A 114,145-nucleotide genomic window follows, 5' to 3' on the forward strand; every position below is an offset into this window, starting at 1 on the left:
GCGACTCTATGCCCGAACGATCTCGCCAATCCGCTTAATGCTTTGTGGCGAATTTGAATTGTGTACTAACTCTAGATATATCTTTGTGTTGTTCTTCTCTGAGCTATGCTATATTTCTATTAAATTGATACCTGCTTATAAGCCGTTATTTAATAAATGCATAAATATTTGCTAAATACCCTTATTTCTGACTTTCACCGGTGAATGTCAACAAACACATAGTCGCTTTGGTGAATGTCCGAAATATTTATTACGTTCGATTTGATATGATTCGTGGATATATATATATATATATATATATATATATATATATATATATATATATATATATATATATATATATATATATATATATATATATATATATATATATATATATATATATATATATATTACTTATAGACAGTTACAAAAACGCATTACTCGTAGTTACAATTGAGTAGCTGCTTGTAACTGAAATCGGATAATTGGTCAGTCTGCTAATTACTAATTCATACGATAGTAAATTCATTGACTTTGCTAATCCTATAATTGTGTGCAAGTTATTATTTGAATTTTAATAGTCATTAAAATATTGTGCAGTATAAAGCAAAATATTTCATATGCTTTAAAACATACATAGTGATAATATTCCACGAATACATGTTATATATTATATGCTACAAGCATATAATATATAACAACAAACATAATGAAACAAGCATACAAACAAGTAACATACATTACAAGATATATCAAGCAACAATGTAACATAACAAATAAGCTTAATGAAACATGCTAATACATAAAAAAGCAAAACATGGCATATAACATAACGATAATGATATGAAACATAATAAGCACAGTGAAACATAATGAAATTGCATAGCAAGCATAATGAATAATCTTAATGAAAAATATGCTTGTTATGAAATCTTCTTTGCTGCTTTACAGTTAAGTTATACTCCCAGACATAATTACAAACTATAAAACAGAAGATTTCATACAAAGTCAAATCAAATTAATATGGTTGTACTGTAGAAACATAATTATTGGTTTATCTGATTGGTTATAGTTTTGGACATAAACAGCTCACAATAAGACAAATTACTTCGTACAAAAACTGAGTGGTTGAGCCAGGTAAGTGACATTTTCAGATGTGCTATAATCAGCGTGAGAACAAAGAAATGGTATTCGAACTATTTTAAGATATATTTATTCGAAGGTAGGGCTAATAACAGTGGAGAACAAAAATTTTTGAAACATTTATGCATGTACATGATCTGTACTGATTCGCGTTTCTGATATTAGTTTTGTTAGGAAAGCTACAGATTTTTTATCTTAAATATTGTATAATGTTTGGCAGAATATACAATTTTATATAGACAGTTTTTCTTCTCTAATGCCCAGTTGGATTAACATTTCATTAATTCAGGTGTATCAGCGTCGATTTGTCTTTCAGGGGTGGTTATTATCATTCGGTGGGCGAACGTTGCTCCCCCAGTAAAGAGAGCTATAGGGGATTCGAACCCAGAACCTTTCTGATACGAGGCCAATTTCCTGGCCCCTGCGCAGTCCAGTCGCCAGTTTGTAAAGAAAGTATAGATTTGTATACATACAGATAAACTTGTTAGTTCCTTTAAAAATAACATGACAAAAAATAAAAAATAAACATATGACCTTCATGGAAAATATAGTTCATATCAGTAGTGCATACAAAGCAAAATCTTCGACGATAGCTGTTTGTGAGAAACTTAATGCATTGTTGTTTATCACTTGAGTTTTAGTTGTAGATAAACCTAGCTTTATTTAAAATCCGTATTACGACTGAAAAGATTGAAACCAGCATACTTAGCTGCTTTAATAAGTCTCAATCGTAGATCAGCAAACTATTCGTTTAGATAGTTCCTGCGACAGCAAAAAGTTTACAAAATACCAATTATAGCTTACAATTACAAAATAGTTCATAGATATATAGTTCATAACAACAGTGCAAAAAAAGCAAAATCTTTGACGATAGTTGTTTGTTAAAAACTTACTACATAGTTGCTCAATCACTTGAATTTCAGTTGTGAACATATCTAGCCTACAATTACTTAAAATTCTGAAATGAATGTGTTCTGTTGCTTTAACCGTTTAAGCTGTAGACATGATTAGCAAACTATACGTCAGAATAGTTCCTGCAACTACTAGTATCGTACTTCTGTGGAAAAAAATTATTTTGCAAGCTGAAAGCTCCAAATTAGGCTTTTCAATGAAATCCTTTAATAGATTGTCGTTTTCAACGTTAAGTCCGTGTAACGCGTTCTCTTCTAGTTCATTCCATACGGTGAAAATCAAGCGATCCACTTCAATTTTGACTTGACTTCCTACCCAAATAATAGTAGACAAAACAGAAAACGATATTAACGACAGGAATACTTTAAATACAATCATTAAAGAGAAAGCTATCTTCGTAAAACCCGACAATACACCCACAAAACTGAAGCATATCCAGAAGCTTGAAGCACAAAATAGAAAAACCGGTTTAGAAAATATATAATCGATTTGCTTTAAGAGGTTGATTATTTTAGATTTCTGCTTTAATATTTCGATTTGCATAGATTTTGTGCTTACTTTCATCTTCTTTCGACTTATTTTAATACTCAACAGCCTGATGTGATTTGAGATGGCGCAGCATGTACGGCAAAACAAAATTGAAGTTATAGTTACCGAAGTAGGAAAGAGGATATTTAAGAAAAACAGTTTGACATACACTACGAAGCACGTACCGACAGGATTGATAGAATAACCGTAGGTAAAAAAGGATAAAACGTCTAATTTTTCCTTTCTGCAATGCAGATGGGTTAATGGGCAAATCAAAGTATAAGCACCCAGAGCGAAAATAATGTAATTGGTTAGGTTATCAGGTTTGCTATTTCTAGGAAGTAATTTTAGTAAGCAATAAATTTCCTTTTGCCGTTGCTTCATAATTACGTAGGACGGTACGGACAGAACAAAAGCTAATATGCTGATTAATGGTGACTTCCATTCTACTCTCTCGTCTGCAACTGATATAAAAACCAATACCAAGTAATCCATAAAAGAAACAAATGAGCACAGTAAAATTATCCTCCTTAATAGTACTTTAATTACAGTTTCCTCGCCAGTTGTAGAGCTAAAGTCTAAAATTAAAATTCTAAATAATCGCAAATTTGCTTCGTAGTTATTCATGTTTTGTTTCGTAAATAATATCAACAATGTTTGATCAATAAATTATTCAAATCTGGCAGCACGCAAAGTCTAATGAAATAGGAATTAATTGTTTTGAATCATGCTTATTTAACTAAAAAGAAAGTTGTTATCATAGATCGGAACCATTTCAAAAGCGACGTTTTCCACAAACTCATAATTTTATAAATACATTTCTCCACTGGGCGTTTAACTAAATCATAAATGAAGGTCTAGCTATAAATAAACCAAGACCCTGCTTACCTATAATGCCAAGAAATTAATGTATAAAAAGATAGTGACATTAATAGTAAATAGTTAATTAACACACATTATTATCATTATTAATATAAGTAGAATAGTTGACACTTATAATCTTTAAAAATGCATTTCATCACTGGTGCTTAGTGATGTTTTATATTTGTAAGGATTGAAATTTACGTTGGACTTTTAATGCATATTTCTTATTGGCCCTTAAACTGAAATATAGATAAAATTTCAATAAATATTTTGAAAAACTAACGGCATTGTTGTACAGTCGGCAAAAAAAAAAAGATATCACCCTGAATAACTTTCGTTCTAATGATCGGATTTTCACGAACTCAGTGTTAATCTTAATGGTTCCTGGGGGTGACCTCAAATATGCTAATTAATTAGTGCTAACTATTAATTAAGTTACGAAATCAGACAAGAAAACGTACTTTCTCTGAATAAACATATATTTTTTCTTACATATTTGGATTCTTAACCTTCAAAATATAGGGGGTAGCCGCAATCTGGGAAATATTGTCCCCATAGTTTGGTCAGGAGAGCGATCCAAAGTTCGTACCCCTTAATGTTAATTTCACTTTTTACGTTTTTAGTCATATTTTAAAAACTAATAAAGCAATTCCAAGAAAATTTCACCCAGTCATAAAACTCATTTACCCAAAGATAATTTCACGAAAAAAATAATTTTTAATAATTGTTAATTATTTTTTATTATTTAATTAAATTAAGGATGAAAAATTTTTGAATTATAAGGTATGAATTTTTTTATACCATATTAATCTACATATTTTTCAATTGAAAAATCTAAAGTTTCAACTGTTTTTATTTATTAGAAGCTGAGAAAAATTAAAATTAATTATTTTTAAAAAAATAATTTGGCGACAATGAAGAAATGATTAAATGGAGCGATTAATATTATAATGTGATAAACTTGCGAGGAACTTGACTTCGCGCGCTTAGCATAAAATTTCATTCATATTTTTTTCGCTAATAATCGTTTGCTTATCTTTTCATTTTTATTTTTTTAAGCTATAAAATACGATGTTTCTTCTTTAGTCGTCTAAAATTCTATTTGCAATTTAGTAAAGAAATTTGAATAAAACATTTTATTGAATAAAATACATTTTATTCAGAGAATGTGGAGTTTTATAAAAGCATGCTTCTGATAGAATATGATTATACAACAGATTGTGCTTCTTAAATATGATTTTTTTTAATTTTTTTTCTCAATAACTGATAAAATTTCAATAATATACATACGAATGAATAAATTTGGAATAAAATATTCATCAATTTCTTGAATATATATTTTATAAATATTAATAAAAATACGCAGTCAACATTTTTAAGCATCTCTCACAACATCGCAAATTTCTCAAAATCTTATAGGGTAAACTAACCAGTGAAGGAATACTTAAGCTTAGCTTGTCTTTAAAAAAAAAATCATAAAAATTTCAAAATTTGTAATTTTAGCTAAATGACGTATTTGTTATTAAATGCATGTCGACATATTTGTTATTAAATGCAAATTATGTAAAAAAAATTTAGATAACTTACATAATATTGTTTTAAGCTTTTGGTGGTTTAAATAATAAGTAGTAAGATAACCAAGTGAAGGAACAGTTCTTAAATTGAATAAACACTAAATTTTCCAGTGAATGAACACTTAATTTTGAGAATGTTTGATGCTCGTTAGGAATCCTTAGGCCACACAGATATCTGTCGCCCTGTAGATGCCTGAATTGACTGATGTTAACACAGGCGGGCATTAGGAAAAAAAAAATCTTTTAAGTTTTCGTGCCCCCATTTCAGTATCTTAAGGGCCTTACGAGCTCTGTTTAAAAAGAGAGTATCCTATCAGATATATATATATATACATATATATATGTAACATAAAAAGCTTCAATTAATCTTTTTATGTTAGTTTCTTTGCTATAAAACTTCATCCTAATTAATTATTCTAAACGAAATACTTTCTCACACTTTTAAAAACCACATCCTGTTCTTAAATCTATTTTTGGCTCAAGTATGCATTTAATTAAGAGCAGGACATTTTTCCCTTTGCTCTTGTGTGGGAAACGTTCGATCTATTTCATAAACCAATAGCAACTACTAAGAGTTCCCTCTTTCCCTAAATTAAGACATATTACGGATTTTACTTTGCAAGATTTTCCCTAACATATAACCAAGGAGCGCAACTTTTCATGTGCACTTTCACTCATTCTCATGACTGCTCTTGTCTAATAATTAATAAATAAATTTTGTACCCTCCTTCCCGACCTATGACCTGTTTTAATCTTTCCACTCGGCAACGATGTTATATATATATATATATATATATATATATATATATATATATATATATATATATATATATATATATATATATATATATATATATATATATATATATATATATATATATATATATATATATATATATATATATATATATATATATATATATATATATATATATATATATATATCTGATATATATATAACAAAAATAATCATAGTAGCAGTATTTGGTGGTAAATGTAGCTTATCGTAATTGAAGAATATGCTGCGCGACATTTTATGGTGAATTTGCGAACGTAAGTTTCAGAATGTATCGAAACATGTGGATGCTATTTGCTAATCATCTTTATCCAAAGAAAACCATGTAACGTAAATATCTAGCAAAATGAAGCAATTTTTTAAACAATGAATCATACAATATGCAACATAATATTTCTATATCTTATTCTTAAACATAACATATTTCAATGTTTTTAAAATGCCACTAAACATTCAGCAATTCATTGAGTTATAGAAAAAAGAAATCGTAAATTACAGAAAACCTAGTGAAGGTGCATTAGAATTACTATACAATCTACATTTTATTTTTCATGCACTTTTTTTTCCTTCAAACTTTCATGCCTAGAAGACTCGATTAAAGCTGTAAAAATCATTATACCTAAAATTTTGTATATAGCTATTATAAGTTATGTTAATTTGATTTTAGTATGAAATCCTCGAATAAACATAGCAAAAATAGCATAATCTAAATAATATCAGATAAAAAGTTCATGTATTTAAATTCTGAAAACTTATAAATCGATTCAAATTTTCTTTTCATAAGAGATTAAAATAATTTTTTATTTTATTTATTTATTTATTTTTTTTTGCTTTTTGGACATAAATGAACTTAAAAATTGTCTATTGCCTAGAAACTTCGAGGTGTTTTCTATTAACTATTAATTAAACCTCTCAGAGCAATCACAAAACATTATTTCAATTTTTTTACAGTCAGAAATTGGTTGCCTAGCAACCTAGTAAAATTAAGCTTTTCTCTTTTGAATCAGTCAAGGGTTATCTTAAAATATTTATTTGCGCAGGCGACTTTTTTTGGCGGTTTTCTGGACTATCGCCAAATATATAAACCTTTATTGCAACCCAATTTACGACCCAATTGTTTTAAAATTTTGTCTACCCCCCCTAATTCAAGTGTCTAGATTCCAAATATGTAAAAAAAAATATATGTTTATTCAGAGAAAGTACGTTTTTGTGTCTGATTTCGTAACTTAATTAATAGTTAGCACTAATTAATTAGCATATTTGAGGTCACCCCCAGGAACCATTAAGATTGACACTTAGTTCGTGAAAATCGGATCATTAGAACGAAAGTTATTCAGGGTGATATCTTTTTTTTTTTGCGGACTGTACATTTGCTTGGAACAGAATATTTAATAAACTTTCAATTGACTTTTTTTACCTTAAATGCTTATCTAAGCTACGGAAATAAAGTTATGTAGACTGAGCTACAAATCAATTTCAGGAGATGGTTCGGCAATCTGGACTAAAAATAAAGTTTCAATATGTGGTTCAGTAGATTTAAGCAAATGTAATTAAAGTTTCAGAACATGCTGCAGAACTCTGAACTATAAATAATGATTTGGCAAATGACTCTGCAGACTGAAGTACAAATATAAAATTTCGGATGATCGTTCAGCAGGCTTAACTGCAGATGAAGTTTCAGAATATAGTTAAAGAAACATTTCACAGTATTGTGCATTTGTGGAACACCATTCTGAAGAAAAATATTTAACATACATCATCAGCTTTGATAATTAGATCTGATTGCTCTGATAATTAGATCTGATTGCTCTGATAATTAGATCTGATTGCTCTGATAGTTAGATCTGATTGCTCTGAAAATTAGATCTGATTGATCTTAGATTGATATCGCTTTGATAATTATTGCTTTGATAATTAGAAATACTTAACATACATCATCAACTTTGATATTATAAGCAACAAGCAACGTCTTAAATTTTACAAGAAATTTTCAAATTAAAAACTCTATGCTGCAAATAAACGTGAAAATCATTATTCATAAAACAAATAATCGTCTTGAACTATAGATTCTCCATCATTTATCAATATTGCTATCATATAAACTTACATAATGGTAATAAATCAGAACTCATTTTCAGAATTGCTAGTTTTATATTTTATCATAACTAATTAAACAAACTTAATTCCATTCTAATAAAAATATACTTTCGAGAAATTATTCTGCTGGACTTGACAGCTAAAGGCTTTACTGCGAAATGCTTATTAAAGATCTTATGAATAGTTAGAAAAATGATGAATATGTAGGCGTTTTCCTAATAACCAGATGGGAATAACCAGATTGAGAATGATGTTTTTTACACTAAAAATCACTACTAATAGGTTACTTATTTTTTTTTAAAAAGTATATTGATTTATTGATATTAAATCTCTAACCTTTTATTCACAAAGCTGAAGCATACCCAGAATGTCAATCAATAAGTAAAGCTCTAACAGAAGCTTCAGCAATCAACTAAATGAATAATAAATATACTTTATTCTGATACTTTAATAAATTGGGTGGAAATAAGAAATTTGATTTTTATGTCAAAGGAAAATGTTTCGATAACAGCGATAAAATACAATAACAGCGCGAGCTAATTTATTTTTAAAAGGAAATATTGAATCAATAATTCATTTTCATTGATTAATTGGATGCCATTTTAATTTTTTTAATACTTTATTTAGACATAAATTTGTATTGTAATTATAAAATTTACACTATATAATAAGTATATAAAAATCTACTAGTCTTACTATGTATAAAAATCGATTAAAACATTAAAAATTCGAAAAAGTTTTCAGCATTTTTTTAAGTGCAGAACTATCTTATCAGTTAATTATTTTTACGTTTAATTGGGTTTTTCATAAAAATTATTTGCAGTTTTACATTATAAATAAGAATTACTTTAACAATGGACACTCTTTAATACATTAAAAATTTACAACGCTTATGTATACTTATTTAAATTATTTATTAGTAGTTTCAGGCAAAATTATTATAAATAAACTTTGTTTGTTAAGAAAAAAATATTATTATAGGTATTTTGCTACCCTTTTAAACATAAACTAAGAAATCTGTTGTTAAAGATAAGAGATTCTGTAACTATGTTTTTCGATTGTTTCCAGGAGTTTGGTATCTGCTTTGAGGTGATGATATTGTTTCAATGATGCCTCCAACCTGCTTTCCTTAAGCTTATCCGCCAGTGTGGACAAGAAGAAATTTAGATCATGGATATCTAGCAGCCATAGTTTCCTGAGAAATGGCATTTAAAAGAAACCACTGAGACATTTTCAAATGCCATTTTCCAGGAAACTGTAAGTACTAGACATCCACGATCTAAACGGCTTCATGTCTACTCTGCTGGGTCTCGGTTGGGACAAGATGGATATGAGAGAGCTGATTTTTTTTGTACAGAGATCTAATTCCAGACTCTCTTTCTATAATATCAAAAGTCTCATAAAGAACATCTTCAGGGCCTCTTTTCACGAGGAACTCAAAAATCATAATTCCAATATACCATGGCTTAAACAGATTCTCAATGTCCCTCAGTAGCTTCGGATGAAATCTGTTGCCCAGTTTCGTCTGATAACTGGCCACGATTGCCTGAAAAAACATCTATGTCGCATCAACGCGGTTCGTGATCCCTTTTGTACATTGTGTGACCTCCACGAGGGCTTGTCTCACCGGTCTATGTGCCCTGCTCTCACTCCGAAATCTATCTGGGAAAGCTACTGGATTGCTCGCTCTTATTTATTGATTTATTGTTATCTTTCTGATGTTCAATTGTCTTTTAATGTGCCATTGAAATAAAATTAAATAAAATGAAATTTCTGAACTATTTTCATTTTATATGAGCTTGGGACCAAACATAACTCTTTTCGATGGTGGCTATTAGAACTACTTCACAACAACTATTATCAAGAATGGATGACATAGAGAATGTCGTTATATTTGTCGACTCCATCTCGGCAATTCAATCAGTAACATCTGTTGATTTTTCAGATTCTCTTGGAATTGAAAGCTGTAAAGAGAATTTTGGGCTACTTTTGTCCTTAAAATAGAATATTGTGTTTCAGTGGGTTCCGTCTTACTGTAATATCTATGGAAACGAGATGCCAGATATTCCTGTTAAAAAAGGAACTGGTATTTTACAGAGCTTCCAGAGAGAAATTCCCCACTCTTCCATAAATAGAATAATTAAAAACACGATAATTAAGAGACATGAAAATAATTTAAATGAAAAAATGGGTGGCAAGGTCAGGAGGGAGACACTGAATAAGATCCTTGATCACTCGAAACATTTATGCCAGATACTGGAATGCTAGGGAACAGTCGCAGGCATTGCTAACTGACTGATTTTCAGTTTATGTTTAGATTTTTATTGTTGATAATCTATTTAATGTTTCTTTGTCCTAAATGTTTTTGCATTTCGAATGTTTAAAATTTATTTTAATTTTTGCTATTCCTTATGGGTCTATGCGGAGTGTTTTAATATTATAGGGAATGATATACATATCAAGTGTTGCTGCTAAAAATTAAAAAAATATATTAAAAAACATGCTTTTCTTCGAAAATAGAACAACTAAAGACAAATTATCTTCAACCGAAAGTAAAATCATAAGATAAAATTCCATTGCCATCTGGTTTAGAGACACTTTTCATGATGTTTCACCATGTAACACGGTAAAGTGTATCATGCTGAATTAAAGAAATCTCTTAAAATGAAATTACTGTGACATCAGAATTTGGAGTAGTTTTCGTTGTCATCTTTTCTCGTAACATGATAACAGAGATCATAGAATAGAAAATAATCCATGTAATCAAGTCACATTACCATTAGATTTCGAGGGCAATTGCATTTATTATTTTTCTTTCCATGCAACATAGTAGCAGAGAGAAACCTAAACAGAAGACGAATAATAAAGTCACATTACTATCATGCTTCGGGTGCAATTGCATTTATTATTTTTCCTTCCATGCAATATAGTAGTAGAGAGAAACCTAAAAAGAAGATGAGTAATAAAGTCACATTACTATCAGGTATCTGGGGCAATTGCATTTATCATTTTTCCTTCCATGCAACATAGTAGCAGCTAAGTGGTGGAACCATGTAAGTGACATTTACAGATGTGCTATAATTGATGCCAGAAAAAAAGGGTATTCCAACTAATTTAAGATATATTTATTAGAAGGTAGGGCTAATAACAGTGGAGAAAAAAATCATTTACATTTATAGAAGTATACATCATCCTATCTGATTCGCGTATTTGATATTAGCTTTGTTAGGAAATCTACAGATTTTTTCTAATTGATATCTTAAGTATAGTTTAATTTATGACAGGATATACAATTTTATATAGAAAGTTTTTCTTATCTAATTCCCATCGGGATTGACATTTCATTAATTCAGCAGTATTAGGGTCGAATTATTGTCCACTCTTTCAGGGGTGGTCATTATCATTCGGTGGGAAAACGCTGCTCCCTCAGTAACGGAGATTCAAACCCAGAACCTTTCTGATGCAAGGCCAGTTTCCTGACCCCTTCACAGTCCAGTGGGTAGTTTGTAAAGAAAGTACAGGTCTGTATACATGCACATAAACTTGCCAGCTCTTTTAAAAATAACATGACAAAAAAAACACATTAACTTCGTGCAAAATACAGTTCATTACAGTAGTGCATATGTTACCGGCAAAGTGTGAAATCCGGTGTTGTATAGAATGCCTAGGCATTGTATAGAATGCTTAAAACTAGCCGACAAAGTTTGAAATGATTTATATTTCACACATTGCCTAGGCATTCTATATAATGCCAAAAGAGAAACCGGCAAAGTATTAAATACATCTCCAATTCGTCAAAATGTCATTCAAAAATGAAAAATTCCAAACCTCATCCGATTTTATATTAATTTATTCGTAGATATAATTACATTTAATCGATATTTTAATACTTACTGACGATAGATTACATTTATTCGATATTTCAATACTTACTGACGATAGATTACATTTATTCGATATTTTAATACTTACTGACGATAGTTTAGAAGAAACATTAGTGTTTGGAGTATCGGGAGAATGCATACTGGGCAATGGCACGTGACCTTAAAAAAAGACATCAGTGTAGGATATACCGGGCAAATGTATATCGGGCAGTGGCACTAGACCTAGTATATATTTCCGACATTTACCAAAGGTCTAGTCATACTAGGTCTAGTGCCATTACCCGGTATATCCTACCTTGATGTTTTTTTATGGTCAAGTGCCATTGCCCGATACTCCAAACACTGATGTTTCTTCTAATGTATCGTCAGCAAGTATTAAAATATCGAATAAATGTAATTATATAAACGAATAACTTAATATCAAATCGGATGTCATAAATATTTCGGACATTCACCAAAGCGACTATGTGATTGTCAACATTCATCGGTGAATGTCAACAACCACCGATTTCGGTCATTCACAGTAACATGCACGTCATTCACATAATAACCTCATCAGGACGTTTATTTCATACCTAAATAGCATTTGGCATTCTATAAAATACCTATGTATTTTATACAATGCCCACGAAAAATATGTAATACTTCTCGCATTTCATACTTTGCCTATAAACGTCCGACATTCTATACATTGCCTAGGCATTCTATACAATGCCGGCGTTTCATACTTTGCCTGTAACATTTACGAAGCAAAATCTTCGATGATAGCTGTTTGTGAGAAACTTACTACATTGTTGTTTATCACTTGAATTTCAGTTGTGAACATATCTATCCAACTATTACTTAAAATTCTGAAACCAATGTGTTCCGTTATTTTGTTAAGTTTAAGCAGTAGACATGATTAGCAAACTATTCGTTAGAATAGTTCTTGCAACTACTAGTATCGTACTTCTGTGGAAAAAAATTATTTTGCAAAGCTGAAAGCTCCAAATTAGACTTTTCAATGAAATCCTTTATTAAAGTATCGTTTTCAACGGTAAGTCCGTGCGACGCGTTCTCTTCTAGTTCATTCCATATTGTGAAAATCAAGTGATTCATTTCAATTTTGACTTGACTCCCTACCCAAATAATAACAGACAAAACAGAAAACGATATTAACGATAAGAATACTTTAAATACAATCATTAAAGAGAAAGTTATCTTCGTGAAACCCGACATTGCACCCACAAAACTGAAGCATACCCAGAAGCTTGAAGCACAAAATAGAAAAATCGGTTTAGAAAATATATCATAGATTTGCTTTAGAAGGTTGATTATTTTAGATTTCTTCTTTAATATTTCGATTTGCATAGATTTTGTGCTGACTTTCATCTTCTTTCGACTTTTTTTAATACTCAACAGCTCTATGTGATTTGAGATGGCGCAACATATACGGCAAAACAAAACTGAAGTTAATGTTATCGAAGTAGGAAAAACGCTATTTAAGAAAAACAGTTTGACATACACTACAATGCACGTTCCTACAGGATTGATAGAATAACCGTATGTAAAAAAGGATAAAAACGTTTAATTTTTCATTTCTGTAATGCAGATGGGTTATTGGGCAAATCAAAATATAAGCAACCAAAGCGAAAATAATGTAATTGGATTTGATATCAGGAATGCTATTTCTAGAAAGTAATTTTAAGTGACCAATAAATTTCCTTTTTTCTCAGCTTCATAAGTATGTAAGATGGTATGGACAGAACAAAAGCAAAAATGCTGATTAATGATGGCTTCCATTAAACTCTCTCGTCTGAAACTGATATAAATACCAATACTAAGTAATCTATGACAGAAGCAAATGAGCACAGTAAAATTATCCTCCTTAATAGTACTTTAATTACAGTTTCTTCGCCAGTTGTAGAGCTAAAGTCTAAAATTAAAATTCTAAATAATCGCAAATTCGCTTCGTAGTTATTCATGTTTTGTTTCGTAAATAATATCAACTATGTTTGATCAATAAATTATTCAAATCTGGCGGCATGCAATGTCTAAGGAAATAAGAATTAATTGTTCTGTTTATTAAACTATTAAGGCCCATATATAAATAAAAAAAGGTCTTGCTTACCTATAATACCAAGAAATAAATATATAAAAAGATAGTAATAATAACAGTAAGTATCTAGTTATCACACATTATTATCAATATTAACATAAGTCGAATAGTTGACACATATTATCATCTTTAAAAATGTATTTTATCACTGGTACTTAGTGATGTTTTATCTTTGTCTTTGTATGGAATGAAATTAAATTTTAATCTAAGTTTTATTAATTCTTATTTCTTATTGGCCGTTATACTGAAATATAGATAAAATTTTAATAATATTTTGACAAACTAACGGCAATGTTGCACATTTGCATGACACAGAATATTTAACACTTATAATTGATTGTTTATTAATATACCTTTGATATACCTTTCAATTGATTTTTTTCTCCTTAGATTTTTTAACTGAGCTTCCGAAATTAAAATAAGTAGACTGAGCTACAAATTGGTTTCAAGAGATGGTTCGGCAATCTGGATTAAAAATAAAATTTCAACAAGTGGCTCAGTAGACTTGACTAACAGTAATCAAAGTTTTAGGAAATCCTGTAGAACACTGAACAATAAATAAAGATTTGGCAAATGACTCTGCGGACAGAAGTACGAACATAAGATTTCAGATGATCGTTCAGCAGGCTTAACTGCAGATGAAGTTTAAAAAGATAGTTAAAGAAACATTATCACAGTATTGTATATTAATGGACATTTAAATAATATTTGACATTATATTTAACATTTACCATCAGCTTTAATAACAAGATCTGATTTCTTTGATAGTTAGATCTGATAGCTTTGATAATTTGATCTGATTGATCTTAGATTGATATCACTTTGATAATTGTTGCTTTGAATATTAAATATACTTAACATACATCATCATCTTTGATATTATAAGCAACATCTTAAATTTTACATGAAATTTCTAAATTCAAAACTCTATGCTGCAAATAAATTTAAAATCATTATTCATAAAACAAAGAATCGTCTTGAACTGTAAATTCTCTATCATTTTTAAATATTGCTATCATATAAACTTTACATAATGGTGCTGGTAATAAATCGAAACTCACTTTCAGAATTCCTAGTTTTATATTTTACCATAACTAATTAAACGAACTTAATTTCATTCTAATAAAAATTAACTTTCGAGAAATTATTCTGCTGGACTTGACAGCTAAAAGCTTTACTGCGCTTCTTATTAAAAATCTTATGAATGGTTAGAAAAATGATGAATATTTAGACGTTTTCCTAATAACGTGTTTTAATGAGAATGATGTTTTTTTTACACTAAAAATTACAACTAACATATGTTACTTATTTTTTAAAAAAAAGTTTATTGATTTATTGAAATTAATTCTTTAACCTTTCATCCACGAAGCTGAATCATACCCAGAAGCTCAGTCAATCAATAAAGCTCTATCAGAAGCTTCAGTACTTAATTAAATGAATAATTAATATATTTTATTCTGATACTTTAATCTTAATAGATTGGATGTAAATAAGAAGTTTGATTTTATCTGAAAAGAAAATGTTTCGATAATTTCTTTGTTTAAAATATCATTATAGAATTTCTTAATAAAATACTATAACAGCGCTAGCCAATTTATTTTTAAAAGGAAATATTGAGTCAATAATTCATTTTCATTGATTAAATGGATGCCGTTTGAATTTTTTATACTTTCCTTAGACATAAATTTGAAATTTACATTATTAAATAAATATATAAAAATACGCTCTTTCTTCTATTTTTTTTTATATATGAAAATCTATTAAACCATTAAAAATTCGAAACAGTTTTTAGCATTTTTTTAAATGCGGAACTATCAAATCAGTTAATTATTTTTACGTTTTATACAGTTTTTCATAAAAAAAATTTTGCAGTACTGCATTGTAAGCAAGAATTGTTTTAACTATGAAAACACTTTAATACTTAAAAATATTGATAAAGCTTATGCATGCTTTTTTAAATTATTTATTAGTAGTTTCAGCCAAAATTATTATAAATAAACTTTGTTTATTAAGGAAAAAATATTATTATAGGTATTTTGTTACCCTTTTAAATATAAAAAAAGCATAGTAAAACCATCTTATCAGTTAATTATTTTTATGTTTTATACGCTTTCTCGTAAAGCAAAGATTAAAGATTATCGAAAAGAGATGAAAAAATTATTAAAATAACTAAAACAAGCTATAAAAAATTAATAATAATAAATAGTAATAAATTCATTTGAATTCATTAATCAATTTTTAGATTTTGTTTTGAGTTTTGTTCTGTTTTTTCTTTATCTTTTATTTTCCGTTTTCTTCGTAATATATACTTTGCTTATTGTTTTCTATTTTGTTTCAATTTTTTGAGTGCTCCTTATACTATATTATTGATATATTTCTTGCAATCTTAGAAAGAACACTAATTAAGAACACATAATCGTGTGAGCTGATTAAGAGATTATATCTTTTAATCTTATTATCTGCTTAAGGTAAACGTTAGCTCAGTCGTTACTTATGCCTCTTCGACGAAAGAGGGCGAGATTTCAACAACTTACGGAGTTTGAACGGGGGAGAATCATCGGTCTTCGTGAAGCTGGATTATCTTATCGTGCAGTAGCCACTCGTGTGCAGCGTAACAGCAGCACAGTGATGCGTGTTTGGAAGCAGTGGACGGACGAGTGTCAGATAAACTCGGAAATCCGGGAGTGGACCTCGAAATGTCACGTCAGCTCGCGATGATAGACACCTGGTCCGCATGGCGCTGACGGACCGTACGGCTCCCTCTAGACAACTGGCAACACAGTGGTCAATAGCTACAGGTGTTTCATTGTGTGCTTCATCAACTCGTAGACGTCTGCTGCAGCGTGGACTGCGCGCAAGGACTTCTTTATACAGGATCCCCCTCACGCTGAACCATCGCCACCTGCGGCTACAATGGGCCAACCAGCGTAGGGACTGGAGTGCTGATTGTCAGCGTGTCGTGTTTTCAGACGAATCCCGCCTTAATTTGTGGTACCATGGTGGCCGCATTTGTGTCAGACGCCATGCCGGTGAACACCACCTTCCGGAGTGCGTTATTGAACTCCACAGTGGACGAACACCCGGAGTTATGATCTGGGGGGCCATAGCATATCATGGACGATCTCAATCGCTACGAATTGTGGGTAATCTGAACATCAACAGGTACATCAGTGAAGTTCTACAGCCCCAAGCTGTTCCTTTCCTTCAATCCTTGCCAGGCACTGTATTTCAACAGGATAATGCAAGCCCTCATATTGCTAGGACTGTTCAACAATTCCTTGCATCGCGGCAGGTACAGCTTCTTCCTTGGCCTGCGTATTCCCCGGATATGTCGCCGATTGAACATGTGTGGGATTTCGTTGGTCGGCGTCTCGCTCGTGATCCTGATGATTCCACACACGAACTTTGGGTGCGCATACAAGCAATATGGAATGCTCTTCCTCAGACGGACATTTAAAATTTGCTTGACTCCGAGCCAACGTCGTTAGCAGCACTTATTGCGGCGCGTGGTTGCTACACAAAATACTGATTTTGATCTCTTGTTATTGTTTGTTTGCTTTGAAAGTTTAATATCATTTACTTGTACCATTACCACTCAACTGTGTATTAAATTTCATTTAATTATGACGATTCCTTCTTGGTGTTGCTATTTTCACAAACATGAGTTTATATATATATCTAGATAGATAGATAGATAAATATGAATGGGTGATCGTGTAAAGCTAAGGGTGGTGGCGCTAGTGGTGAAATTGCTCTTTCAAGACTTCCGGGTTACTGCTTCCGATATATTTTTACTCCGCAGTTTGAAAAAACGCGCCATCATATTATTGCATCATATCTTTTGCAATATTTCACATGTACCGAGTTCTTTCTTTCAGCCTTTAAACTTCAGCATTATCATATTAATATTATAATCATTAGAATATTTTCTAATTAGGCTAACTTAAAAAGATATTTTTAAAGATATTTTTGGCGACATTTTATTCAAATGTAGCCAAATAAGGGATAAAATACAAAACATGGCAAACCTTAAGAATTATTCACTATGAGATATTAACTTTCCAAATTTTTTTTGGCCTTACGACCTCTGAGAATCAATACATTTTTGAAAGCTCTTATGAATGGTACAATTATGTTTAGATTTGAAAACAAATTACAATAGCAAAACTGCATAGAATATTAGGCTTGTTCGCACATCGCCTCGTAGTCATAACATAAGCGGAGGGATACACCGGAAATTTTCTAAATTTCTTCCGGTTTAAGGACGCTTGTTATTGCTTGTTATTGTCGATGAAATGGCCTGTCGACGAAGTGGTGTCGATGAAATGGTGTGTCGATGAAGTGATTTTCGATGAAATGAATGCGACCCATATATATATATATAAAGAGAGAGAGAGAGAAGGCCAATCCTTGGTAACTAACAAATCAAACGCACTTCAGTAATGCAGTAAGAACGGCACTTTAAAACAAAACTCCTCTAGTTACGCTCAATTTGCGCTTTTGTTTTCATATTTTGCAATCTGGCAATCTTGTTACGAAAATATTTTAAATCATTCTTGAAAAATTTCCCGTTCATGTAAGTACATTTGAATTCGCTACTCGCTTTATTGATTATGTTTTATGTTTTATTCTGTTTTTTCTTTCAATTTTATTTTATTTTCTGTTTTTACGTGTTATTTTTACTTATTGTGATCTATTTAATTTGTTGTAATTTTTGTAAAAACGTTTTTGAGTGCTCCTCACACTATTGTATTGATATATTTTGCTTTGGTTATATTGATACAATATCAGAAAGCACCCATTTTTAATCGTGTGGGCTGATGAAAAGATTATACCTTTTACTTTTTGGACTTTTCAAAAAAATTTTATCCCTTTTTTTCCAATTGTTTGTTACTTTTTTTATTACTATTGTTCCTTCCTCCCCCCTAATTTTCCTTTGTTTTATCTTCTTTTTGAACTTTCATTTTGAACATCATTTTGAAATTTGATAATAAATGATAGCATAATTTAAATACAATCTTCAAAAGAACATGTCTGTTTCCTCAGTAATATGTATGATTTCCTGCCCCCAGTAATATGCAAATCCAGAATAAAATGTAGAAAATAGAAATAATATTTTTTAAAAATCTCTCGTTATAATCAACAAAAGGAATTCTTTACTTCTATTCCTTGTTTCTTATTTACATAATAATGCCTTGAATCGCTAAAAAGAAAAACTGTTATGTTTTTCCCATGCTTCAAAAAAATCGTCCGTATATCAGCTGAGCCAAAAAATGCCCGATCGGGGGAATGAATAAATAAAAATTGATAGTATTCGCCAAAGAATAGTTCAGTCAACTTTCTCAAATAAGTAAATATATTCTCTGTGGATATTACGTTTTTTTTTTCTTTCTTCTACCCACTATTTTTATGGAGTTGATTTTCAATACTTTTAACGGTTTCTCCCTTCGGATATAAAACGTAAGAGAATATTTTGCCAGAAACGAAATATGATGTTATTTTTTTAAAAGACAAATTTCAAATATAAACACTTTTTTTCTAATTTTTTAAAATTTGTTTGGAAGATAACGTTTTGTATTACTGTATTGTTTTTACTGACTGCTATTAACCAAAATCTGTGTGTATCTTAAAGCAAATACTAAAACTGATTTACTTTATTCTCTATATGATATTGAAACATTTGCCGACCTGACTCTGGCCAGGTAGCTGAGCTCACATCAAAATGGTCCTGGGTTTGAATCCCAGGCAAGACGCATGGATGTTCTTTCATTCTCTATACTACTCTAAACTCAGCGGCGCGACAGCCCTAGAGGGCAAAGGCCTACTGTGCCCTTCTCAGTTTTCTTCACCTTGGGCTCTGGGGTGCAGAAGCAGATGTTCCGGTCAGGTGGTCAGCCGCACGCGGAACCCCCAATGTTTAGTTCCCAAACATGCTTGGTACTCATTTATCGACCCACTGAAGGAATGAAAGGCTGAGTCAACCCTGCCCGGCCCGAGGATCGGACCAGGGACCTGTGGCACGGCAGCGCAATGTGCTACCACTCTGCCAGCTGGCGTCATTCTCCATACTATGTTTCCTTAATGTCGGAGCAACGCTGTCCCACCTAATATGGTGCCCTGACAGAGTGACCAACAAATCTGCCTTACTGATACCTGAATGACGATTGACAATCGGATGGGCATTGGGAAAAAAATATTTAAAAATTTAAAATATTTAGCAGTTTCGTAAAACATTCGTCACCACTGAACGGTAGACTTTCTGATTCTTAATTAACAAGAATAACAAAAACTTCGCTCAAGCGTTTAAATTCTCTTCTATTTACAACTCGCGAAGCAGTTTATAGTATCTCTCTGATCCCATACCTCAAAACAAACTCACCATCTCAATGCATAATAAAAATTAGAGTGAAAAAATAGAATTCTAAAAAAATTATCAAACTTAAGCGATCGCCTTAGCAACGCATGCGCACTGTTTACTATTATTCTTGAACAACCACTTTTTTAAATTTCTTTTCCGGTGACAGTCATCCTGTTTTAGTAAACCAATTAACCTATTATACTCAGAGTATTTAAACTCCTTCTTTCTCGCTCCCGTGAAAATAACGGTGTGAGGTTTCGCCCTCTATTTCTCGTTCCTGTAAAATTTCCGGGCTGGAATATTCAGTAGAATCGCGCCAATAAGAATAAAACTAATTCATTTCTTTTGCCCGCAAATAATATTATTTCTCATTTTACACACCAGATGGCAGTACCAGGATATTTTGAAGGTAGTTAGTTTATTTTAAACTAGATGTCAGCACTAATCAAATACGTGTATTAGGCAAAATTGGCACTTTTACGACCGTTTTGAAAATTAACCGATCGTTAAGGGGTGAAAATAGTGTTTGGACTTAGATTCTTAAAATAAAGTGGATAAAGATTAAATAAAGATATAGGCTTCCCGTTTTACGTTTTGCTCATTATAAAAAATATCTTTTAATTGAACGCTAAGCGAAAAATGGGTTATACCACAATTAAAATAAGAAAATCATTTGAGAAGCACTTAGTATTTATTCCATAGTCCATAAAACACTTCTTTTAATATAAATCTTTAAATTTAGAAGCATCCCTTGTTTTGAAAAGTTTATTAGAATAAATATTGAAGAAACAAAACCTTCTCTATGCAAAACAGTAAGAATATCGAATATCTGATATAAGACCGTTGATTTTAAATAAAAGTATACTTTTAAAAATACATTTTAAAAATATTCCAATAATAATTTTTCAAATATTTTTTTCTTTCCACAAAGCTCGCAATCAAAATTATTTCAAATTGATTCTTTTATAAAAAATGGTTATTCGAAAGGAAAGTAACGAATGTTGATTTCCCCTAGTTTTTTATTTGGCGACTCTATGCCCGAACGATCTCGCCAATCCGCTTAATGCTTTGTGGCGAATTTGAATTGTATACTAACTCTAGATGTATCTTTGTGTTGTTCTTCTCTGAGCTATGCTATATTTCTATTAAATTGATACCTGCTTATAAGCCGTTATTTAATAAATGCATAAATATTTGCGAAATACCCTTATTTCTGACTTTCACCTGTGAATGTCAACAAACACATAGTCGCTTAGGTGAATGTCCGAAATATTTATTACGTTCGATTTGATATGAATATATATATATATATATATATATATATATATATATATATATATATATATATATATATATATATATATATATATATATATATATATATATTGATTATGGAATCTAGAATCATTACTTATAGACAGTTACAAAAACGCATTACTCGTAGTTACAATTGAGTAACTGCTTGTAACTGAAATCGGATAATTGGTCAGTCTGTTAGATGGTAATTCATACGATGGTAAATTCATTGACTTTGTTAATCCTATAATTGTGTGCAAGTTATTATTTGAATTTTAATAGTCATTATAGTATTGTGCAGTATAAAGCAAAATATTTCATATGCTTTAAAACATACATAGTGATAATATTCTACGAGTACATGTTATATATTATACGCTACAAGCATATAATATATAACAACAAACATAATGAAACAAGCATACAAACAAGTAACATACATTGCAAGATATATCAAGCAACAATGTAACATAACAAAACAAGCTTAATGAAACATGATAATACAAAAAAAAGCAAAACATGGCATATAACATAACGATAATGATATGAAACATAATAAGCACAATGAAACATAATGAAATTGCATAGCAAGCATAATGAATAATCTTAATGAAAAATATGCTTGTTATAAAATCTACTTTGTTGCTTTACAGTTAAGTTATACTCCCGGACATAATTACAAACCATAAAACAGAAGATTTCATACAAAGTCAAATCAAATGAATATGGTTGTACTGTAGAAACGTAGTTATTGGTTTATCTGATTGGTAATAGTTTTGGACATAAACAGCACACAATAAGACAAATTACTTCGTACAAAAACTGAGTGGTTGAGCCAAGTAAGTGGCATTTTCAGATGTGCTATAATCAGCGTGAGAAGAAAAAAATGGTATTCGAATTATTTTAAGATATATTTATTCGAAGGCAGGGCTAATAACAGTGGAGAACAAAAATTTTTGATACATTTATACATGTACATGATCTGTACTGATTCGCGTTTCTGATATTAGTTTTGTTAGGAAAGCTACAGATTTTTTATCTTAAGTATTGTATAATGTTTGGCAGAATATACAATTTTATATAGACAGTTTTTCTTCTCTAATGCCCAGTTGGATTAACATTTCATTAATTCAGGCGTATTAGCGTCGATTTGTCTTTCAGGGGTGGTTATTATCATTCGGTGGGCGAACGTTGCTCCCCCAGTAAAGAGAGCTATAGGGGATTCGAACCCAGAACCTTTCTGATACGAGGCAAATTTCCTGGACCCTGCGCAGTCCAGTCGAAAGTTTGTAAAGAAAGTATAGGTCTGTATACATACAGATAAACTTGTCGGTTCCCTTACAAATAACATGACAAAAAAATAAAAAATAATCATAAGACCTTCATGCAAAATATAGTTCATATCAGTAGTGAATACAAAGAAAAATCTTCGACGATAGCTGTGTGTGAGAAACTTACTATATTGTTGTTTATCACTTGAGTTTTAGTTGTTGATAAACCTAGCTTTATTTGAAATCCGTATTACAACTGAAAAGATTGAAACCAGCATACTTAGCTGCTTTATTAAGTCTCAATCGTAGATCAGCAAACTATTCGTTTAGATAGTTCCTGCGACAGCAAAAAGTTTACAAAATACCAATTATAGTTTACAATTACAAAATAGTTCATAGATATATAGTTCATAACAACAGTGCAAACAAAGTAAAATCTTTGACGATAGTTGTTTGTTAAAAACTTACTACATAGTTGCTTATACACTTGAGTGTAACTTGCGAACACATCTAGTTTACAATTATTTAAAATTCTTAAACCAATGCGCTCCGTTATTTTGTTAAGTTTAAGCAGTAGACATGATTAGCAAACTATACGTCAGAATAGTTCCTGCAACTACTAATATAGTACTTCTGTGGAAAAAGATGATTTTGCAAGCAGAAAGCTCCAATTTAGGCTTTTCAATAAAATCCTTTAATAGATTGTCGTTTTCAACGGTAAGTCCGTGTAACGCGTTCTCTTTTAGTTCATTCCATACAGTGAAAATCAAGCGATCCACTTCAATTTTGACTTGACTCCCTACCCAAATAATAGCAGACAAAACAGAAAACGATATTAACGACAGGAATACTCTAAACACAATCATTAAAGAGAAAGTTATCTTCGTGAAACCCGACATTACACCCACAAAACTGAAGCATACCCAGAAGCTTGAGGCACAGAATAGAAAAACCGGTTTAGAAAATATATAATCGATTTGCTTTAAGAGGTTGATTATTTTAGATTTCTGCTTTAATATTTCGATTTGCATCGATTTTGTGCTTACTTTCATCTTCTTTTGACTTATTTTAATACTCAACAGCCTGATGTGATTTGAGATGGCGCAACATGAACGGCAAAACAAAATTGAAGTTATAGTTATCGAAGTAGGAAAAAGGGTATTTAAGAAAAACAGTTTGACATACACTACAAAGCACGCATAGACAGGATTGATAGAATAACCGTAGGTAAAAAAGTTTAAAACGTCGAATTTTTCCCTTCTGTAATCCAGATGGGTTAATGGGCAAATCATAGTATAAGCACCCAGAGCGAAAATAATGTAATTGGTTTGGTTATCAGATATGCTATTTCTGGGAAGTAATTTTAGTAAGCAATAAATTTCCTTTTTCCGTTGCTTCATAATTATGTACGATGGTACGGACAGAACAAAAGCTAATATGCTGATTAATGATGACTTCCATTCTACTCTCTCGTCTGCAACTGATATAAAAACCAATACCAAGTAATCCATAAAAGAAACAAATGAGCACAGTAAAATTACCCTCCTTAATAGTACTTTAATTACAGTTTCCTCGCCAGTAGTAGAGCTAAAGTCTAGAATTAAAATTCTAAATAATCGCAAATTTGCTTCGTAGTTATTCATGTTTTGTTTCGTGAATAATAATAACTATGTTTGATCAATAAATTATTCAAATCTGGCAGCACGCAAAGTCTAATGAAATAAGAATTAATTGTTCTGAATCATGCTTATTTAACTAAAATGAAGCTGTTAACATAGATCGGAATCATTTAAAAAGCAACGTTTTCCGGAAATTGACAATTTTACAATTGCATTTCTTCACCGGGCGTTGACTAAACCATAAATAAAGATCTAGCTATAAATAAACAAAGACCCTGCTTGTCTATAATGCCAAGAAATTAATATATAAAAAGATAGTGATAATAATAGTAAATAGTTAGTTAACACACATTATTATCATTATTAATATAAGTAGAATAGTTTACACATATAATCTTTAAAAAAGCATTTCATCACTGGTGCTTAGTGATGTTTTATATTTGTATGGAATGAAATGTACATTGGACTTTTAATGCATAGTTCTTATTGGCCGTTAAACTGAAATATAGATAAAGTGTCAATAAATATTTTGAAAAACTAACGGCATTGTTGCACATTTGTATGGAACAGAATATTTAATAAACTTTCAGTTGATTTTTTTAACATTAGCTGTTTATCTGAGCTACAGAATTAAAGCTATGTAGACTGAGCTACAAATAAATTTCAGGAGATGGTTCGGCAATCTTGTCTGAAAGTAAAATTCAACAGGTGGCTCAGTAGACTTAAATAGCTGTAATCAAAGTTTAGGAAATGCTGCAAAACATTGAACAATAAATAAAGATTTGGTAAATAACTCTGATGGCTGAAGTACAAATATGAAACTTCAGATGATCGTTCTGCAGGCTTAACTGCAGATGAAGTTTCAAAAAATAGTTAAAGAAACATTTCACAGTATTGTGCATTTATGGAACAACATTCTGAATAAAAAAATCTTTAACATACATTATCAGCTTAGATAATTAGATCTGATTGCTTTGATGATTAGATCTGATTGCTCCGATGATTAGATCTGATTTCTCTGATAGTTAGATCGAATTGCTCTGATAATTAGATCTGTTTGATCTTAGATTGATATCACTTGGATAATTATTGCTTTGATAATTAGAAATATTTAACATACATCATCAAATTCATAATTAGATCTGATTGCTTTGATAATTAGATCTGATTGCTCTGATAATTAGATCTGATTGCCCTGATAGTTAGATCCGATTGCTCTGATAATTAGATCTGATTGATCTTAGATTGATATCGCTTTGATAATTATTGCTTTGATAATTAGAAATACTTAACATGCATCATCATCTTTGATATTATAAGCAACAAGCAACATCTTAAATTTCACAAGAAATTTCCAAATTTAAAACTCCATCCAGCAAATAAATTTGAAAATCATTATTCAAAAAACGAACAATCGTCTTGAACTATAGATTATCTATCATTTATCAATATTTGCTATCATATGAACTTACATAATGGTGCTGGTAAAAAAATCAGAATGTATTTTCAGAATTGATAATTTTAGATTTCATTATAACTAATTAAACGAGCTTAAATCCATTCTAATAAAAATAAACTTTCTAGAAATTATTCTGCTGGACTTGACGGCTAACAGCTTTAATACGTAATGCTTATTAAAAATCTTATGAATAGTTAGAAAAATGATGACTATGTAGGCGTTTTTCTAATAACGTGTTTTATTCAACATGATGTTTTTTACACTAAAAAATACAATTAATAGGTTACTTATATTTTTAAAAAAATTATATTGATTTATTGAAATTAAATCTTTAGCCTTTCATCCACAAAGTTGAAGCGTACACAGAAGCTCAATCAATCGGTAAAGCTCTATCAGAAACTTCAGTACTCAATTAAATGAATAATAAATATATTTTAGTCTGATACTTTAATCTTAATAGATTGGATGGAAATAAGAAGTTTGATTTTATCTGAAAAGAAAATGTTTCGATAACTTCTCTGTTTAAAATATCATTATAGAATTTCTTAATAAAATTCAGTAACAGCGCTAGCTAATTTATTTTTAAAAGGAAATATTGAATCAATAATTCATTTTCATTGATTAAATGGATGCCGTTTGAATTTTTAATACTTTATTTAGACATAAATTTGTATTGTAATTATGAAATTTACGCTACATAATAAGTATATAAAAATCTACTAGTCTTACTATATACAAAAATCTATTAAGACTTTAAAAATTCGAAAAAGTTTTCAGCATTTTTTTTAAATGTAGAACTATCTTATCAGTTAATTATTTTTACGTTTCATAGGGTGTCTCATAGAAATTCTTTGCAGTTCTTCATTGTAAGCAAGAATTATTTTAAGTATGGAAATATTTTAATACAAAAAAAATTGATAACGCTTATGTATACTTATTTAAATTTTTTATAAGTAGTTTCAGGCAAAAATATTGTAAATAAACTTTGTTTATTAAGGAAAAAATATAATTGTAGATATTTTGTTATTCTTTTAAACATAAACTAAGAAATCTCGTGTTAAAAAAATGAGATTCAGCAAGTATGTTTTTTGGATTGTTTCCAGGAGTTTGGTATCTGCTTTGAGGTGATGATATTGTTCCAATGATGCCTCCAACCTGCTTTCCTTCAACTTATCCGCCAGTGTAGACATGAAGTCATTTAGATCGTGGATATCTAGTATCCATAGTATCCTGGGAAATGGCATCTACAGAAACCACTGAGACAGTTTTAAATGCCGTTTTCAAGGAAAGTATAAATACTAGATACGCACGATCTAAATGGCTTCATGTCTACACTGACGGATCTCGCATATATTATTTTTCTTTCCATGCAACACACTAGCAGAGAGAATCCTAAACAGAAGACGAATAATAAAGTCACATTACTAGCAGGTTTCAGGGGCAATTGCATTTATTATTTTTCTTTCCATGCAACATACTAGCAGGGAGAATCCTAAACAGAAGACGAATAATAAAGTCACATTACTAGCAGGTTTCAGGGGCAATTGCATTTATTATTTTTCTTTCCATGCAACATACTAGCAGGGAGAATCCTAAACAGAAGACGAATAATAAAGTCACATTACTAGCAGGTTTCAGGGGCAATTGCATTTATTATTTTTCTTTCCATGCAACATACTAGCAGGGAGAATCCTAAACAGAAGACGAATAATAAAGTCACATTACTAGCAGGTTTCAGGGGCAATTGCATTTATTATTTTTCTTTCCATGCAACATACTAGCAGGGAGAATCCTAAACAGAAGACGAATAATAAAGTCACATTACTAGCAGGTTTCAGGGGCAATTGCATTTATTATTTTTCTTTCCATGCAACATACTAGCAGGGAGAATCCTAAACAGAAGACGAATAATAAAGTCACATTACTAGCAGGTTTCAGGGGCAATTGCATTTATTATTTTTCTTTCCATGCAACATACTAGCAGGGAGAATCCTAAACAGAAGACGAATAATAAAGTCACATTACTAGCAGGTTTCAGGGGCAATCGCATTTATTATTTTTCTTTCCATGCAACATACTAGCAGGGGGAATCCTAAACAGAAGACGAATAATAAAGTCACATTACTAGCAGGTTTCAGGGGCAATCGCATTTATTATTTTTCTTTCCATGCAACATACTAGCAGGGAGAATCCTAAACAGAAGACGAATAATAAAGTCACATTACTAGCAGGTTTCAGGGGCAATCGCATTTATTATTTTTCTTTCCATGCAACATACTAGCAGGGAGAATCCTAAACAGAAGACGAATAATAAAGTCACATTACTAGAAGGTTTCAGGGGCAATCGCATTTATTATTTTTCTTTCTATGCAACATACTAGCAGGGAGAATCCTAAACAGAAGACGAATAATAAAGTCACATTACTAGAAGGTTTCATGGGCAATCGCATTTATTATTTTTCTTTCCATGCAACATACTAGCAGGGAGAATCCTAAACAGAAGACGAATAATAAAGTCACATTACTAGCAGGTTTCAGGGGCAATTGCATTTATTATTTTTCTTTCCATGCAACATACTAGCAGGGAGAATCCTAAACAGAAGACGAATAATAAAGTCACATTACTAGCAGGTTTCAGGGGCAATTGCATTTATTATTTTTCTTTCCATGCAACATACTAGCAGGGAGAATCCTAAACAGAAGACGAATAATAAAGTCACATTACTAGCAGGTTTCAGGGGCAATTGCATTTATTATTTTTCTTTCCATGCAACATACTAGCAGGGAGAATCCTAAACAGAAGACGAATAATAAAGTCACATTACTAGCAGGTTTCAGGGGCAATTGCATTTATTATTTTTCTTTCCATGCAACATACTAGCAGGGAGAATCCTAAACAGAAGGCGAATAATAAAGTCACATCACTAGCAGGTATCAGGGGCAATCGCATTTATTATTTTTCTTTCTATGCAAAGTAGTAGCACGGTGTAACCTGAACAAAAGATGAATCATAAAGTTACACTGTCATCAGTTTTTGGGGGCATTTGTATTTTCTATTTTTTTCTTCAAATGCAAAATAGTGGAGCAGAGTAACTGGAACGGAAGAATAAAAAAGTTACATTTGCCATGAAAGGATTTGAAGCAATTGCAATTTCTAATATTTTTCTTTTCATGCAACATGGTAACATACATTAGCCTGAATGGAAGACGCATCATTAGATAATGCTACATTACTATCAGGTTTTGGAGTGACTTCTATATTTTCTTTTCTCTTTGCATACCACGCAACATCCCGAGCAGAAAACGAGTCATAAGATGGAGTCGCATCTTCAGTAGATTAGGTGGCAAAATTTATGTATTTTCCCCTACTAATCAAACAATTAGTTCACTTTTTATTTATTCATTAACATAAATTTCCTAAATCTTCTGGGTGAGTTTGAAAATGTATTGCATCGACGTTGGATTACAAAATTACGCAACATTTTGAATTGAATGTTCATCAGTGTGTTACCGAAAAACAATTAATATGCATGGAAGGGTTAACTAAGGTAACTAATTTTCTGGATTCTATTTAGCAAATTAGTTAACTCGTTAACTCTCGCTCTCGTCAAAATCACGGGGTTAGTTTTCATCTCCCATTTCTCGTGCCCGTGATATTTTCGGTCTGGAGCATTCAAAAGTAATGCATCAAAAAAATTTAAATATATCCCTCTCTTCTGCTCGGTATCTTTTATCTCTTATTTTACACACTAGATGTCTGCACCAGACTGTTTTTAATGTAACTAGAGATAGAAAGTCCATTTAATACTAAAATCCAGCACTTTCCAAATGGATATATTTGTGATATGTATTTCGTACTCTTAGCTCAGCTACTTATTCTCTTTGTGAATGCACGTGGTTCGTATTCTGTGATAAATATTGTGTACATTAAAATTGTACTGTACTGTTAAACATTACACTGTACATTGACCTGTTAAATATTGTGCACATTATGGAATTTTAAATTTCAAGCTTAAAAAATTTTAAAAATCGAAAAGGAATAATTCATTTGGATTGAATTATATAAAAAAGGTGCAATACATGCACCTTTTTATATATTTTCTTTAATAAAAATTAGGCACTTTCATGACCGCTTTCTTAAAAATAATTAGATTTTTAAAAGATTAAGAACTACAAAACTTCACGTTATAATAATAGGGAGCTAAATCTAGTATTATTGTCACACATACCAGTGCTTGGACAAACAAGTGATTTTAAAGTAAATCCATTGTTGCTAATGTTTCAAACCAATTCAACTATTGTGTTTGTACCTTCCATTAAAAATGACCCCAAAAAAAGAAGAAAGACATTTTATTTTCAATAAAAGTGAAGCAAGTCTGTTCTGTTTTGAATTAACATGTTCGTCAAATTTATAGAAAGAACTCTTTTATGTGGCCACAATCATGAAAAAATTTGCATAATCTGCTACTTTATTCTCCAATTCTATGGAAAAGTTTGTTAAAACATTCGTATATTTCTTTGAAAATCACTGCGTTCATTTTCTCAGGAAGTTGTTTACTTCCGTGCATTAAGAAAGATTCCTTATGCAGATGGCTTTTTTCATCGCTTTATATAAGCTTGATAAAAGAAATGTTAGCCAAGATGCACTTCACTAAATGAAGTGGAATAAGTAAAGAAGAATCTGATTTGAAAAATTTTCCAAATGGCATCAGACATTAAAATAGTAGGCTTTTCAGTTAATCTTTTTATTTATTTATATTTTTTGGGACATATCTTTTTATATTAGTCTTACCTACAACCATAATTGAATGTTTAACTAATTACAAATGCAGAAAAACGTTGTTTTTTTTTCAATTATATCAAACCTAATTTAGAGTATACATCTAATTATAACTTCAAAAGAAAATAACGCATAAATACTCTTTTTTGAAGGCTCTGCTGACATAAATAACGATTTATGGCGATTAACGTACTTTATATATTTATTTTATATAGTTATTTCATACACTTATGCTTATTTTATAACTTATATACTTTTTAATAACAAAAATAACTCATTAAAACTCTTTCTCTGCCGTCACAAATAACCTTTTATGGTGATTAACATACTTTATATATTTATACTTCTTCTAAAAATGTTTATATATATGTTACGGTGAAGCACCAAAATCTTGTGAATATCAACATTCACCGGTGAATGTCAACATTCACGTAGTCGCTTGGTGAATGTCCGAAGTATTTGCTGAATACCCTTATTTCTAACTCTCACCGGTGAATGTCAACAATCACATAGTCGCTTTGGTGAATGTCCGAAATATTTGTTATATCCAATTTTATATTAATTTATTCGTTAACATTATTATATTTATTTGATATATTTATATTTATTCTATATTTTAATACTTACTGACGATAGATTAGAGGAAAAATCAGTGTTTGGAGCATCAGGCAAATATATACCGGGCAATGGCATTTGACCTTAAAAAAACATCAGGGTAGGGTATACTGGGCAAATGTATACCGGGCAGTGGCACTTAACCTTAAAAAAACATCAGTGTAGGGTATACCGGTCATATGTATACCAGGCAGTGGCAATTAACCTTAAAAAAGCATCAGTGTAGGGTTAAAATATCGAATAAATGTAATTATTTCCACGAATAAATTCATATCAAATCGAATGTAATAAATATTTCGGACATTCACCAAAGCATATCTGTGATTGTCGACATACACCGGTGAGGGTCTGAATGTACAAGAATGTAATGAAATATTCGATCTCTCACCGACGTATTTGGTGTTTGTCGACATTCACCGGTGAAAGTCAACAACCACCGATTTCGGTCTTTCGCCGTGACATATCATATATATGCATATAAGAATTTATAAAAGATATTTATAAAAGAAGTATAATTATATAAAAAGGTATATAAGTTTTGCGAAAACAAAAAGTGTTCTTTTGATCTAATACTTGATATACAGAGATGCCAACTTGCTCCGGACAGCAAGTATATATTTTAAAGTGGTAGTTTATCAATTGTGATAATTAGATTAATAAATTCAATTTAATAGATTTTTATCCACCACTATTTCTAAATATTTCGTTGACTTATATGATTCACCACTTTATAATAACTACGTTATGCCATACCTTTTAAAAAGCAATCAAATATTGTCAAATATTTTCAAAATTTACTTAGTAGTTATTTACCGTTTCTTTAATTTTTTTGGCGTGTCCGGAACAGTTGGCATCTCTGGATATAGTGTTGCTTTGATATACGGATAAGCTGATAATGACACCATTAGGGAGCTGCTGGTGTAAATTATACGTTATCTTGTGTAAATTATACGTTATCTTATTCATTCCAATGTGCTAGTTTTTTCATCACTTTATATGAACTCGATAACATATGACTTGACCATCTGTCAAAACAGTAAATAACGACAAACTAAATTTGCAAATATTAGACTGATTTTTCTAGTTTTTTAATAGGTTTAGAATGACATATCTGGAAAAAGTGGTGAATGATACAAGCTTACGAATTGTTTGGAAATAATGGTGGATAAAGATCTACTAAATTGAATATATTAAACCGAGAATCACAATTAATACGCTACCACTTGAAAATATTTATTCGCTGTCCGGAGCAAGTTGGCATCTCTGTGTATACATATATGCCAACTGCTCCGGACATGCCAAAACAATTAAAAAAACGGTAAGTAACTATAAAGTAAATTTTGCAAATATTTGACTATTTTTGCTTGCTTTTTAAAAGGTATGGCATGGCATAATTACTATAAAGTGATGAATTCTATAAGCCTACGAATTATTTAGAAATAGTGCTGGATAAAAATCTACTAATTTGAATTTATTAAACCAAAGATCACAATTGATAAACTACCACTTTAAGATATTTATTTGCTATCCAGAGCAAGTTGGCATCTCTGTGTATATCATGGCTGAAAGCTCTTATATAGCAAGACGGAAAAGTGCAAAAACTGGTACGAAAGTCATTTCATTTGAGCATATTTTCCGAGAAAAATAAAATATCTCTAACTATCAGGATTTCTTTTATAATTTTTGTCTATATATAAAACTGCTTATTTTTCCAGGATAAAGTAGATATTGCTGACTAGTTTTAAAAAAAGAATAAGTTAACTCCTCGCAAAACTAGCTATAACTGAAAAGGTTTTACTACCAGCTTTGCCTCTTTTCCGTCTCGCTTTCACCCCTGGTGTATATAAAGAAAACTAACGATTAGTAACGATAATAATATAAAAAAATTAAAAATTTACTCAAATTAAGTGTTTACAATTATCTTGGCACCCCCGTGGCGCTACGAACAAACTCAGTGCCGGTCACCGGTGACCCCCATGGCGTTCAACGTGTTAAGTATTGCTTCAATTTACAGGGTTCCCGCGGTCCTTGAAAAATTTAAAATGTGGTAGCAAATTTAGGGTGGAGCCACAATAAACTTTTTTATTTTAATGTACTTTTTTATCGTAAAGTGCTGAAATTTTCGTGCATATATATATTTTTTAGAAAACAATTTTTAGTGGTGGCTACACAGAAATAAAAATGTCAAAATTTCTTTTATTTTTATTACCACTTTTTAAAATTCTCAAGGACCGTGGGAACCCTGATTTAGTCACTTATGATGTAATCTTTGCTGATAAAAGTTTAAAAAGTTACTTTTTTTAAAAAAAAAAAATAGTGTTTTCAGTCCGAAACATTTATTTTATAGCTGTTTTATTCAATCCTGTTAACAGTAATTTAGATGATAAACAATTTATTTGTTAATTTTGAAGAGCATGTGAATACTTATTCAAACATGTAACGAAAGTATCCAACAGAACTTTTTAAGGGTCCATGCTGTACCTGTGCCACTTTTTTTTTATGAAAGCATTTTTTACAAATTTATACATCTGTGAATTCTTATCGCTAACAGAAATTTCCAGTAATCCTATTAGTTAAAGCTTTTTATATTCCGCACAAAAACCAGCTATGCATTAAATAGTCTTAGTACCAGTTTTTTTCTGCTTTCCTCATACTTTCATACATGCCTCATACATACATATTTTATTCATTACAATTATTCATTATATTTTCCTCGTGTATACATATTTTATTTGTTATGCAAAGCAGATCATTTTTTATTCAAAGTATCCAGATCCAAGCATCAAGAAAACTGATATACCGTAAATCGGGGCGAGTCTACCCATTTTTTCAGTTTGTCAACTTTCAAGTGGTCAAACTTTTGTAAATATTAAATAAAAAAGGCTTTTATTAGGTGTTTCGGAATCGCTATTTATCCCTCTTCAAAGCTGTGAAATCGATTATAGAAAATACTAACAGTTACGCTGTTATTGTATATTTTTATAGAACTGCTGACAAATCTCTCGTATGGGGCGAGTCTACCCATTCTACTAAAATGAATGTTAACATTGTAAATAATCAAATTTTACTATTAAATTTTTATTTTAGTTACTATATAGGATATTTATGAAGTAAAATTCATAACTTTATTATATATTCCATTTTTTTATTCATAAAATAACACAAATTAAGTATTTGATGGATTATCACATTTTGATCACAGTTTTGTTTTTATAATCATTAACATTATAAAATAACATTTTTTTCTGATTATTGTTGATAAAAATAAATTAAAATTAATATAAATTTACAATTAAATAATTAATAAATAATAATAATTAAAGATTATTAACAAAACGAAATTCAAACATTGGGAATCATGAAAAATCGAACCATCTGTAATAATAAATAATAATTTATTTAACTTGCATTAAATAAAAAAAATTAATTTTGTAATATAAAAATTGAAAAAATAGGTAAAATAAACATATTTTATATTTACATTTATATTTAACCTATAAATTTTCTTATTAATGTTTAAATTTATCAATGCAGAATTAAAATAATATACTCAAATTCATTTAAAATGACTTAATTTTAATATAAACGAAGTTCTAAATTATATTATTATGCTTTATTAAAACTAAATACGAATGGGTAGACTCGCCCCGCGAATTCTGGCATTTTGTTTACAACAGCAAAACTTACATTCTTTTTGTTTGTTTTTTCATATAAAATTAATGTAATCTTAGTCTTAGATAAGTTTATCCCTTAACCAAAGTGAAAATAGTAATAATAATAATATACTTACGGAGCACCAACTAAAAGTTTGCTGATTTTCAATACAAATCTCTCAAAAAACGTTATAACAGGTCGGTTAAAAAGACACCAAATAAATAAAAACGGATCAATCAAACTACTACAGCGCCATCTTCCTTAGAGTCTGAACTAAGTCCTCCGTCGTTAAAAAAAATTTATTTGCAATTTAAAATAGGGAAAATTAAATAAAACTAAAGTGGGTAGACAACACTGCTCTATATTGACACGTTTAAAAAATGAAAATGAAAAAAGAGTATTAATAGTTAAAAACTAACTATATCTAGTTAAATACAAGCCATACGTCACTTTGTTTTATTTTACAGTTCATGCAAAGTAAATGTGGCGAATAGCTTCCTTTAGAAATAAAATAAGCTCTTCACTTAAATATCAAAGTTTTGGAAAAGTTATCAAAACAGAGAAGTCATTAAGGCGTTTTTTTTGCATAAAAAAACAAACACATTCCACCGGGAGAAAGAGTTTCATAATTCATACAACTGCAGTTTGAATATTTATTACACGCAATGCCGAGAATAAGATAAATTGCTTTTTCCTATTAAGGTTTGAAAAAGAATATTCCTTTATTCAAGAGTAATCTAACTTTTAAATGTAGCGAATGCCGAAATTATGCTAATTGTGTAAAAATAGAAAGTAAAATAAAAATTGTAAAGTCCCTAATTAAGTTTTGATCAATTTTTAGAGGTGGGTACTTTTTCGAATAATATATAAAACTCTCGAGATGAAAAGATCTTATTTCTAATCTTTTATCATATTCTGTATATTCCATATATACTCTCGTACAAATATTTTTCAAATACTTTTTCGAAGAACATATAAAGCCCTCGAAGTGAAAACATCTTATTTCTTATCTTTTATCATATTCCGTATATTCTATATATACTTTCGTAAAAATACTTTTCGAATACTTTTCCGAAGAACATATACAGCCCTCGAAGTGAAAAGATCTTATTTCTAATATTTTATCATATTCTGTATATTCTATATATACTCTCGTAAAAATACTTTTCGAATACTTTTTCGAAGGACATATAAAGCCCTCGAAGTGAAAAGATCTTATTTCTAATCTTTTATTGTATTCGTATATTCTATATATACTCTCGTAAAAATACTTTTCGAATACTTTTTCGAAGGACATATAAAGTCCTCGAAGTGAAAAGATCTTATTTCTAATCTTTTATCATATTCTGTATATTCTATATATACTCTCGTTAAAATACTTTTCGAATACTTTTTCGATGGACATATAAAGCCCTCGAAGTGAAAAGATCTTATTTCTAATCTTTTATTGTATTCGTATATTCTATATATACTCATGTAAAAATACTTTTCGAATACTTTTTCGAAGGACATATAAAGCCCTCGAAGTGAAAAGATCTTATTTCTAATCTTTTATCATATTCTGTATATTCTACATATACTCTCGTAAGAAACCAGTTTAAGTTTGAAGAATTTTCTAGAAATAAAGTAATTTCGAAAACACTAGTAGTATTATACTTAATGTATCTATTATAGGCAGAATAATGTTAAATAAACGAATATTTTTGGAAACAATTAGTTTTTAAAATCTGCAATTACAGGAACTTCTTCTAGTGGTAGTTAAGTTAAAATTTTAATGTGTTATTCTTTATATTGTAAAACTGATAAGAAGAGTCTTTTTCTACACAACTGCATGCAAATGATTCAAAAACTAGATGAAACGCTTTCCAATTCTTTAGTGGTACGGCTTTTAAAATGTTGGCTAATTGCCAAACTTTCTGAAAGCTTTAGTTGTCTCCCTGTCTTAATTATATTTTGCCAAAAGCATAGAAGTGTAGAGACCTACAATTGCGATTCTTGGAACTTTTATCAAGTTAATTATGCTTCGACATTTCTAATAAACAATTATTTATTTTATAAATATTAGTTATACATATATATATATATATATATATATATATATATATATATATATATATATATATATATATATATATATATATATATATAAAAAAAAATTTGAGTGCTCCTCACACTATTGTATTAATATATTTTGCTTTGGCTTTATTGATACAATATCAGAAAGCACTCTATTTTGCGGATATAATCGTGTGGGCTGAAGAAAAGATTATATCTTTTTTTCCGGTTTTTAATTAGCATTTTTTTTTAATAAACTGTTGTTTGTAATTTTTTTACTTATTATTCCTCCCCCCCCCCTTTTTTTTTCATATGTCTATAATTTTTCTTTGTTTTATTCTTCATTTTGAACTTATATAAATATATATATATATACAAAAAGGATAAAAATGAAGAAAGAGAGAAAAATTAAGAAAATTAAGAAAATAATAAGTTTTATTTACTGCGCATAATCAAGTTTTATTTACCACGCTTCATCAGCTCACACGATTATATCCGCAAAAAGGAGTGCTTTCTACTATTGCAACAATATAGCCAAAAATATATCAATAGTATAGAGTGAGGAGCACTTAAAAAAATTGAAACAAAATAGAACACATTATTTAAAAAATATATATCACGCAAAAAACAAAATGTAAAGCAAAACAGAACAAAACACAAAACGAAATCTATAAAGCGAGTAACGAACTCAAATGAACTTACATGTACCGGAATCTTTCAAGAATAATTTAAAATATTTTCGTAATAAAATTGCCAGATAACAAAATCTGAAAACATAAGCGCAAATGAAGTTAAAAAAGTAAATAGAGAAATTTTGTGCTATGGCGCAATCTTACTGCACTACTGAAGGATTAGCCCGAAAATGGATGCTCGCAGAGGTAATAATATTATACTGGATAATTTAAAGAAATTTATAATTAATAAGGTTGATATTTAATTATACAATTTTAATGATTTTAGAAACTTAACATTTATTTTAAAAAAAAGAAAGAGAGAGAAACATGAATGTTTACTAGATGGCAGCTCGTATTTATTAACATTTTGGTTTCAAGAACTATTCACCCAGGAAGTAATAATAATAATAATGATAATAATATATATATATATATATATATATATATATATATATATATATATATATATATATATATATATATATATATATATATATATATATATATATATATATATATATATATATATATATATATATATATATATATATATATATATATATATATATATATATATATATATATATATATATATATATATATACCTGCCAACTCTTACGCATTTGGCGTGAAATTTTATTTCTATAAAGTGGTAGTAAAAGGTATGCTTTATATATATTCCTAGCATTTACAAACCTAATTTATAATCTCTCTGACCACCACTATTTTTTTTAAAAAAAAATAAGCATATATATTAATATGTAATACTGTCATGGTAGTCCTCATCAATTATGTTCTTCATTTTTCAAAAATCAATTATTGTACATATCAAATCATGATATATCTTCATTTTAAATTAAAGTCTACAATCAATATTTCTAATGTTATGTCAAAACGTCAATTTGTCATATTGAATTTTTCATTGTTTTATTATTTCACAAGCGAACGGCTTGATTTTTTTTCATGGCTACCACAATGTATTCGAATGAACTTCAATGTATGTCATAATTAAATATGTGCTAGTTAAAATATAGAAATTTAATTAGTGAAATATGTATCAATTTATGTTAATATTTATTTATGTCAACTTACGTATATAATATATATGTCAAATTATGTTTATATTAGTGTAATTCGTATCCAAATTTTTCGTTACATAATTCTTTTTGCACTAATCACTGGTAAAAATTTATGAGTTTTAGTCTCATGTAAGTATTGCCATTACCTCTCTTCCAACTCCTCCTTCCAACCTCGAAAGCTTTCTTACAGGGAGTCCGATCAGACCACTATGAAGGTAAACAGATTAATAAAAGTGTTAAAATTTGTTTAATTTATGAATATGATTGGTTTGTCTTATTTACTTGCCAACCACCGCAATTTCATTTCTAAAATACATAAGATAAGTTTCCCCCTAGTACTTATAAAAAAAAAAAAGAATTCTGGTCCATGCGCACAGACACTTTTTAAATAGTCTGCGCAGACTACTCATAAAAAACCGTGTGGAGGCTTTCTGATGTAGGTGATGCCTCATCTCCTCTGATCAGCAAAATTAACTAAATCTCAATGATAATTAAAACTGAAGATACCTCAAATAAATTTCATAAAAAGAAAAGAAAAGACTGACTAATAAAAAATACATTATATGATTAAATGACACCCACATTTTTTAGACGAAATCAAACTCACGTTGTGTCGCGAATATAAACAGAATTAACTATTAATTAAGTTATCTATATTCACAACATAAACCACCTGTATAAGTCATTTTTATTCTACATATGCCACCGGACTCTTTTACTTAATCATTTTAAACTATCTGAAGCAAGTCGGTTGCCATGCATTTAAGAGGCTCATCGCGCAGACCGAGCCGATTTATCAATTACTCCTTCCCTCTGCAAATATGACAACCGTGACTGTCAACCATGAACTCCAGTTCATAATTTCACACTCCAATGAATGGGATTGAGAAGAGAGGGATTTTTTTTTTTATTCTCATTTTTCCCTTTTTCTCCGTCAGCTCTCAGCCTCAGTATTCAATGGGGGTCGAAATGCTCAGCGGCGCTTATCAAAGTGGATGACAAGCTTTACAAGTTTGGCACGTTTTTGGAACAACTCAATTATTCTTTGCTCCCTACACGGTGAATGTCGTCATGTGACTTGAGGCAAGACACGGTTGCGGTGGAAGAGAAGAACTAAGCGTTACTTGAAAGAAGAAAAAAAATTTCAAAACGATATTACGAATGAAGATTTTTTTTTTTCATGTAAGAACCAATTTTATTTCTCTGGTTAAACATTTCGTTTTTATTGTTTAATGTAGTTGACGTTTCCTGATGTAATCAAAATTTGAGAAGGAAATATATATCACTTGAAAATGTCATATCTACTTTTTTATGAACTAATACCGAATCGGGAGTAAATTTAAACCTACATATAAATATTGTATAATTAATAGTATTATTTTCATCCAGTTTCTGAGATGAAATAAATAATTAGGTAATGGAAATAGTTCGAAACGAAATAAATGTTCGAAAAAAAACCCCGGTCGAGAATATATATATAAATACAAGAAAACACTAAGAAAGTTAAGAAAAACAATAAGTATCATTTATTGCGCTTAAGCTGCAAGTAAACAGCACTCATTAGATAAGTTCAAAATGAAGAATAAAACAAAGAAAAATTATAGACATATGAAAAAAAGGGGGTGGGAAATAATAAGTAAAAAAAATAACAAACAACATTTTATTTAAAAAAAAAAAAAAAAAAAAGTGAAGTGTTTATTAAAAAACCGGAAAAAAAGCCGGAAAAAAAGGAAAGATATAATCTTTTCTTCAGCCCACACGATTATATCCGCAAAACAGAGTGCTTTCTGATATTGTATCAATAAAGCCAAAGCAAAATATGTTAATACAATAGTGTGAGGAGCACTCAAAAAATTTTTTTACAAAATAACTACAAATAAAATAGATCATAAAAAGTAAAAATAACATGTAAAAACAGATAATAAAATAAAATAAAAAGAAAAAATATTAAAAAGGGGGGACTATAAAGCGAGTAGCAAAATCATAACAACTTACATGGACGGATATTTTTCAAGAATGATTTTAAAATGTTTTCGCAGAAAGATTGCCAGATTACAAAATATGAAAAGAAAAGCGCAAATTGAGTGTAACAAGAGGGTTTTAAAGTGTCGTTCTTACTGCAATGCTGAAGTGATTTGTTATTCTGAGTTTTGATTTGTTAGTTACCAAGGATGGGCCCGAAATGGATGTGCGCAAGGTAATATTATACTGGATAATTTTAAAAATTGATCATAAATAGTTTTAAAAGATAGATGTTTATTTAAGAAAAAATATAAAATAGAAAAGAGAAACATAAATTGCCTGCTTTGCAAATAATTTTAGCCGCAGATTTGCACGATATGGATTAGCACATAGAAAAATTATTTAAATTATCAAAGAAAAAATTTTAATAGATAATTTTTACACGGATTTGCCCGAAATGGATTTGCACATGGAAAAATTAACAAAGAAAAAATTTTAGCATGGAAAATTGTATAAATTAATAAAGAAATTTTTAGCAAACAATTTTATCCACGGATTTGCCCGAAATGGATTTGCACATGGAAAAACTGTATAGATTAACAAGGGAAATTATTTAGTAAAGGAATTTTTAGTAAATAATTCTAACCACGGATTTGCCCGAAATGGATTTGCACATGGAAAAATTAACAAAGAAAAAATTTTAGTAGATAATTTTAACCACGGATTTGCCCGAAATGGATTTGCACATGGAAAATTGTATAAATTAATAAAGAAATTTTTAGCAAACAATTTTATTCACGGATTTGCCCGAAATGGATTTGCACATGGAAAAACTGTATACATTAGCAAAGGAAATTATTTAGTAAAGGAATTTTCAGTAAATAATTCTAACCACGGATTTGCCCGAAATGGATTTGCACATGGAAAAATTATATAAATTAACAAAGAAATTATTTAGTAAATAATTTTGGCAATGAATTTTGGCCTGAAATGGATTTGCACATGGGAAAATCATAAAAATTAGCAACAAAAAAAACTGTTTAGTAAATATATCCATCAAAATATACGATTATTTCAATGATTTTATATAAACTTATATATATATATATATATATATATATATATATATATATATATATATATATATATATATATATATATATATATATATATATATATATATATATATATATATATATATATATATATATATATATATATATATATATATATATGGGTCATTCTCACAAAAACTGTCATTTTTCTGGTCATAAAATCCCAAAAAAGTGAAGTGAATAAAAAGCTCTGAGACTTTTTATATTAATAGAAATATGTAATGGCATTATAAAGAAAGTATATATCCTATAAATTATACTTAATATTTAAATTAATTAATTAATTTCACTATTTACAAAGTGAGGGAATGACGTTTTATTTCAATACATGTTTTTCTCTAAGTTACAGCTACCTCAAGTTTGAAAATGATAACATACTAAGTATATCTAATATTAATTATAATTTAGATATACTTAGTATGTTATCATTTACTATATATTAAATAGTTATTATATATTTAATAGTTTTTACAGATAAAATAATAATTTAAATAAGATAATTAGAATGTAATTTAGATAATTTAAATAAAATTCGCTGGCACGATTGAACAAAAAAAAATTTCATAATATACTCATCTTGAGTCATTCCCTCACTTCAGCATCATTCCCTCACTTTATACAATAGTGAGGGAATGACTTATTTAATAAAATTTAAAAATAACAGTTAGGCCTAATTAATTTCTGAAATCAATCACATACAATTATATTCATACAAGAAAGCAACATATAATTATCCACTTTCTCGATGAAGTTGTATTTTATTTTACTCTAAGAAACGACATGAGGGAATGAGAAATATAAAAAATTTTACCTGGTTTGATTCATTCAAATTTATTCCACAGCAAAGATTCTTTAAGTTGAAGATGGAAACATACTGCAATTTTGTTCTATGATGCCAGTTGTTAACTGCTAAAGTTTTTATTAAAATATTTTTATTCTAAGAAGATTGCAAGTGATAAGAACATTGTTGTGAGAGAATGATGCGAAGCAGTAGGGACAAAGTTTGAAATAGTGCTGTGTTAATATTTTTATCAAAAATTAAATTTAAAATTGATTTTCTGAATTCTATATTTCAATATTCTGAAATAAAAAACACGAATTTGTAATTTTTTTTTTAATTTCAGAAACAATTTTTTCTTTTTCTAAATCAACAGTGGGGACAAGTGAGGGAATGACATATTGGTATATTTTAATTACCTAAAATAAATAAAAAATAAAAATTGATAATTTTATTTTTATTCTTTTGTTAGCCTGCATTCTGAAGGACACTTTCCCTGAATTTTTTTTTTCGTAAGTTGTAAAAAAAACATAAAATGTACTGGGGACATGAAAATGACTGTTTTTGTGAGAATATATATATATATATATATATATATATATATATATATATATATATATATATATATATATATATATATATACATATATATATACATATATATATACATATATATATATAAAAATATATATATATATATATATATATATATATATATATACATATATATATACATATATATATATATATAAAAATATATATATATATATATATATATATATATATATATATATATATATATATATATATATATATATATATATATATAAATATATATATATATATATATATATATATATACATATATATATATACATATATATATATATATATATAAAAATATATATATATATATACATATATATATATATATATACATATATATATATATATATATATATACATATATATATACATATATATATATATATATATACATATATATATACATATATATATATATATATACATATATATATATATATATATATATATATATATAAAAATATACATATATATATAAATATATATATATATATATATATATATGTGTGTGTATATATATATATATATATATATATTCGTTTTAATTAATTTTTCGAAGTGGTGGGCAAAATAATTTTAAATTAAAGTTATTATACTGAAAATAATACATTAAATCATATATTTAGCTACCACAAGAAAAAAATTTCCCTCAAAGCCGAGCAAATTGGCATATCTGCAAAGATGCAAACTGTTCCGAATTCGACAAAATATTTTAAAAGACTTAGTTCGCATTAAAAATTATATAGTTACACTCTTAACACGTTGAATGCCACGCTAAATTTACACGGTTCACCCGTCTGGCCAGACGGTAAATAACTTCAAACTAAATTTGCAAACATTAAATAGATTTTGCTAGTTTTTTAAAAGTTTTAGCACAACATATCTGAAAAAAAAGTGGTGAATTATATAAGCCTTCGAATTGCTTAGAAATAGTAGTGGATAAAAATCTACTAAATTAAATTTAATAAACCATGAATCACAATTAATAAACTACCACTTTAAAATATTTATTCGCTGTCAGGAGCAAGTCGGCATCTCTGTGTATATAAATAAAACTATTTTTATGTGTTCTATATTGCATTAATTTCTTCAAACCATTTTAGTAACGATAATAGTAATAAAAAATTAAAAGCATTAAAAATTTATTCGAATTATGTGTTTCTAATAATATTGGCTTCGCCGGTCACCGGTGACCCCCATGTCATTCAACGTGCTAACAAACATAGATTGAATGTATTAGATTTAAAGTGAAAGCAAAAATAGGGTCGTTAAATTTGCCATGCTCAAACTTAAGCTGCCGCTTTTTATTACTTTTTTTTCTATCCAGTTTCTGATTCCATATGAATATATTTATGACTCGCCCCTCCCGAAATGGCTGAATCATAAACTTAGCTACCACTGGAAGAAATTTTTTCATAAACCATAAAAAATTGGCAGTTATTGTTTACCACACTAAATAATTCGAAAAAAAGCGAAAAAGATGGCAGCCTTCGGCTAGAGAAAAAGAGATCCCTTTAGTTTTCCCTAGAAAGATCCCTAGAAAGTTTTTAAAAAAAATGCCTTTTCTCTTACTGCTTTCCTCCTTTAATAACTCTTAAAAGTAGTGCTAAAAATGTAACAAACGAAAAGTCACATCTTATTTCAGCATTAAATAGAAAAATATATTCTAGCCCTGGAGTAATAATTTTCATTAAGATTCAATTAACGAAGAAGGCATAGGTTCACCGGTGGACTAGATGATTTAACCCTTTAGTGGGCCATTTTTTTTTTTTTTAGTAAATGCAAAATATTTTTGAAATTGGTATAAGAATAGTAATTGTTATAAGAAAATAAACTCATTTTGTTTATAAAAAATTAATCTAAATTTTAACACTATTTTTTTGTTGTTGGTGGTCAGTATATTTCCCACGACCTATGAGGAACTTATTGACTTTTATTTTTCGTTATTTCAGAAATAAATTTTATACATGCTACAAACTTCAAAAGGAATTATGTATTTTATAACTTTTATACGTTTTCTTAAACTAACAAATGGTTACCACTTTTATTCTGACGCACTTCAGGAAAGCTGAAGTTATTAACAAATGGAAACCTAAATTAAAAGTGGTAAAAAAAAAGTTCACCATGGACTTTAAAAATTAGTGGTAAGTATACTTACCACGGCTTTGGAAAGGGTTAATAACTCTTAAAGGTAGTGATAAAAATTTATCAAACAAAAAGTCACATGTTATTTCAGCATTAAATAGAAAAATATATTCTAACCCTAGAGTAATATTTTCATTAGGATTCAATTAATGAAGAAGACATTAGAATTCACCAGCGGACTAGACGATCTAAAAGGTCTTTAGAAAGTTTTGCTGTGTCAGAGTCTGGGGTCAGAGTATATTTCCCACGACCTATTAGGAACTTATTGACTTTTATTTTTCGTTATTTATAAAATAAATTTTATAAATGCTACAAACTTCAAAAGGAGTTATGCATTTTATAACTTTCATACGTTTTCTTAAACTAACAAATGGTTACCACTTTTATTCAAACGCACTTCAGGAAAGCTGATGTTATTAATAAAGGGAAACCTAAATTAAAAGTGGTAAAAAAAGTTCACCATGGACTTTAAGAAGTCGTGGTAAGTACGCTTACCACGGCTTTAGAAAGGGTTAATAACTCTTAAAAGTAGTGCTAAAAATTTATCAAACAAAAAGTCACATCTTATTTCAGCATTAAATAGAAAAATGTATTCCAGCCCTAGAGTAATAATTTTCATTAAGATTCAATTAACGAAGAAGGCATAATGATTCACCGGCGGACTAGATGATTTATCCCTTTAATGGGCCATTTATTTTTAGTAAAGGTAAAGTATTTTTGGAATTGAAATTGGTATAAGAATAGTAATTGTTATAAGAAAATAAACTCATTTTGTTTATAAAAAATTAATCTAAATTTTAACACCATTTTTTTTTTGTTGGTGATTAGTATATTTCCCACGACCTGTGAGTAACTTATTGCCTTTTATTTTTCGTTATTTATACAATAAATTTTATAAATGCTACAAACTTCAAAAGGAGTTATGTATTTTATAACTTTCATACGTTTTCTTAAACTAACAAAGGGTTACCAAACATTTAACGCACTTTAAGAAAGCTGGAGTAATTAACAAATGGAAACCTAAATTAAAAGTGGTAAAAAAAGTTCACCATGGACTTTAAAAAGTGGTGGTAAGTATACTTACCACGGCTTTAGAAAGGATTAATAACTCTTAAAAGTAGTGCTAAAAATTTTACGAACAAAAAGTCACAAGTTATTTCAGCATTAAATAGAAAAATGTATTCTAACCCTAGAGTAATAATTTTCATTAGGATTCAATTAACGAAGAAGGCATAATGATTCACTGACGGACTAGATGATTTAAAAGGTCTTGGGGAAAGTTTTGCTGTGTCAGAGTCTGGGGAATGACACTTTGCCACGTAAAATCCATCGTCCCTTAAGTGCCCCGATTATACGGATCGACACGTTCCGGGATCGACCATCACCGCTAATTGGATGGTGGATGTCACATGAAAGTAGCTAATCATGTTTTGATTAGAATGACGACATTAGTTAACGAATGACGTCAATGGTGACAGGTTAAAAACCGTGAATTTGCTGGTAATGATCGTTAAAAAAGAATGTTCCTTTTTCCGCCGTTAACTCTTGAAACAAGTTATTTTAAGCCACTTTTATCCACTAGTCAATTTAAGTTTATTGATCCTTCCAAATGTGATACTGCATTTGCTTTTGAACTTAAAGTATCTAAACAATCAATATTATTCAATATTATTTATTTTGCATATACATATACAGATACATATACATACATATATATATATATATATATATATATATATATATATATATATATATATATATATATATATATATATATATATATATATATATATATATATATATATATATATATATATATATATACATGGACAGATACATATACAGATACATAAACAGATACATATACAGATGCATATACATATTTTTGAGGTCTGAACAAACAACGCCTTGGATTATAAGGCTTCGTCAAGTGAAGGAAGAGATAGAACAATTTAACGAAGGACATAGCACATATACAGAGGTTGGTATTATCAAACCCTGTATATGAACAGCGGTGGTTCAGGTGATAGAGCTCCTGTCTCTATATGAAGGGACCCAGGTTCGAATCCCTGTGCTGTCTGGTCTATACGAATTGCTTCCGTCTCGCACTGACCACTGTGCTGACATGGGGTATCCCTTGCTGTCGGGCTAACTGTGGTGGTTTCACGTGGTTTCCCTCTCTTTGTAATGGGGGTTAATTCAATCAAGAAAGTCATCCACGAAGGGTAGTTTGACCCAATGCAAGATACAGGAGTTCCCTTGTCTTCAAGATTGAGTTCAAAATTACAAGGCTATGGAGTTAAACATTGACAGTCTTCAATTCAGAATTGGGTTGGCTGTTCAAGGCCGGTAATAAATAAAATATAATATTTTTATTTAATAAATAAAATGTATAATTTTTTAAAACAAAGATTTTTGCGATAAAATATAAACATTTCTATCGGCGCAAAAAAACTTTCCTTACGGACGTACAAATTCGCACCAAGACCTATCATAAAAGGTCTTCCATTAAAAGGTTATCCATTATTTATATTCAAAGATTTCGTTTGAACTGGAAAGATTAGCAACTGGTGGCAATATTAACTAGACTATCAATGAATGCTCTATATCCAGAACAATAATCGTGCAAAATATTAAACAAAATATTTATAGAATTCTCATTAACTTTTAAAGCTAAAACTGGTGGCAATTTCAACAATATTAAGAATCAGGAAGTTTAACTTTAAAATTATGAATTCCATGTTTTAAGAAAAAAAAATTTAAAAATAATAATAATAAATAATTAAAAAACCATTTTAATCTTTTCCCTTGCTTGAAAATCATTTTATACTTTTCTTGGAGTAACATAAATTCCAATTTGTCAGCACAGTCGAACTGATTCGCGTGAAAATTATGTAAATACTATGGGGCTAAGTCCCTGCTTTCTGACGCTCACTAAACCCGATGATTGATTCGCAATAATTTCTGTTTCTTGGCATAAAACAGTTGAAATTATTCAACTGAAAATATAAGTACTAAAAAAAGCACTTGTGCCGCCACTTCTAACGTTCAGATATTTCCCTTATGATACTATTAAAATCTATTTGTGAACATGAATCATTTCTCTAAGTAATCATTTTTTGAAGTAACATTTAAAATTATAAGACGGTTAATAAGATCAGACACCAATTTAAATAGCTTTATCTTAAAATGTAACTTAGAAATAATTTATAATAATAATAATAATAAAAGAAGACAACAAAAAAGTTGTGATCACCTTATTACAATCTCTGGTTACCCATTGGTCTATTGCTTTTTCTTTCTAGATTGACTCCGTTAAACGCCACAACATTTCAAATCATGGATTGCAAAAACTGTCTCAATTGATGTTTGTCGTTGGATTGATCTTCATATCATTCCCATGTACGTGTTTCAAGATGTCACTAAATACCTATCCTTCTTCAGCATTCATTTTTATATTAAAATCACGGTAAAAATATACTTGTGGGTGCCCCTTGGCAAAATTAGCGATTATGTTTGGCGCCATTTCTGTTTGCGCGGAACACCGTGGTAATAGGAATAACGGCCAAAACATAATGATATTTCAATAAAACATTGGAAAATTTCAACAAAACATTATAAAATTGCAATTAACCCAATGTAAGCAAAATTAATAAACCCAATAAAATGCATTTTGAATCGAAAGAAAAATTAATGGTTTAAGAACAGAAAGAAAAGGAAACAAACAACTCACTTCTTCATTAAGCTTGAATATCCTCAGATTTAGGTGCGCAGAATTCTCTAATAGTAGTTAGATATTGTATAAATTTATCATGAGTAGAATCTGTGCAACACCATCACCACATAAATTCGGCGAAATACGAATCAGAAATAGCATCTGTGGTACCGGACTGGCGGTGACATTTTTTCTTAAGTCTCTTTTTATGACTGCCCACATACCTTCGATCTTATTAACCAGAAGCAAAAGTAACCTTACCAGCCGCTAACCAACGTAGAACTAACGGACCTCTGAAACTACATATACCGTGGAACATTTAAAAATAACGCTAAATTCTAAACCAATCAGAATCACGTTTGGGTTTCAACATCACCCAGCTTGGCGATCAGCCGCAATCACAACTTGGCGAGAATCAAGGGGCACCCTCAAATATAGTCTACCCAAAATCACTGTCAAGCCAGTAATTATACGTTAATAAGAAGAAGAATATATAAAAATACTTTTAATTATTATTATGTAAGCACATTAGAAATGCCTGCTAGGGAAAATAAAAAGAAAAACAGCAGCAGTCACCATAGCAACGCATGCAATTATGACTCTGGAATGCAGTTGAAAAGTGTGTGAACGCCATCAAATCCAAATCAGGACCCATTTTGCAAATGGGTAATAAAAGCAATCCTCTTAAACTCTTAATTTAGACAACAGTCAAAATTAAAAACGTAATAATAACAGTACAAGTAAATACCTTTAAATTAGGATACAAAAATATAAATATGTGAACAATACCTTTATTACTTACATGAATTTTATACTAATGACAACCAAACCAATGTGAAAATTAATGTGGAAAAACTACATCCTTTTATGTGATTTTCCGGCCAATGAAAATGCACGGACAACAATGGGAAACTGTGACACTATCATTAGGTTTTTAAAAATAGTTAGTTAATAGCACTTCTTTTACTTTTTAAATAATAATGTTTTTGTCCAAGTAAAAAATAATAATATTTTGTACGTAAAACTATTCGCGATCGCAACGAACTACAGGGGGCGTTGTTGTATGAGACGCTTACCTGCGATTTCCATATGAACCGTCATTCAGTTACTCTGGAGACGTCGTTAATGTAGCGTGTAGCATTGCAACGTTCCTTCTTTAATGTGGCTTATTAAATTTAAAAAAGAAAAATGCTTGATCCTCTTTCTTGTACAACCGAAAACAAAATGGTATCTCTTTTTATTAGAGAAGGAATATCCAAAACACATCGGAAAAATATTTGTACATTAACAGAAAAAAATATGTATATTCTTATAAGAGTTAAAACCTAATGCCCGAGAAATAGTATTACTAAATTTAATGATATAACATGAAAGGCCCATTTAAACTTTACATTCTATAGTTTTAAGAATCATATTAGTTCAAAAATTAAAATGAACAAAAAGTATACATAAGCCTCATAATTTTATGAAATTTAATTTTGTAAACAACGTTTTTTGACAACAATTTTTATCAAAAAATTTCAAGTTTCAATAAAAATCATTATTTAGAAACTAAGAAACGTAAAATAAAGAATGCTGACGAAACAAAAACAAAAAAAAAAAACAATTCTTTTTTGTCGCCATTTTTAGTGCTACGAATATTCGTCTTTGGGATTTGCCAAAAACAAAACAAGATGCAATTTTATTTTTTCAGGAGGGAAATATTTTACCGAAAAAACGAAAATGTACCAATTCCCACAACATAAAACTTTATCTTGGCAAACGTACGTTTTGGAAATGTTATTTCATTTGGAATCTTATTCATCAGAGTTCATATGGCGATATGATTGTTTTGAATCTATGCTAAACTCTATATCGGCTCATTTTCCACCGAAATCCAATTAACTATTTTGATTTTAAATAAAGTGTTTTATTTTATGAACTGTCGCAAAAATTTTAAGTGTAGATTGGCGGGACTTAAAAACCGCCAAATCTGTAGCGACGGTGGTGTTAATACGTCGTAAGTACCGAATTTTTATTCCATACTTTTCTGAATCATATTATTTCAAACATTGGAATATACAAGAAGTATACATAAACACATAATGTTATACCATTTAATTTTTCAAAAGTATTTTGAGAACAATTTTTATCAAAAAATTATAAACTAAAAAACGGAAAATAAAGAATTCTTAGGATAAAAAAAACGATTTTAAGAATTATTAACATTGAAATAAAAACTTTCATATTGTTTCTTTTTTTATTATTCTTACAGTTCTTAATCAGACGTAAAAAACCATTCTGTAGAGAACCATCATCAAATGAAAAAAAAATATTTACAAGCAAATTTTTTATTGTAAAAATCATTGCACTTACCTGATTTATGATTCCCGGAGAATTCCAAAATGATAAGTTCCTTGTTTGAAAATTTTATTCTCAAATAATAGATACATAGTTTATACCTTCATTACTTTTAGATAACATACTACACAGCAAAATTTTATAATTGATATGAATTTGAATATGTAGCTAAAAACAGAATAGCTGAATTCTAGTTGAACTTATTCTTTCAAAATTAAAAAAAACTTACCAAGAAAACGATTTAAATTAATTTAGAATCAGCACAAATGGCACTATTTCAAGTAACTTGGATAATTTTTTATTGTTGTTTTCCGAATTATATGGATACAGAAATATATACTATTCTATAACGAAGAAGAATATGCTATAACTATTACAATTCTGTATGTTCTGAATTCATATTTATTCACTGGAATGACGAAAGCAATGTTGACTTCACTTTAATTCGTAATGAATTGAAGACAGAAGAAATGCATTTTACCTTAATACACACATCTGTAACAGTATCCAAAATCGGAAGTCATCAGTTGCAAGTTTGTTGATAATAGAAATAAAAAATTATTGAGGAATTTTTCTTCAAATGTTTGGCGTGTTCTGTTCCTGAAAGATTTGCTAATATTCTGGAGATTTTTTTCAAGTTCTTCGGCCTTTTCCTTAGGGAAATTTTGTTTCTTATTTGCTGCTAAAAAATGGCGTCTGATTCAGTCAATGACTTTGATGGAACTAAATGAAAACGTGATAAATTAATGTCCGATATTTACAGGCTCCCGCTAGACGGCGTACTCGAGCGTTGCGATCGCGAATCCTAATGTTGGCGCAGTCATGCATTATTTATTTTTTCAAGAAGATTATTTTTTTTTTAACAACAAAATAGTGTGTGTGAGAACCTTCTATACCTCAAACAGAAACCCGATACTAAGTCAAAAGAAAAGTTTTGGCCAACATAAATACGACAGACGTCAAAAGCTATTACGTTTATTCCTAATTTTTCGTAATGCAATATTTTATTCTTCAGAAATATGCCAAATACTTTTGGGAATACGACAAAAAAAATTCTTCTTAGAACAAAAGTTTTTACCATCTTATTTTCCTTTTGCCCGTAGTAACTGGAACAAGAATCGATATAAAAAAAGAAGAATTGCTACTGTTTGATTCTACCTTCAAGCGTTTCCCTTCCTAACTTTTCTGTCAAGGAACTGAAACGCGAAGAATAAAATTCGATGTTCTTGAACTATTGGGAGTAAAAAATATTGAGCGGATGAAGAATAACAGAAACAATAACTATTGTAGTCTATAAAATAAAAGCTAGTTTTGTCTACTTTTCGTATTCCGATATTAGAACGCAATTGAAATTTTTTTCTTGCTCCAAATTCTGAAAGGATTTGAAAAAGGATTTTTATAAAAATGTTTTAGTATTCGATAGATACAAAAGCACAATAGATTTAAATTACATTCAAAAATCAATTACGAATTTCTGCTTCACTTTTCGTCAATTAAATTAAATAAGTAGCTTTTTCTTTTAATAATTTAATAAAACAAGTCCTTAAACAATTTTTTTTTAACTGAACGCTTAACGATAACACTAGGGAACAATATTTTGCTGCATTTATACCAGTACTTGATCTCAGCTAATTCGGGTGTGGGAATTTTAAATCTAAATTTAATTTTGTTCCGGAAGCTATCGAATTTTTTTTTTCAAAATGGTACTTCAAGTTAAGTTTTTTTTTTCTAAATTTATAAATTTGTAAAGAATATACTGGTTTATATTTATTTATGTACTATGCGCAAAAAAGAAAACGTAAATATATTACTGTAAATTTTCAGTTTTGTGTACACTGCTAAGAGTTTAAATTTGAGTATAAAGTCGGTTTCTACAGGAACTAAATTTCAACGACTTTAAAAACCATATTGCTGATATCATCAACTGGAGTTAATATCGAATTCTTCCGCTTCTCTTTCGTTTTGACTTCTTTAGCCTTCTCCCCCTGAAATGAACTCTACCAGTCCACTTGACTCTCACTTTGCTCATGCTAACTTGTAACGGGGGACATATGCTTATTCACGTTGTATATTTTTATTCTCAACAAGATGCGTTTGACCTAGTTTCAAATAAAATTTAACTAATGCCCTTTACTGTTGCGTTTTAAAGTTTCTCTGTTATATCTTTTCCTGAATCTAGTTTGAAAGGTTATGTGCTAAAATTTATCTGAATTCGCGATCGCAACGAACTATAGGGGGGGTTGTTGTATGAGACTAATACCTGCGATTTCTATATGAACAGTCATTCAGTTACTCTAGAGACGTCGTTAATGTAACACGTAGCATTGCAACGTTCCTTCTTTATTGTGGCTAATTAAATTTAAAAAAGAAAAATGCTTGATATTCTTTCTTACGCAAACGAAAACAAAATGGTATCTCTTTTTATTAGAGAAGGAATATCCAAAACACATCGGAAAAATATTTGTACATTAACAGAAAAAAAATATGTATATTCTTATAAGAGTTAAAACCTAATGCCCGAGAAATAGTTTTACTAAATTTAATGATATAACATGAAAGGCCCATTTAAACTTTACATTCTTTAGTTTTAAGAATCATATTACTTCAAAAATTAAAATGAACAAAAAGCATACATAAGCCTCATAATATTATGAAATTTAATTTTGAAAACAAAGTTTTTTGACAACAATTTTTATCAAACAATTTCAAGTTTCAATAAAAATCATTATTCAGAAACTAAGAAACGTAAAATAAAGAATGCTGACGAAACAAAAGCATAAAAAAAAAAAAAAATTTTGTAGCCATTTTTAGTGCTACAAAAATTCGTCTTTGGGATTTGCCAAAAACAAAACAAGATGCAATTGTATTTTTTTAGGAGGGAAATATTTTACCGAAAAAACGAAAATGTACCAATTCCCACAACATAAAACTTTATGTTGGTAAACGTACGTTTTGGAAATGTTATTTCATTTGGAATCTTATTTATCAGAGTTCATATGGCGATATGATTGTTTTGAATCTATGCTAAACTCTATATCGGCTCATTTTCCACCGAAATCCGATTGACTATTTTGATTTTAAATAAAGTGTTTTATTTTATGAATTGTCGCAAAAATTTTAAGTGTAGATTAGCGGCACTTAAAAACCACCAAATCTGTAGCGGCGGTGGCGTTAATACGTAAGTACCGAATTTTTATTCCATACTTTTCTGAATCATATTACTTCAAACATTGGAATATACAAGAAGTATACATAAACACATAATGTTATACCATTTAATTTTTCAAAAAAAGTATTTTGAGAACAATTTTTATCAAAAAATTATAAACTAAAAAACGGAAATAAAGAATTCTTAGGATAAAAAAACGATTTCAAGAATTATTTACATTGAAATAAAAACTTTCATATTGTTTCTTTTTTTATTATTCTTATAGTTCTTAATCAGACGTAAAAACCTATTCTGTATTGAACCATCATCAAATGAAAAAAAACTATTTACAGGCAAATTTTTTATTGTAAAAATCATTGCACTTACCTGATTTATAATTCCCGGAGAATTCCAAAATGATAAGTTCCTTGTTTGAAAACTTTATTCTCAAATAATAGATACATAGTTTATCCCTTCATTACTTTTAGATAACATACTACACAGCAAAATTTTATAATTGATATGAATTTGAATATGTAGCTAAAAACAGAATTGCTGAATTCTAGTTGAACTTATTCTTTCAAAACTAAAAAATACTTACCAAGAAAACGATTAAAATTAATTAAGAATCAGCACAAATGGCACTATTTCAAGTAACTTGGATAATTTTTTATTGTTGTTTTCCGAATTATATGGATACAGAAATATATACTATTCTATAACGAAGAGGAATATGCTATAACTATTACAATTCTGTATGTTCTGAATTCATATTTATTCACTGGAATGACGAAAGCAATGTTGACTTCGCTTTAATTCGTAATGAATTGAAGACAGAAGAAATGCATTTTACCTTAATACACACATCTGTAACAGTATCCGAAATCGGAAGTCATCAGTTGCAAGTTTGTTGATAATAGAAATTAAAAATTATTGAGGAATTTTTCTTCAAATGTTTGGCGTGTTCTGTTCCTGAAAGATTTACTAATATTCTGGAGATTTTTTTCAAGTTCTTCGGCCTTTTCCTTAGGGAAATTTTGTTTCTTATTTGCTGCTAAAAAATGGCGTCTGATTCTGTCAATGATTTCGATGAAACTAAATGAAAACGTGATAAATTAATGTCTGGTATTTACAGGCTCCCGCTAGACGGCGTACTCGAGCGTTGCGATCGCGAATTGCTAAAATGGTCAGCTGGAGATATAGATTTAAAACTGCACTCACTTAATGTAAAAAACAAAACAAATAAACTGTATTAATACGAAACAGCGCTTATATTTCTAGTAGAAGAAGGGAAAAATTCAGTTTCCAACGATTTAAAGTTCGAAAAGAACTAACTATATTTTAAACTATATTGCTAACTATATTGCTCCTACGAAAGACGATAAGTTTTAAACTACTTGAACTCTTTAGCCTCACTTTATCTGAAATATGTATTGGCTCTCAGAAATTCCCCAGTTTAATATAAAAGATTTAAACATCTACTTTAGAATCTTAAGTAGATTTTAAATTTCAAGTCAAGAAATTAAATAACACATATTTTACATTATCGTCTGGGTAAAAGTGTTGCCAACATTATATTCCAAAAGTATAAATGAAAAGGAAAAGGTCTGCTTAATGTATCCCAGTTCATAAAATATCTCTTCCCTCCGATGCATTTTCCGCTTTCTGTTCTTCATCATTATATTCCTTATCGTCTGCAAAATCAGTTTTTTTTTCCTTTTTTTCCCCGTTTTAAATGACAGATTCCCTTATTCTCGCTGCGATTCACTAACGCCTGCAACTGAAATTTCTTCCACAGCAGATGTTTACTATCCCACGGAGCATAATACAATTTTCCAGAAGAATAAATAAAATAAAATAGTTAAATTAGACGAAAAAGAAAGAACGCTACGAAGTGTGCTTCGAGAAGTTTCGATATTTTCTTTTTCAGAAGAACATTTCTTATTAATGCTGTTAAAAATACGTCTTCGGGGCAATTATTTTTCAAGGAATAGATAAATTTCTTCCCGTATTTGCTGTAATTAATAAAGTTTCCGAAAAAATATATATATATATTAGAATATTATTTCCTAAGAAGCAGACTTGATATTTTCAGACAAAGAAAAACTTTAAGAGAATCATTATTGCAGAAGCTTCTGTTTTCTAAAGTTCATGATAATCTAAAGTCTTACATTATTATTTTGATTGCTTCATGTCATTAATTTTTTTCTTTGATTTTCTTATTTAGATTCTTATATTTTATTCGTAAGTTATTAGCAGATATGTTCAAGTCAAATATGCTCATAAAGCGTAATGAGTTATTTTTTGACTATTTTTCCGTAATTTTATATTTTAACTTATGTCAAATTTTGTACATAGTTTGATGCGTATTATTTAAGCAAAATGTAAATGCTTGTGTTTCACTTTTAGTTCTAGAGTTCGATTCATGTAATTTCTTTCATGATTAAGCCAAGTGCAAATTTAAGAATTTCTTTTTAAGGCGCTCAGTTTAACTTATTGCTTTTTTTAGATTATTAGCAAAGTTAACGAAAAAAAATTTACAAATTAAGTTTAATTAAGTAGTTGATGCTGTTATTTTTTCTTAAATTGGACATTCTATGCTATTGTTAAAATTCTTATTATTAATGACTAAAGAACTTATTTTTTTAAAGTTTGAACAGAAAGAAATAGCCATTTAGTTTAAGAAAATATGTAATACTTTTTTTAAGTAGGTGTTTTTTATATATGAATTGCTTTTATACTAGGTGTTAATGGTTTACTTTTAATCTTTTGCACTCCGAATACTTTGAAATGTTGTTTGATCAAATATAACCACTAAATTATTAAAAATATATAATGGAATTTTTTGTAATAAATTTTGAAATTCTTTAAATGGCGTGGTTACTACTTGTTAAAGTATATATACAGTCCCTATTAGACGCACTATATGATTTTATATAAAATCGTATTTATCATGTGATACTATACAACTTTATTGTCTTAACGGGACTGAAACCGGTTTGCACTTGGTTACGTTCGTGTATAAATTGTTAAAATTAGACGATATATAATATGAATTCAACAACTTGATAAATTAGATGATATATTGTATAAATTAGATTATTTATTATATCAGGTATTATATTAGTACAATATAATAATTTGATCAAATTATAAGATGCACTGTAGTGTTTTAATAATTGCATGTTTTGCACTAGTTCATAAGCAATACTCTTATATTTAAGCATAAATGTGATGGGTTTTTATAGAGGAGATTTTTATATACTTCCCATTTGTATTTATTTTGTTAACGTATTGCATTACTATGTTAACCAATTAATACACGAACATAAACAGTGTAAACCGGTTTCAGCCACATGAAAACACTATATATATATATATATATATATATACAGTACCGCTCAAAAGTATCAGTACACCAAGAAACTTATAAAAAAATGGCAAAATTCAAAGTGTCATAACTTCCTTAAAAATGATCAAAAATGCATCTGCTTTATCTCATTTTGAAGCTTAAAATCTCTACTTTTATGTACTCTAATTGTTTTTAATTAATATATTTTGCAACTATGTACAATTACACTCTAAACAATCATAGAAAATTATATTAATTTTTTGTGAAGTTTGACGCGATGTACGGGCACAAAGGGGTTAGATATTGTTAATTTTTATTATACCATTGAAAAATTTGGACTTTTAGCTTTCATTTAAAAAAAAAATTCCAGAAAAACATGTTTTTTGACGAAGTTATTGTCAAATAAAAAAAAAGTTTTTTTTTCAGAATTTAATGATTTTTCAGCAATTATAATGAATTTTAGTGTAATTATAATATGATATGAAAATTTTTTAATTAAAATAAATTAAAATTTAATATTTCTCGATAATATTATTTCATAATTTATTATATAAATTTTAACTTTTTTTTTTGGAAAATATAATAATGAAATAAGAATCAACGTACAATGTACATACATGTACAGTCCGCAAAAAAAAAAAGATATCACCCTGAATAACTTTTGTTCTAATGATCGGATTTTCACGATCTAAGCGTCGATCTTAATGGTTCCCGGGGGTGACCTCAAATATGCTAATTAATTAGTGCTAACTATTAATTAAGTTACGAAATCAGACACAAAAACGTACTTTCTCTGAATAAACATGTATTTTTTTTACATATTTGGATTTCTAAGCTTCAAAATATAGGGGGTAGCCGCAATCTGGGAAATATGGTCCCTATAGTTTGGTCAGGAGAGCGATCCAAAGTTCGTACCCGTTAATGTTAATTTCACTTTTTACGTTTTTAGTCATATTTTCAAAACTAATGAAGCAATTTGAAGAAAATTGCGCCCACTCGTAAAACTCATTTACCCAAAGATAATTTCATGAAAAAAATAATTTTTAGTAATTATTAATTATTTTTTATTATTTAATTGAATTGAGGATGAAAAAATTTTGAATTATAAGGTATAAATTTTTTTATACCATAATAATCTACATATTTTTCAATACAAAAATCTAAAGTTTCAACTGTTTTTATTTATTAGAAGCTGAAAAAAATTAAAATTAATTATTTTTGAAAAAATAATTTGGCGACAATAAAAAAAGGATTAAATGGGGCGATTAATATTAAAATGTGATAAACTTGCGAGGAACTTGACTTCTCGCGCGTAGTGTAAAATTTCATTCATATTTTTTTCGCTAATAATCGTTTGCTAATCCTTTTATTTTTATTTCTTTCAAACTATAAAATACGATGTTTCTTTTTAGTCATTTAATAATTTATTTGTAATTTAGTAAAGAAATTATAAATAAAGCATTTTGAATAAAAAACACTTTATTCAACGAATGTCTAGTTTTATAAAGGCGTGCTTCTGATAGAATATGATTATGCACCAGATTGTGCTTACTTAATGTGATTATTTTTTAATTTTTGATTTTCTTTTTCAATAACTGATACAATTTCAATAATATACATACGTATGCATAGATTTGGAATAATATATTTATCAATTTCTTGAATATATATTTTATAATTATTAATACGAATGCGTAGTCAACATTTTTAATCATCTTAAAACTTCGCCCGGTGGCTGAGCGGTAGCGCTTCGCGCTGTCGTTCCTCGGGCCGGGCAAGGCTGACTCAGCCTTTCATCCCTTCAGTGGGTCGATAAATAAGTACCAAGCATGATTGGGAACTAAACACTGGGGGTTCCGCGTTCGGCTGACCACCCGAACGGAACATCTGCTCCTGCACCCCAGAGCCCTAGGTCCAGAAAACTGAGATGGGCACAGTAGGCCTTGGCCCTCCATGGGCTGTCGTGCAGCTGAGTTTAGAGAAGAGTTTTTTAAAACTTCTTTACATCTTATATATCGCCTTAATCTTAAAATAAATTTGTAAATTACCTGTCTGTGTGTTTCGTGCTTGCAGACTTGAACTTCTAAGCTGTTGCATTGGTACTCGTCTAGCAGATTTCGTTAAGAAAAGCTTGGAAATCGAAAATGTCAAGATTCATTATTGGTCCGATTCTACAACTGCTTTACAATGGATCCAGAAAGATGAGCCATGGAGTGTGTTTGTCAGAAATAGAGTTAAAGAAATCCGTGCTCTTTCATCAGGAAATTGGCGACACGTTCCCGGTCACTCTAATCCAGCCGATCTACCATCACGCGGCTGCTCGGTAACAAAATTATTGAGTTCAAGGTGGTGGGAAGGTCCTTCCTGGTTGAAATTACCTGAAAACACATGGCCTCTATCTGAATATAAAATTGATGAAGACGTTATCAACAAGGAAAAGGAAAAAAGAACAACCATACTCGTAAGTAAAAATTTGCTTGGAACAAACCAGTTTTTTTCTTATTTTTCAAGCTACACAAAAAATGTCAGAATGGTTGGATGGATTCTAAGATTCCTTGAAAATTGCAAACTGTCTGAAAAAGATAGGAAAAAAGGTGGACTAACTCTGGCTGAAATAGAAAATGCAGAAATCAAACTTATAAAAGTTATACAAAATGAAGCCTTTACAGCAGATTATATAAAAAGCTTAAAATCATTGAATGTCTTCAAAGATGAAAAAGGTATATATAGAATTAAAACAAAATTGACAGAGAGAAATGATACCGAGAATTTTAGATTACCTATTTTGCTTCCAGAAAAACTTGTATTGGTTGATATGCTAATCAAAGAGAAGCATTTGAAATGTTTACATGCTGGACTGCAAATTTTACTGTCCAATTTAAGAGAAAATTATTGGATTATTAATGGACGTCGAGCAGTTCGTCGCATCCTCAAGACCTGTGTTAGATGCAAACGATATAATGCACGAAGTATAAAATCTGTTCCCGTAGGTTTACCTGAAGACAGAGTTAAAGAAGCTTCTGTTTTTGAAGTGGTCGGGATAGATCTTGCCGGACCTCTTCATTTAAAGGAAGGTGTGAAAAGTTGGATTGTCATCTACACATGTGCCGTTTATCGATCAATACATCTCGAACTTGTGCTGTCACTTTCAACTAAGGCGTTCCTTTTAAGTTTACGAAGATTCATTGCTCGCCGAGGAAGACCTTACATCATCTATTGTGACAACGGGAGTAATTTTATAGGAGCTGAGAATCTACTTCAGTCCTTAGATTGGAAGTCAATTGAAGCTGAAACATCCGTATACAAAATAGAATGGAAATTTAATCCACCATCTGCTCCCTGGTGGGGAGGCTTCATAGCCACATCTTGGAAATTGGAGGATTCATACTTGTTCAAATGATGTTGAATAACAGCTCCCAGCAAAAAGGGACTGCAATTTAAACCAAAGACAACTCTGGCGTGTTGAAAAACTTTAACTGTTTTCGCTTCCTTTTCCTCCCACCACAGAAACTTTAAATATTTTCGATCGTCTTCATTTACGGATATTTGGAGAAAAGCCTTCTTTATATCTGATATAACTCCAATTTTCTTTTCTCGAAATTTTATTAGTAAGGTAGGGATCATTTTTAACAAATTTGGTCCTTTCATCAGGTAGTCATTTAACGATAAGTTATCTCTTGTTTTACAAGAAGCGTCAAAAACTGGTCTGACATTCGTGGTGGAATTGGACTTGAAAACTCCTCTATGAGGAAGATAATGGCCGGTACCTTCGTTTGATTCTTCGATGAAACCTTCTTTTATCCATTCTCCAAAAACTGCATTATAACTATCCAAACGGTTATCCTTGATAAGTTTAGTTGTCATCGTTTTCAATCTTCTGCCCGCAATATCTCTGTTACTGAGCATATCGTTTACATCTTTCACCCAAGGAAGACTAATTTCATATCGACCATCTGGGTTTATTTTGACAGTTCTGGAAAAGTGTTCCGTTGCTAGAGCATTGTATTCTTCTGAAGTAATTGTCTCGCAAGGATCAGATATACCAATTGTTTCCAATTCCCATAAGTCAGTAACCGAAGTATTTTGAATGAAAAGTGATGTTGAGATAAGCCCAGTGGAACTACAAGTATGGTTTGTTTTTCCCATTACAGTCCAACCAAGGTACGTTTCCATCGCTACCAGTCCGCACTTTAATTGCATGGTTTGACCAGTGTATAGTTTTCCAATATAATCCGCTCCTATCAAAAGTTCGATTTGTTGAGAATCTTTACCTACATCAGAGATATGGATTCCTTTACTTCGTAATTCAGCTAACCAAGAACCATTTTTCAAACTTGGAATACATCCACATATTACCTGTTGGTCTAAAACTTGAATTTCGAACTTGTTATTTTTCTTCATATTTCTTATCCACAATGTGTATTTTTTATGTTCTTTTCTGGAACTAGCTCCACCAAAGACTACGTGTGTTAAAGTTTCATATTTGTTGGTCTTCCATCCCATTTCATTTATTGTTGATTTCAGGATGTACGACCGTTGAGATCCTGTATCACATAGTGCTCTAACAGTTTTTCGTCGTCCATTAGCTTCAATAACTACCATAAGGGTTTGCAATAAGACTTCAGGTTGGCTTTGATTCGACAAAGTAGTATTTTCTTCAGCTGATTCCACAGCCGGTGTCTGATTTATTTGGCTCAAGTCTGGGCACATTACAGGCCAATGTCTTTTGTTACAAACAATACATCGAATATTAGCCCTGCAGTGTTTCGAGCGATGTCCCACCTTCAGACATAAAAAACAGGCTTTGTGTTTCTTTATTATTTCCTGTTTCTCAGCTAATGATAAATTCTTTCCTTTAAAACAATTTTCTGAACTATGTTGCTTCCCGCAAAAAATGCAGTTGCGTTTAAAATGTGGTGCTATTGGCTTATTCTCAGAGAGCAAATCATTTGCAGTAAAAGCAGGAGTTGATATTTCGAAATCTTTGTCTCTTTTACGATGCGAAGAGTCATTATTTTTAAAACCAGTTTTTGCCATAGAAATACGTTCTTCGCCTTCGACTTCGGCTCTCAAAAATGTTAATAACTGTGATAATTTATTGCCATAGGAATCACTTGAATCATTTTCCTTAGTAATTACAGGATTTCTCAGCCACACTCTTAATAAATCCTCTGGAATACATGATTCCACAAGCGGAAACAACATTGCTACGTATTTCTCTTTTGTTACGCCAATAGACTCCAGTGAACGCAGATATGACTCCAATTTATCGTAAAGTTGCATTATGTTCATCTTTGCTTTTGTGTTCATTACATTTTTCACCACTAAATTTAATAATTCTCTTACGTAATATTCGACGAGAAGTTCTTCCCGCCCAAATCTCGTTTTTAAACTTTCTACCACTTTGGCATAATTATCAGCAGACGGCGGATAACTGTCCACAATTTCCCTTGCTCTACTTCCGACAACCATGCATTGAATGAGATATTGGAATTTGTTCTCATCACTCATACATTCATCATCATGGATTCGACTAAATTGGCTCCAAAAACTTAACCAATCCTTGACTTCCCCACTAAATTTAACTAATTCTATTTTGGGAAGCTTTAATTTTGTCTTTTCAGCCGCCACAGACAAAGCGGTTTCGGGAAATGTGAGAAATTTCTCCAAATATATTTTAACTTTAATACGAATTGCATCAGTTTTTTCCTTATACTCTTCAATTTTATCGTATTCTTCAGATAAGTTTTCTGATTTGGCGTCAACTAACAATTTATATATTTCTTCATCTAATAATGCCAAATCGTTTGCAATACGTTCAAAAGAGGAAAATTTAATTTCAATATCTTCACGGGTACTTTTATTTTCCTTACACATCGCCAATAACTGATTATAACGTTTTGTAAATGTTCCACGAACAGGAGTTCGTTTGGCGATAAGAGAATCCATAATTGCAGTCGCCAATTAATATTGCAAAAGAAAACTAACCTTTAAAATCCGGGTCACCACAATGTTTCGTGCTTCCGATAAATCTACCCGATCTATCCAGCGATGAAATAACTTAAATTTACAAGGAATATCTGCGTACACATATTTACAAAAGCAACCATTTTATTTTCATAGAACACATCTAGCACAACATTCTTTCTGTTGCAACTCACACTTTTCATATATACACAGGCTAAAAAATCGTTTTAGTTAATATTTACACTTTAAATGAATGACGTCATCTTATGAGAGTGACGTAACACTGTGCGTGTTTCGCAGAATTATTTTTCTAACTTTTTTATTGAATTTTAATGCAATTTTTTTTAAATTCTATTATGTATATTTTTGTCCAATAATATATTAATCAATCGTTTAAGTACTTTAATTTATGTTTTTCTTTAAAATAAAATTACTTTTTAAATTATTGCTAAGTTCTTATTGAAAGAAAACTTAGAATTATTGCCAGCTATCTGAGAATTAAATCTTGTTAAGAAATTAAAAATATTCTACTGATCACACACAATATCATTCGAAGCAGAACAGCTGACTATTTACTAAAAATACTATTGTTTACGAAAAATGAAGATAAATTATTAATTTTATTTTTTTATTGCTTCTTATTTATTCGAGTAATGAAAAGTAAATGCGTATGTGCGCACAGGGGAAAAATTTAACAGATTGTTTTGTTTTTTAAATGAACAAAAAAACTATGGGCATGCAATTTTAATTCAACATTCAAAGAAAATCTTGTGCGCTAACCCTTTTGTCTTAAAAAGTTGAAAATATTTGCTTTAAAAGTTGTTTGTATGATTTCTCAACTTTTGCACAGTTCAAAAAAATATTGCTATATCAGGAAAATGTTTGATATGCCTTGTTTTGTTAAACAACTAATAAAATAAAAAATTGTAAAAAGATTAGAAAAACGTGCTATTTTTAGAATCATCATCTCAAAAATTGTTCTTTTACTCCATTTGACTTTCTTCTTCTTAAATAACTTATAATCATAGTTTTAACACACGTTTTGAAGAAATTATGTAAACAAATTCCTAATATTTCGTAATAAAAAAACAAGAATATTAATGATTTATTTATACAGTGAAACCTGCCAAGTTGACCACATTTGTAAGTTTTACATCTGAATAAGTTGACCTCAATTATCAAGAACGGAAATTTTCCTACATAATAAAGAAGCAAAACCTTTGTAACTTGACCACCTGTCTATCTTGTATGTTGACCACTGAAATAAGTTAATTTTGTCTAGGAGTATTATGAAATTCTATTCTAAAACCCTCATAAGTTGACCAGAAAAAAAAATTCAGAAAAGTTTCTGTCATTTTGCAATGTATGTTAATATTTCACTTGTTTGGCGAAATAGTGTAAAAAGCTAATCTAAACCCTTTTGTGAGTTGACCATCTGGGGAAACTGTAGGGACTCAGCTTTTGACCATTCATTGAAAACAGGTGTGCTAGTTGAAAAGTTGCTCTTCCAGTTGCAATAGTGAGCAAATAGGCTTATATGTGTAGTAATAACAGAATAAATTTTGAAGTGTTAAAATAATTTTATTTTGTTAAAGTTTTCAATGTTTTCGTGTTCTGATATTTTAAGAAATTATTTTTATTAAACACTTCACATGCATAACTAACAAAATAATTTTTTTAAAAAAGTTAGTTAAATATTAAAATTATTTCTGTGTAACAAATTGAAGTTCGTTTAGGTTTAAACACATTTCTTGAGATATTCATTTGGCCATTTGCTAAATCAAATTTTTAAGTCAAGTAAAAAAAAAAATTAAATGTATAGCAACATGTAGGAAACGAAAAAGTAAACAATGTCCCACCCCTTCTATAAGTTGACCACTTGTCTACGTTGGCCACTAAAACAATGCACATGAAGTGATCAACTTACACAAGTTTTACTGTAATTGTTTCATTGAACCAGAGTAGTTAATTGTTTTCGTAATAATCGGCCTTACAACTATTTAACTTAGATTCTTTGGACTAGGCGTCACTTCATGCATGTCTTTCGAGATTGAAATTTCAAAGATAAAATGTAAAAATTACAAGAATGCGTAAGCTGGTTTCAATTAACAAAAAAAAAGGGACAAAATCGTTGGCAAAAGAAGTTATCTCATGAAAAGAGTGTCAGAGTTGAAAAAGTATTGTAAAAACTGTAACAATTGTTACTCTTGTTTAATTAAGGGTATTATAAACCTAATTTTCTTTTAATCATGTTTTTTAAAGAACTAACGAAAGGAGTGTGTAAATAACATCAACTCGTAATTTTCTTCGTGTTTTTTTTGTTTTTATTTATTATAATATTGATATATATATATATATATATATATATATATATATATATATATATATATATATATATATATATATATATATATATATATATATATATATATATATATATATATATATATATATATATATATATATATATATATATATATATATATATATATATATATATATATATATATATATATATATATATATATATATATATATATATATAAATATATATATATATATATCTCAAAATGCTTTTAAAATGCCATATAAACTTTATTAAGTTTTACAAATTCATCGAAAATAAATACCGTGATTTCTATAAAATTTTGCGATTATGCATCAGAATAGCTATCTTTTTTCAGGTCCACCTTTGCTTGATCACTTTTTTTTCCTTTCCTAAGAAACACGAAGTGAGGGGCAAAAGCATTTAACCCTACAACTCTTCATAAATTTATGATAACTTATGAAAATTGGTTTTAATTCAAAACTGTCCTACAAATTACATTAAAACAGCTTTAAAAAAATAAATAATGTCAGATAAAAAGTCAAAGATTCTATAATCTTGGAGAATGAAAAATAATTTATTAATTTATTTAAATTTCCTTTTTAAAGGAGATTTAAAAAAAAAAAAAAAGCCCAGAAAGCAACGCGAAAAATTCTTTTGGTTGCTTAGCAACGAGAAGCACTATCTTTTCCCATCTTGTCATTCATTCAGTTTCTTTATGGTTGTTATAAATTATTTCCCCTTCTATGGCGAGGTAATTTGGCATATTTTTAAACCATCGCCAGATATATAAATCCTTATTGCGACCTAATTTACAACCCATTTTTTTCGAAATTTTGTCTACCCCCCCCCTATTTTAAGGGTCAGGATTCCAAATATGTAAAAAAAAAATGCATGTTTATTCAGAGAAAGTACGTTTTTGTGTCTGATTTCGTAACTTAATTAATAGTTAGCATTAATTAATTAGCATATTTGAGGTCACCCCCAGGAACCATTAAGATCGACACTTAAATCGTGAAAATCCGATCATTAGAACAAAAGTTATTCAGGGTGATATCTTTTTTTTTTTTGCCGACTGTACATGTATGTACATTGTACGTTGATTCTTATTTCATTATTATATTTTCCAAAAAAAAAAGTTAAAATTTTTATAATAAATTATGAAATAATATTATCGAGAAATATTAAATTTTAATTTATTTTAATTAAAAAATTTTCATATCATATTATAATTACACTAAAATTCATTATAATTGCTGAAAAATCATTAAATTCTGAAAAAAAAACTTTTTTTTTATTTGACAATAACTTCGTCAAAAAACATGTTTTTTTGGAATTTTTTTTTTAAATGAAAGCTAAAAGTCCAAATTTTTCAATGGTATAATAAAAATTAACAATATCTAATCCCTTTGTGCCCGTACATCGCGTCAAACTTCACAAAAAATTAATACAATTTTCTATGATTGTTTAGAGTATAATTGTACATAGTTTCAAAATATATTAATTAAAAACAATTAAAGTACTTAAAAGTAGAGATTTTAAGCTTCAAAATGAGCTAAAGCAGAAGCATTTTTGATCATTTTTAAAGAAGTTATGACACTTTGAATTTTGCCATTTTTTTTATAAGTTTCTAGGTGTACTGATACTTTTGAGCGGTACTGTATATATATATATATATTGAATTGCAAAGGGTTCTGTAAATCAGTCGGGTCACAAAGTTCTACACTTTCCCATGCAAAAGCTGTACCTCTGAACCTTTGGGGGTACCGAATCGTAGATTGATCATTCTCTGGATCAGATCAAAATTACGACCTGTGGATTAATGAATGGATGTAAATGGAATAGCCTATGAACGGATGTGACTTATGGGTGAGGCAGAAATCGAATTCCTGAACAAAGATGGCGCCACTGGATAGCAAGAACAATCGCACTCCTTGCTTTAATGGCCTATGACAACAGTAACAACAACGATTCTGGTTTGCTCTATATTCTGAGAAGCATAACGAAGTCTATCACCACACCTGGTACTTTACTTTCTCTGACCATCTTGAATTTTTGCTTTTTTTTCTTCTTTTTTTTGGTCACCCACGTGCATTGAGATCTATGAAAGTGTGAACAACAGCCAATTTTAACATGGTTAGGTGTCGGCTGAATTAACAAAAATACTTGATGCCGGAGTTGCCTTGTCTTCCGAATTGGGTTCAAAATTACAAGGTTACGGAGCTGAACAACTGTAGTCGAAATTTCCACTGCACTTTATTATTCTGCTATCTTACCCGAACAAGACAGTTTTTGTAAAAAGAAGTTGTGGCATTATCCCAGTACAAAATTTTTAGCTATAGTCATATTTTTCTTCGTTTCTTAATAATAAAGAATCAAAGCAAAACTCAGAGAAAATGCTTATGTGAAGACTTCAAAAACATAAAATAAGTTTTTATTACGGATTATGCCTTATTAATGGCGTGAACTTATTAATGGTGTATTGTCATTTCGCGAAAAATATGCGTCACAGTCACTCAAGAGATAAAATAATTATTTTCGCTGTTGTCATGTTGTCGTATCCAAAGATCTTGTACAAAAAAAAAAAGAAACAAAATGGATTATTATTATCTGTCTATAAGTCTGTCATGTGTAGTTTATTTTTTTTTCTCTTCCTTAATAATGAAGAATCAAATTCTTAATATAGGATCTATATAGGATAAAGTATCAAAACAAAAATTATAAAAAAAGGCTTTGAATGTAAAGCATTTTGATTATAGAGTTTACTTGTTATTTAAGTAATTTACTAGCGATAAGTTACTAACATTTAGAAATGAATAAAGAGAGTTACCTAGTAGCTGAATTTTTGAATTCCTGAAACTTATAATCATCTATTCAAAATAAAAGTAACAAAAATGCTTTGAGAGAATTGACAATTAGTGCGATAGTCAATATCTGATCTATGTCCCCTCTGATGTTTACTTGTCCGAGAAATCGAATTTTAAAAGTACGATTTTTCAAAAATTTGATTTATCAGGAACTATTTGACTGATTTCGCTCACAATTATGTATTTTTCCATGTAAAATTAAATTTTTGAAGCGGTTGAAAATTATAAACCTCACAATTCAGAATATTTTTGAATATTTTTAAATAAAACAATAATATATATAACATATATAACACATATATAACATAATATATATAACACAATTTTTTTGCATGGAATTATCCTTGGCTTAACGACTTTAACCCTTTCGCGCCGACTGTCACAAATACGTGCCAGCATAAAACCGTATCAGTGTAAAAAAATAAAACTAGTAACCAAAGTAGTTTTTCAGCAATTTATTTGTGGGCTGGGTTATAATTGTTTGATTTATTTAATTCACCATTACTTTAGTTCAAAATAAAACTATTTAGTTATACTTTAAACTAACATTGATTATATGTATGATTAAACTGTCAGTAATTAAAGTAAAAGCAAAGTAAGTCTGTCAAATTAGCAACGCCTTGCATTTAAGCTACCGTTTTTTATTTATTTACATCTTGATTCTGATTTTGCTCGAATGCTGTTATGAATCACCCGTCCGCAAGGGGTTAATAGTTATGTGCAAAAACGCTTCAATTTGTTCGAAAAATTCTTGAAATATGGTGAAATATTCAAAAAATAAATTCAACATTAACCCTTTTGAAGGCCGTGGTAAGTATACTTACTACCACGTTTTACCACTTTTAATTTAGGTTTCCATTTTTCAATAACTTCAGCTTTCTTGAAGTGAGTTTGAATAAAATTGGTAACCATTTGTCACTTTTAAAAAACGCATAAAAAATATAAAATACATAATTCCTTTTGAAGTTTGTAGCATTTAAGGAATTTATTTTATAAATAAAGAAAAATAAAAGGTAGTAAGTTCCTAATAGGTCATGTTAAATATATTTACCACCATAAAAATGGCATTTTTATAAACTAAATGAGTTTATATATATATATATATATATATATATATATATATATATATATATATATATATATATATATATATATATATATATATATATATATATATATATATATATATATATATATATATATATATATATATATATATATATATATATATATATATATACATATAATATATATATATATATATATATATATATATATATATATATATATATATATATAAATTATATATATATATATATATATATATATATATATATATATATATATATATATATATATATATATATATATATATATATATATTTATATACATATAATATATATATATATATATATATATATATATATATATATATATATATATATATATATATATATATATATATATATATATATATATATATATATATATATATATATATATATATATATATATACATATATATATATATATATGTATATATATATATATATATCAATTACTGTTCTTAAAACAATTTCAATTCTAAAAATACTTTAATTTACCTTTACTAGAAATAAAGGGTCCGTTAAAGGGTTAAGGGGTCCAAACTTAATACCATTCTCCTACCCAGATTTGGGACCATGTTTCCCAGATTGCGCCTCCCCCCTATAATTTGGGGGTCATAAATCCGAATCCGTCTAAAAAAAGGTGTGTTTATTTAGACGTTTTTAAGTACGTTGAATTTAATTTTGTAACTTAAATTATCTTCTTCAATAATTAATTTACCTATTTGAAGTCACTCCCTCCAAACATTAAGATCGAGTCCTAAAACGTTAAGATCCGATTATTAGATTAAAAGTTATTCAGACTGGTCCGATTTTTTTTTTTTTTTTTTTTTGCGCATAGTACAACTTACTTTTTTTAAATTAAAAATTCAATCAATAGATACTTTAGCTATTACAAAAAAAGTTATTAACATTAAAATATTTTTTAAGTAAAATAACTATAAGGTAAAACAAATATTTATTCAGAATTAAATCTTAGAAAAAGAATTTATTATTTTAAGTTCGTTCTTTATGAAAGAATTCATGTTTAAAGTTTGACAACGCAAGTATTCTAGACAGTAACATTTCCTACTTCCATTTCCCAACAAGTAGACATGGTCTGAAGAAAACAAATCCTTTCGCCAAGCAGAAGTGCGATGCGTATATGAATGTTACCTTGAGACTAAAAACTTTATTCTCATTTTCTTTTTCCAGAACATCCTTTCTACTTTTTTTTCTTGTCCTTTTGTTCTAAACCGCCATCCCTTCACTTCCTGTGAATTCAGGATGATACGGCACCTTGATAAGCCAGGAGTACCCACTTCGCATTTGATCTATTTGCATAATCCTACCACCGTAACCATAGCAACATTTCCCTACTTTCTCGCGTGAATAGGCGAGATCTCGTGAGAAATGGCTTATCCTTCATCCAACAACAAAAAAGAGACTGTTGCCAAAAAAGCAAAGCTTAAAACAACTTAAAAAGGAATTCTTTGACACAGATATTGCTTGGACGAATAGATAGTTCGAAGTAAGCTTGGCGAGATTTACAGGCAATATATATCTTTTTTAATACTTTCGGTTTATGTACTATAACTTTGTGGTTTGAGAATAGGTTTAAAGGCTTACGGGATTAAGGTATAAATTAATACATATTTAGAAAATTGTTTATCTTTATTATTCCGTTGCAACACGGAAATTGAACTTCTGAATAAACATATGCAGGATATAAAGAAAAATAAACCATAATTAAGAATAATGGTGCTGTATAATAAATATAAATAGATGGTATTTAAGTTGAGATTTCAGACAACATTCCTCAAAATGTTTGCTTACATTATTGTTCTTACAGTATGCAAATTACAATGGACGATTGACTTTTGTTTTTATTTTATTTCTCGAATAACTATAAAAGTTATTTTCACAATTCTCGCTTACAGTAATGTTATTTCCGATTTATATACATATTGCCATTTAGAAAAGGTTAAAGATATTTTAAGTAAGTAAATGATATAATCTTGCAACGGAAATAAAGGACAACTCAAATAAGTACAACTAAACCTTTCCTAAACAGGGCAACTAAAACTTCCTGGAGCAGTGTGACCTGTCTGGCAACACGTATTCCAAAAAATTCGAAAACCTTGAAAACTGTAAAGCTATTTTCGTCTAAATAACCACTATTCCTTAAACAACATATACTTCAAGTTCATCTCTTTATTAAGAATTTAAGACCAGTGCTCACAGTCTTTAACATGCTACCTGTTGAAAGTTAGGGATCAAAACATGATGTGCCGAAAAGGGTTAACTAGAGATAGTACTTAAAATGGCCATTTTATGTTTCCCAAAAAAGGTATATTTTTCATTATTGTTATGTATATGAAAGAACCAAGACATTTATATCTACTGTAATGTAACAACAGCTTTAATATTTGTATTTAGACAGAGAGTTCCTGTCTTTTCATTGGCTCCTCCCTGGATGAGTGGTATTGACAATTAGCCAAATGCTCTGTAGCATGGAATTAGAGGATTCGAATCTCACCATAACTCTGAATGTATCTCTGTAAATCCTTTCTCCTGCTTGACTATTGCTTATACACCAAGCTTGCTTAGATATGTACGACGATAAAAAATATGTAGTTCTATTGTGTAGCTACCAATATACGGTAGTCAAAATAGAAGTAGGATAGGCCAAAATGTAGAATAGGCTCAAAGAGAATAGGCTTTCAAATTTTACTCAGCTGCTCTCTTTTGATGAATTTGTCTATCACGATTTCTTTACATTTCTTCATTCTACTTAGATAAAGAAAAAATACAAGTAGTAAAATATTTAAACTTTTAGTAGCTTAGAAATACCTTATGCTAACTAGCCTGAAAAGAATTGGGACTACAGTGACAAATATATGATTCCTTAACTTGTTTCAAATGTTGCATGATAACTTATTGGTCACGGTGTAGATGCAGCTACAGGAAAATGAATTCAACAGTTGCACAAGAAATTTAATTTAAGATTATTAATATGAAAGCAATGAAAGTTCCATTTCTCGAAATAAAAAATTATTATTGATTAATACGTGCACAAATAAAAGGTTGAGTTTCCACTTAAAGAATATCGATGGTTTAGGGTTCCATAGACGAAATAATTTCGGAGCCGCTGACCTAACTGAAAGAAAAATATGTAATTAAACTGCATTGAAAATTTAAAACAAAAACGAGATAAGCATGTTTCTTTGCTATATCAACAAATTTATTAAAACAATCAGCCAATCATTCTGAAACATAAATATTTTTTAATACAACAAATACAGGCAATCATGTATTCTCCATGTAATAAATTACTTTTGAGGCATTTGAAGTATAGTAATAAATCATTTTATCATTTTATGAATTGCAGAAAATAACAACAATTTAGCTTAGGGTACTAAAGGTCAGACATTTTACACATCACTAACTCTGGCACATTAAAATTTTTATTCTGAAAAAAATTCTCTCGCGAAAGGCATAATTTTAAGGCCTGCTCCGAAGAACCTTAAATAATTTAATCTTCAAAGCCATCGGATTGTTGCATAGTTTAAAGTACAGCACTGCTTCGATAATTTATGCATATTAAGAATATCTTAAAGCATCAAAGTTAAGTAGGCAAAGACACTTACATTTTGCAAGTCAATAACAGTTATAACAACATACAATTATACAAAGCACTATTTTTTGTTGAGCATTTATAGAAAGTAAACGCTTAAGCAGAAAAAAAAACACTTGCAGGTCATATTTTTTATATTTAAAGCTTAAAAATAATAAATGAAACGAAGAAAGAATCATTGCATAGATAAATTAGGATCAGTACCAAAATCTGAATTAAACTTTGCTTACTGTGTTATCCTGGTTCACATCTTGTACCAAGCGTAAGCAAAAGGTAAAAAAAATAAATCTAACGGAATTTTTCCGAATGTAAGCAGCAATAATATAAATAAATATTAACAATAAATAAGTAAGCAAATATATATCATACTTCTATGCATCATAAAAAATATATTATTCCAATGGGATTTAGAAACAATTTTAGGTGAACCTGTTTTGAATTAAAAGTTAATTCTACTTCATTTTAATATTTAAAGCAAAATTAATATGTATATAAAAATAATTTCAATAATGATAAAATAAATAAATAATTAGTTGAAACTTTTTTTAGTCCTTTTTGTCCAAAAACCATAAATTTGAAATCAAGGATTACAGTCAATATCTTAGCACTAAAAAGTTGCTTTTAAGATTTTAACTGGTAAAATGCAAAAAAAAACTTTGTAAAAATATCGAAGCAAAATACTAAGCTATATCTTTTTTTATAGTAGATAATGGTACTGATACAAAGTAATATTTAGAAACAACACACTAAGAGTCTTTAACGATAATAGGGTTTTCTTTGCTTTCTTTTTTTGCTATCATAGTCTCTTTCAATAAGTCAGGAACAATAGGTCTTGCAGAATCGTCTGAGCACTCTGCCTTTCCATTTACGAGGGAAGAAGTTGGAGAAAACGTTCCATTTTGATTCTGGGGGTTAGAGGAAGCCCGTTTTATGCATTCATCATGCCCACCGGTAAAAGAAGCTTGTGGGCCTGTATTGTAAGATTTTTCCAACAGCAATCGAAGGGGTGGATTGAACTTGCTCCTAACTCTATCAATGCATGCGTCATCAATCACAAAATCATTCAAATCAGAAGATTTATTTTGATAGCAGCAATCAGTGGGGCAAAACGAAGAGCCTTGACTGCTCATGAAGTATTCTGGTAATTGCTGAATGTCTTTTTCGTCACCATCTTCTTCCAAGGAAGACTGAGCCACGTTGCTCGTTTCGCCAGCTTTTGATGCGTGATGCTCTTTGTAACGCTTAATGAATTCAGTGAATGGGTCAGCATTATCGGGAAGTTCTGGAGCCTTCATTTCCATTGGATCTTTAAGCTCATCGACTACAGGTAAGCTCTCTTGCTCAATACTTGATTTATATTTCCCAACTGGGTTGTTGAACTCTTTGTCCCCTTCCGCTAATACATCGGTGTTACCATAACTAAAAGCGCCACCATCTAACGATATGTTTGAGGATTTCTGAGAGCCTAAAGGAGGGTTGTATGCACGATTGCCGGACATTCCAATGGGTCTGTCCACTGGTGCACTGGTTCGCCTGTTCAAAAGACTTTTGAAAAATGTGTGCAACACCGTGTCTCCTTCTCCACTAGCAAGCTTTGCCTCCAATTTTTTCTGCGGAGAACGGACACCAGGGGACCGCGAAACCCTTCTTGAGGTATTTCTCTGCGTTGACGTGGCTGAGAAAGAACTATCTCTATTGTTGGGATCAGGAACTTCTAAAGGCTGCCTCAGTGATGACTCCAAAAAGTGTAAAAAATCTTGATCAGTTTGTGCTTCAACTTCGGTGCAGATTCTCTTTTCGTCGCAAAGTCGACTAGGCTTGATGATGACGTCCTCAAACGGGGACGAGAAAGCAATGGTTGCCAGAGATTCAGCTAAAGTTAGTATTTTGTTCTCACTATCCCATCCCGCAGGTACAAAAATAGAATCTCGATCAAGAAACATCGCGGGAATTCTAAACGGAAAGCCGTACACTTTATGCAAAATATATTTCAGTAAGATATCACAATTCCGATCCTCTTTTACTGACACATAGAACAATGATGCACCGTATGATAAACAGAATTTCCTGAGCGTCAGTTGCATGAAATCAAAATGTTCATCTACGTAACCAAATTCAGTTTGCAGGGTCGTCATATAGTCAGTATTAGTAATAACTACTATAATATCTAAGCCTAAATTGTGTTCGATTTCTTCGTTGCTGTATTGATCCTCTAGTGAACCGTAGATACTTTGTGTTGGTTCAACGTACTTTCTATATCTATCTAAAACTTTTGATCTTTTTTCTTCCATGATATCTGGTGGTATGTTCAAGCTTGCAATATGTTTATCCAAAATCTGCACCCACGTGCAGATGGAGTAGAAAATGTTCCACGGTTTTGCCATCGACGCAGTTAAAATCACCGTGGTATCTGATATGACGTCACTGTTCAGAACGTATTTCAAAAGTCTCTGGAAGCAAGGGTCCTCGTCCAACATCCAAATGTCGAGTTTAGTTGAGTTTTCGCAGTATTCATCTCTAACATTGAGGAAATGATATTCAAGACCATTACCTTTCCGAAGCTTTTCTCCACTGCCTTGAAGTCTTGCAATCAGCTGAGCTTTTCCAGCATCATCATCACCCAACACAAGAACAGATTTGGAAGAAGGCAGTTTGTTTGGCGCGTTTGCCTGACACTCTGCCATCAGTTGGAGCCAAAAACTTTCACCTGGATCTTCGACGAGAAATTCTTTCTCTAATCCAGCATTTTCTGACGTTGTCGCCTCGGAATCCATTTCTTATGAAAATTCTGAAAAATATTTTTGAAAGAAATGGATTAAAAATTTAAAATATGGACAAAGAAAAGTTTAAAATACATATAAATTTAGTTTTATCGATAATAAAAACATTGTGGTTTTTTTCTGATTTCGCTAAATAGTTTAACTATTTTGCATAATACATCAAAAGGCAACGGAAATACCTTCAAGAGAAAAGGAATAATGTTCTTCAACTGCATCTGCATATACGAAAACGTAAAACGTTTGAGGTTAGAAAAAGTAGCTCTGAAATTTAAAATGTTTAAGAAGCCCTTTGATAATTTAACATTTTTATCAGTTATAAAAAAACAGGACCTTTCTCAATTTTGTCACTGGGGATAATGTTTGCTTACATTAGTAGAAAGCACTGTTTCTTTTTTAATCAATTTATTTATTTATTGGAACCATATAGTTAGCATGTATATCTATCTATTTTTTTCCATCATGCTATTTAGTACCATAATATTTAGTTCTCTTTCACAATAAAGCTCTAAGTAATCAAATTACCAACTAAAATATGAACTTCTTAAAAACGTAAGTACTTACGTCACGAAAACAGCAAATTTTTATTTATGCCCTTAAATTATTTTATGCCTTATTTGACCTGTTTGAAACGGTAATCTTCTCAATTGTTTACTTTCTCGCTTTATTTGGGAACAAAATATTGAGAAGACATATTTTTACTCTCAATTACACTGGGAAGCAAATTATTTTTCATGTACATGTACATTATTATGTACATAATACAAGTACTTAATCTTATCTAGTTCGGGTGCGAGGATTTCAAATCTGAAATTAGTTTTGTTTCAAAAGCAACAGATATTTATTAAAATGGTATTTTTTAGTTTATTTTTATTTTTTGTCTGAATGTACAAGTTTTCATATATATATATATATATATATATATATATATATATATATATATATATATATATATATATATATATAACTCCTCCATACTAGCACCATTTAGTCATTTGTTATTTTAATCTCATTATCCATTAAATAAAGAAAGATGAATCAAAAGTTACTCTTAAAGTGTGCAATATGCATATTTATTCATAACACAATGATTAAAAGTAGCCGAAAGGTGAAATTAAATGAAAACTTAAGAACTTACTTTTCCATGACAAAAACCTAATTTATTTATAATTTCATAACTATTTAGCGTTTTGTCTTTAAACTTTGTATGTAAGGTAATACAGTTTTTCTAATTTTCTTTAAGATTTTTTTTTTGGAGTGATAAATAACAAAAATCTACACTAAAAATCTACACCTTTCGTCTACATTATCCCCCTCTCCATTGTACACTTATCTTCTCCTTCAAAAATATCACTAGAGATAAAAAACCTACGAACTTAACTTATTGCATCATAAACTGAAATGTATCATCATCCCCTTCTTTATACCACGTCATATGTGCCAGAGAAATGGGGACACTTAATAGAAATTTGAACAAATTTTAAGGAATCTTGGTTCGGGGTGTGTTCAAGACCTTCAACATGTCGAGGGAAACTGATTGCGATTTTTTAAATTAGCGATGAAAAGTATCTAAAATGTGTTAAAAGTCTCAGGCAAAAGAAAACAAAAATTGTTCCCCGTAGTTACTAAATCCTTCAAGCTATGTTAAATACCACCTTAACAACATATTTATTTACCAATTTATTTACCATTTTTTAAAGTATTTTCTGGTGATTATTCTAATAACAGTAGCATTGAATTGAAAACTGTCTCTCGAGATTTCATATTTTAAATCTGTTTCGTTAGCAAATATACAGGTTTACGAAGTTGCAATATTGCCTTAGGTAATTTCAGCATTTCATTATTTATTTTTGTTTTTCCCACCAGTTTAGTTTGAATGCTTTAGTATTTTCCAGTAAATACTATCCTTAAGGCATTGTGATCCGTAAAGAAAAAATATCCTTTTATAAGCTGAATATTTCTTTTATAAGCTGAAGTAATCGCATAGAATAGAATTATTTTGCGTTGTCTTTATGATAGACACGAAAAAGTTTTTTCTATTATTTTCAAAAAAGCTTATATTTTGTCCTCTGGGCCTGTATCATGCAGCAGTTTTTAAAATTTCCTTTAAAAAAACATTCCTCAAAAGATTGTTTTCAAAATTTCACGTCAATGAAAAGGAAACTATACCTGGAACTTTAAAACAAATAACAAATATAAAAATTTAACTCTAAATATCAAACAACCTAACATATACATACGAAAACAGTTATAGAACAGAAGATATAGGTCAACAAAAATAACAACTAAGCACCCCGAGGGACTTGTTTCGAATATTTTAAATTCAGTTATTGAAAATCGTTTAACTATAATAGAAAATCATTGACTTCAGTTGTTTTAAAGGAAAATTCTATAAGCTGCCCTTTATTCTTGTTAAATAAGTTAGTTATAATAATTAGCACATTCTTGAAAGATAAGTTGGTTTATATTAACAACATAGCTAGAATGGTATATAGCTATTTTCGTCAAAAATGATCAAGACATCAAAAACAAGCCGTTATTTAGATTGTAGCTCCACAATTCATTTTCTTCATAAGTTACCGATGTATTTCTTTAACATTTAAGCCTTTCTTAAGCGATGCGTTTTTTATTTTTATTTATTTATTTATTTTCTAGGGTTCCAAGCCCCTTGTTCGCTGTCGCTCACTAACTCCGATTATTGCTTCGCAATAATTGTTGTTTTAGACTCAATGGAACAAGAAAGCTGGGAAGGCCGCGGTTGAGATGGGCTGACTGAGAGGAGTCTGATTTTTTCGCAGTTAATGAAAAGAATGGGAGATCAGAGGTGAATCAGAAGTGGTCATGGAGAAATCTTCAGAGGAAGGCATTGGCTCACATTGGGCTGTCTGGCCAACTATGATGATGATGAATTGTTGTTTCCTTGCAGAAAACAATTTTTTCACAAATACTGAAATTATTCACTTAACATGTGTGTACTAAAAAGAATTCTGTTTGCTTACGCTGGTGCCTTCACTTCTCACTTCCAAATATTATTATCTATTACCATTATGAACATTGGCGAACAGAAGTAATTTTTCTAAGTAGTCATTATTTAAAACAACATTTATATTGTAACACCATTATATAATATTAAATTGTTCTAACAAATTTGGCGAATTCACAACCGTAATTTAATATTTTCGCTTACCAAATGGGCGGATATATAAAATACTAATTTTGTTTGCATCTTATTTTGCATGAGCTAATCGTTAAGTTCTAAACCATTTAACATCTTTAACTGCAATTTCTTCCTATTATTATTATTTTCACAAAAAATGATAACTGTAAAACAGTTGATAGGGTGGATTCTAGAATAGCCCAACCGCTGGCGATTTTTTTATATCTCGCCAAGCGACTTTTTGAAATTTTGCCAAACTAGGTTTCTGGAATATATTTTGGGGAGATATGTTGCAACATTATAGAGCGTCTATTTTGATTATTTTTTATTTCATTTTATTAAAAATATTTAAATAAATTTGCAATAATTTAAATTGTTTTTTTACTAATAAAGAAGCAACATTGATCCAAATAATAATCGCCAACTTGACGAAATTTCAAAAAGTCGCCAAGGGGTTGGCTGTTCTGGGATTTTACCAATAAAGATTAGATACAATTTTAAATAACTACTTTATCCTAATATACAGCGCAGAATTACGCTATAATAATAATATAATGATAAAAATAATTCTCTTAGTTTTAAACTTTTTAAATAAAAAGCGCAGTAATAGCAGTACAGAAAAATACCTTTAAATTAGGGATACAAATATTATTTATTTTTATTTTTTTTATTTTTTATTTCCAATGAGCTGTACAATCGGTCTTGCCAATGAGCAGACCTAGTGCGTTCTTCAGGGGTGGTATCCACTCTTTCAGGACCACCACAATGGGTGAGATACCGTTGGTCATGTTAATTTGGACGTCTAGTTTCTGCCACACTAGATGGCAGCACCGAGACTCTGTTTGGATGTTAAAGAGCACTAGGAATTTAATTTTGAGGGAAATGCCAAGAGCCAATAAGGCACTCCAGGGATATTTTACATGCCGCATAATCATACGCCATGGCAGCTGAGGATTTTCTTCATCCCGAAAATCCGGTGTCTGGGCCGGGGATCGAGCCCGGGATACAAATATATTTATAGAAAAATAATATCGTCAGGATTTTTACTAATTTTATGCTGATGACAACCAAAACAATTAAAAATGAATGAGGGAAAACTGGATCCTACCATGTGATTTTCCAGCCATTAAAAATGTAATGACAACAATGGAACTCTGCAACACCATCATAAGATTTTTATGCATAGTAAGATTTTCAGAAAAAAACTCTACGAAACATACTGTTTTAGGTCAACATATTTTGACCTACCATTCAATGCCTATCTCGCCAGAAGGGTAAATCTTAGTATAAACAAACGGTGGCATTGTGAAAATTATTAAAAAGCAAGAAATAACGCCTGACATTTTTTTACCGAATAAGGGTTATTTTTATTTCTTAACAACTAGACTAAAAACATCATGTCATAATAATTATGTATGTCATAATACTATGGAATAAATATTTAAAAAATTTTCCCTTAAAATTTACTTTAAAAGGGAAATCTTCAATAGTTATATTAGCAATGTTTAAAAAAAATTAACCAAAAATTATTAATTTTCGTCTCTGGGTGAATTGGGATCTGCACTTCACCATAGTCAATATGAACTCAAAGCGTTTTTTACTTTGAATTACTTCGGTTAGCGAGAGTAAATTCAGTTATTTATTTTATTATATTTGTTCATGTATGTATTTCTTAATTTATTTATTATTACTAAAAACAAGATCGCCAAAGATCCAAGTAGATGATGGCCCTCCCTTTGTGAAAGATAATTTAGTAACACTTTGAGGAAAAAAATTTCTATTTACCTTAAAAGAAAAATGATGCTTCAAATAAATATTTACTTATTGAGATATATTTATCATCTTGCAGTAGAAAAATAATAGTGCCAATAATAATTCTATATTGGCAATGCCAATATTAAAAAAGGCATTCGTGAAAACGAAAAAGCTTCACCGTGTTAGGAATAAATGCACTTCTTAAGTGGACAAAGATAAGTAATGAAATCTAGTATTTGTAACTGACCAGAGAGATGAACGGATTCATATTCTGAAATGCATTTTCAAGTCGATTTAAAAGATAAATAAACGAACATACAGTTATACTACAGAATACTGTTAAAATTTCAAAGATTCATGACATTACCAAGAAATTAGAGAACTTGAAAAAGCCAGCACTATTTAAATTGTTCTAACATCCTCATCATCTTAGTTGGCCAGACAGCCCAATGTGGGCCAATGCCTTCCTCTGAATATTTCTCCATAATGACTCCATCTAATATAATAGCGTAAAATGAAAGACAACGCTATCTATTCAGAGAGCAATTTCAGTGAATTATTTTAACTAAAATACTTTTTTTTAAGTTCAAACGAGCAGATAGTCATACTACAAAGTAATACTGAAACAATTGACAAACTTTGTGAAGCTGTCAAGGTAATTGGAGAAAACGTCGATATTTAAATTGCCTTCACATAAAAAAGCATTAAATTAATAACCATGATGTTTCACTAGTGAACGATTTCATCAAATTATTTTAATTAAAATGCTTATTTGTAAATTAAACGAGCAGATAGTCATACTACAAAGTAATACTGAATAAATCTACAAACTTTGAGAAGTTGTCAAGTAATTGGAGAAAACTTCCTTATTTAAATTACCTTCGCATAATATCATTAAACTAATAACGATGCTGTTTTATTAGTGAGCTATTTTATCAAATTATTTTAATTAAAATAATTATTTTTAAATTAAAAGAGCAGATAGTCATACTACAAAGTAATACTGTTAAAATTTACAAACTTTGAGAAGTTGCCAAGTAACTGGAGAAAACGACACTATTTAGATTGCCTTCGGATAATTGCATAAAATTAATAACGACGCTTTTTTTTCAGTGAGAAATTTCATTCAATGTTAAATAAAGTGCCCACTTTTGAATTAAATGAACATAAAGTTACGCTTCAAAGTAACTAAAATTTTCAAGTTCTGAGACCTTACCAAGTAATTGAAGATCTGACAAGACGAGCAATATTTAAATCACCTTTTACGTAATAGCATTATTGCATGACAGCACTAGCGTCATATGTTTTGTTTGGCGAACTCTACTTCGACGAGATTTGGTAACCAAAAATAATTACTATAAATGAGATATTTTTGAACTTCAGATCAAGTTATTTAATGTTTCAACTAAAGGAAATGTAGCGTGTTATGTAAGCTTCCCTTTTTATCTTCTCATTATTTGGCAGCTGCCATTTTCCCTCACCAATAAAATTATGTTTTTTTTTAAATCATTTAAAAACTCAAATATTTTTTCTATTTAGAAAAAGAAGTATAAAACTTTTTTTGCTCTACATGTGAAACTGTCACTTCTGCAATCTCTCATTAATTTAAAATAACTTTAATTTTGAAAATTTGAGGAGGTAAGGAAGGTAATTTTTAATCTACAAAAAGGTATTTTTCGGTTAACATGGTGAAAGCAGAAAAACGCCAAAAATGTAGACCTCCACCAACTTTTTTAATATTTTTATATTTTATTGATTTTTTTAAATTTTTATAAATTCAATAAAATAAAAAATTAAATGAAATGCAAAATGAAAAAAAAGTAGTTTAAATTCCTTGCGCCTTGCTAACCATTCATGGAACCAACCATTTCATGTACCATATAAAGTACCATATAAAGTTCCATTTTATGGAACCAGCATGTTATGAATTGGGTATCCATTTCGAAAAGTCTTAAAAAAAGCTATTACCACAGTACTTTTATTAGTTACCAATATTAGTATATTAATTACTATTACGCAAACTACATGAACAGTCTTTAAATCGTTAAGCATCACTGACATTATTAATAGTTTGGCACTTCTTATACGACTGCAAGAAACATATATGCATTTCGGAATGCCAAGTAATATATCTAATATTCATTTATTGTCATTTATTTCAATTAAATATTGACCACTAGTCACGAGTCCGTGACGACCGGGAATTGTAGGTACTAAATGATAATAGACTTTTTAAATTATGATACCCCATGAGTGAAAAAGTCTCACAATCCATCCCTGTGTCTTTATTGGGATTAATTACTTTGTTATAACTGTGAAATGAGCTAATGCAACCTATGTACATCAAGCTGTCGAATTAAGATACCTGCATTTAAAAATGTTAAGAACATACCTTTAACTAGAATAATTTCTTTGCTTGAAATTATCCCTAAACACTATTGTATCATTATGAAGTAATGTAGTCAATCAAAAAGCAATTGATAATGAAACTACCAATAATAACAATTATGAAATTACATTATTATGAATAGGAAGTTGAGGAAAGCATAATTTTTCATCAAGTGCAACCAACATGTTATTTTCAACAAATCTTACTTATTTTATGGAAATATATATACTTTTCTTATGAAAGTAATGGAATAATATATTTTTTAAAGAAAAGATTTTGTTAATGTTAGTTATATATATTTCATTTTTTTTTTTTATTTTGGAAAGATTTAGTACTTATCCTATGGTATTCTTTATGAGGAGGCAGTTAAGTTAGACAGATAACAAAAACTTGAGTATAAATACTTATGTAAAAAATATAAAAGTTGGGAAACAAGTAGGATTTTAAAAAAATATTTAAAGATATGAATATTTATTTTTTATAAATTTCGACAAATGATATCCATAATAAGAATAATAATTTGGCCACACTGTAAATTTCTGGCTAAATTCTTTCGGAAATTAAATCATTATGTAATAGATTTATAATAACAGCTTAGTTTCTACCGACACTGAGTCTGTCAGTTTCTGAACACATTTTAAAGCATGTTTTTAAAGATTAAGAAAATGCTTGAATGTATTTATACTTTTTTAATTCGTGAATTTTACTTCGAAACTATTGAAAATTATGCACAAACGTGCATCATTACATAATTTTTTTCCTTGCTTTACAGTAATACAATAGCGAATGAAGAAAAGGATTTAATCACAAAAGTTTATCAACATTCCTTTTTTATGCTGTACATGAATGTATGTTATAAACAACTACTCACCATTTTTATAAGCAACACAATTTTTCTGTCAAATCAAGTCGCACATTAAAATAAAAACATTCACTAATAAAAGGAAATAGAAATAAATTTTGGAAAATGGCTGAACTGAGAATATTTAGGGAAAAAGGAAGAAATTGCTACTTTGCTTCAGATCCTTTCTTATTTGCTTGTGCCAGCCATGCTATGTAAATGTCACTCCTAAACATTACCGATACAGTGATGCTAAAAAGCTAGTGTTTCAGTTAATGGTGGGAGAAAACTGTAGGGAAAGTATTACAGTCAAATTCAACCTTTTTTTTTTATTAAAAAGTAACCCAAGATTGGATTGAATTAACATGTGTTATATACTAGTAAATTGATGTTTAGTAATCGTAGTGGTAGTTACGTCAGATATAATTCGATGAACAGATATCACTAGTTGCCGTATTTGCGAAAGACCGAGAGAGTTGTATTAAGGTCACCGGATTTCGAGTTCCTGTGGTGAGAGCTGTATTAAGTTCACCAAGTTCTGAGCGTTTGTCGTGAGAACTGCATTAAGTTCACGATTATGTCTGCGGTCCCACCTGAGTTGCTATTAAAAGTCGAGTATATGCATGATCCCGTAGTGTGCGTAAATGAAATTGAAAAGTTAAGCGCGAGGAAGACGATGACGCAGTCTCAAATAGCAAGTTAACTGTTCAATGTGGCCCACCCACCGTAGTAGACGTGAATATGTAGGAAAAGGGGCTATCGACAATGCAAACCTTCATCTATCCAAAGGTTCCGCTAGATTGTTTCGAATTAGCTATGTCTCATATACTAATGAATTGTTTAATAATCGTAGTTGTAGTTGCGCCATAGAACCAAATACTGACTTGATTTAACTTTTCTTTAAGAAAAAAATGAGAAAAAATTTAAAAGAAACTTTTTGTTAAAATATTATTTATATGATTTATGGTGATCAACCGAAAGTTTAAATAATGCCAAAAGATTTCTATATAAAGTTTGATGAAATTAAAAATAATGTACTTTATTACATTGATCTGAATTTTATAATACGTCCTTTTACTGACGTAATAGTGGAAACTGTAAAAGAAATTACAACAACTTATTATATAAATCAAAATCTACTTTGATAAATTGATTTTGAAAAAAGAAATAATATGTCAGAAAACTACTATAAAGCAAAGTAAATAATAATTTTTATATCTTGTAGAATTCAAAACTTATTAACTTCCCTTTCTATTTGACTTACATTACTGTATGCATGAAAATCTTGCACTTCTTTACGCACTTTTGTTTCACAAAGAAAAAGCTGCTAACTCCATTATTTTAATTCGTAAATTTATCTGGTACTCATCCATTTCGCCGGCGCAGACAACATAGTCGCCAATAATAAAATAATAATATTATAAATAAATAAAATACTTATTTTTTATTTTATTAGAAAGGTTAAATATATAAAATAGCTATTTGCGACGTGGAAATAAATAAGTACCATTTATTTCAGAGAAAAGGGTTTTGTACAAAACGAAATATCTTAACAACATAAATAGTTACATTTTGATCTGTATAAATTAAAAATAATATTGGAAATATCTATCATATATTAGAAATGCTCAAGAACTAATACCCCACAACTTTTTTCAATAACTGCTTTTTATTCTACTGTATAATATTTCACAAATGAAAAACCAATTGGAAAAGGTTAAAATCATTATTTACATTGTAAATATTATAATATAAAGTACTAGTGTCATTGCTAGTATATACTTATTATATTTAAGTATACTATTAAGATGGAATTAAAAATATATTCCTAAGTAAATGTTACCTACGTATTTTATTCTCTTATAATAGAAATTTAAAAAAGAGAAGCTTCAAATTTTATGAATAAAAAAGCAATCCAATTGTATGTATAATACAATTTAATTACCTACTGATGTTTTATGAAATTTAATTTAAAAATTAAAAACATAGTAAATTTATTTAGTAATATGATATTATTTTAACTCTTGTGCTAGAATAATAGCATATTTATAATGCGTTGGTTGGTGAATGTTAGATTGTTATTTTCGTGACAATATACATGAGTACTTATATCATTATAAAGAATTTTTTTTATTCGCATGGTAAATGTATTTAAACACATTTAATTATTTTCTGTTATAATTAAAAATTAACGTTATTTTGGTAATACAATTCTTAAGAGTACTAGTTTGCTATTTCCTCAGTAAATATTAAGGACAAACATTGTAATTTTAAATTGTACCGAAAAGAAATTCTTTTAAAAAAAATAATATCATAAATAACCAATAATATTTACTATTCTAAATTTATTTTAGTTATCACAACACATTGTTTGAAATAATTTCTTCAGAACATCTGTAACATTGTTTTTTTTTTCCTTTCTATAATTCTTTCAAGCAACGCCTAAGTTTCCCGATCGATATACCAAAATTCTTCGATTTGCGGTTAAAAAAGATAGATAAAATTTAAATCCTACAGATGAAATAAAAAAACTATAATTATTGTCAATTTTAACAACTAAATTTATGCAATAGTTTTCAATTGTAAGTCAATTTGCAGAAAAATCATTAGCAGACGATAAAGAAGGCTTAAGCGCCATATTGTAGAATAATGATAAAAATCCTAAAAATATTGAAATTGTAACTTTATAATGATTAAGATAAATGAAGAACTCACAGATATGTTCTTTATAAGGCATATTTAAAGATGAAGATGAAGATAACTTGGGATGGTAAATTCCTCTGTGTGTCATTACGCATCCTTACAGCTGATAAATTTTTAAATCGTAGTTCAAGAATTCTCCGGAAGATGGCACAACTTTCTATACAGTTTCATTGTACAAGATACTTTTAGTTCTCAATTGTAGTAATAGATGGCAGCATTTGATTTGCGCATGCAAAGTTTTTTGAGAAGAATTAATCAGAGAAGTTTTTTAAAATTAAGTAAAATATTACACGAAATAAACACACGGAGATAAAATCATATATCTGATTTAAAATAAAATACAGTAAAACGCACGGGAATTCTTATTCGAGGAATAAATAAGTATTGTAGTTATCTCGTTTAAAAATATTTTTCAATAATTTTTAGGAGATATTAATCTAGTATTAGACATTACTTTTCGAAATTTTGATCAGTTGTTCTTTAAGCAGAAAAAATACTATTGCTTTCATGCACAACGAACTTCTAAAATATATTTTTATTTTACAATTCATTTTTACTATTCAACTATATTGCAAATATTAGCGAGAAATTTGTTCTTTATTATTGAATTTTTTTTTCTAAAATTCAATATCATCCTATTTTTTATAAATTTATATTTTACTCAAAATTTCACATATTTCGAGAAATTGAAAAATTCTAAAACCTAAAGAAAGATAGTTTAATTAACAGTATTAAAAAATTTGTATCTACAAAATTATAAAATTTGTTTGGTCAGAACATGCTTTTCTTAGTTAAAAAATTGTAATAACTAATATCAAGAAAATCTATCAAACTTATTTTAAAAGGTTGTTTATTAATCAGTTTATCATTAAATTTATAATTACTGCTTTTTTAATTAAATAAATACTTTTTCGGAAAATCTTTCACAAATGTTAATAAAAGAGAATAAATAATAAATTAAAAATCCTTCTTAAAATTAATTTTAAAAAAAAATTATATTTATTATTTGAGAAAAAGTAGAAGTTGTGATACAAATATATTCGAGTCAAAACTATTTATTTTGCAAATAAAATACTAAAAATGAAAGATATATTTACTCAGAAAAATACTGCGCCATGTTCCTCTAGATGAAATTCATAAGTCAGGAATTTCACCATAGTCTTCAGATTCCAGGAAAAAAATTTCATAAAAAAAAAGATTTTTTTGCGCTACATTCATCATATATAATATTTGTTCATCATGTATAATTCCTTATTTTCCAATTCAAACTATATATCCAATTTTGATGGACGATATTGCGCAGCGTTGAAATGATGCGCAATATTTATTAAGCATCCGTTAGATGATTTTTCATCAGCATGCATACCCTCCAACTTATGAAGATTTTGAAAACAATTCTTTCTAGTGGTAGCGAACCAAAGTAGAAATTATTAAAGCAAATGGATCTCTCATAAATCTTTTATCAGAACTTAAGAATCTAGCCATATGGCCTGCACTTTTATAAGTAATAGTGGACAAGTTACGCTAAAATTAATTTTTTTTAAATATTAAGACATTAATTTTGCTACCGTCAGAAAAGAAGATTTCTGAAACTACGGAAATTCCGTAGCAGTTGGAGGGTATGAGCATGTATCGCTCTTAAAAATCTATTCAATTATAAAACCTCTGAAATTTTTAAACAAATTCTCTAATATTTTTTTTTCACTAAATTAAATTTGGAATATCATTGGCACTCAGGCTACAAAATTCCAAGCATTTCTTTTTCAAGAAATAAAATGTTGAGATAAATATTTGAATATTATTAACTTTGAAATATTTTGAAATCTTAATCCATCTGATTGAAAACACTAAGAAAGAATGTGTTTCCTTACTTAAAAGGAAACATATAACTTTGACAAACAGGCAGCAAAAAAAATTATTTTATTTTATTAAATTTAAAATATCATTACTAATTTCAAGAAATTTCATAATTATTTTTTCCCTTTTATGTACAGCGGATCTCATTGTTTTTTTTCTGTTTGATTTTTGCAAATAAATACAAAAAGGTACATTGTAAAACAAAATATATTTCATTCAAACTTGTATCACCCTTTTAATTGAAATTACGGCAGAAGTAGCAGCTAGCAGAAAAGCTTGGGAGGAAATTCTGAGTCTCGCTGTAAGTTTGTTTCTTTGCAAACAAAGTATCATATAGGAGAAACGGCTTCTACAGAAAATTCTATTGTAAAAATAGAATGTTTCTTTCGACTTCAAAGAGTCTTTCTTTATTTCTTTATTCTTTAATTTTTCCATAATTAGAAAAATCTCAATATTCTTTTTGTTAGATATCAAATTATTATACTTCATAGTTGCTTATACTTCAGCTATCAAATTATTTTATATTACTCAGTTACTAATACTTCAATACTTTTTATCTATTTTTTACAAATGTATATTTTTTCACAATATTAAGGGTTCTTTATTTTAAACTAAATATTTTTCTATACATGTTAAAATGAAGAATGAAAAGCTATCGTAGATATTTTTATTTTCATATACTATGTAACATTTTAGCATTTCAACTTTATTAACTCAAATGTCTTCTTAGCATTTTCAACAATTGTCATCGGAAAAACATTAAAATATAAAGTATTTATAAATTTTTCATTTTGATTTTGCTAAGTTATCCATTTTCAAGTAACAAATATATTTGATCGTTAATGTGAAATATAGAACTATTATGTAACATTTTAGCATTTCAACTTCATTAACTCAAATGTCTTGTTAGCATTTTCAGCAATTGTCTGCGAAAAAACATTAAAATATAAAGTATTTATAAATTTTTCATTTTGATTTTGCTAAGTTATCCATTTTCAAGCAACAAATATATTTGATCGTTAATGTGAAATATAGAACTATTATGTAACATTTTAGCATTTGAACTTCATTAACTCAAATGTCTTGTTAGCATTTTCAACAATTGTCTGCGGAAAAACATTAAAATATAAAGTATTTAAAAAATTTTCATTTAGATTTTGCTAAGTTATCCATTTTCAAGCAACAAATATATTTGATCGTTAATGTGAAATATAGAACTATCCATGATCATAGATAATATATATATACCAAACTCTAATATCTTATAAATTAATCTTTTTTTCTTTCTTTTTTTGCGAAGCATTTTATCACTTGTTCAAACATTATCCCTCATAATAAGAATTTATTTTGCATATTTGCTATCTTTTTATTATTAAATTTAGATATTTTAGAAACTTTATTATTTCATTCTTAGTACATATTTTGAAAAATTTAGACGTTTGTCGCTACCAAAGTGACTTATTGATTTAAACATTTTTATTCATATCGGAAATCATTCGGCTGCGATTTCTTTTAAGATAAATTTCTTTTAAGATTATTTTAAGACTAACTAGCAATATAAAATATCAATTTTTAAAGCACAAATTTTATATAACTTATTTTATGACGGCAGTTTTCTCTTAAAAACGAAATGTTGCATTTATGCACCTTCCTGTATCTTATTTTTAACTTTATTATCTGTAGAAAATAAGATATTACTTATCTTTCTTCATATATAAAACATGCACATAGCTTATGTAAGGTTCCCATGTAAAATTCAACTATAGAAACACATATAATTATTCTTAAAATGCTAATTATAAAATTAAATTAATATTCTAAATATTAGTTTAATTAAAATTATTGTTCTTATTTCAGTATTCATCAGTATTTAGTCCTTTTTTTGTTATACATACCATGCGCAGTATGCCTTTTTTTAAACATTTGTTTTAAGCATGGATTTTCAATTGAATTGAAAGAAAAGCAATAATATGAGTTTTATAAATAAAGTTCCATTTCTTTATTTCCCTTATTTTTAATTATTATTTATTAATTTGGTGATGATTTTTTAATCTATTTACCATTGATTGATCGAATAACTTACTTTTTTAATCTGAACGACTTTGTAACAGTAATCCGTAATCTAAAAATTACTGCCACTGACTTTATAATAAATGCTCTAATTAAGTGAAGTTGTAATATTCATTCCATTTATTAACAGCAAAATTAATTTTTTCTAACCATTTTTAACCTCAAAACATATTAGTTGGATCTCAAATACTTTACCAAATGCTCACTAGATGGCAGCTCTTATTATTTGTTAACATTTTGGTTCTAGGTAATTATATATATTGAATATTTTAACTTTTTGTAATCAGATTTTTTAAACGATTAAAAAAAGGAACGTAACCATTTAATATTTAATAGGCAATCCTGAAAGTTTTTACGCGTACCATATAATACCCAGGGGTAAATAAAAATGCCAATTAAAGTGGTTGCTAAAAGTAAGGTAAAAAAATTTTAAGAGTCACAGTGGTAAATATCTTATAGTTGACAGTTGTTACTGAGAGTTACTTCTCAAGTGCAAAAGATTAATAATATAGAATGAAAACGATATTCTACTTATAAATAATTTTAACACTAGACAAAAACAAATATACAATGGTTCAAACTATAACAAAATTAAACAATTAATTATTCTCATAAGTTCTTATAAAAATTTTGAAACTTTTTCTCTTTAAATCACTCTACTAGAAAAAAACATTTCTTCAAAGGTTTTAAACTTGAGAGTATGCTTTAAAACATAATTGATTTATAAATATTTACTTAAATTACAGTGGAGAATAAATTTTTATTGCATTTACATAATTACTTGTTCATATGTAATCGTGCGAGTGTGGGTATTTCAAATTGGATAGATACAGATTTTTTTTCATTATTTTTTTGTTTAGTTTATTTTTTGTTTGAATGTACAAGCAAATAAAGTGACATATGTACTTTTTTTTATAAAAAGCAATTTTATAAAAAGGGTTAAGTGCAGTTGACAAAGGAGCAGATATACACTTGTCCACTCCTTTGAAAATGGCAAACAACTTATGACTTGAGCGCACCGTATCGTAAACTAAAAGTATTATCGCCTTCTTCTTAAATCGTCATAAGTAGCAAAGAAGTGGGGACATATACATGGATGCCACGGGGGACTAAAAATATAAAAAGTGGTAATTAATAAATAGCAAAAATCTATTTAAAAAAATTGAATTTTGCAACTTTTTTTTAGCATATCTCCTTCAGTTTGCCTTTGAAAGAGAATGCAAAAAATGTTTTCTCTTTAAATATGAATGATTTGTTATGCAAGTCATGATGGTAGTTTTGGTTTAATAATCAATTAAGGAAAATAAATATAAATGAATTTATAGTCTCTATTACTTTTTTACATTTTTCATCGGCCGTGCCACCCCTACACATAGCATTTACTCGAATATATTGTAAAAAAATCTTGGTTAGGAACGCATTTTTAAACTGCATAAGAAATGTAGCTTGTAGAAACTGATTACAGATTTGAAATCAGTGATACAAATTTGTCTAAGATCAGTAAAAAATACCATGTAACAGAAAATAAGCAAATTCTCAAAATATTTTAAAAACATTAGATAAAATGCCTTCCATAGACCACTACATAAAATATTTCTCATAAATGTCAAACGTCGGAGCTTATGTCTTTAAATATAAAAACAATTTATGTATTTTTACTTAAACTATTTGCATGTAGGGGAAGTCAAAAGCTTTTTAAATAAACTCGATTAGATCAAAAATAAAATGTTAACGCTTAACTTTTTCTGCCATTTTAAATACAACACGCAAAGTTTCGCGAATTCTGAAGAGTTGGAAGCTAGAAATTTTTCAAAGCTATAATAATTACGGCTCAAACATTTTAAGCAACCTCATAAATAAAAGTTAGTGGATTATCAAAAAAATAAGATATTTTCTACGATGAATTATCTTAAATTCTCATTTCTTTAGTGCTTAGATATTCCTACACCCTTATTAAAGTTTTCGGAAATGGAATTGGTAAAATTTTAAGCAAATTCTATGTAGGTGTCAAAAGGCGCAATCTTAGTGAAGAATTAAAAAGCAAGTTGCTGATTCCAAATATTGTATTCATTAGTCAGAAAACTTAATCGCGGGGCAAGGGTATGTCCGAATAATTGTTCTTGAATGTGATATTGTAGATTTGTTTAGAATTTAGAAAGAGGGTATCTTGTAACATATAATGTATATTAAGGAAGTGTCTTAAGAAACACATTTATTTATAGAGAAAAATAAAATAAAATTATATTAATATATTGAATTTTACTATACGCACAATTTTTCAATCAATAAAAAAGGAATCGCGATGGCTCAGGGGATAGAGCGTTCGCCTTCCAATGAGGCTAACCGGGTTCGCATCCCAATCGATACGAATTCCGCATCCGGCTTGCACCAACCACAGTGCTGACGTAAAATATACTCAGCGGTAGATCGATCAGGGGTTAGAGTCCCCGTGCCGTCAGGCTAAACGTGGGAGGTTCTCGTGGTCTTCCTCTCCATGTAACGCAAGTGCTGGTTAGCTCCATCAAAAAGTCCTCCACAAAGGCAAATTTCTCCCTATACTCAATCCAGGAGTTCCCTTGTCTTCTGTATTGGGTTCAAAATTAGAAATATACGGAGTTGAACATATTGATAGTCGTTAACCCAAAAATTGTGGTTTGCTGTACCACGACGGTTATAAAATAGAAACAAAATCCATAAAAAATAAAAACTTCTAATACTATTTTACCAATATTTTATATTATTTAACCACTTGTAATTAAGAATGTCTCATTTCGAATCTTATTTAGAACATAATATTATACAAAAATACTTTTAAATGACTTTATTCAATTTCCATTTAATGCATGTTAATAACTTAACAAAAAAGATAGTTAGAAAGCAAAATTTGTTGGTGTTAAAATCAAAGCTGGGGCTTAAAGCTGTATTTTTTTAAAGCTGTTCTGTGATTTTTAAAAGAAAATACAACAAGTGCTACTTGGTACACTTAAATATAATGAACAACTGATCAACAACCAAAAAAATGTTCACTTACCCTGGTGTATGCATAACACTGTAGTATAACATTATTTAATGTTTCTTAAACACTAAAAAAATAACGTTATGTATTGTTTTATGCTAACAAAATGTATTTTGCTTTATATACGATTGTACAATGTAACTTATCATTCCCATTTAATTATTTAGGTAAAAATAGGTTTATTAGGATGGATTTACTCTGTCCACTATATATAAGTGGATATAATATATCCTACTATATATAGTCCACTATATATTTTAGCCACCCCTATTGTAGCTAAATACCATGCTGTGTATTATAATAGCAACAAAAACTTTAGCGTTTAAATATTAACACTTTTATTCAAAATGAAATGAAAAAAATGCATAGATAATGACTTATTTTTAAATTAAATTTGTGACTTATTTAGTTCTTTTGCTTTTGTAAAAGCTACATTATTAAATATTTTTTAAAACATTACCTAAATTACACTGTGTGTGCAATATATTAGCAAAATGTATTCAGACATTAAATTCGAAATAACTATTTAGGCAGAAAATAGCATGTCTTGGAGTTAATTTAAATTTCGTTTGTTATTACAATAGGCGAAGTCTGTACTAGTCGTAGACTAGTTTATTAGAGTTAATATGACGTGTCTCTTCCTATTGTATTGTATTATTAGTATCCGAAGCAGAATTCGAAATCGAACGTGTTATTTAAGTTACACCAAGATGAGTTTTAAGAACTTTTCACTTTAAAAAGTTTAAGTTTAAAAACAGATTGAAATGTTCTAAATAGATATATTTTAATCTTTACTTGTCTTTTTAATTTTATTTTCAATTCAGCTTGTTCAGTTGTTCAAAGATTTCAAACGTTTGATTCGCAATGTTTATAAACTCATTCAGCACCACATTTTCATTACAAGTTTCAGTATTTAAGAAATAGATGCTGCACTTATTTCATGAATTAAAGTATGAAGAACATCTGAGTCACCTTAAGCATAATCATATTGAAGCGAGCATTTTTTATTATTGTCCCTAATTTATTCGTGAAAATGTCACTTAATACACTCAGGTATTTGTCTAAATGAGGTATTGGTACAAATTTTTTTCCATCAAGATAAATTTTTATAACCTTATGGTTTGCTTGCTTGGTATTTAGGCAGAGGGGTGAGATTGTTCTTGTTTTCCAGTGGAACCATCTATGGAAAAGAATTCGACTTCTGCCACACCATACGTCAAGCCCGTTTACAAGGCGGACACAGTCATACACCCATTCATTCATCCACAGGTCATAATTTCGACCTGAATCAGAGAACGATCGATCCCAATCTAGTACCCCCAGAGGTATTGATCTGCTATGGGAACATGGAGGACATATATATATCTATGGGAACATGGAGGACATATATATATATATATATATATATATATATATATATATATATATATATATATATGCTGATATAATCGTGTGGGCTGATGAAGAGATTATATCATTTCTTTGTTTTGTTTTCTGGTTTTTCAAGTTTTTTTTTTTTTTTTTAATAATTAAAAATTATATTTTTTAAAAGTACTTTTGAAATATTTTTTATTAATTTTCTTCTCCTGTCATTATTTTATGTTTTTCCATACTTTCTCAATATTTTAGCTTATATATATATATACTTAGATAATTATATATATTCTTAGAACTCCTACCCAATTTTTTGGAAAATGTAAAGTAAAAATATTTTTTTAATGTATTTTGTTATTAATATTTTCTAAAAGCAATCAATTAAAATTTTAAGAAACTGTAGCAATGTTTCGTAACTAATTAATAAACAACATTAAATTGATGCATAAAATTTTGAATATTAAACTGAGATTAAAGAAGGCAAAATATCTTGTAACTTACAAAACTATTTTAACCTCTACTACCTGGAACTGTGGGTGTTGATTTGTCGAAAACAAGTTAAGTCTAATTTTGATTAATGAGGAAAAATTCCTGATTTCAAATTTTGAGATGGTCCTCAATTTAGAGCAAGTGGATCTTGAGTCAAGAAGATAATGGATTCTTGGCATCATTTCTTATCATTTGTCTTAAAGAAAGGTGATAAGTTTGACCGCCAAGTCCAGTAATCTGTTGCAATACCCTGCATCCTTTGAAGGTCGTGTCTCCTCAGGTTCAAGGTCGCTTACGACGAAACATTTAATTTCTAAATAATGAATTATTAGGAAGGATATTTTCTGAATTGTTTAATCATTCATGGTTATTTAAACTGCTTAGCTAAAAATATCATAATTTTAAAAGGCAAATGACCGGGGAGTTTGTTTTTCGTAAGTGTTTATTTTGAATTCTTTCGATCTCATTAATCATCAAAAAACTCATGATATTCCTTGCGTATTTTTATCAAAAAAACTGAAAACTGGCGATTCTATTTTGCTTATAAAAATTATTAGGACAGCCGGAAAATTTTCCTTAAGAGGGAAAATGTTCAATTCTTTAAAGAATATTAAATATCCAAAAATTTAAATAAAAAAAGCACTTTCCTTTATCGCATTCCTTGCTAGAGAGTAATATAATCAACATTTTGAAAAGATTAAAAAAAACCTTTATAAGAAATAATAGATATTTGTGCTTAAACAAAGTACTATCTTTATTTTTATTACTTACACTATTTTTCTTAATTGCCACTGTAAGTTAATAAACTAAATAGCAATAAATTAATAAACGGATTAATAATTGGTTGATACTAAGGCCGGTGAATCAATTATGACTATTAAAATATATACGAAGTGTATTCATTTATAATATAATAACGCCAAAAAATTAAATAAAAGGAATTAAATAAAAAAGTCAGAACAATAAATACAAAACAAACAATTCAAAACATTAAATAAAAAAAAGTCAAAAATTGAAATTAATGCAAAAGTTATGTACACACTATTTTACCCGTAATATGCTTGTTTTTCAGTTTGTGAATAATTAATCATATGTTTCGTCAGGTCACTTCATTTGAAAATAAAGCACAATTTTTTTTCAATCTGCTAAAATTTATTGACATATTTCGAGTGATAATTACTGAAAATATTCTATTTGTCTACTATACTCTTTCCTCTATTTAATGATGTTTATTTCAGATACAAGAATGAACACATCAAAATTTCAAATCTAAGGAGAGAAAAAATTTGAGTAGTGAAAAAGTTAATTTCCAAATAAATGCAGATTTCTGAACAACATTTATATTTTTTTTAAAAAAAATTATATAAATTATGCATTAAATTGAAAGAAATTAACAGTAGATAAATATATATTCCTTAAAAACTGTAAAAAATAATTTTTATATTTTCTAGAGTAAAAGTCCTTGAAATTAAAAATCTTTTCTTAAATAGGCTCAGTAATAATGCCAAGTTGTCCGTAGTTTTTTTCTGATACCAGTTTTTTTTCTCATACAAGTTATATATTATTTATTTGACCAACATCGACCAAGTAAATTCTCAGAAGCCCTATATTTTATGATGTAACAAATTCTTGCGCACTTAACAGTGATTTAATGGGAGGACATATAACAACGATGCTCAATAATTTTTACGTTCCATTACATCTTTGAAAGCACTATATATGATTAAAAAAATTTTATGCTCTCTATTGATCCCTATGACTGACCTTTATTGTTTTTACTATAAAACAAAACAAAAATAATATATAAACGTAAATATATCAAAAATTCTTATCAGTTATGACTTTTTTAATTGGATGGCTGCAATTCGAGAAGTAGGGAAGTGACTATGCCTAAATATGCCATTTAAATCAGATTTAATTGGATGCTTGTAAACGACGTCACGCTTGGCTTCTAAATAGATGATGTCACTGCCTCAAACTACAATGACGTCACTTGCGGATTTCCAAATGTACAACAAGATTACAAGATTCTCTTCTTCAGTAATAAATGTAGACAGTTTATAAATTAAAAATGTAATTAAGTTTGCTAGAAGTGAAGTGATTTAAGTTTATTTTTTATCCGCGGTACAAATTGTCCTGGCCTTGGTGAAGGTAATAATGATTTTGAAGTGATGAATATGAAGATTATGAAATTTTCTACAAATTCTGAAGTATTCTTAAATTTCAAAATTCTGCACGCCGTAAATATTTCACGTATATCTTGAAATTTTAGATACGACTATTTACCATTAGTTTGTGATTACTGAAATATATTCCTTTAGGGAATATGGATGGTCAAAGTCTAACAGATGCATCTTATTTTAAAGAACTTTGAATGATCTATCGATTAAAATTGGTCTACATATTTAAATTGTTGCTGCTGTATCTAATGCCCCATTGCCAATCCAGCAAGCCTGCTTGGTAAAACCAGGCGTATTTAAGGCAGAGGATGCATTTATTTATTTTTTCAGTGGCAAGATCTATTGCCAAGAATACGACTTCAGCAACACACACACACAAGTCACATGCTGTTTATAGGGCGGACCCATTCATACAGCCATTCCTTCATCCACAAATCATAATTTTGACCTGAACCAGAGAACGATCAATCTCCAATTCGCTACCCACAGAGACATGATTTGTAAAGGGTGTGTGGAGGTTTTTGTGACCCGAAATACTTAACATGCACCAGTCACCATTAATTACACCGGGAGTCTTCGGTCGATGGAGATAGAACTCACGACCACTTGGACATGTGTCTAACGCCCTTCCAATAAGACTATCCTGACCTTACGTACTCATGTAAAAATCCTTAGCGCAGAAGATAATTGTGATTGTCGTGGTTCCCTTTTTCGCACAAACATTCTAAAACTTTATGACCTATTTTTGCCTAGAATTTTTTTTCAGGTAATTTTTTTGCTTTTTGAAAAAAAAGTAAAGAAGTGGTAGAACAAAAGTTTTATTGCTAATATTCATTTTCAATAAACAAGATAGTTATGTCTATCCTAATGTATTTTAATGTGAAAAATACTATAAATATCGATATTTGGATTCAAAACAGTCACAGAGTGCATTTACAAAATTAAACTAGGAGGCAACAAAGGAAAATAATACTACTGAAATATTTGTGGATAAGTGTTATTGGGCTAAATTGCGTAACGACTCTCTTAAGCATTATCATTTATGTGTGTATATATATATATATATATATATATATATATATATATATATATATATATATATATATATATATATATATATATATATATATATATATATATATATATATATATATATATATATATATATATATATATATATATATACATATATATATATATATATATATATATATACATATATATATATATATATATATATATATATATATATATATATATATATATATATATATATATATATATATATATATATATATATATATATATATATACATATATATACATATATATATATATATATATATATATATATATATATATATATATATATATATATATATATATATATATATATATATATATATATATATATATATATATATATATATATATATATATATATATATATATATATATATATATATATGTATATATACATATATACAGTGAATTCGCGATAACTCGAATCTGATAGGACTGACGAAAAACTTCGACATATCGGAAGTTCGACTTACCGTTAGTTTCGGTTTTGGACTTTCAAAATATTGTCGGATTATTTAATTAATGCTTATTAATTACAAATCTTCTAATTGCTTACAATATTTAAGATCATTTTTCTGGCAAGCCACTTACGATAAGACTTTTTGAAGCACTTTATGATACCCTGGTCCATCCGCTGCAACTTTGCTGTTGTGTTTGGCGGGAGAAACTGCAAGTTTACTGCTTTCAAATTAGGTAGATCACTATGCGCTGTGCATTTATCCATAAAGAGTATCACTTTTCTTTTTTTAGCGAAGAATTTCCGATCCAATTTTCTTACGCAGTCTTCAAATAAAACTGATGTCATCCAAAACTTTTTGTTAGACTAGTAATCCAAAGGATACGCTTTTACATTCTTGAAACATCGGGGATTTCGGTTTTTTCCGATAACAAGTAAGGGCAATTTCTCTGTCCCAGACGCATTTCCTCCAACTAAGACAGTCATACGTCCCTTGCTCATATTACCCCCTGAGCAGTTTTCATCCTTAAGGATCATAGTCTTATTTGGAAGACATTTAAAAAATAAACCCATTTCATCAATATTGAAAACATCATTTTAAATGTATCCTTGAAGTAAATTTGGTAACGTTTCATTTAAGCACTGTTCAAATACTTCAAGAGGGACAGCTTAGCTCCACCATGAAGAGTGCGAAAGACATTGTGTGTGTGTGTTGCAAAGGAAGGGGCAAGATGTCAGCTCCTAGGTTTTTTTTCTTGATTTAAAAGATCCAAAAAAAATCGAGTTAAAGGGAGTAAAATTCGAGTGATCGAGAATAATTAACATGAAATTAAAGATAAAAGGGTCGGGACCTCATAAAAAATCGAGTTATAGTAATATTCGAGTTATCGTACTTCGACTTATAGCGAATTGACATATATATATATATATATATGCATAATTTTTTTTCCAACGAAATCGGAAATGCCAACATTCAAAAACTGACTTTTAAAAGTGAAAGCTTTTCACAATTGAATATTAAGTGGCTCACATCAGCTATATCGGTGCTTTGTTTAACGTTCTTGTTAGAAAAAAAAAGACTAGTTAAGGATAAAATATTTTTTTGAAACTAAGGTAAATTTTAGCATATTTCTAACAGAAATGATGAAGATAAGATTTATCTTCTACCTAAACATGAGAGAAAAGAATGGATCTTATTCTAGGATTAAATAACATACTGCTGGCTAATATCTGCCGGCATATATAATTTTTCATTTATTTAAAAAGATCATTTAAATTCTTTGAATATTTTAGAAATTATTTAATAAAGTCAGAAACATGTATATCAGATAAATAGAGAAATAAAGATTTCTTTTTCATTAATATTAATAATTCTAAAAATCACAATATTCATTTACTCAATTTTAGGTAGTTTTATATTATAAATAAACATTTATAAAAATGAATTAAACTTTCTCTCATCGCCTGAAGCAGCTTGTAAACATTCGACAAAAAAAATAATTTCTGAAATGGAATTTTGGAGAAAAAAAATGCCTGTCAGTACATTATTTATGTGTTTACAAAAGAAATTAGCGCCTTTTTTAGAAAATTCATTTATTTATTTATTTGAATTATAAAAAGGGAGATTGAAAAAACAAGGCATAACACATTTTTCTTTCCATATTAAATTTGTAAATATTCACGGAAATCGATTATTTTCGAAATATTTTATTTATCTAGTTTTATTTACAAATAACACAAATAAAAAATAATTATTTTCAACTGTCACGGCTGAGAAGCTTTATTGCATGAAAAGGTAGAAATTCTAATAAAATTTCAGCTTTTTAATGTGTTTAATACAAACATTTTTGTTTATCAATTATATTTTTATTAAATTATAACCAATGTTTTAAGTAAGTAAATAAGGTTAGAATATTAATTTGAGCGAAAAGTATTTTTGTTTTTAAAATATGTTGAAGTTATTTCATTCCAAAAGCGTTTTGCAGTTTATTATAACTCCAATCTTTACTTCATTTTTTTCATGAAATTATCTATATTCTATTTAGTTCTATCAACGATTCGACAAAGATAGGTATTTTGAAAAGTATTGGCTATGTACCTATTGAGAATTATTTTACCTTTCGTTTTAAAAAGATTTCAAAATATTGTCAAAATAAACTAAAACAAGTATAAGTATTTTGAAAAATATTAACTATGCATCAGAGGAGAACTTTAGTTTTCTTTTTAATGTTTCAAAATATTTACAATACTAACTGAAACAGGTATAAGTATTTTGAAAATTATTTGCAATGTACCTATTGTGAACTTTACCTTTCTTTCTAAGAACATTTCAAAATATTGACAAAATTAAATAAAACTAGTATAAGTATTTGGAAATCTGAACCAGTTGTCATTTGAACTTTTTTTAAAAATTACATTCTTATTTTATAACTAATAACTATTTATGCTGATGTGGCATTTATAAAAACCGTATAACAAATATGCGTATACTATCTATAAGGTTTTATTTTTTAAAAAAAAGCTCAACATTAATAAGAAATATGTATGAATTTTTATTTTTTGATATAACTGGATAAGATGGACTGGTAAAAAATTGTTATTCTTTGTAAAAAAAATATCCACAGTGTTTGGTTGATTATCAGATGATTTCTTTTATATAGCATATTAAAACAATGTTAAAGAAGCTTAAAATATTCACATATTATTATTATTTTAAAAATATATATCTTTTAAAATCTAAATTTCTTTTATCAATTTCCTTTTAAAATTTCTGTCGCAAAGATTTCTCCATTTTTGAGATTAAAATCGTTTGAAATGAGTCATTCAGAAATTAAAAAAAGGGAAATAATGATTATTGAGAAAAAACATTCCAGTATAATTTTAGCATGGTTCCAGCGGTCCTTAAAACGTTAAAAATTGTAGTAAATTTTTGTTAATGCTTAAAGACATTTCATACTTTAACCCTTTCGCGCCGGCTGTCACAAATACGTGACAGCATAAAACTGCATCAATCATTGTAAAAATATAAAACTGGTAATCAAAGTATTTCTTTAGCAGTTTATTTGTGGGCGGAGTTATAATTGTTTGATTTATTTAATTCACCATTACTTTGTTCAAAATAAAACTATTTAGTTATACTTTGAAATAACATTGATTATATATATAATTAAACTAACAATAATTAAAGTAAAAGCAAAGTAAGTCTGTCAAATTAGCAACGACCACATTTAAATTACCGTTTTTTATTTAATTACAACTTGATTTCGATTCTGTACGAATGCTTTTCTGAATCACCAGTCCCCAAGGGGTTAAGGTACCTCTTCCTCGTCAAATGGCTTAGAATGTGAAATTTTCCTGAATATATACCTTCATTGGAAAACACTTTTTAGTGGTGGTTAACAGAAATTAAAATATCGACATTTGTTTTATTTTAGTTAACGCTTTTTAAAATTTACAAGGCCCACGGGAACCCTGTTGGAAATTTTAAAAAGCAACAACAGAAACTGAGCCTTACGGAAATTTAAAACAAAATTTTATTACCGAAGAATTTAAAGAATTGTTTTTTAAGTATTGAAAATAATATATCTTGATTTTTAGGGACTAGATTATTAATCTTATTACTAAAAATAAGCCTAAAAATAATGTATTTATTTTAACAACAAACAATTTTTTTTTGAATTTACAATACATACTTTTACTAAAGAACATCCACTCTCAAAGGCAATAGGCACTTTTCAGTGCTATTTGTTCTTTCTGAATGAAAAATGCTTGAAACAATCCCTTTTTTAGATGAAATTATTTTTCCATTTATGATCCAGGTTGATCGGTGTTAACCAGAAATGCCAACTTGCTCTACACAGCGGATAAAAATTTTTGAGTGGTAGTTTTTCATTCTATGATTCATGGTTTAATAAATTCTATTTATTAGGTTTTAATCCACCAGCATTTCTAAATAATTCGAAACCTTATATAATTCGCTACTTTTTAGTCGTAGTCTTGGTAAACCTATTAAAAAGTAAACATGTGTAGCCAAATATCTGCGAATTTCAGTTTGTAGTAATGTTTTTTTTTCTTAATTAACCCCCTAACTTGTGCGCTCGAGTTAATTCGAGCGGCGTTGTATTTTATGCTGCTATAATTTTTCACACTCGAATATAATCGAGAATTGAAAATAACAATGTGAAAGCTAAGAAAAAAAATCGTTTTATTGATATTTATCAGTTACATAGGATTGTATAAGCTATAACACTTATTTATTCAAGAATAAAATAAAGAGCAGTATATCAAGATTGTCCACAAAAAGAAAAGGTGAACCAGAAGCAGCAACAAATGAAAACTTTGTTCTTAAGTGTGTTTTTTTATATTAAAAAAAAATTTTTTTTTTTTTTGGCTGGTTTTTTTTCAAAAAATCTGTGCGTTAAGGAGTTAATTTGTCGTGTTTGGAGCAGTTGGCATGTCTGGTTTTAACGGTTTGAATAACATGGACTGAGTTTAAAACGGTATTTTATGTAAAAAAATAAATAAAAACGGTGCTATATGGTGCTGTTCGAGACGGGCGAGGCATAAATGTATTCGTATGAAATAAAAATCAGGATGGTAAAAAATAAAGAGTAGTAATGGTATGGAAATGGCTAATTTGAGAGACTCGTTTTTGCTTTTACTTTAAATCTAACACATCCAATCTGTGTTTGGTAAAAGTGTAAATATATAATTTCTAATTCGAACTAAGTTGGGACAAATTAAATAAAGCAAACTATAAATACCCCACCCACAAATAAATTGCTATAAAAATAGTTTGGCTGCCAGTTTTATCTTTTTTACCCTGATTGTCGCCACCCGGAGAATTCATATATGACTCGCCCGTCTCGAAGAGGTTAATGTGGAGAAAAAAATATTACGCTTACTGCCCCCTTCTTAGAACACTTTGATAACTCTTATCGTAAAAACACTTAAACAAAATTACTAGGTAAACTTATCTGATGCAAGGAAAACGAGTTTTCATTGTTCTCTCCTTAAAAGATAAGACGCTTGGCTCCGAGATATAAGGTATACAAGTTTTGTTTTGAAAGAAAGGTGCTAAATTTTTGTTGGAATAAAACTTAGTGAATTTCTTTTTAAAAAATAATATTTTAATTCGGTTTATTTAAAATCGTTGAAATTTGGAATATTGATAAAAATAGTTAAATATTCTGCAAAAATTACTGATCTCGGATGTTTAAACCCATTGAAACAGAATTGTTAATAATTTATACAAGGCTTCTAAATTGTTAAAAATATAATTTCTTGCTAGATTTCAAGGGTTGTAATTTAATATTAAACGGTAGCAAATTTTCAAGTTCGTACTTCCTTAACAATAAAATTGATTGCCCGTAACTTTTTGAAGGTTCAGACGCTTTGTGAGACAGATTTCAGTTGCTGGTTTCGGCCATTAAGGCAGAGGTAGTGTGAATGTTCTTTTTTACAGTGGCGCCATCTATGGTCAAGTAATTCTACTTTTGCCACACCCATTCGATACTCCCGTATTTTTCAGGGCTGACCCATTCGTACATCCGCTCACGCATGCGCAAATCGTAATTTTGATCTGAACCAGAGAACGATCTATCTCCAATTCAGTACCCCCAGAGGTGTAATTTGTTGCGGGTATATGGAGGACTTTGTGAACAGACAGATTTAACTTGCATCTAGCACCATTTACTACACTTAAGATAGATTGTTAAATACTTAATTAATACTTAATTGCCCCTCTTCCGTTTGGTATTTTTTTAAGTAAAGAAATCCATGATTTTTTACTTTTCATTTTAGTTTAGGCAACAAATTTTAATAGAAATAAAAACTTGGATTATATTTGTGACTAACTACTGCCTAGAGCAGGGATGGGCAAACTACGGCCCGCGGGCCAACTGTGGCCCGCCGGAAGATTTTATCCGGCCCGCGGATAGAATTTTTATTTGCCGATCAGTGGCAAATATAAACAATATACATCCACTTTCTTGTCGACTATGTTTAAAATTATTTTTGTTTTTCCTTTTTTAACAAAGTACTGATGACATTTTTACTTTCTCTATTTTTGTTCTACAAAACATAAATTAATGGAAATAGTTAGCACAGACAGCTTCAATTGGTAAAATGTTGAAGGCAGAAGTTCTTTATAGAATAGCCGTAGATTGGCTCCAACTAGCATTTGTCTTTCTCGAGCAGCTGACTTATGGAATCTAATAAAGGTAAATTGTACTTCACATTTGGCAGACTGCGCATTTTACGCTCCAAAGAGCGTACAATCTAACAATCATCTGAAGCAGTTGTTTCTAAATATGCCAAATTTTTACAAATCATTACCAAAAGCTAGTTTCCAAAATTTAAGATTTCATGCCCAGAAAATCAGTACTATGTTTGCTTAATCTTATATATGTGAACAAGAGTTTTCAACTATGAACCTTAGAAAAAATCATTTCAGAAGTAGACTAACAGAAAAGCCTTGTTCCTTAAAATAAGCACATCTCACTTCGAACCTTAATATAAGGAACTTTAAAAAATGAAATCGCAATTTCCGTCATTTCACTAAATATTTAAATTAAAACTTGTATATCGCTTTTTTTTTTTAAATTTTGAAGTTTTTACTTGGCCCACCAAGCATTTTTTTTCTTGATTTTTGGCCCTCGACAAAAAAAGTTTGCCCATCCCTGGCCTAGAGGAAAATTTCAAAAAAGAAAGCGAATCATTAACACTTTGAATCCCACGCTAATTTTACATGGCGTGCCCGTCTGGCCACAGCGATAGATAACTACAAACTAAATTTACAAATATTAGACAGATTTTGCTAGTTTTTTTACGAAGTTTAGCATGACATAAAAAAGTGGTGAATCATATAAGCCTACAAATTGGTTAGAAATAGTGGTGGATAAAAATCTACTAAATTGAATTCATTAAACCAAGAATCACAATTAATAAACTACCACTTTAAAATATTTATTCGCTGTCCGGAACAAGTTCGCATCTCTGTGCATATAAATAAAACCATTTTTGCGTGTTCTATATTACATTAATTTCTTCAAACTATTTTAGCAACGATAACTAAACTTAAAAAAACTAAAAATTTACTCGAATTATGTGTTTCTAATAATCTTGGATTCAACTTGTTAAAGTGCAGATTGCATCGATTTAACCCTTTCGCGCCGACTGTCACAAATACGTGACAGCATAAAACTGCATCAATCATTGTAAAAATATAAAACTGGTAATCAAAGTATTTCTTTAGCAGTTTATTTGTGGGCGGAGTTATAATTGTTTGATTTATTTAATTCACCATTACTTTGTTCAAAATAAAACTATTTAGTTATACTTTGAATTAACATTGATTACCGTTTTTTATTTAATTACAACTTGATTCTGATTTTGTACGAATGCTTTTCTGAATCACCCGTCCCCAAGGGGTTAAATATATTAAACTTGGTGGTGAATGAAAATTTGGTAAAATGCATCTTTTTTTTGCTTCCACTGTTCTCTCTATTTTTCATTCACACATCAGTAAATAACCATTTTGAAATAAATGTTTACCACTTTTTCTATGAAAAGTACATTGATATATTTTAAAAATTTATAAATGAATTTCACTGAATCGGAGTAAATCTAACCAGTTTAATGAACACTAACGACTGTTAGCGTGCGAGGTGTTAAAAAAAGGACACTGATTGAATTTATGTCTAATGATCAGATCTTGATGTTAAAGGAATCCTTCTTAATTGTTCAGGGTGGTGACTTCAGGTACCGGTATGCCAACTTCCAACGCTTATTGTGAAATTTTATTCTAGTGGTGACTATCTTTACGTGTACATGTACTACATTTTTAATCGTTTAAACTTATTTCCCCAAACCACATAGATGGTTTAACACGTTCAATCCGGGAAAAGTGAAAATACTGGTAGAACAATTTCAATATTAGATAATATTCGGAAGGATTTAATCTATTCTTAACAATAACAATTCACTGTAAGGAAATTTAACACGGCGAAGAAGCAATTCAATATAAAAATGGCATCCATTAAAGACAATGGAATATTATAATTCCCGGAAAAAAAACTAAAAAATGAAATTTATTGTTACCAGTTTTTACTCCGGTGCGCTGCCAAGATGAGACAATCTAGCGTGACCTACCGGTGGGTCATCCCGGCGTGAACGTGCCAACATTTAAACCTTTCCAGGATGATTGTCCCCAGTGGTAGTAATATAGAATTAGAATTACAAATTTAAGCAGAAATATACGCTTTATTTCGAAAAAGACTACAGAGATGCCAACTTGCTCCTCTTTGCAAAATAGTATTTTCTGGAGGTAGCGAAATTTAAGTTACTTTCAGTTTAGTATTTTTCATTTTAGATAATTTTCACTCCACTAAATATCAAAAATTATAGGTATCATCTAAAATGCAGCGTTAAAGCATCCATCTACTGGTTACTCTATTAAAAAGTAGGCGTTGCTATCCTTCTTTAAAGAATTTTACTATATAATTTGCTACCACTTAATTAAAACTATTCCAGAAAGCGGAGCAGTTGGTATCCCTGAGATTACCACGTTTGTTTGTTCATTGTAACGTCTGAGGCCTTACGGTCTTCTTCTCATTCATCCTGAAATTAGACTAAGAAACAAAAATGACAAAAATATTAAAAATGACAAAAATAAATTACTACACTTTTACTTTACTTTATTAATCCAAAACTGGGTGCCTGGGCCGCGCAGCGGCCCCTAACCCATCCATCATGAAGTATTTACAAGTTGAATTAAAAAATTTTGAATTATGCAGCATTAAGGTAGCAGAACAGAAGATCAAGCAAATTTGCTTGATAAATTAAACATGAATTGATATTTAATATGAGTCATGATTTATAAAATAATCAGAAATTTTCATGAATATAAAAAGCACAATTGATATTGAAGTATTGAATGGGATTAAATTTGATGCAATCATAAGTTGTGTTTTAAAAGTGAATTAATTTAAAATATAAACAAGTACAATTGAAATTTTAGCATTGAATGGAGTTTAAATTTGATGCAGTCATAAGTTGTGATATAGATATGAATAGAATCAAGATATATACAATTACAATTGACATTTTAGCATTGAATTGAGTTAGAATTACGTGATTTGTAAGACAAATGTGAAATGAAACAAAATCATGAAGTTTTAGCATAAGTTTTGCATTTTCTTAGTGGTTTCCTTATCTAGTAAGTTTCCTTATCTAACGTGGCAATAAGCAGTATTAAATTTAGTGTTGAATTTACCAGTTCATAAGTTCAGTAGAATAGAGTTCTATGTTGAGTGAAAACAAGTCAGAGGGAGACATTGTTCAGAAGTGGACATGATTGTTTGCAGTAGTTGGAAAACTTCTGTGTCTTTTAATAGTTCTTGTAGTTCTTTTAAAATTGAGACCAGTCTATGAGCTTTGCCTGCTTTTGAAGTGGGAACTATAGCTGGAGTGACACGATGGCCCCTCCTAGGGGGACGGAAGCTGCATCCCGTGTAGTTAGCAGTGTGTGCTTCCCCACAGTTACAGCATTTTGGAGGTATGCTGATGTCCTTATGGAACAAATAGGATCGGTGACCCGCGGCACATTTAACACATCTGGGAGGAGAACAGCAATTTCTTTGAGTGTGACCAAAGTTTTGGCATTTGAAACATTGAGTTGGACTATTCCCTCCACGGAACCTTTCTATTTTCACCGGGACACAGCATATGCTGGTGATTGAGTAGATTTGTCGGTTATTTTCGGATTCTATGAGTATTGTGAGAAAAAGTGGGAGGAGCTAAATTACTACAACACTATTACATATTAATATATATGCTTAATTTTCTTAAAAATAGTGGTGGTCTAAAAGATAATGAATTAAGCTTATAAATGCAATAGTATAATATATAGAAAGCAGACATTTTACTACCACTTTAAGTATAGAAATAATTTTTTTTGTTCCAGCTCTTTCCCCTGTAATGGGCCATTTATTTCTAGTAAAGGTAAATTAAAGTATTTTTGGAAATGATATACGAATAGTAATCCATAAAAGAAAAAAAAACTTATTTAGCTTATAAAAAAATTAATCTAAATTTTAAAGTATATTTACCTCGACCTATTAGGAACTTATTGACTTTTACTTTTCGTTATTTATTAAATACATTTTAGAAATACTACAAACTTCAAAAAGAATTATGTATTTTATAACTTGTATACGTTTTCTTAAACTAACAAACGGTTACCAATTTTATTCAAACGCACTTCAAGAAAGCTGAAGTTATTAACAAGTGGAAACCTATATTGAAAAAGGTAAAAAAAAGTTCACCATGGATTTAAAAAATTTGGGGTAAGTATAGTTACCACGGCCTTAGAAAGGGTTAAGATGATTTCAAAATTACCACAAATTCTCAAATCATTGCCTTTTAAATGTGTATAAAATATTGCTTAAAGCGTTAAAGTCTGCGAATATGCTAGTGAACTGGTGTCAACATTATTTTAAGTTACGAAATTAGAAACAAAACAGCACTTCCTCTGAGTTAAAGTATCCTTTTTCCGAGGATTGGGATTTCCTACCCTCAAAATGAAGGGATTAACCTCAATCTAAGAAATATTGTACCAGTAGAAATATGTTGGCATTTTTACCCATCAAAAATTTGCATTGCACGGGGAATTAAAAGCTTTTATCGTACTTTTCTAAAACCATATTACTTTCCAAGGCATTTATGTATTAATATCTCAATATTATAGAATGATTTAAAAATTTTCAGGTACTAAAGTTTGAAATAAGCTATTAACTTCCTCTCTTCATTTTGGTCAAATCCGAAAATGACACCATTTCTTAAGACGTCAAGCGTAATCTTTCAAATTGTGTCAATAGTTTTGCCATGAAAAATCTTTCAAGACATTTCCTTTTGAAAGAAAGGTTTTTTACATAGAGTTAATATAGAAGTTTCTCCATATTTTTGTTCAACCCCTGTATTTTGGCGTGTCCGGAGCAGTTGGCATCTCTGCACTTAGAAACAATGTAATTATATACTATAAGAAAAAAAATGAAAATATGAGATATATCTATATATATTTCTCTTACACGGCGACAAAAAAAGCCTCATTACAACTCCCCGAATGGCAACGCTAGAAAATCGACCAATGATTGCCGCTAAAAATGTCACATGCCAAATCTAGCGGAGGTGGCTCAACATATAGCGCTTTTAAAAACGGAAACTGAAATAACCAGAGAGAGCATTCTCACCAAGTGTGATCTGCTGATGAAAACCTAAACAATATAGAAATGAATGGAGGAGAACTGGATCCTACAACGTGATTTTCCGGCCAATAAAAATGCACCGACAACAATGGAAAGCGGTGTCAGACCATTATGACTTTATGTTATATAGAAAAACGTTTTCCTATGATTTTATGTTATATGGAGAAAAGTTTTCCTATAATACTAATTTTTTTTTTAAAAAAAAAATTTTGTTATATGGATTTGAATGATTGTTTTGAATTCTTAGAATTTTGTGCATTTGCAATGTACCTAAGCTAGTAGCGAGCGAAGCGAGCTTGGTTTGCGAAGCAAACCATATAAGATTGCGTAGCAATTTTCGGGGGTTGGCGAGCGTTAGCGGGCAGGGGGAACAGCCCACTTTTATTTATGAAATATTCTAGTATTTTATTTTTCAATACTCGAACTAAGCAACTGAAACCTTCAAAATCTGACACCCTGACATCAATTGACATTCTCCGTTAGTTCTTTCTATTATTGCTCATCGGCAACAGTTGTTTATCGCTTGTTTCATTTAAGATAACAACATCGGATAACGGATCGAAGTACTGTCGGTATATTCCTATTTATTATTGATGTGATGTTTGCATGTTTACTCAAAATTTTGTCTAAATGACGATTGCGTCAAATTGACGCATATCCGTAGAGATATACCACAAAGAGAATTTCAATATTTCAACGCTTTTGAAGAAAATAGACTTCAATATATATTTACCTAGATCAATGGATAAAAGTCATTACAAGAGATAAAATAAAAATGCAAACGGGTTTTGTAATTTTCCTTATTAAATTCGAAACGCGTCAAAATGACGCGTCCCATAAACCTAGTGTTAAAAGTTTTGATATATATAAAAAACTTAAAAACTAAAGAAGGTTTTGATCCACCGAGTACTGTTATACATTCTTTTAGCTCTCGCATCCATCTTTATAACAGTGCTGCATCTTTTTAATCCTTGTTAACAGAATAAGCAAAACCAGAATCGGCTATACTGAGCAAAATACAAGCGATATTACATATCTAATTTAACTATATTAAATAGTGTTATCAATTAAAGTGTGAGGCTGAAAGGAAGGCAATGTAACAACTGAAAATGTAAAAATTAAGGAGTTTTTATTTATCATACTTTTTTGCGAATTAGAGAGTTTTTTTTTAAACTTTTATTACTTTTAAACCCTATAAAAGAATGTTAACTTATACGTCTTAAATATTTTGTCTAGAAATAACTGCATATAGACACTGAATAATGAAAATAAAAAAAATACAGTTATATGTAAACATTCATCGTAAAAGCACTTCCATTAGAATTTATTTCTATTGTAGAATACCCTCATTATAACTTAAGAATTTAAATAATTGAATAGTATAAATTGACTATAACAAATAAATATTATTAAAATAATTTTTTACATAAATTTTGCAAAACTCGACTACATTTTTCGGTTATGTGAATTGAATGATACCAGTTAAATACTTCTACGTATTGATTTGCTCTCGATATAGTAATTGAAAATTCTGCTTTTCTAAGAATAGTTAATCCTTCCTAATTGTGGTTATGAAACTCGAAGATGGCAACAGAGCTGTAAGTGGAACATAATCGTCTTTACTACACTATCGATTTCGTTACATCAAATGTGTCTTTCAATATTAATTTCAACTTTCTCAGTAAATGTTTGTCAAAATATTTTAACTTAATGATTCGGGAAATTATGCTACTGCACTAATTTTGTCAGAGATATAACCCAGTAAGAATCTCTATTTTTAAGTCTGTTATAATTACTAGTTTTCGTAACGAATCACGCTAACTTAAGAAACGGTTCATTTTTTATTAAGAAAAAACACGTTTATTTAACATGGCTTGTCCCATCTGGCCGCAACGGTAAGTAACTAAAAACCAAATTTGTAAATATTAGACACATTTTGCTGGTTTTTTAAAAGGTTTATCCTCTAAAGGTTAAAATTGGTGAATTATATAAGCCTACGAATTGTTGTAAAATAGTGGTAGATAAAAATCTACTAAGGGGCCGTTCAAAAAGTACGTACATCACGAAAGGGGGGGAGGGGATTTACTATTTTGTACGGTTTTGTACGATGGGGAGGGGGGGAGGTATTATTCAAAGTACGTACATTATAACCATACACCAAATATAAATTTGACTTTTTCCTACACACGTATTATACATATGTTTGTTCTTGTATTTTTTTTCCACACGGCGACCACTTGCTAGAATGAGTAAATCAGTTCTCAAAATAAGTTGTTTCGCAAAATAAAAAATTGCAAACACCAAACTTTCCCCGATTGGTGGTATTTCTTCGTTGGGTGTTATTGTTTAAATAATTTAAATGAATAAATTATTTTAAATAAATATTTAATTTTATTAAAAACATAATTATTTTAGTTTTTATAAAAAAAGGGGGGTAGACTAATAAAATGTACGTACTCTAAGGAGGGGGGAGTACGACCTTATGTACGGTAATGTACGAAGGGGGGGGAGGGGTTTAAAATTTCTCCATTTTTGTGTACGTACTTTTTGAATGGACCCTAAAGTGACTTTATTAAACCAAGACTCACAATTAATACTTCTACCACTTGAATTACAATTAATACCACTACCATTTGGAAATATTTATTTGCTGTCCGGATCTAGTTGGCATCTCTGTGTATATAAATAAAACTATTTTTGTGTGTTCTATATTGAATTAGTTTCTTCAAACCATTTTAGTAACGATAATAATATTTTAAAAAAATAGTGCGTGGAGTCCCTTTGCGCGGAAGAAGTTAAACTTCGTAACTTACGACGTTAATTGTATAAGAATCAGCAGTCGTAGAAGGATCACTAGTTATATTCAACGACTCTTTTTCCTGCTCCGCTCGCTTCCGTGCTCTGTAATCACGGTAATATTGTGCATTTTTCCCTCGTGGACCTCTTGAACC

The 114,145-nt window shown here is 29.2% G+C and overlaps 3 protein-coding genes across 4 annotated transcripts; 1 reads left to right on the forward strand and 2 right to left on the reverse strand.

The window, feature by feature from the left end:
• Nucleotides 1–24,207: 24,207 nt before the first annotated feature.
• Nucleotides 24,208–61,299, forward strand: LOC147809605 (uncharacterized). Its single transcript, XM_087162880.1, has 2 exons — nucleotides 24,208–24,305; nucleotides 59,973–61,299. Exons 1-2 carry the CDS (start codon nucleotides 24,208–24,210, stop codon nucleotides 61,297–61,299), a joined length of 1,425 nt encoding a protein of 474 aa, XP_087019006.1.
• A 72-nt stretch (nucleotides 61,300–61,371) lies between these two features.
• LOC147809606 (uncharacterized) lies at nucleotides 61,372–63,848 on the reverse strand. The gene is made up of 4 exons (XM_087162881.1): nucleotides 63,773–63,848; nucleotides 62,354–63,664; nucleotides 61,586–62,263; nucleotides 61,372–61,409 (listed from the first exon to the last, which is right to left on the reverse strand). Exons 1-4 carry the CDS (start codon nucleotides 63,846–63,848, stop codon nucleotides 61,372–61,374), a joined length of 2,103 nt encoding a protein of 700 aa, XP_087019007.1.
• A 9,519-nt stretch (nucleotides 63,849–73,367) lies between these two features.
• Nucleotides 73,368–87,532, reverse strand: LOC107456672 (cytoplasmic dynein 1 light intermediate chain 2). 2 transcript variants are annotated; one of them, XM_016074604.4, is made up of 2 exons: nucleotides 87,417–87,532; nucleotides 73,368–76,570 (listed from the first exon to the last, which is right to left on the reverse strand). In XM_016074604.4, the coding sequence occupies exon 2, from the start codon at nucleotides 76,554–76,556 to the stop codon at nucleotides 74,529–74,531; it is 2,028 nt and encodes a 675-aa protein (XP_015930090.3). In that variant the 5' UTR covers nucleotides 76,557–76,570; nucleotides 87,417–87,532; the 3' UTR covers nucleotides 73,368–74,528. The 2 variants fall into 2 exon arrangements, with proteins under 2 accessions (XP_015930090.3, XP_015930089.3); XM_016074603.4 differs by lacking the exon at nucleotides 87,417–87,532 and adding an exon at nucleotides 84,732–84,844.
• Nucleotides 87,533–114,145: the final 26,613 nt, after the last annotated feature.

Source organism: Parasteatoda tepidariorum, chromosome 5 (genome assembly GCF_982258835.1).
Source record: "Parasteatoda tepidariorum strain Cologne lab strain chromosome 5, Ptep-v5.0, whole genome shotgun sequence".
NCBI lineage: Eukaryota > Metazoa > Arthropoda > Arachnida > Araneae > Theridiidae > Parasteatoda > Parasteatoda tepidariorum.

What these genes read in the sequence shown, in the direction of transcription:
- LOC147809606 (XM_087162881.1), bottom strand. Translation starts at nt 63,848, where the DNA reads ATGGATTCTCTTATCGCCAAACGAACTCCTGTTCGTGGAACATTTACA. An exon ending in TTTAACACACGTAGTCTTTG is followed by an intron (nt 62,264 to 62,353) that starts GTGGAGCTAGTT and finishes TTCAAGTTTTAG; the next exon opens with ACCAACAGGTAATATGTGGA. An exon ending in ACCAGTTTTTGACGCTTCTT is followed by an intron (nt 61,410 to 61,585) that starts GTAAAACAAGAG and finishes AAATATTTAAAG; the next exon opens with TTTCTGTGGTGGGAGGAAAA.
- LOC147809605 (XM_087162880.1), top strand. Translation starts at nt 24,208, where the DNA reads ATGTACGATGGTACGGACAGAACAAAAGCTAATATGCTGATTAATGAT. An exon ending in GATATAAAAACCAATACCAA is followed by an intron (nt 24,306 to 59,972) that starts GTAATCCATAAA and finishes TCGTGCTTGCAG; the next exon opens with ACTTGAACTTCTAAGCTGTT.
- LOC107456672 (XM_016074604.4), bottom strand. Translation starts at nt 76,556, where the DNA reads ATGGATTCCGAGGCGACAACGTCAGAAAATGCTGGATTAGAGAAAGAA.